This window comes from Anastrepha ludens, chromosome 5 (assembly GCF_028408465.1).
Source record: "Anastrepha ludens isolate Willacy chromosome 5, idAnaLude1.1, whole genome shotgun sequence".
Taxonomy (NCBI): Eukaryota; Metazoa; Arthropoda; class Insecta; order Diptera; family Tephritidae; genus Anastrepha; species Anastrepha ludens.
This window is the reverse complement of record NC_071501.1, coordinates 113187038-113324267: the sequence shown is the minus strand read 5'-3', so window position 1 is coordinate 113324267 and position 137230 is coordinate 113187038. Positions and strand designations below refer to the sequence as shown.

General features: G+C 36.5%; 1 protein-coding gene across 5 annotated transcripts; it reads right to left on the bottom strand.

Annotated features, from left to right (window-relative positions):
• Positions 1-33823: 33823 nt before the first annotated feature.
• Positions 33824-74939, bottom strand: LOC128865000 (uncharacterized). 5 transcript variants are annotated; one of them, XM_054104837.1, is made up of 3 exons: positions 74431-74939; positions 71351-72104; positions 33824-36664 (listed from the first exon to the last, which is right to left on the bottom strand). In XM_054104837.1, exon 3 carries the CDS (start codon positions 35065-35067, stop codon positions 34033-34035), a length of 1035 nt encoding a protein of 344 aa, XP_053960812.1. In that variant the 5' UTR covers positions 35068-36664; positions 71351-72104; positions 74431-74939; the 3' UTR covers positions 33824-34032. The 5 variants fall into 5 exon arrangements, with proteins under 5 accessions (XP_053960812.1, XP_053960811.1, XP_053960810.1 ...); XM_054104836.1 differs by having other exon boundaries at positions 74228-74936; XM_054104835.1 differs by having other exon boundaries at positions 74182-74935.
• Positions 74940-137230: the final 62291 nt, after the last annotated feature.

Sequence of the window (137230 nt, the reverse complement as noted above, 5' to 3'; positions counted from 1 at the left end):
AAAAAAATTTTTACATTTAAGAAAAAAAAAATTCTTTATTTATTTATTTTAAAATTTTTTTAATTTCTATTTTTTTTAAGTTTTGTTTTTGTAGTTAATAACATTTTTAATTTTTTTTTAAGTTTCGGTTTTGTAGTTAATAACATTTTTAATTTTTTTTTAATTTTTTTTAATTTTTTTTTATATATTTTTTATTATTTGTTTAAATTCTTTTTTATTTTTTTCCAATTTTTTGTAGTTTTTGTTGGTTTTTGAATTTTTTTAATTGTTGTTTAATTAAAAAAAATTATTTTTTTAAATACTTACTTTTTTCTTAATTTTTTTGCACACAATAATAACCGAGAATTGAATAAACTTCAAAACTGCATACCCAGTTATAAAAATTCTGGCTCAAAAGTTTGAAATTTTGTTAACAATTTTTCAAAATTTCTTAAGCCTTTTACTTATTTATTTGTTTATATTTTTTTTTTTTTTGTTAATCTTTTTTATTTTATTTATGTTTTTTTTAATTTAATTTCAAATTTTCTGAATATTTCAAAAAAACATTTTTTGAATATTTCAAAAAAACATTTTTTGTATTAAAAAAAAACATTAAAAAAAATGTTTTTTATTACAATTGTTAATGTTAAAATTTGTTTTCGTTTCTAGTTTTTTGTAAGCTTTGTTTTTGTTGTTAATTAGTTTTTTCAAATGTTTCAAATTTGTTTTGTAATTTTTTTTTTATTTTTTGTTTCATTTTTTTATTTTTTTCTCATTTCTTTTAATTGTTTTGTTCTTTAATTTTGTTTTTTAATTGTTTTTTAATTAAACATTTTTTTTAATGTTTTTTCTTAATTTTTTATTTTTTTTCTTAATTTTTTTAAATTTTTTTTCTTAATTTTTTTTTCTTAATAGAAATAATAATAAAGAAATAAACAGAAAAAAATAGAGTCACCAAAAAATTAAATAAATAATCAACTCCTTGCAAAGTCTGGCTATACTTGTGTTGTGACCCCATCTCGTATGCATTTGTACACCAAAAACTATGCTCGGATTTGCTCAGAGTTGTTTATATTTTGAAGCTGGTCTCTCGTCTCTCCTCGAAGGACACAAATTGCATGAACTTACAAAAGAGCTCGTCTTTAAGCCAAAATATGTTGAAAAATTTCAACTCCAACCTATCCAGAGTTTACCCCAATATATTCAGCATATATCCGACCCATTCGCCTAAATATCTTCTCCCTAGACTCACCCTGTCGAAGCAACACGTTTCTTCGGCCTCCCGTGAAATGAGATCGGCGACGATAACCGGTGACTTCATCGTGCCTAGCAGAGCTTGATAAACTGCCGCAGGGCTTGATAAACTGAACAAAATCAACAGGGAGGTGTTGGTTATATTGCTTTGGGTACACGTCATAGCCACGTTTACGGTATATTAAGCGGTAGAGAGTCATAGTTATTGAGATTCATATGCACTACAAATTTAGCACGCCATTCAACTGAAAGCTTTTTTTCAACTTTAGGTATTTATTTATAACTTTTTTTTGAGTCTCATAAAAAAAAGAATTCATTTTAATACACTACATTAAAGTGAAATATTTATAATTAATTTCAAAAAATTATATTCATATCTACGCTTGGAATGTATGCTGTGGCATGTGCCCACGCTTTGAAATGCCTTTATTGCTTTATATTGTAGATTTTTTCATATGATAATTTTTTTTCTATCGCTTTGTTTTCATGTCATAGTCTCCCAAAGGTTTTTTTTTTTGCTATATTAAAAAAGGTAAACCCTGTTATCTATATGTTTGTATGCTTGAATGAGTACAGCTCAGACAGCTCAGTGAAATTAAATTAAACTTTATTTAGTCTATGAATTTGAATAATCTCAAATATTATTTTAATCCCTATGTACTTAGTTGCATTTATTTATCATTGAACCATGTGAATGGCAGACTGTTTTTTTGTTTATTAGGTACTTCATTATTTTGGATTTTAGTAGAATATTATTGTATTATTGAAAAATATATTTAGTGTTTAGCTCAAACTACAAGCTTGCATGATAAAGAACTAAGCTACCAAAGAAAAAAAGAAAAAAATTTATCAATAAAACGCTAAAATAGACAATAAAAAACTTACGCTTATGTATCATTTAACGAATATAGAAACAAATAAAAAAGGTTAAATGGAAATATTAAGTATTAATATTAAAATTTAAAATGAAATACAAGACGAAATCTTTATTCCAATATTAACCCGGCATAGGTTCATGCACGGGTAGTAAATTTGGAATTAAATGGCTACAATTTTTAGGGAAGGTGGCCCAAAATTAATCATCGAAATTGGATTTTAATAACTAAATACGAAATGCCAAAATTATTATGAGTGAAAAAAAATTTTATCATATTGAAAGAAGAAAATTGTATCAATTTTATCTATTGGTACAGAATATGAGTGGTGTACGACGCCATTTGCAAAAATTATAAATCTTCCGATAGGCTGATTAATTTTGAGCCACCCTGTAGAAAGTTCAACAAAACTACTAGTTTAGTCTGCATACAGGTTAGGCGCCATGTGCATTTTTTCATAAACTGCCGAGTTCTAGAAAAATTACCGAGGTATGCAGGAGTAAAATTTTGGTTTCACCGCCAAAAATCTATTCGGGAAGAGAAGTGAAAAATTAAGTGCAAATAGTTGCTTACTTTTTGAAGATTTGCGAAAGAGAAAAATAGGTACGTGACGCGTAGAACCAACACGGCAAAGGCTTCTCAGCAAGTGTAACTCGTGGAATGATCGCCGTCTGTAATAGTTTAGCTTACAAAATAAACAAGGAAGGGCCGAGGATAGTGCAATAGAGCTCAGAAAACAGGGCGGCAACTAACTTTAGACAATTCATCCCAAAACTTCAAGTTAGGTATTTGAAGCGTTCGGCTGCATATCCAAAAGCCACTTTTGATAGCGAAGCTACGTCAAGTCAAGCACGCCCACATGAAGCTTGGCAATACCAAAATTCGATTGCAAATTGATTTGAAAACGACAAATAAAAAACAAAACCAAAAAAAATCAAAAAAACTGACTTATCAAACAAGTGAAATCCCGTTGAATTGTGACCAGTTTCAGTTAACTTGTGGTTTTTCCATATGTACCTATAAAAAGAATATTTTGTGATGATTTTTTTAATTTTTGTTCAGTACATTTCTATTAAATTTTTTTTTATTATTTATTATTATTAATTTTTTTTTTAATTTAGAGCAGAACAGGATCACAAAATAAAAGGTTTAACACAGCATTGATAAAAAAAATGTATGAGCAGAGCAAGTGCTTTTTTCACTTCTGAAACTTTTATTCGAAGCTTTTTCCTATATTTTTTTCTAATTATGCAACACTTTGTAAACTGTTTCGTTATTAATATTTTAACTCGTCTGCTTCTCTATACATTAAATCTATGTATTGCGAAAAATTATGAATGCCGAATAATGCAAAAAAAAGTGTACAAAAAATCAGCAAAGCATAAAAAAGTAGTCTACGTATGGAGAGGAAATTTTATTCAAACAAAAGGTAAATTGACAAAAGTAATTATTTACATAGTTCATATTTGCAAATAAGTGAAGGACGCTGAAAAAATAGGACTCAAAAATTTAGAATTCTAAAAAAAAAAATGGAACTAGTTTTTTACCTTCATCTACTCCTTGTTACCTTCATCTACTCCTTGTTTATTCAGCAGTTAGTTTATGAGTAGAAGCATAAATAAGTAAATAAATACAGCGAAAAGCGCTGCTACTCACAAAATGGCAGCTGTTTGTAAGTTTCTGCCATTAATTTCTCAACAACATTTTTTTCAGATTAGTTCGTTTTTATTTTTTGTTTCTGTGCTGGGTTAAACTTCGCGCTGCTAACAAGCAGAGACAAGCCAATGTAAATAAAATGCAAGGTGGTAGCTAAAATGCTGGGAAAAGGTGGCAAATATTGAAAGAATAATTTTTAAAATTTATTTAATAAAGAAAGGAGAAAAGAGATTACATAAATAGAATGGAACAAAATAAAATGAAATGAAATAAAATAAAAAATTAAATAGAATGAAATAAAATAAAATAAAAAATTAAATAGAATAAAATAAACTAAAATAAATTAAAAAAAAAAAATTAAATAAATAAAAAAAATGAAATAAAATACAATAAACTAAAACAAATTAAAATAAAATTTAAAAAAATAAAATAAAATAAAATAAATTACAAAATAATAAAATAAAAAATTAAATAGAATAAAATACTTTAAAATAAATTAAAAAAATAAAATAAAATAAAAAAATGAAGTAAAATAAAATAAACTAAAATAAATTAAAATTAAATGAAAAAATAAAAAAATAAATTAAACTAAAATAAAATAAAATAAAAATATTAAGTGAAACTAAACGGAATAAATTAAACCAAAACAAGAAATACTGCATTAAGCAACATACAAAATAACAAAACATAAAGAATATATTGGGTTAAAATAATAAATATATGTAAAATTAAAAAAAAATTTAATTTAATTTAACAGTGAATAAAATGAAATACAAAAATTTAACAGGATAAGAAAATAAAATTAAAAGTAAAAAATTTAAATGGAAAATAAAATAAAAACGAAAAGTTAAACTTAATTAAACCAAAAAATTGTTTAAAAATAAAACTAAATAAAATTTGGACTAGTTTAATTTAATTAGGTAGATTAAAATGTAACAAAAAAATATTCAAAGCATAATTTTAAAAATTAAGTAAAAAAAGTAAAAAAAAATATGGAAAAAAATTAAATAAAAAACCTGGGTTGGTTGGTTTTTTATTAAATTTTTTTTTCTTTTTTTTTTTCGGCTACGGCGACCGGCCAAGACCGACCAATTAAGAAAATTATTGTATGTTAAACAAAATAGGAAATTAAAAAATAAATTAAGTTGAAAAAACAATAAAACTAGTAAAAATAATTAAATGAAACAAATAAATTAAATAGTTTAAATAGTATCAACTCAGTCCATAAAATCGTGCGTATTTCACCCATAATTTCACTTTTGTACGATTTTTGCATACAAAAAATTATTTGCGGAATATAACGGAACTATTTATATTTTCTTTGTTGTGCATTCAACAAGTGATTTTAATCTTGGATAGATGAACGTGTTGTTAAAAAATAAAATGGAATCTTCGAACGCGTATAAGAGTCATATTTTGTATTTTTTTTATAAAAGTGGTAAAAATTCAATAACTGCTGCTGCAGAAATAAACACTGTTCACGGAGAGGATACCGTGAGTGTAAGGACTGCGCAAAAGTGGTTTTTAAAATTCCGAAGAGGTAACTGCGACGTGGAGGATGCCACGCGCGCTGGTCGTCCTGAAGTTTTTAACTCCGACGCCTTGCTCGAACTCGTGGAAGCTGAGCCACATTTGACAGTCGATATGATAGCTCAGAGGTTAAATTCATCGCACGGAACAGTTCACAGGCACCTGGTTCAGGAAAGGTTTCAAAGCTGGGAAAATGGGTTGTGCATAGACCTTCCGTCGCCAACCTTCAGCAGAGAGTGAATGTGTGTTCTCAGCTGCTGCAACGGCTTGAAAATGAAATTTTTTTGAACCGTATCGTTACTGGTGATGAAAAACGGGTGCTTTACAATAATCCTGTTCGCAAACGCCAATGGTTAGATAAAGATGAAGCACCAGAACCGACCCCTAGAGATGGCCTTCACACCCAGAAGTTTCTCCTGTCCATTTGGTGGGATATGGCCGGTATTGTTTATTATGAACTTCTGGAACCAAACCAGACGATAGTTGCTGATTATTATTCCCATCGGCTATCAAACCTGAATGAGGCACTTAACAAAAATCGACCGTCTTTAGTGAATATACGCAAAGTTGTGTTTCACCACGACAACGCAAGACCTCATACCACAAGGCAAACATTAGGCAGGCTGAACGAGCTCAGATGGGAGCTAATGCCGCATCCACCATACTCTTCGGATATTGCATCTTGTGATTATCACCTTTTCCGTGGACTGCAATCCCATATGAGTAACAAGAACTACTCCTCAAAAGAAGCTATAAAAAGGAATATCGAAGCATATTTTGGCTCCAAGGACAAACCATTTTTTGAACAGGAAATTAAAAATTTGCCTAAACGTTGGGAAGACATTGTAAATAATGAAGGAAAATAAATTATTGATTAATAAATACTTTAAACATCTTTTTTATTAATTTTTAAACCATCTTTAAAAAACGCACGAACTTATGGATATACGGACCTGATATATAAATAAATATTTATTGTAGAATTTTAAAATAAAAATTAAAGTAATTAAAGGTAAAAGATATAATTAAAAGTAATATAATACAAAAATTAAGAAATCAAAATTAAATAAAATAAAATAACCCACTGTTTGACCATTAAAAATTTCGGAGAAAATTTTTTCAGTGCTGAATCAAATTCTATTTTACTTTAGGCGCTCTTCGACATTTCAAATAAAAGTATTTTGTGAACAACAAACTTCGCTTCCTACTTATTAATATTGATAAATCAACCTATAGCTAACGATAGCTTCTCAAGCGTGCATATACCTAAAACTGAGCAATCGAAAGTTGCCAGCTATCAGAAATTGTATGACAAAATGTCGCTAAAAATTAGGCTTCTGAATAAAGAATTTTTTCACTATAACAAAAAGGAGAAGAAGTACGGCTTTAAGCACAACGCCAGCGGTTTTTGTATCCATTTTTCATGGCCACACCCCTTTACAGACTCCTTCATTTTGCAAACTTTTGCCCAGAAATTTTAAGTCACCCTAACCTCGCCTTTTTGTATGTAAAATGTTTGCACTGCCTTTTGGCAGAAGTTGTGTTTTCTCATAACAATTTTTATAAATTTTTAATTTTTAAATAGAAATCTAAGACTCGCCTACGAGTTCCAGAGTCCAGTAATGGGTTGACTTGAGTAAAAAAAATCAATCGCTTGTTTGACGGAGGAGAAAGTGTGGATAAGGAGACAGAAGAGCAGCAATTTTCTATTAGTCTGCTGCTAATAATGAATCATGAATTATAAAAGCAAGACGTTCATCGTTTAAATATCGAGCTCAGTGACGATGACTCATCACTAAGCTTCAATGAAATGTTTCGCAGTTTCATAAATACATACAAAAATGCTTGCGCACAATGTGCTTCAATTACTGTCGACATCAGCAGTGAATTTTTTATATATTTTTTTCATGTTTGCTATTTTTGTATTTTTTGTTTTATTCTCTCTACATTTTTAGTTCAGTATTTCTACTATTTTATTCACTTTTTCTACTTTTTTTATTTTTTTCTTTTTTTCTATTTCTTCAATTTTTTTTTTCAAATTTTCAAGTTTTCTATTTTTTGAATTTTTTATTTTTTTTCTATTTCTTCAATTTTTTCTTTTTTTCCTTTTTTTCTTTTTTTCAAATTTGCAAGTTTTTTATTTTTCATTTGTTTTCTATTATTTTATTTAATTTTTTTTTTCTACTTCTTCAATTTTTCTTTTTTTTTCAAATTTTCAACTTTTCTATTTTTTGAATTTTTTTTTTCAATTTTTTTATTTTATTTTTTTATTTCAAGTTTTATGACCAACTAATTAATTTAATATTCACTTTATTAAAAATTATTTCAATACTTTTACCATCACATTTTTACTATGCCTCTTACTTGTTCGGGCACTTTTTTGCTTTGGGAAAGTGTACAGTGTACGTGAGCGCTTATGTGTCCAATAACAAATGTATTCATCACCACACAACAAGCAATTTTTTCTCCGAAACCACATTCAAAACGGTAGCCGCGTAGTACACTTGTTCAGTGAAATTGGTTGTTATTTGTTTTTTTTTTTGTTGTTTCCTTTTTTTTTGTATTTTTCCTTTTTTCACACTCAGACAAGCTGCCAGACAACTAACTGGGTTATTATCGCTCATTTTGCGCTTTTTTCTTCAGCTGCTTTTCGCCGCCTTTTTAGTCATGTTTTCTATATTTGTTAGTCAATTATGAAACGTTTTTGCCTGCAATGCAATAGAAAAATCGCTTCTGTTTACATTTGCTGCCAATAATACCATTATGAGCGTTTGGGACTTCAAAGTCTGTGTCTGCTGTGGCTGGGTTTGTGGCTCACAAATGAAACTTTGTTAATCGGTTGTGGCGGTAACGGCTGCTGTGGCGCCTAAAATACCCACTTAATTGCCCAAGAAATGCTTAAGGCATCTTAGTGTAATGTTGTGGTCATATAATGCCCGAATTATGGGTGGAATAGGTTTGTTATTTGCACACGTATTTATATACATACATACATACATATGTTAATATTTACTATAATGGTTTAACAATAATTTGTAAAAATATTCGACAAAAGTAAGAAGTATATGTGCAGTGCGGTTTCCCACATTCTGATTACAGATATGTAAAGAACATTGGTGCATAGGCGGGCGGGTTAAATGTGGAAACGCGGAGATGGATATGGACGGAAAATGGCGCTTACTGCGTCAGGTTGAGATGTTAGTACTGTGAACATGGGCCAGCATGAAATTTGAGACATTTTTGTTAGGCGCATTTTCTAATACCCTTCCAAATTAAATGAATCCGTCAAAGTAAACAAATACACCGACTGCGCTGTCTACCTGCCCTTTACCCTACCTTTGTAGTCGAAAGCAAGAAGCCTGCAGAGGAGCTGGTGTGGGGAGAATCAAAACTTGCATTAATCTGACGTTAGATATTCTGTGGCTTTAGCTGACCATCAATCGTTTATTTATTAACTGAGGGCGTAAACTCAGAGTGGACTAAGTACTGGCGTGCAATGTAGAACCGCACACAGGCCAAGCTGTTCGGGTATCAGTTTATTGAAAGTTTGAGTGTAATAAAAAGTTCGCAGAAAAGTTTTACTTATGGATTCGTAATCTACGCAAACAGATCCACTAAAAACCATGAGCATTTACGCTTGTGGCAAAAAATGCTGAATTTTGTCGACCAGTTTCATTTGTGAGAAATAGGGAATTTGACCGAGTATAGCCTTATAGAGAGCACTTTACACGTCCTGAAAGTACAGGTAGCAAAGTGCGAGATTAAGATTGGAAAATCATTAGGAAAATTATCAAAATATTCGCAAGTGAAAAAGCAATGTCGCTAAAAGGGATTTTTATGTGACTCAGTGTATTGGAAAAAAATAGATTACAAAAAATCATGGGCTTCTCACAGGCCATTGCATATACGCTCAGCCCAACCCAGCTCTATCTTTGGATTTGGATGAGGTACTGTGATGAGTAGAGGGCACAAAAGACTATGAGGTCGAAGTGCAAACCCCAAATCTACTTATCTATCGACCTTACGAAACATATCCGAGAGTGAGGCCTTTCATCAAACAATCGAAATTATAAATTGCCATCTGTTCCACTCGTTACACTACCTCACATGAATATGCAAATTCTCCAACGCCTTTACTTTGAATAAGTTGTGGGAAACTTGTGAACAGATTTAATAAAATTAATGAACGTCGAAAAGACAAACAAAAGAAGTTAATTTTTCGTGAACAAGAAAATGTGGCTTAAATTAAAAAGGAAGTTTATTAAAGTGATAATCGCTGGCATACCCAGACATACACAAATAAAAGTCAACACAATCGACTAAATACAAAAACAAACATTAAACCAACAGTAATCATATGCAAATTTTAAGGCAACTGCGTATTACTAGTGAACTCATCAAATGCATAAACACACACACACACACGCACAGATATACAAATATGTATAAGAGTCAGCTTCTCTTGAGAAAATTTACGAAATATTTAAATGTATTGTTTTGCCCCTGTGATTTGTAGCGACGCGAATATTTACACAACATATAACAAAATTTGGTGAATTTAATTAAGGCAAGAGCGCGGCATTAAGAAAGTTTTCCGCATAATTATGGTAAGCGCGGAAGGCGAAGCGTTCAAAGTTGGAGTTGACAGAGCGAATCAAAAATGCAAATTCTTGCCGCGTCGCAGTACCGCGCTGACGCCTTATATGTAAGGAGGTGGGCACACATATACATACACAGTGGCAGTAAGGTCCTTACAGGAAAATCCTCAAGCGGCGGAAAAAATCTGATACAGAATATTAAATTTGCATCCACGATTTGCGAGCCAATTCGCCAGTAAGGTTTGAAGAAGTCGCACGGTGTGGCCGTTAATAGGAAAAATAAAATTTGTGTTACGGAAATGCTTTTTGGTTTGCTGAGTGTAATCAAATACTCAACTTCAAATTTTTATTAATTAATTAGTTCTCCAATGACATTTTTGCATTGTGCATCTCACTTGTGTCACCTTACCATTTATGAATTTATGAGCATATTGTACAAGGTGGCGCAAAATTAATTTGTTTTTGAATAACCATTTTACTAAATAAAAAATAAAGTTATTTTGAGTTATGGAAGTGTGAAATAAGATTTACGTTAATATAAATCTTTTGGCAGGATGATTAATTTTGCGCCATCTTGTATGTTGGAATAACTAGCAGTTCGCAAATGTCACATATAATTGACGTACGATGCCATTTGCAAAAATTATGAATCCTCCGATAGGGTGATTAATTTTGTGCCATCTTGTATGTTGGAATAACTTGAAGTTTTTCGAATATGGCAATGCTATTTATATATATATATATACCTAAAAATTATAATTACTATTAAGGTATTTTTAAGAGGAGCTTTTCTATAGCAGAAGTACAGTCGGAGGTTTGCCATTTCCTACCGAGGGGCGATCACTGTTAGAAAAAATCCTTTTCTTCATTCTTCACGGAGATTCGCACTTACGTACTCCGAATTTCGCATGGTAGTCACGCACCAACCCTTTCGGCTACGGTGACCGCCCACGTAAAATCAGAATCAAGAGCTTTTCGCATCATTTCTTCTTTTTCATCATTTCTAGTTATAGTTGCCCTTTTTCGATGTACGACGACTGAGTAAAGCCAAAAGGCCTGGCGGTTTATTGACGCAATTGATAAGCCTTAAGTTTCAATCAAAAAAACAATTGGAGTTCGTGAAATCAATATAGGAGTAAAAACAAAGATTTGGAATATTTTTTGGAACTATTTTTCAGAAAAACTTAAAAATGAGGCATACAAAAAAATATTACAATCGGATAAAATTTAGCACTATGGGCCGAATCCAATGTGGGTTGGAGGCGCAGTAGAAGGCCAATCTTTACCATATTTTATATACAGGCTTTTCTACCTAACCCAAATTTACAAACAAAATTTCATTAAAATCGGATCAAATTTAACATTTCCGCCCACATGTAGAATGGGCGTGGCAGTTAGCAGATTTTTACTACATTTCATATTCCTTCTTTTCTAACCGAAAGTAGAGTCTATTGGGACATCACGCTGTGCGTCGGCTGAATTACCCTCAATGTACTCTCCTGACAACTTTACTTCAAAGACTACATCAGCTATGAAGAATTAATTTTCCTAAGCCCTAGTCCCAGTAAATATATGGCATGTGACACACAATGATTTTGGGTTGTTGTGTTTGTTGTAACAGCATAAATATTCCTCATACATGTACGAGAAATGTTGCTGGAGTGACAGCACTTAGCCGCATATAAATCCGGGTCGTTCCGTTAATGTAGAACTGAAATGATTTTTAGTTGCTGTTGTTGTTGTGGCAGTTTTCTAATGATTTTTGGTATTTTTCTGCGCGCAGAGTTGGACTTAATCATGGCACGAAATTTATTTTCTGCACATCTGATATTTTCTTTCCGATTGACTTGTTTATCCGACGATATTTCATAGGTAAATCAGCCGATTTGACTGAAATTTCAAATTTCCAGTTATGTTGTTCCCAGTTAATTTACGCTCCTCTTCTTCGACACCTCCATTTCGCAAATTTTTTAAACTGTTCTCGTAGTACCAGCGAACGATTGGCACTACTTCGATATCGCCGTTTAAAATTCATTAGTCACTTACATGGAAATTGGGAAGAACTTGAACTAGTCACAGTTCTAAAATCACTGGAACGCTTCTGTTCGGTGCTAACGGACTTGCCTGCAGTGCAGCAATAGGCATATAAACAATTGAGTACAAATTAGATCACTTCAAATTGTAGCTAATAGCAGGAAACAAAATCAAACACACAATGCCAAAGCTTTTTTGTGCGCGGAGGATGTGTGGGGGTGGTAGTCGGCAGTTGGCAAATAAAGTTCGCAAAAGAAGTAGAAAACTTCTGCAGCACAGCAAGTGTGAGGTTATTGTAATTGCGGCAAAGTGGCGGAAAATTTGCTGTTCTTGTTGTTTTTCAGCGCCATTGTGAAGGTAAAAGAAAGAAAGCAAATTTGTTGTAATTAAAAATTAATAAGACGTTGAAGTGAATTGTACGAGGCCGCAACAACATAACAAACGAAGAAATACCATTTACGTGCAGAATGGGGATTAAAAAGGTAGTGAAAGTAAATTAAGAGAAATAATAAGAGGAACAAATTGCGGAAAGTAAAAACCAAAGGTGTGAAAGTAAGGTTTGGGAAAAAATAATAGCAAAGTCGCGTCTAGAGGGAAAAGAAAAATACATATAAAAAGTCATAGAGAAATATGAAAGCACTCATAGTGGTGAGATAATAATGGGCAATTGATTGGCATTTTTATTGATCAGTAATTATTATGAAAGGCGATAGTAAATGATAAACAAAAACATATTTATAAAAAATAGCACAGACATTTGAAAACCCGATCAGAAAGAGATACCTGTGTGCACAAGTACATAGCTGCTCATTTAAAAAATGACCAAAAAATATTATTTTTCAAAGACTTTTGATTAAAATTAAGAACTTATTTTCCACAAAATGGTTTGAAAAAGTGTATTTCATCTGGGTTGGGTGAAGAGGTTGCCCTTCAACACACCAAGACCAGTAAGTGGCCCCTTGTAATTAATTTTATCCTACAACAATTAAAAAAATTGTACTAAGAACCCAATACATTTCACATTAAAAAACTTTATACCAAAATTTTAAAAATCGCAGATTGCAGTCATGCATAGTGTCAACTATTTAGGAAAAAATAAGAAAAAATCTTAAAAAAAATACAAAAAAAATGTATAAATAATTTAAACAGAGGGAAATGAAATTGCCGACGAGCTTGCCAGGAAGGGGCCGACAAAACCGGTTTCAGCTGTCCCCCTCTCAGACATCGGTGTCCCTTTGTCCGTTGTTAAAGGGAAACTACACAATTTCTTTCTAAAAAATGCGCAAGACAGATGGAGGTCTGTCTCATCGTGTGCTATTTCGTGAACACTATGGCCCCAATACGATAGAAACAAAACGTTTAAGGTGATGGGAATCCCCCGTCATTCAATTTCCAAACACATTGCGGTGTTCACTTGTTACTGGGTGATCGGTACTCATGCGGAGAAGCTTGGAATTCCGTACAACCGCATTGCAGAAACTGTGAGGATCCTGCAGAAAAAGAGAAATGTCCGGCTCTGGTGGCTAGGCGCTTGAGATTCCTTATGACTTGAAGAAATTCTCCAGCCTAGATCCCTTTTCTCTCCTCCACTACATCAACAGCACTGGATGGCTGTAGACGGTTTTCTCTTCTCAATAATTTTTCTTTGCACAGGTAATGGTCCACATTATGGTATCAAAACGGCACGTAAGTGCTACTTGAAGTGTGCCTGTGGCACTCTTGCCATTTTACCTATCTACCTACCTACCTACCTATATTTTAACTAAAAAGCAAAGCGGAAGGTATTTTACATGAAAAACTCAACACCAAAATTTTCAACACCCAAGATTACAGCACATACTCTCAATTATTAATGAAAAACAAAAATAAAAAAGTCTAAGGCCAAACTGGAAAAATTACAAAAAAGTGGGTTTTTCAAAATTTTTTAACCAAAACCTAAAAATTATTTTGCAAAAAAATTGTTTTTACAAAGTAAATTTTTATACTAAAAAACATGCAAAAATATTAGAACTTAAATTTTCAAAAAAACATTTTTAAAGCTCCAAACATTTAAAATCTCAAAAAAAAATAAATAAAAAAGTCTGAGGCAAATCTTGAAAATATGACAAAAAAGTAGTTTTTTCACAATTTTTTAACCTAAACCTAAAAATTATTTTCAAAAAAAATTGTTTTTAGAAAGTAAATTTTTATACTAAAAAACATGAAAAAATACTAGGACTTAAATTTCCAAAAAATTTTTTTTAAACTTCCAAACATTTAAAATCTCAAAAAAAAATTTTTCATTTCTAAAAAACTAATTTGTGTTTGCAAATTTTGAAAAAATTGAGGAGTAGTTTGCAAACAGGAGAAGATAAAATATATACAATTTAAAGTATCTTCAGTTTATTTTTTTTTTTTTTCAAAACTATTTAACTATGTAAAATTTAAAAATTATCTTCCGAAAAATAATGTTTTTAAAAAGTATTTTATACTAAAAAAAAATTAAACTGATTTAAAATTGAAAAACTATTTTCCAAAACAACTTGGAGAATAACATAAGATTTTAATTTTTTTAATTTCTAAAATAAATTTTATTTTTACACTTGGTTTTTTTACATTTTTTTTTACATTTTTTGAAATAAAAAAAATGTTAAAGTTTAAATAGAATTTTTTTTTTATTTTGCAGTATTTAAAAAGAAATTTTCACATTTATATAAAACTTTTTTTATTTAAAAATAAATTTTAATTTTTAAATCTAAAACAGCATTTTTAAATCTAAATCACATTAAAAACTCTACACCAAAATTTTTAATATTGAATAAATCTGAAGATTATTGAATTTGTTTCAAAATATGTTCAATTGGCTTACCCGTAGATTACTACTCTACCCTCAAGCCTACCAATAAACCAGTTTTCAGAAAAAATTGCACCAATGTCCCAACTATTTAGATCACTTAACATCTCTCATGTGACAAAGAAAAAATGCACTTGAAGGCTTTCAAAACGTTGAGAATAGATGTATTGGGGTGAAATTATCCGGGTCTTAAATCTATTGAAAACTACTGCGACTGTCGTAATATTGAAAATATCGAAAATATTGAAAGTAAATTAGAGGGCCACTAAAAATAAGTTTAGTACAAAAATAAAAAATAGAAACCTACAAAAATTACAATTATTGCTCACAAAAATTAAAAGAGCAACAGCAGCAGCATCAATTTAAAATTTGTGAAAAATAAGGACCTTCGAGATATAAATTAAACCGTACGCCGAAAAATCTTCAATTAATGCTACAATAACAAAAGCATACAAGACACTTGCATGAATATTATTTTTTAATTAATTTGTGGACAACACACAAACCAAAGCCGAAAGTGGCATTCTACGGTACATTTGTATGATACAAAGTACTCATTTATTAAAGGGGCAAATTCCCACGCTTGCAGATATTTGCACACAAAGTTCAAGCAAATCACCAATGGGTTAAGCAATAATTAATTAAAATGTGATTATGCAAATTGCAATAAAATTAAATTTGCAAACGAAAAAATAAACCAAAAACAAAACACAAACTCATTCAAAATAGCGCCAGTATTAAGTGGCATTGTTGTTGTAATTCTTCTTTTTTTACCATTTACATATTTAAATTTTTATAAACTTTTTGTTGGCTACTTATTGGATTTGAATAAGTACGCCATCAATATTGGCAGGCAGGCAGTAAAGCAGAGCTTTAAATATTTTTTCTCCATCAATTTCATATCGAACGCGATTTTAATGAACTATGCCCTAGGGGGAATTTGGCGGCGAGCATATTAAAATGTAATTTATTTGTGCGTGATACCCACGTACACACCGCGCACAGACGAAAGGGGCACACAGAAAAAGGCAAGACCATTTAATTATACTACAGATAGCACAAATTGCGCATAATTTATAGGCAATATGCCTAAAAGCATGTTGCAATTTGTTAGGTCAACGCTGATTGAGTCAAAGGATCAGGATTTTTTTTGAGTATTGAGTTTCATTTTTGTATTTTTTCAGCTATGCGTGGTTATAAATTTCACACCTGCGGGTGATGAAGCAGGTTACATGGAAATTTAGCATTTGAAAAAATTAAAAATTAAACTTTTTTATTATAAAGAATGTCAACTGCACGGATATGCTTAGTTAGACGACATTTTGGCTGCGAAATGCGAAATGCTAGTGGGATACTCTCTGACCAATAGTTCCACGACTTTGTCAAGACTTTCAGGTTTGGTTTTTCGAAAACATTACAGCCAATATCTACACACAAACAAACGCTACACGAACTAAAAAAAAAACCTGCGAATCATTCTCATATACACCCGGTTGCAAAATTATAAGCACACCACTATTTTTTGGCGTGATAACGTCTTATAATTCGATGTAGCCGGCTGCACGCACCAAAAAATGCGTCGTTATCTTGCTCGTACGGCGTTACCTTGCTTGAACTGCAAGAGAGAGCGCGGAACGAACGACAAAGAGGCACAATCGGCCCCCGCGTTCGGCAACGTTCGACATCTGTTGAGAATAGGACAATGATAGATAGGAAAACCAGGAAATGAAAGGGAGTGTTTCGAGTGTAATGTGTCTTGAAAAAGGCAAATAGATGATGTTGCCTCTTAGTGTTGTTGACTTATTAACGTCTGATGCACAATCGAAATTGAAGATATCTTTCATGAATTTGATAAATGTTTCGTCATTTTTCACGTTTGTGTAAATGTAACTTTATCAATTCCATTGCGATTCTATTTAACTCCTTCTCTATATCAATAGAAAATATCTATCAAACAAATAAAATTAAAATTATCTTTTGAAAAACGCAACCATTCCTACAGTACTTTCTTATGACCACGTTAACCTATCGTCAGTAAACCGACTTTACAGACAACTTTTTTTTTTTTTGAAAATGAATTCCATACCACAACAAAAACCATATAACGCAAAGTTTCAAACTTCGTTTGAAATTTTCCATTTTTTGAGATTTTTAGGATTTGGATATACAGCTTAATAGCTCATTGAATTTTAGTATAACAAAATACAAGTTTCAAGTGGCTACAAAATATCGCTGATTTTTAACAATTTTTTTTCACCACTTCTCTTCCATGTAAATTAAATGCTCGAATTGTTTTATATGGAAAACAAAAAGCCTAGCATCGTCAACGTCTCTATGCCCATACAAGGTTGCAAAACTATAAACACACCACTATTTTTTATGAAAATGGAATGAATACTATAACAAAGTTTCAAAATTTTAACAAAATTTAATCAAAAAACTTAAAACTTTTTAAGGAAAATTTTCTTAATCTTTCTGGGCATGGAGTTTTATACTCGTAGCTCATTGAAAGTGCAAGTTTCGAGTGCCTAAAAAGTATCGCTGATTTTTATAAATTTTTTTCGCTGAGGTGTCACAGTTTTACTTCCATGCAAATTATATGCTTGGGAAAACGTCGCCTCCGCGTACATACAAAGGTACTTTCCGAAGTAAACCTAAATTATTTTTAAATAAAAGAAGTTTCACTAGTGAGGTTTTTTCGGTTCGTCTACGTCAAGCTAAAAAGTGAAGTTTCATTTATAAGATCAGACTTCAGCCAAGAATTACGGGGCAAATTGGCCCATCCATGAACATGCGACTAAAATAGGCAGACCGCACAATAGACTCCAGATCAAGGCTTTTGTTTAAAGAAAAATTTAGTGGGGACCTCCAAGTGCTCTTTGGCATATTAAATACTTGCGACACTCTTGCCGTGACTTAATATACGGCAAAAGGTTGTGGGCTTAGATAATAGCAAACTTCTGCCTAGAAAACGTCCGAAAAATCCTGCCGATGGAAAATAAGAGGGAATTTCGCCATTTCAACTCACCTTTCCATTGTGAAGCCGTGAGTATATAATTGAAGGCTGTCCCAGTAAGATTACGAATATTCTCAAATAGTCTGTGGAATTCAGTTTCTAGTGGTTGGAAAAAAACGAGAATTTTACTAGCTGGAACATTCTATTTTTTCAATAAACTCAATCGTCACAGTTTCACAGCAGTCTGATGCGGTGTGTATTGCATGTTCTAACTGCTTTGGATGTCTGGCAGCCTGGGAATCTGCACACATCCTCAATATTTCATTGCTTATCAGTGGGACGTAGTAGTTTCCCCACAGTGGGAATTAGAGGGGGAAACTTGTGTCCAAAACAATGCTAAGCCAATGAGCCTCCGGGTCTAAGTGAGCCCCTCTACATCCTAATGGAGAGTGTAACCTAACTTGCATGAAAATCTATATAAGTATCCTTAAAGATAAATTTATTATTAGAGGATTATTTCATCTTGGCGACTATACCACAACCAAATTTGTGTGGCCTGAATGGTTCACTGATGTTACGCGCGCTGAGTGACCCGTATTTAGATCGAAAAGTCACGAAGAACGGCTACATAGAAATTTCTGCAAAGGACATGAGTCATCTGCTCTATGAACTCTGGAGAGACCGACATCCACTTAGACGCCGTATTGTTTCATATTCACATACATCAACTCACTTGCTTAATTATACATTTTATGCCAGAAATTTCCGAGAAATTTTTCGACATAAGCTCTCACTAAAATCGCCCCCGTCCAGGTGCACCAACGTGGCAGTGAGGAAAGAAGCAATAACGACAAGTATGCTTAGGTCGATTTTGGTAATAAATTGAAAAGAAAAGCATAAAAGGTATGTACAAGTGCATAAAACACATAAATAACGGCGAGAATATATGGCGCCTTAAGAAAAAGATCGTAAATAAAGAGCGAAAAAGTATAAAATCATGAAAAGCGTGAAGTAGACCGAGAAAAAAAGTGTTTGAAGGTGAAAGCTAAGCAAAACAAAGTAACAGCAGGTGCCAGATCCTGCACAATTACACATACACACATACACACACACACACATACACACACAGACTCACTCAAACACAGGCGCGCACGCACTCTTTTATTTAAAATGACATTACAGTTAGGCCACGTGCACCAAAACTCAAGTCACTGCCAACAGTCCACTAACTGCTTTTCATACCCCAAACGTTGAATTGATAAGCAAGAAAGCAAAAGGTGTGCTCGCGCGCCAAAAAGTAGACTATATAAATTTTAAACTTTCAAAAAAGTTAAAAGCCAGTAAAAGTACTTAAAAATTTTACGTCTTCTTCAATGTCGTCTCAACGAGCTGCGGCGTTGCGGCTGCTAAAGATGGTTGCTGGCTGGTGGCTGGCCGCCTGAAGCTGATGGCAGCTAAATTAATGTTTTTACGTTGCTTAGACTTTTCACACCATGCAGAACACAACAGACTCAACGCCAGAAAACAGAGCCAATTTTTTCGCTCTCTTGTTTTGGTTTTCTTTTTTTCTCTTCTTTTGAGACACCTTTCTGTTTTTGCCGACGCGTCTTATGTGGATAAGTAGGTATGAAATTTCCGCTTTATGCGCTAAGTTCGCATTTAGTTTGACTGAGCGCCGTCGACTTCACATCAGATAAATGAAAATTAAATTAAATTGCGGGTGTTGGTGCGAGGTGCGGCGACAAGTACATCGAACCAGTGGAAAATCGCAAATTTACTAACCAAAAAAGTTTAAGAAAATTTATGAACTTCAATTTTAAGTAGAGATTGAGTGGTAAAGAGTGTGAGTGAGCGGGTGAGTGGGCGTGTACATTGAAAGCGAGCACGAGCACCTCCTTGCTGGCGCCCTCCAACTGGCTGCCTACCCAAATAAATGAATGGCTTGTCGTTAGGCTCTGACTGCTGTCGTAAATGTTTGGTGTTATTTTAGGCGTCTATCTCCCTTTAGGCATCCCGCGCTCCCCAAACGCCTCGCCTGCATCCTGGCATGAAAAATAAATTTATGTCATTCGCTTAAAATTTCTGTGTGTAATTTTATAGCAAGCAATCTATAATTATGTCAATCAGCGTTAATTGTTTGTGGCGTACGACCGCAAGGCAGCAGTGATTTTCATGTGCAGCTTGCACCGCGCTGGTTTGTTTTAAATGTTTTAAATTTTAAGCTGGTTGGCTGCACCAATCGACTATATCACCTTAAAGTGTACTAAAGGTGTGCTTAATCAGCTTTTCGAATGCGGGAGTTCTGGTGTTGAGATGAATGGCAGGAAGGTGTGTATAAATAAAAAACAAATCGTTTAACACGCAATGCGCCTAAAAGCATGCTTTTGAGTCTTGTGACGCGCGGCGACAACAACTTTATGATTGTTTGCGGATTTTTGATAGTTTGACTTGTTTGTTTGCCACTTCCGTTGCATTTGTTGCTTTGCTATTCAATTATCAGTTTTTATTTATTTTTTTATTTACCTGTCTTGTTATGTGTGTTGCGTGCAACATACATACATTTCTATTCTGGGTTTTTTCAGCTTATCCTTTTGTCTTTTCTACATTTTTCTATTGTCCTTTCACCCCATACTTCACTCTGTGCTAGTGTGTGTGAGTGTGTGTGAGGGAGCGTGTGCCTAACCTACCTGTCTGCTGTTGCGTGACTTCACTACTTTAGGCAAGTAAGCGCATGTAAAATGACTCGTAATGATTTTATGTACAGCTCAGCTTGATTGCACAGCAAATTAAGGCATTTAACTGACTGAGTATTTGTGGCACATAATTTGATGGGATTTTTCTGCATTTTAGTGAAACTTAAGCAAACTGTCACATTATGAACTATTAAACCATTTATAAAAAATCAACTTTTTCCATAAAAACACTGCAACTTAAGGCTCTTGGTTTATTACCCAAGAATTTGGTTAAAGTTATTCAAGGACACCTAAAGCATTAAAGGGTGAATATGCCGTTCTTAGTATGATATCGAGGCTGATGAGAAGTTCAATGCAGCCGGCGTTCCGAGATCAAGAAACATCAACAACGAAGTCAAAGTTGGAGTATTCCAAATGGCTGACCTGCTGGATGTAACGCTGAACTGCAGACGTTCGTGGAAGACAGCAGAAGGCGAAAGGCGCTCGCGCATCCCCACAACAACACTGCCACCCAGCCAACAGCAAATACTTCCACCTCTGTGACGACAAGCGAAGCGAACGGCAACCAGTCCGTCTGCCTTTGAGAGCTGTAAGAAAGCCAGGGAGAATAAAAAAAGGACCCCCTGAGAAAAATGATGAGGACTGGCAGACAGTTGCTAGGAGGAGAAACCAAAAGAAGCCGAAGAATAAATGTAAAGCCAAAAGCTGTTGTGATAAAACCCGTAGAAGGCCATAGTTATGCAGATGTCCTCGAGGACTGCCACGCAAAGATTATAACTGATGAGTCAGTCAAAGTAAGGTCCGTCAAGAAAACGTATTCACACACTCGTCCAATCAGTTGTTCTTCAGACGGCAACGAAGCACCATGAGCGGAGACTGTGTTGATTCTTGCATATATCACCCACACAATCTGAGTTTTTTGCAAATATAATACTGTGTTGACCAAGGTGGAGTTAGGCAATCGGCAAATTCTTTCACATTCGCTGAGAGCCGGTTAACAGCATGGTGAAAAGATTTCAAAAGTGAGCTCTTTAGCAGACCCTTACTGCGGCTCTGAGCGAATTCTACAAAATCAGCTGATGGGATGACGTCACTTGAGGTGTGATTACAAAAACACTCAGATTGTTTGGCGATATACGAATAAAATCAATCAATGACATTTAGTTGTCGGCTGAACAATGACTGATTGGACCAGTGTGAGAATAGGTGTGAAACGATCGTGCAGGATTCGGCTGCCGAATCCCTGAGTCACATGGCAGCCAAAGTTCCCCTCACAATTTTCTTTTTCTCCATAGCTAAATAGCAAACCTGGTAATCTAGCATTCTTCGGTCTGAACCAGACCACACCTTCTGAATTCTTTTCACTATACTTTGTCCACAACGCATCGCTAGTTCCACGCTACCAAACGCTCACAGCGTAATTTATCGTAGAACCAACCGGCCAATTGCCCTTAATGTCGAGAGCAACGCTTCTTTGTCTTTGCTAAAAGTGCTCATCGATTTTTGGTAATCTCTTTCGCACACGGTATTATGTATTTTCTAAAATATTCATGAAAAATGAATGAATGCAGAATGGAACTATACTTTTTTGAAAGATCTTTTATAGCCGCGTTGCCACAATCTTGGATTTGCTTGTAAGAGAGTTAAGCGCTTTCTAAGCTACTTGGTTCTCTGAAAATGTGAGAAGTTATTATCTGCCACTAAACTGCCTATCTGTGATATCTGAGGCTACTGTTTTGAAGTCAGTTCGGGTTGGAAGGCACTAGAATACTTTGGCAGAACGAGAGAAAGGTTGGCAAGACTGCCCCCATCTCCCATCAAAGAGTTGATGCTACTTCCCGATACTTGTTTTATGCGGACAGAGGGCGACTTGAACTTTGGCACCAAATTTATTCATCCAGTCATAGGTGAAAGCAGTAAACAGAAGCTCTCTAATCCCGTATTAATCTCCCCCAATATTTAAACGCTTATTAAAGTTTGCTACGCGTTTCGCAGATTATTTGACTTATTGCCATTTAGACACAGCAAACAAAACAAAATAAAGAGACAAATAAACGCATTAAATTGTCATGGGTATAAATACTTTCCCTGCTGCAAAGCGATTGGGATTTTCGTTGAGATATATCTTCTTTTTTTCAACACAAAGCTTGCTCAGATGTGCATTTTATCGAAATCTGCTTTGAAAATAAAAAATACAAAGTAAAATAGGGTGTCGACTTGACAATGTCTGTGACACAAAGCAAAACTTTTTATGACGAAAAAAAGGAGCAGTTGCTTACAAAAAAAAAACACAAAACAAAGCAAAATAGAGCGATAAAGGGTAAAGGCCGTGGCAGAACCAAATGACGATATGCAGCGACAGGATGTAGATATGTTTGTATTTCGAAAATAAATGAATAAACCTTTTGAAGCGGCTATTAAGAAGTACAAATTAAGGAGCGCAAAATAACAGGGGAAAACATGTGGCACAGTGGCAAGGGATGCTGACTAAAGTATTTACGCAACAATTCTGGTAAACCCCATTAATTGCGAAAAATCGCATTTATGTTAAAGGGATGAAATTCAAAAGTATTGCCACTGAAAATGAAAAAGAAATATTTACGGTTTTACAAAATGCTATAAAATAATTGTATGCGGAGAAAGATTAATATTCCAAATGTAAATATAAAGTTAAAATGTGAAATGCGCGTCCATGGAAATGGTTGGCGAAGGGAAGCGACGAATTTCTAAATACGCTCGTATCTTAGGGTGCAAGAAGCGTAGGCAGGGGTAAGCGTGGAAGTAGAAACATTTATACGCGATTTCGTTGCGGTGATTTGAAAAAAAAAAGAGTCGAATATCAGCAAAGCGGTGGATGACTGCATCCTATTCTACAGAGAAAGCAGTGTGAGAGACAAGCAGGCAGGCAGGCTGGCATGTATGTAGAGGAGTGCGAGTGCTGAGAGCGAGAAGTCAGTGGGAATGAGTTATTGAACGTGTGTGCGTATGTATGTATGAGTGGATGTTTGAATCTAAATGAGAGTGAGTGAATGTAGTAAATCACAAATAGTTGGACGGTTATTAAAAGTGTATTTATACAGTGGGAGACAAAAGTTAACGGCAGTAAATTATACTAAATATTTAAATCAAATTAAATTATGCTAAATTACCAAAGAAGAAGAACTTGCTTTTAATTTAATAAAATCAATTATAAATAGTTGACACTTTAAAAAATTTATAAATTTACAATGTTTAGAATACAAATTTATAAATTTTTTTGAATTTTTGTTTTTTTATTTGTTTTTATTTTTTTTTTGTTTTGTTTTTTATTTATTTGACTTTATTTAGAGTTTTTGTAGAATATGAACTGTCTGATATAGATAAAAAAAATCTACAAAATTTTAATACCGTTTTTAAGCTTGTGGAAATTTTTTTGAATTTTTTTTTTATTTTTAATTCATCGTTAATGTTTTCTTTGTTGATTTTTTTTTTATTTTTGATTCATCGTTAATGTTGTTTTTGTTGAATTTTAATTATAAAATATAAATCTGGTTAACATTTTTAAACTTTCATAAGTGTTTTTAGAACTTTTTCGGGAAAATTTGGTTTTTGCTTAAACTGCTTTTTGTAAAATATGAATTATATATCCAACATAAATTTAAATAAATCTAAAAATTCTGTTTAACGTTTTTTAAATTTAATTATTTTTAAATTTTTATTTTATTATTTTTAAATTTAATAATTTGTTATTTTTTCCGTTGATTATGGACTTCATTTACGTTATCTATTAAAAAAATTAATTCATTAAATTAAAACTAATTAACATTTTTTAAATTTTGTAACTTTTTTGAAATTTTGTCTTAAAAATTTGACTTATTGCTTATCTTGTTTTGGAAAATATTAGCTATATTTCGCATAAAAATTTCAAAAAAATTTGATGAACGTATTCAAATTTTGTAATGTTTTTTTTTTTATAATCGTTATTTATTTTTGATTCATCGTTAATACTTTTTTTGTTGAATATTAATTATAAAATATAAATCTGGTTAGCGTTTTTAAACTTTTGTAAATTTTTTTGGAATTTTTTTAGTGTGGTTCGTTGCTTATCCTTTTTAAATAATTTTAAGCTACACATACATTAGAAATTTAAAAAAAATTTAAGTTTCTGATTAACGTTTTTAAAATGTTATAATTTTTTCTTTAATTTGTATTTATTGCTTATCCCTTTTAGAAAATATTAACTATAATTGCATTAGACATTTCAAAAAACAAAAATATAAAAAATCTGATTAACATTTTTAAAGGCTTTTGAACTTTTTTTCTAATTTTTTAGAAATTTTCATAGAATGTTCCTCTCTTTATGAACTAAATTTATATTATAAACAAGTTCGCCTGTTCAGCTGACGTATTTTCCCCCTCTACGGCGCAGCTGACTATTTTTTTTTTATTCTACTAAATGTCAACAATATACAAAAAAATGTCAGCCGGTATTGAATGAGTGGTTAAAAATTTTGTTTCGACGCGTTTCGCAGCATCCCACGCACGTACCCATCGCTATTGGACCAGCTGACGTTTGGTTTCGTCATCCATTGTATGGCGTCTGCCTTCAGTATTAAAATCAGTCGGCATGAAATGATGAGGTCAAAATTACCCCTGGGTCCCGGACTATTAGATCCTCCAACGCAAACGTGCATACACACACGAACGCGCAATATTTGTATGGGAAAAAGAAAAGGGCTGTCTTAGGGTTTTCCCGGAATTCATTCGAATTTTTCTCGCCGTAAAAACCATCCTTAGACTTCAAGGAACATTTTCAAAAAAGAATTGTTAAGATTGGTTCATGCGTTGTTGAGTTATGCGTTTACCAATACATTTTGCGATTAATTTTTATATTATAAATTTCATAAACAAAAATATAATTAAAATTTTAAAACAAGTCGAGCATTGCAAAGTTGTACGATTTTCCTCGGCACTCACTGTATTACATTCTATGTGTAGTTTTATGTGCTTCCCTGCTGGTGTGCATCGCCCCTATTTCATTTGACATGCATTCTCATGGTAACAAAAGCGATCGACTGAAAAAATATGGCAGGATATGCACGTGTGCGTGTGTGTGTGTGTATGAAGCAAGTAAAATAAAATCTCTGCTGCTGTGGCTGGCTAAATATTGCTAAGCACCGGCATTATCCTCATTAGGTCTGTGCGCAGACACACACTCGCTCATCCACCGATCGGAATGCACCCGAGCAGTGCATTTTTAGGTACATATTTAATGCTGGTCGCCTTTTTGTTGTTGTACTTGCTTCTTTTGCTCGCAGACATATCAATATCCTGCAAGGCTATCTTTTTGTTTCAGGATACAGCGCTTGGGTTTTTCCTTCACCGCTTGCTTGCCTCAACTTTGTTGTTAAGTTGTTGTTGTCTTTGCTTTTATACATATATACTTTCCGTTGCTGCCGTTTGGTGTGCATGAACTTATTTCTACGCTACTACTTTTGTGTTGCTTGGCTCCCCTGGTTACGCTCTTTAAGTTGCTTATGTTGAAAATATTTTCCCGCATTTGATACTTTTTTATATCGCTGTTTTTGTTTTTGCATTAAGCAGCTTTTGTTTATTTTTATTTTTATATTTTTTACAAATTTCTTTTTTTATAATTGCTCCTTGTGTAAACTTTCTCTTCCTTTTCTGCATATTATATGTCATTTAAAATACACCAGGGAGCGTTCCATACACCAAAGGCACACAAGCGCTCACATTCACACGCGTAACTACATATACATACATGCATACACAAGTAAGCGAACGCACACATGTAAACAGCAAAATCCACTACTCGTATGTCCTTGCGCTATGCTGCAAAGGCACATTATTGAATTTTCGTTTTTACCCTTTTAAAATTGATTACCGCTTTTTTTTCTTTTTCTGGGACTGCCTTCTCTTCGTCATTCAAGTAGCACATTTTAAATGCTTAGGCACTTATGAATATTTAAAGCATTCTCGCTTTCATGAAAATTTGCGTAGTAGCATTAATATGCGGGCAGGCCGCAAAAGACTAACTCTTCGTGGAAGTTTTATAAGTACAAAGTTTCTTAATTGAAAGGGGCATCTCTGTGAATACGCAGAGGTAATTGAATTCTAACAAACTGTGAGGTAGTTACTGGTTTGCGAGTGGTGCCCATCTTAGAATATCTTGAATGAGTGATTGAAAATGAGGCGTGCAAATCAAGTCCACGGTCTTTTGTATTATCTACTCATCACGGTACCTCATCCAAACTCAGCTCTCTCAATGAACCCTAAAATGAAGCAGGGTTGGAGTGAGCGTATGTGCCTTTTTTCCAGCCGCATCAGGCCTCCTAATCCTTCTTCTCGCTATAGCATCACATACGAAAAGAGGTTTTGTTGAAGACTACGTGGATTGGTCGCATAAATGACAGGAGTCAGTGGAACATATGCCAAGCCTGTGTAGATGGCTATGCAATCTGCAGTGACCTATGGGAAGCCCTGTGAGCATTTTCAGTTAGTCGTTAGGGAATTGCGTGAACCTCTTCTGATTAAAGTAAACTCCTCACCAGCGTAGCCCCATAGTTTCGATGCTAGCTTGTGACACGTAGCTTGAGCTCTTCGCTTCTAAGCTCCTCCTCGATGGCATGGTAAGGAAGGATACGGGTCTAATAAATAACGAGGCCACAACCTCTCTAGCCAATGCTTGCGCTACCTTCTTCCCGGTCCTGAGACTGATTTGAGCCGAATGCGATGGTGCAGCAGAATATCTTACAGGATTCGCAAATTTCTGGCATTTCTAACGTGAAGCACGCTCGCGTGGTTATAAGCACCTACCTCAAACTGCTACAGCGCAGTCTGTTGCACTCTACTTGACCTTCTATTATGGGCACAGCTGATACTCGGTACGAATTTGAAATGCTAAGAAAATACAGCTTTGGAAATCTCAGGGAGTCAAAAATATAAGACAACATTTTGCAGGAATAGGAAAAGAAAGTCAAAGGCTGACTATTCACAAAATAGAGAAGCTTAATTTTCAGGTCATGGTCGAAGTGATTAATTTCAACATAGTTCTTGACATTCTTTGAGTAATTATCCATAAGTTTTAATTGTAAATTATATCATTCTATGTTAGTGTATGCCATTTACCGTATTTTACAGTATTTTTACACTTTTCAGTGCTGCAAATCATAAGATCTTCTATAGCCGGTACGAATTAGTGAGTCCTTAAAGTGCCTCGAATGAGCTCTCATTAAACAAGGATGATAGCTTTACAAGGTTTGCTCTTTAACTCTAGAGAAAAAGAAAATTGTGAGAGGAATTTCAGCTGCTACGTCACTTGGGTGATTTAGCGCCCAATTTTGCGCGATGATTTCACATGAATTCACCCACTGGTCCAATCAATCGTTGTTCAGACGGCAACGAAGTGTTATTGGTTGATTTTTCTCGTATATCACCAATTCAATCTCATTTGTTTTTTGTTTGTTTGTAAGCACACCCCATGTGGCGTCAGCCCATCAGCTGATTCTGTAAAATTTGCTGAGAGCCGAATAACGGTCTGTTAAAGAGCACGCCCCTCAAAAGAGTGTTAGACTGGGGCTGAACCACATTCGTCATACATATGAGGTGAGTGCTGCTGGAATGAGAGTCATTGGCCGGATATAAATCTGGGTCGTTCCGGTAACATAGAACCGATCAAGGATTGCCAGACAAATTTGGTATATAAACTGATATGAACGCGCATTTTAAGGCTTTTGAAAAATAATTTAGCGCTGCTTCAAAACATTCATCAGTTTTACGAAATATGGACGCTTCACTAAGTTTTATAAGCTGGCTGGTAGTATATGGCTACTGTTGAGCAGGTTTCGGGCTGTACAGGTCATCAAGAGGTATATAGTTAACTTTACAGGGCTTCTAGACACTACCAGTACTACAAAAGACAGAACAACCTTGTGGGCTATCGAGTTCAAGCAATTATAATATTTGATCCCTTTCCTCAATGAAATTATGAGATATGAAAATTATAACGAAGAAAGTCATGACATTGCTGTGAAGCCAGTTTAGGCCATTCAAAAAGGCACATCAATTAAAATCAAACGAATTTGCATCTGCGAAACTCTATTGAAATGATACGAACTTGAGGTATTTTGAAAGCAAATGGTAACAACTTATAGAAGCAAGGACAATACTGCACGTAATACTCGTACCACAAATGAAGCGACCTAAAGGTGTAAAAAAAATTTAAAAAACTTCCAAAAACAATTTTAAAAATTCTTTTTGGTCAGAATTTATAGAATAATTCTGAGTATTGCAGTTTAGTTGCTCTTTTAATTTTGGTAGAACGAAGTGCTACTTTAAAGCCCCTCAAAAATCGCACTGATTTCTGACAATTGTTTTTGTTTTTTTTTTTTGCTGGTCGAGCAGTCGTTATAAGGAAGAAACGCCCAACAAAAAAATATTTTCAAAAATCAACGCGGATTTGGAAACACTTTAAATTTGCACTTGCTTATGTCGGAATTGCATGAGCTACAAAACTGCATACCCAGAATTTTTCTACAAATTCTGACCAAAAAGGTTTGAAATTTTGATGAAAATTGGTTGAGTTTTTTTTTTTAATTTTGTATAAATTTGTAAACTTTGAGTTATATGTATTTTGTTGTAGCATCAGCTATATTTAACAAAAAATAATAATTAAAAAATAAATAAATTGTTAAAAACTCAATGTATCGCGTTGACATTAACACTGGTGAATAGGATCGAGCAGAAACTAAGACGGCGTGGTTGAGCAGTGTGGATACATTTACACTTTAATCTTTATCTTGCACCATTAGACGATAACTGTAGTGTTTTTTTTCTGCGTGTTTTCGGTTTTTTTTCTGTTCTCCTGGATATGATAAAATTGACGCCAAAGTAGCCAAGTGTTTGCCGAAAAAAGGAGTTATGTTCTTAACTCTGTTATATAACTCAATATTAAGATTAAACTATTTTCCTACACAGTGGAAGTGCGCCGAAATAGTTATGGTCCTTAAACCGGCAAAACCTGAAAATCAAATATCCTCTTACAGACCAATCAGCTTATTGACAATATTCTCCAAAATATTCGAAAGGCTATTTTTGCGCAGAGTATTCCCAATACTGAAAGAAAATAAGGTCATACCCGAACATCAATTTGGTTTTCGCCGATACCATGGTACACCTGAACAATGTCACCGTGTTGTTAATTTCATAACCAACTCCTTTGAACGAAGGGAATATAGTTCAGCCGTATTTTTGGATGTACAAAAGGCATTCGACAAATTATGGCATCAAGGCCTGTTATATAAATTAAAAAAAATACTTCCTGCACCATTTTATCTAACACTAAAGTCTTACCTCACCGAAAGATCATTTTACGTTAAGGTAAATGAAGAAATAACTGATATTAGATACATAAAAGCTGGAGTACCACAGGGTAGCGTACTCGGTCCTATACTTTATACTATTTTTACATCTGACATACCCGAAACCGAAAATGTCCTAATGGCTACATACGCTGATGACACCGCTATACTAGCTTCAAGTCCGTCCCCAATTGATGCAACCAATCTAGTTCAGATAGAACTAAACGAGATACAGACGTGGCTGGACCGATGGAAATTAAAAGTTAACACAAACAAATCTGTGCATGTTTTGTTTTCATTGAGACGGAAAGAATGCCCTTCACTCTATCTAAATGGTAATATAATTCCCAAACATGATACGGTCAAATACCTTGGCATACATTTGGACAAACGGCTAACCTGGAAATGCCATATTCAAGCAAAAAAAACCCAGTTAAAGATAAAAACAAACAAACTTTACTGGCTACTAGTACCAAAATCAACACTTAATCTAAATAACAAAATATTAATATATAAGGCTATACTAAAGCCAGTATGGACCTACGCAGTACAACTGTGGGGAACTGCTTGCAATTCTAACATAGAAATTCTGCAAAGATATCAGTCAAAAACTTTAAGGCTTATCACAAGTGCACCCTGGTTCGTCACAAATAAAGCCATACATACTGATCTAAAAATTCCCTTTATAAAAGATGAAATTAAAAAAATTACCACAAAATATTTACAGAGATTAAGTTATCACGATAACCCGCTAGCAATTGCATTACTTGATGAAACTAATGAAATTAATAGACTTAAAATACATCATGTATTAGACATTCCATTCAGAACCTAATAGATAAATCTAATATTAAAATGTATTAAAATCTAACACATATGTAAGTCTGAATATAAGTGTACATTAATCGTAGTATACATATATATCATTATTGACCTCAATGGAGCTCAATAATATAAGTCAAATTGTTAATAGTTAGATAATTTGCTTATTATTTTAAAAATAGATTGCAAATAAACGACAAAAAAAAAAAAAAATATATGTTTGTTTGTGTTTTGTGTTGCGTTTTTTGCTCCTTTTTTGTGTTCTGTTCTTTTGTTGTTTTTTTTTGTGTTTTTTGTTTGTTTTTGTTTTTGTGTTTTTTTGTTATGTTTTCTTCTTTTTTTAGCTCCACAGAACTCCTTTGAGACAGCAAAGAGGAATTGAATTGGGGGGCCTGAAAAAACCACTCGCACTAATTGACCGCTCCAAAAATTCAGAAAATCTCTATTGAAGGAGTCCTTCAATACTCATTACTCCTCCGCTATCGGAAGAATGGCAAAAGATCAACGATCAATTTAGCATACATTTGGTTTATTAAAGTTCACTGAAGAAGCACAAAAAGGCTTTTAATTTCGTTCAAAACTTTTCATCTGCTTAATTTTTAGACAACTCAACATTTGGTATGTGTCTCATTTGTGTCTTAATTCATACGTACGCGTAATTAATGAAATATGCCACTTTTCATGTGCTTACAAAAAAAGCAAAAGCAATAACAAAAACAAATAACTATCTAAATGGCTTGGCAAAACTATTAATTGCCTTGAAAATGTTACATTTTCATTTCAATTTTCATTTCGGTATTCATAGCTACACATCGCTTCGTTAGCCACGTATTAGCTGTGCAACAACAACAGCAACAACTCAAATTTCAACATTTTGTTGTACTGTGATACCGTCCGTCCTTCTATCCCGCCAAGCATTTGATAATAGCTTATTTCCAGTTACTGAAGCGGTCGGCCTTTGGGGTTTTTGGTTTTTTGTTTTTTGTTTTTTTTTATAAACTTTAGCGATTATTTCTGCTTTTATTACAATTGTTCGGGCAGCAGCTAATAATACTCAGTTGTAGCTCGCAGCTCTTGGCTGTTGTTGCGCAATTGTTGTACAACAATACCACTTTTTATTATTATTTGTGCATAGAGCGCAAAAATTTTACAGACTAAAACGCGCTCAGCTGTAAACGAGGCACATTATCTGCGCGCACAAACATTAGCAGGCGCGGGGTGGGGGCAGGCGAGTAACACTTAGTTGGAACAGCGTGCAGCAGATGAGCGCAACATTCAGAGCAGCAAATGTTGCAGCAACCAAGTGGATGATGTGTGGCGGTGTGTATGCGCGCGTTGTTGCTTCTGCCGCGCTAGTAAATCCCTTTCGCTGTTGTTGCGCTTTTTGTTACTACAAATTTTGGTTGATGATTCTTTTTATGCCGCAAATTGTATTTTTGTGTGTGTGTTTTTTTTTTTGTTTTTGTTTAATTTTCATTTTTCATTTCTCAATGTTTTATTTCCTAAATTCTATATTCACTGCGAATTCATCTAGATTAGGCTATGAGCCGCCGCCGCTAACGCCGTCCATTTGAAAATCCATTAAAAATCGTTTGTGCAACCAGCGAATCTGGGGCGTGTCTCGGTAGCGTTGTTGGTCGAGAGCAGTGGCAGGAAGGTGAGAGAGGTGGGGGAGGAGGAAAAGTGGGCAAAGCAAGTGGGTGCGCAGTTGGGGGTGGCAATAATGCAAAGAATTCCCATTTGTTTTGGCATTACTTACACTAGAGTGCATAGGAAAATATTGTTTGACAGACAAGAAGAAAGAATGTAGCAATCGGCTGTAGCAGCTGTGTAGAGAAGGCGATTGAGTTGTGTACAGAAAAGCGATTGCAGGACGCATGGGATATTCGGTATGGTCTGACAGCACGGATTATGAGCTGTTGCTAAGGCTTAAAGAACTATTTTAAAGGATTTTCTTAAATGTTTACTGCGCGAAAAATAAACACGTAAGTATGTATGTATGAGTTGTTTAATCTTATACTGATATGAATGAAAATTAAAGCATTTGGAAATGAGCTCGTCAGTCGTTTATAATTTCAACATCGACGAATTTTCTTTACGTTTGCCGATTATTTAGAGTTTTGAAAAAGCTCTGATAAACCTAATAAATTACGTTCCGGTTTTATACGGAAAATCTATGATTTTTTTTTAACTCAGTTTTGTGAGTTGTTAAGATGACAAATAATCAAATTTATATAATAATATAATAAAAACGGAAAAGTAAGAGAGTAGTTACAGAAAACAAATCATAACACAATGAAAAATTAATACAAAATAAAAAAGAGGTTTTCTGTAAAGTCGGTTTACTGACGATAGTTTAACGTGACAACGTCATAAGAAAATACTAATTTAATGGTTGCAATTTTCAAAAGAAAATTTTAATTTCACTTGTTTGATAGATATTTTGTATGGATATACATACATATGTTATATATGCTCACTCAACTAGGAGAGAGCCATATGTCGAACGTTGCCGAACGCGGGGCCAATTGTGCCTCTTTGTCGTTCGTTCCGCGCTCTTGCTTGCAGTTCAAGCAAGGTAACGCCGCATGAGCAAGATAAGGACGCATTTTTTGGTGCGTACAGCCGGCTACATCGAATTATAAGACGTTATCACGTCAAAAACAGTATTCATTGCACTTCACTTTTTTCACACAATAACTGAAGCGTTGTTGTGGTCAAACTAGCACAAGGGACTAATGCTTGAAATTTTTTCCGTCGCATCTACTTTGCTCGGCCGGAACTTTACGGATTTATATTCAGCTAATGATTGCCACTCAATAGCATTCTCGAAAAATTCATAGGAAGTTTCCTATGCTGTTTAATACCCAAAAACAACAATAACAACTGTTGAAGGTAGATGAACTAGATTTAAGGTGGCAGATGAACAGGGTAAGGAAAAAAAGATTCCAATTAATTTAAAAAAAATTTGTATTATTTTTATTTTTATCTATATGTTATATATTTATTTATAATAAAATTTTTTTATTTATATTTTTTATTATTATTTTCTATTTTTTGTTCATTTATAATTTTTTTATTATTATTTACAATTTTTTGTTATTTTATTATTATTATTTTCTATTGTTTTTTGGTTCATTTATAATTTTTTTTATTATTATTTGTTTATTTCAATTTTTTTTTTTATTTTATATTATTTTATTTTTTTAATTACTTTTTTTACAATTTTTGTTTTTCTCGATCGTTTCAAGCATAACAAAAAAAAAACATTTTTTTACTTTTTTTATTATTCTATTGCTTTTTATTATTTTTTTAATTCACTTGGTTGGTTGGTTGGTTTAAGGGTGACCCCGCATCGGAGTGCCACATAGACCGCAAGTTGGGTCCGTTGTGTTGCCCTAGAGCTCATTACGTTATATGATTTCCCCACCTAACCGAGATTTTTATTGTGGATTTTGGTCAAAGATATTAATTCGTTTCGAGAATTTGATGAGAGATTCGATTTTCAGGTTCGAGAGTACTGAAAGATTGTCAATTGTTGGAGAGCCAAGAAGAGCGAGTCGACTTCTGGCTAGACCGGGACAACTGCACAGCAAATGTCTGCTCGATACTTCCTCATCTTCGTCCTCGCAGTATCTGCACAGGTCGTTTTGAGGAACCCCGAGCCGACGTGCGTGAGTGCCCAACAGGCAGTGGCCGGTGATAAGAGATATTATATGCCTTAGTTCGTGTTTCGAAAGACTTATAAGGGTTTTTGTCTGTTTCAGATTGTAGGATGGCCCGATTTGTCTGGTCGTAACGCAAGTAGTTTCCACTCGCCACCTCCGATCAGCAATGCTGTGAAATTCTCGATCAATGAGCAATTTGCATGTTGAGAGCGGAATGTGGATTGTGGGTAAGTTACTAACATTTGATTGCGCAGCTCCAGCTCTTGCGAGCTCATCAGCTTTGCAGTTACCTTCGAATCCACTGTGACCCGGTATCCAGATAACTTGGACAGAATTCTGAACACTTATCTCGTTAAGAGATAAGAGACAGGATCGAACCACATCTGAGTGGGTATAAGAGGAGCTGAGTGCTCGAACGGCCGCTTGACTGTCGGTGAAAAAGCGGATATCCTCTAGTGATATTCTATTTTCTAAGAGAGTTTTCGCAGCATACCAGATAGCGCATACTTCCGCTTGGAATACGCTACAGTAGTCGGATAATCTAAATGATAGATTGATGTGAGGGGAATTGGAAAAGATTCCAAATCCCACTTTGCCGTCTTGTTTTGAACCATCTGTATATATAATCAGAGGGCCATCGATTTCGGTTAGATTTGTCTTCCATTCTTCCCTAGTTGGGAGTGAACAGGAGAATAGCAAGGGTGGTGATGGAAGACTTACATGATAGTCTATGTCGGAAGAGATAACAGTGTTCCTGTTCAGTATGGCCGAATGGCCAAGATACTTATTCCATTTCGATATAGCATTCATGCGTGTCGCTGCTTTCGCTGCAATCGCTTTGCCAGCCAAATCGATAGGGAACAAGTGAAGCAACGTATTTAGAGCCTTAGTAGGTGTTGTACTTAAGCATCCTGTTATCAGGAGGCAGGCTGTTCTTTGAACTCGATCAATTGTGGCTACTCTACACCGTTTTTCGAGTGCTGTCCACCATACAACCACACCGTAGAAGAGTATCGGTTTGATGATCGAGGTATATATCCAATAAATGATCCGAGGTGAAAAACCCCAGGTTTTGCCTATAGCTTTCTTACAAGTATAAAGAGCTATGAAAGCTTTTTTACATCTGTTTTCGATATTCAATTTCCAACTCAACTTCCTATCTAGAATAACTCCTAGATATTTAGCTGAATCAGATAGGAGTAATGATTCCCCTCTTAAGGTTATTGTTTGCAGTGGAGGAGATTGTTGTTTCCTATTGAAGAGAACAAGATTAATTCACTTACTTTTTATAGTTTTTAGTTTGCTCGATCGTTTCCAGCATAACAAAAAAAACATTTTTTTACATCTTTTTTATTATATATGTTTATTATTTTTTTCTATTGTTGTTCTAGATTCTATTTTTCAGTTTTTAATTTATTTTTATTTTTTTTAATTTTTTTAAATTTTTTTTTACGTTATTTTTTTTAACTTTTTCTTATTTATTTTCGTTTATTGTTTTTTTTCAACTTTTTTACTATTTTTTAATTATTTTTTATTATATTTTTTTTAATTTTATTGTCTTTATTTTTTACTTTAGTTTTTATTTTTATTTTATTTTTGTTTTTTGTTTTGGGTTTCTATTTTTTTGAAGAAATTGAGGAGTTTTATTTAAAGTTGTGAATTTTCGCTGTCACTTCGAATTAAATTTTAATGAATTCAGAAGAATATAAACTCGTATTTACCTTCTTTTAATTGTTCGAAAACCGAAATTAGTAGAACAAATTTTTATTGCCGCACTACACGCAGCCAACACTATAAATTATGTAATTATGTGCACTCAAAGAAAAAACTATGAGTTTTTAATTTAAATTTATGTTAATTGTGCACAAAGCCGCCGCTGCAGCAATGAAAAGATATTTCATTTAAATTGATGGATCGCCATTGTTGTGCGCACTTGTAGAGTTGGATATACATCTATGTGTGTGTGTATGTACAATATGTATATGAAGGCATTAGTGTAGTTATGTTGGCAGATGTTCGAAATGTTTTAATGAACGCTTCCATACAAAAATTTAATATCTACCACAGAGTCTCCGATTAATTGAGTTTTGAGACAACACAAGGGACTAATGGGTCAAATATGAACTGTATAACGTTTTTTTTTTAATTAGTTTTAATTTAATCGGATATTCATGTGAAAGACCGAATTGAGGAGATTAATGATGATCAAATAAATTAAAATGATGCTAGTACTTAGATATATATAAAATATGCCACATGATGTCTCTAGTCTTATGAAGGGATATAAAGCATTTACATTTCTTAAGATAGAAAATTCTATTCGCCAAATACCAAATTTTGAATCCCAAAATAATTATTGCGTTATTTACCTGAACGACATTTCTGTTGATTTAGTTTTGGAACTTACCTGAAATGAAAAAATAAACCCAAAATACAATTTATTAAAATATATTCTATACAGAGGTAGAATGTCGAATTGTACAAATAAAACTATATATTTATAATTTTTTTGTTTGTTATTGTTAGAGAATAAAGTATATAAATCATTTTGTTTATGAAATGCCAGCAAACAAAAGGTTTTGAAAATATTAAAATTTAGATATACATATGTATGTACGTGAAGCCTCAACAAAAATTTAACAATTTTCATAAAATTGCACAATAATAAAACAAAACTTAAAACAGCTACCCAAAAACAATATTAATTTCAAAAATTCCAGAAACACTAGAAACAAATCACAAAAATTCTTTAAAAAAACGGTAAAACAAAGTGATTCAAAAAATATTTCCCAGGAAATCCAAATAACCACAAAAAACAATTTAAAAAAACGCAAACGAATCCAAAGAATTTATTTTTACAAAATATTAATTACTTAAAATTTCAAAGCAAAAATTAAAAGCAACCTAAAAATATATTGCAAAGATTTACCAAAAAATTGGCAAAATTATAAAAATTTGAGGAAATTCCCAAAAAAAAAACACTTTTTAGATATTCTATAAAAAAAATCTAAGCAAAATTTTATTTTACGAAATTTACAAATTTCCTACAACAAAACTAAGATGTTTTAAAAAAATTAAAAAACTTCAAAAAACAACTTTAACAAAAGTTGAAAAAGAGTTTAAAATTTAAGTCTCCAAAAAAATGTTAAAAACAATAAAAAATTGTCCAAAGAGTTGACAAGTTACAAACTTTTATTAAAAAATTTATAAATTACCTAAAAGACAACAAAGATTTTCTAAAAAACATTAAAAACGAAAATTCCTAAACAACATTTCCAACGAAAATATTTACTAAAGATATATCAAAAAATTGGAGTCGAATTCTAAAACATTTCCTAATGATATGGAAACAGTTTTTTAAGAAAACTAAAAACAATAAAAATTTCTACAAGACAAAATTAAAAAGAAAAAGTTTCCTTAAAATATTCCTTAAAAATGAAATAAAAACAACTAAAGTATTCCAAGCAAAACTTCCTACAAACAGTTTCTAACGAAAGTATTCAAACAATTTATGAAAGATATTCGAAAAAATTAAAAAAAAAAATATGGTTTCTTAGTAGATATAAAAGCAGGTCCTAACAAAAATTAAAAAAAAAACGTCACACAAAAAAATTAAAAAAAAAATTAAAAAAAAAAACATTCAAAAAAATTTAAAAAAAATTATACTGGTTCTTAATAGATATAAAAGCAGGTCCTAACAAACATTAAAAAATAAAAAAAATAAAATCATACAAAACTTCAAAAGACTTCTTTCTTAGGGGTAATTTAAAAGATCGCAATTATCGCAGAGATATTTTTTACAAGGCATTTTACCGCATGGCTTTTCATTAAAAGAAAATCCGAAGAAAGCACTCCTTGCACTTTCGGCCAAAAGAAAATAAATTGTCCAGCTTCTTTTTTAAATTTTTCTTTTGATTTTATGTTTTCGCTACAAAGATTTCGTAGACATATGAAAATATGGCTGTCAAAACACCAAACTGCGTGCGATAAGCCTCAAGCCGCAAGCCTAATGATTTATTGCATGAGGTCTGTGATGAGCGGTCTCCACTTGTATTGTGAGAGGATTTGCATACGACCAGCGCACACTGGGGATTTTGCGGAAAAAAGTCAAATTTCCAACATATCACCTACGCAATGTTTAATGGTATTTCTAAATTCCAGAATAGAACCAACAATAAAATCAAAAAGAATTACTAAATTCCGACTTACAGTTTTTTTTTTATAGATATGTGAAAAGTATAATTGTTTTATAGTATTGAACTGACTAAGAAAAAACTTCAAAGCCCAAGGTGGTTTTTTTTCCTTTTGCTTGAGCCGACTTCGAATTTTTTATTTTTCATTTAGGGTACGATATTTTTATATATTTTAGCCGGAAGAACAAAGGCTGTGAAGCATTTGATTATCTATTTATAATTAATTTTACAAAAACAAAAAAAAAATCATATTCCTTCATATTCTTGGATCTGCAAGTTGAGCTACATTTACCTACGGTCAGAAACTAGTATCAACGTGTTCCTTAATAGCGTCTCTTTCAGTTTTAATCAATTGCAGGTGCCACCAGGCGCCACTGCCTTTTTTTTGGCAATGATAACACAGGGCAACAAAAAAAAAAAAAAAAATCTGCGGCAATAATTTTGTTAATGGTTTTCATTAGCACTATTAGCATCATTATATATATTGAGTATGAAATTACATTTTTTGAATTGACTCTGGTTCTTGAGATAAACGCAAAATTAAAAATTACTAAACAAATTTAAAGTGCCCTCCTACAGTTGCACTAATTTGATTAAACCTAACTACGGTTTCGTTATCTGTTTGCATATTTAGGTAAAACACTTTCTGCTGTTAGACTCAGAAGTTATCAGTTAGTGTCATTTACAAATTACAAGCGAAAATCTCACGTTATACTCTAAATGGGGTTCTGATGGAGCCTCGGGACAAAGTGAGTATCTCCAAAGTTTTTTAAGCGGAAGAAGTGTCTGACTCTCATTTATATATGACATCTGTAGTACCACTAAAATTATCACGAAGTGACAACATAAATCAATCAGTGTGGATTAATGATAAAGCTTCCTCCACACAGTATTGTAGAACATTACAGTTTTCATATGTTAAAGAGACTTCTGAAGTTATACGAAACGAAAAGAGAAAAGTAGATGAGGAAATATCGAAGCTCAGAGAAACCGAAGTCACAGTAAATAATCGTGAATTTAAAGTAAAACATCAATTATATTTTTCGATGATCGACGGTAAAACAGCGCAGTTTGTGACAGAAACATTAGCAGCATCTTCTTGTTTTATTTGTGGAGCAACAACCTCAAAAATGAATAAAATTGAAGAAGTTCAATCCAGGCCCGTAAATGAAGAAGCACTGAAATTTGGCATGTCACCTCTCCATGCTCGTATCAAGCTGATGGAGTGTCTTCTGCATGTAGCCTATAATATGGAATTTAAACGAGGACGAGTCGACTCACATACTCGCCCAATAAAAGAAGCCAGAAAACAATTGATAAAACGAGAGCTAAAAGATAAAATTGGGATACAGGTTGATACTGTCAAGCAAGGATCCGGCACAACAAATTCCGGAAACACGTCACGAAGATTCTTTGCTAATCCAACCTTAGTTTCTGAAATAACAGGTTTGGACGAAGATTTAATTAAAAGATTTGCTGTTATTCTTGAAGCCATAACCATACGTGAGCCAGTGAACCCAACAAAATTTGGAGATTTTTGTATGGAGACAGCAAAAAAGTTTGTTACTTTGTATGAATGGTACAATATGCCAACTACTCTCCATAAAATTCTCATACACGGTAAGGATATAATGGAAAATTGTATTTTCCCTGTGGGTATATTGTCTGAAGAGGCTCAGGAATGTCGAAACAAAGACTACAAAAAGTATAGACTCAGACACTCCAGAAAATGCAGCAGAATTGCCACGAATCAAGACATCATGCACCGAATGATGGTGACATCAGACCCGTTGATATCACATTTGACACCTTCTTTCAATAAGAAAAAGCACAGTGATTTAAGCAAGGAAGTAATTGCGCTTTTACAAGAATAAAATTTGCAAAAAAATATGTTTTATATGAATATGTAATGTGTATAATTTGTGTATGTATGATATCATTAAAAATAAATATTTGTTCACTATTTATTCACTTGTCGGCAGTCCATATAAAAATTTTCATATTTTTACAAATAACGCAGTAGTATATATTTCTATATGGAAAAAACATTGATTTTCAACATTTTTTTAAAACAGTTTTTAAACATTGTTTTAAATCATGTTCTTTCCATATATTTTTAAAAATAAAATTTATGAATTTTAAAAAACATTATTTTTTAAAAATTTTTAAAAAATTTTTTTTAAAAAATAGTTTTAAAAAATAATGTTTTTAAACATGTTCTTTTCATACACAAATATATACAACTTCGTTAGTAGTAAAAATGTAAATATTTTTTGGTATGTATACTTTTTTCCGCATCTCAGTACAAAACTCCCCAGTGTGCAGCGTTCGCATGTCGAAACAGGGGTTTAAGTAGAAATATTAGTAAAGAAAACATTTTCAGTATCTTCGGTACAATTTGGAACGATTCTTTTCAGGCCGAAAATTTGTTTAATCCAATGTAGTAAAATCGTGAAAGTACAACAAAAAAAAAAACTAAGGAATAAAGAAAACAAAAGAAAAATCGTGGGTATAGGATTTATAAAAATAGCGTTTTCCTAGTATTTTTTTTTAAGTATTAAATAAATAACTCATTCAGCGGGCTATTTATAATATTTTCTCATATATTTAAAGTACAAAAGAATTTGTGTAGCCGCAGTCATATAGAGCCAGAAATCTAAGGCTGACTATCTCTGAAAAAATTAACTAAATACGTCGCTGATATAAATATTTATGGCGTATCTTTATGCTGTTATAACAGCAACAGCAGGAAAATATCATTTAAATATTCGCAGCATTTGATCAGCAAACTGAGCAGCGCACGCAAGAAATGAATTCGAATAGAGCCGTAACATCTAGATTTAAGGTTTGCATACCTGTTCCAGTTATATTTTCATTTCATCCACTTACTTGCAGCAACAACAAGGAGATATGGTTACTTGACAGGTCAATCTTGATTGCTTCTTTCGACCAGCCGAAAGGTTTCGAATTCAAAAAACGTGTCTACTCTATTTCTCAATAAATTTACCGTAGCTATTAAATTTTCTTTTTCTTTCCATATCAAAAATTAAAAAAGTAAATAATATTATTTATTCTAATTGCCTGCCGAGGCATATGCATTTTGAATTACAATACATTTTCGTTATCTAAATAACCGAAAAACGAGAGAAAATGAAGAAGTTAAAAGGGTCTCACAGCAAAGAACAGAACAAAAACTCCGCCATTAGCATGCTGTGGAGCAGCTATGCGAGCCACAAAAAAGAACTACACTAGACCTAGTTACAGAAGACATAAAAATACATGGTAATATGTACCATACGTACATAAACCATGCAGGAAAAACGTGTGCTAGTGAAATAAGTACATTTTTGGTGCTGAACTGGTTTGATTTCGCCCGATATGAAGGCTGGAAATATGCTGTGGATTTTTCAAATATAATGAAAGTACATTACTGTGCCATATTTGATTTTTAATCAAATGAGAATTATCAGCTTTGTAGTTTCAAGCAGAGCCGTAATAATAGAAAAAAAATTTTAAATGTTTTCCTCTCTGAGAAATTGAGCCTAGATACCTTTGGAATGGCACCCAGAGCTCCGCCTTAGCGGCTTTTACGGTTGCTTCGTTTTCGTTAACATTCAGTTCAGTTTTTCATAGATATAATTTGCAGAATTTAAAACCGGTTCGAACCTGTCAAAAGATAATGCAGATTAAGATGGGGAAGCAGAGCATCCCAGATCTCTCGTTCCTTGAATTTATTACTAGCTTAGAACTATCGAAGAAGAGATGTAGAGCGTACCAGATCTCAGCTGTCGAATGCAGTACAAATTTAGAATTATTGAAAAGTGAAGCCGAGGGTGGTGGATCTCATTTCTCGAATTCAGTACTATGAAAAGGATGCAGAGTGGACTAGGTATTACCTTACACATTTCGTGTTTATCCAAGCTGTTGGCAAATGCATGCAGAACGTGCTAGATCTCGTTTCTCGTATTTAGTACTAATTTATAGCGATTGAAGAAGGAACACAGACAGAGCGCATTGTATGGCATTTTTCGAATTTATTACTAGTTCAAAACTATTGATGGGATGCAGAGCGGACTAGATCTTATCTCACGAATTTAATACTTGTCCGAAATATCGAAAAATGCATGCAGAACATCCTGGATATCGTTCCTCGAAGTTAGTACTTATTTAGAACTATCGAAGAAGGGATATAGAGCGTACCAGATCTCAGCTCCTGAATTTAGGACAAATTAAGAACTATCAAAGGGATGCAAAGCTGAGTAGATCTCATCTTACGAATTTAGTACTTGGCAAAACTATTGAAAAATGCATGCAGAACGTGCTAGATCTCGATCTTTGAATTTAGTACTAGCTTAGAACCATCGAAGAAGGGATTAGAGCATATCAGATCTGACCTGTCCAATTTTGTACAAATTACAAATAAAGTACGAATGAATGAAGAAGTTGTGCCAAGGCTACTGGATTTCATTTCTCGAGTTTAGTACTATCGAAGTGACGCAGAGCGAACTAGATCTCATCTGTCGAATTTAGTACTAGTTCAAACTATTTAAAAATGGAGGCAGAACGTTATAGATCCCATCTCTTGACACTAGTATGAGTTTAGAACTATTGTAGAAGAGACACGAAATGTGCTAAAGAAGCGACACGAAATGTGCTAGAGCTCATCTGTTGAATTTAGTGCTGATTGCGGACGCATAGTGCACTGGATCTCATCTCTCGAATTTCGTACTACTTTAGAATTAGCGGAGAAGATACTAGAACTAATCTCTCGAGCTAACTACTAGTTCAGAGCTATAAAAAAGTGATGCAGAGGGTACAAAATTAGTAATAGTGGTTAATACTAGTTTAGACATAATGAAGAAGGGATGCAGAGCCTCCTAGATCTCGTTTCTCGTTTTTAGTACTACATTAGAACTAACGAAGAAGGCACGCAGGGCATTCTAGATCAATTTAGAGTTAATCCGAATTATTGGAATAGATACGCAACGGAAAACAATCGACACCTCTTCGGCAATTCACCAGCCACTTATTGGAATAGAAAAGAAAAGCAACTCGAACTAGCCAGTTGCTACGAGAAGCTTACCATTTCTGCACTACTGCATTTCCCTACAGGGCACATACATACATATGTATGTAATACGCTACTAAATGGAATTTAACGCAAATCAAGCGTAGCCCGGTAGCAACACCAATCAAAGCACCAGACAGGCGAGACCAAAGAAAAAATTCTGCAGAAAAAAAAACAAAGGAAATTGTGTAAAAAGAAATTTAGAAAAAAGAAGTGGCAAGAAAATGTGTTTGAAAAGTTGTTGAAACATAGAATAATATACCGGTATGAGTATGAGTAGTAAGTCATGCCCATTATAAGCATACTCGCACCGCTGCTAGGCCTCGAAGATTAGCAACACGAGTAAATGAGCATAAATGGGCGGTAAAAGCGCGAAGGGGAACAGAGGTGTGTGTGTGTTGAGTTGTGCTTTAAGCAAAGCGTAGCAGCTGCGGTGTTCAATGACCACTCGTGCCCAACTTCAACACGTACAAGCTACTTTCGACTACTGGAATTTACAACCAGCAAAGCAAATGTATCTTGAAGATGGTGAATGGTTATGTGTGTGTGTGTGTGTGTGTCTTAGAGCTGGTTGGTTTGCCAGCGGGTTTACTTAGCATGAAAACCAATCAGGCTATTGACCACAATATTTGACATGCTACGCATACAAATTTTCCATCGGCACACATTGGTGAAGGGGAGAAATGGATAGGCAAACAGTGGTGTATGTAAAAAATCATACAATCCAAGTTTATTATACAAATATTTAAAGAAAAAGAAGAAAATCAAAATTATTAGTTTTAAATAATGAGAAACAGAAATTCAGTTACACAATTCGCTCGAATATTTTGAAGGATGCAAATGTTATGTTGGGCGAGGCTGCTTTTTAAGTGAATTTGCAAAATGTCTCACCTTTTTAAAAAGTTCTAAGTGGTTTGAGCAACTTAGTTAGGGGATGGAAATCGTATGTAGGTATGACAATGGGTTTTGGGGGCACCGAGAGTCTTGTCTTAGACAAGCAACCTGCCTTACCTAACCTAACCTAGTCACAATTTAAGTGGCAGGCTCGAGCGTTGTCGGCTCCTATAGTGGAAAATTAAAAACAAAAAATAAAATAATAATAATAATTTTGATTCTCAGCGCTGCTCGTACATGTTCACCTTTTTATAGAAACAACTTTTTTAAACTGATCGGACAGCTTAGTTGAACGCTGTGTCATATATTTTACCTTCCGTTGGGTGGTTCATATCCTTTTTTGATATCCGTTCATATCCATTTTTGTAATGAATGTTAACTTTTTTTTCATAATCAATTCACTTTTTCAGTCGAAAATCGAACAATTGGGCAATTTTTACTATAGTCTTGATTCCAACGATGTTAAGAACCTTTCGGGGAATCGTTCCATCTTGGCTAAGAAAAAAGTACGAAGTTATACGAGAAAAACCCGGAGGAAAGTAGATCATTTTCACGAAGAAATGTGGAATTGAAGAAATTATAGTTGACTTAAACAAAAACAATCAGAAGTGGAGGCAGATCTAAAATGAAGAGTTTCGGCGCGCTAGACAGGGCGACTTTACTGGAGCGACAACCCTTGGTATGGAATCAAATCGGTACGTAGAACCACCCACCACATGTCCTCTTTAACCCACCCACCTAATACGCCTCTCCCTTAGAGCCAACCCATTAGATGAGCTCTGTTTTGAAAAGCGACGAAATCCTAGAAGGCCGTCATCTCCTCCTCCCCGAACTAAAACCTCCTCTTGTCCGAATGGTTGCTCCTCCCGCAACCTTGCCGTTAAGTAATAGGTCGGTAGGTCGTTAGTTAGTTGAGTTCTATACTCTATACTCAAATCAGTTAGTTTCTGTCAGTACTAGAATCTGTCCGGTGTTCGTTTTGCAAAGACTCTTCAGCATTTCTATCAGCCGGGAGATGAAGCTGTTGATGGCGTAGCGGCGTCCTTCGGATACATTTCCCTTCACGCAGCGTTTTCATGATATGCGCTGCACAACACCACTTAATGTTTGTAATTTTTGAGATTTATCGCACATTTGCGGCTTAAGGTTTGCCTTCGTAGGATGCTCCCCAAAAGACCTGCGAATGTCTTCTGTTTCGGTGTCAAAACGCGGATACAGGCATAGTACATGCCTTGTACTCTCTGGTTAGTCAGAGCAGACCAGACAAAAGGGGTCGTTTTCCAAATTAAGGCGGTGTAGATACTCTTTAAAAGTTTCGTGACCGCTCAACAGATGCGTCGCGTAGAAGTAGAATGGACGTTGAAACGTAAGATGAGGTAAACGTTAACGATCTGTGACTGCACCACACTGGCGAGGCTTGATGAGCTGTTATAACAACAACAGCTCTTAAATATAAATAAGAGAATTTTTTTTTAAATCATCCAAATGTCTTGATGGAAAAGCGATAATTTGATTAAACCAAGAAAAAACTATTTATATTTTTAGATGTCCGAATTTTTATATCAATTACTGTATATATGGACTTATGCATTGTAATATATGCCAAAGTTCGTTACGTTTTCGTCATTGCTTTGGGCGTGTTGGTAGTAGCGATTGCGAGTGCTCGTATCTAATTTCAGCTGCAAAGGCAACGCTGTAGGCAGCAAAGTTTGCTGCTGACTAACTAGCAGGGCAGAGCTTGGTTAGTTGGTGTTGGAGACACAAATTTCATAAGGCCTTCTTTGACTTGATTCAAAACAAAACAAAAAAAAACCTGCCTACTTTTCCTTTTCGTCCAGTTTGCCTTGTATTGCTGGCTTTCACGCAGGTTTGACTTTTTCCTACACCAAGTCTGTTAGTCAGAAGAGAAAAAGCCAGGAGAAAACTGTTTCTCTAGAAATCTAAATCAGGCCTGCGAGGATTTGTTTTTTTTTTTTTTTTGGCTTTGTTTGTTTAATCCTTTTTTTTGTTTTTGTTGTGCTTTACTACTTTTGGCAATGCCCACATCATAATAATTCAAACCCAAACAAGGCAGTTTCGATTGCTGTAGGACTAAAAATAGCAGCAGGCGAAAGACAACGATAACAACAAGATGGATGAGCAAACCCGCAAAAAGTCAGCGAAAAAGCGACGACAAGCAAACAGCAGCCAAAAGTCCACTAACTACCAGAAATGCTTACTAAATAGCAGCAAAAACGACGCCAACACCAACATTCAGCAGTCAGCAATCAGCATTCGGCAACATAATCACCAGCATTAGGCGCAAATATGTACGTATGTGTGTGTGTGTGTGTGTATGTATGTGGCAGGCGGCAACGGCTGGAAAGTGTTGGCGCATCGCGGGGTGTCGCGGGGTGTTGGCCGGCAATGTTGATAGACGATTTGAAATACTCGCACGTGTTTGTTGTGTGCTGTTGTTGCAGCTGCGAGTGTTGTTTGTTGTGTTTTTGTTGTTGTAAAGGTTGTTACATTTCGCTGGCATAGCTTTTGTTGAATGTTGTCAACATATTGTAGATGTTGTCACTGTTGTTTTTGTGCTTCAGTCGTGCGGCTGTGGCGTGTTTGGAATTGGAATTTGATTTTATGCGCTTTTTGCGCCTAAACTCATTTCGCTTGGCCCTTTCGCTGTGTTTATATGTATGTTTGTGTGTGTTATTGTTGCTGTATTTTCTGAAACTTTTTTCTGCGTTGCTCTTGTTTTCTATACACTTACAAAGGTTTTTTGTTGTTTTTTTTTTTGGTTTGCTCAGTACTAACGATTGCTGAAACCGCCGCCTGTGAATTTGTGCGGAAAAAAGTAGAAGTGAATGCGATATTTTTTATTCATACGAATTGTATGAATGTGTGAGTGTTTGTGTGTCTGAAATACATTTTCCATGCGGGTTAAGGGTCAATTAGACGGTGCCAAATAGGGAGCAATTGCAGCGCAGTTGAAAGGTTTTAGCACGTCATGCTGTAGGCAGCGGGAACGCAAAACAAAAAAATGCTCTCACTGGAGTTTTGTTGAATTAAAATAAATATTTTAAATTTATTTTGATCGGATTTTCTAACTATAAAATGCTGTTGCAGAACGTGTGTTGCATGAAGTGTTTTTGAAAAAAAAATTTTTTTTTGGAAATTTCGAAATTTGTTAGTTATTTTTCGCAATTCTAAACAAATAACATAGACTCCTAAGTAATACGCTTATCAACGCATGTGTATGTGTGTCGAAATCAACCAATTCGTTGAATTGAAATTTAGTTGAATTGAAATTTAATGAATTTGAGGTGCAGGCCCGTTTGCTCAGTGCGTAGCAGCTGGTATTCATGTATTTCAGATTTATCTTCGCTTTCAATTCTACTACGGAGGTCGTTGAAAAAGTCAGTGCAAAGTCAGAGAGCTGGCACAAGTGGCACGTATCGAGGCTATGTTTAGTTAGCAGCATCCCTTTGTGGAACAGGCACCGAAGTTTCAGCCAGATCGGTCTGCGTCTGTGTGTTTGGCATTCGTTTGAATAGAGGAAGTTGAGTGATTTTCAAAAAATGCTTTTCCATCACAACTCACCAACTCACGCCTCAGCGGTTACGGTCGCATAATTAATTGCAATAGAGTTAACTCATTTTACATCCCCACTATTTTCCAGACTTGGCTCTCCCGGACTACTATTACTTGCTCCCCAATTTGAAGGAAAAAAGGAGGTGATTGCAGGTGGAATGCTTACTTTTCTGACTTAGACAAATTATCGCATTCGGAAGTTGCTCCACAAACTAGAACAGCGTTGAACGAGTGGAATAAGCCTAAAAGGAGTCTATGCAGAAAGATAAAAAGATTTACCACACACAATTCAGTGGTTTTTATTTGTGCACGGACTTTTCAAACAACTCTCGTAAATTGTATGGTACCGACTGTTGCCCAGCAGGAGATAAGTTCGCAGTTTAATAAACAGGGTGTGCCATATAGCGTTTGCTTTTTGAACCACCTATTTTTTTGAGAATGGTAACACAAATGACATGTCAAATATGTTCATTTCATATTTACGAAATGGGACGCTATACGCTTGCACAAAATTGGGAAATATTGAAAACCTATTTCCTTCTTCCGCGTAAATACAGTAAATGGCGAGCGTTACCGTGACATGCTCAACTAGTTTTTGTTTCCAAAAATTGAAAAGGATGACATGGACGACATTTGGTTTCAACAGGACGGTGCAACTTGTCGCACTGCCAAAGTTACACTCGAACTTTTGGCTACCGTTTCTGAAAACCGAATAATCAGCCGAAATTCCGATATCAATTGGCCGTCTAGGAGCTGTGATTTAAGCCCGTTGGACTATTTTTTGTGGGGAGCCGTTAAGGACAAATGCTATGCGAACCATCCAGAGACGATTGATGCTTTAAAACACGAAATCGAAGTTGCCATTCATGAAATTGGAGCCCAAACTATCGAAAATGTGCTTAAAAATTGGGTTGATCGAATGGCCTACTGTAAAGCCAGTCGTGGCAGTCATTTGAACGATATTATTTTTCATTCATAAATGACAATGTTCAATCTTCAAAATAAAAAAAAAGTTTGAAAAAATATAGATTAGGTTTTTTTATAGCCGATTCAAAAAGCAAATTTTACATGGCCCACCCTGTATAATACTTATTCATATGCATATACTTATATGTATAGGTAAGGTCACTTTGGTTATACGTGCATATGTTCACTGTGATCTCCATAAGAAAAACATATTTATCTTCATTTACACCGAAATGTGAATGGTTTCGTTGCTAGAAAAGCAATCAAGGCAGTATTGGCTGCGATGCTTAAATCGCTATATGTGCGTGCGGTAGTGGAGAAAACATTAGGCTGGAGACAGAAAAATATAAGAGAATCAACGCACCACTTAGCTAGCCAAACTGATCCAAGCACATCGTCGGTCATCCGCCCCTTGGTGTGCGTCTTGATGTTGTTCCACCAATGGAGGGACCTACAGTTTTAAACCGACTTCGAACGGCAAATGGTTTTTTTATGAGGGCAGAAATTCACTCGAAAGTTTGCCATTGCCTGCTGAGAGCAACCACTATTTGAAAAAACTTGTTCTATCGTTTTGATGTCTCATGATGGAAATTCGAACTTATGCACTCTCGACTGGTAGCCACGCACCAACCCCTTCGACTACGGCGGCCGATATCTTAAAACCGAGCTGGTGAAATGCATTAACAATTTGCAATGCATAAACCACCAACTATTTGTTAACATTTCCTTCCAAGTGTAGATTATAGACCAAATATTAGTTGAGGTACTAACGCAGTACTGTCTTACACGATTTTTCATGGCAAAAGTAAGACTGGTGCAGAGCAAAGTTGTAACGAAAGCTTGCTGTCCAGTCTCAATGTCCAGCCTTTTGCGGTTCGCGATTAAGTTGCCATAGTTTAGAACTTCTCTCCCATCATTGATATACATTGTGTAAAATAAGTACCCGGAATTTATAATTTAAACTCTCCCGGGAATACCTGACACTTCAAATTTGGTTTTTTCATGTTGGTACACATGTCCTTGAATGCACAAGCCTTATTAGAACGGGATCTATTACTTAAAATAAAAAATAAATAAATAATTGGCGCGTACACTTCTGTTAGGTGTTTGGCCGAGCTCCTCCTCCTATTTGTGGTGTGCGTCTTGATGTTGTTCCACAAAATGGAGGGACCTACAGTTTCAAGCCGACTCCGAACGGCAGATATTTTTATGAGGAGCTTTTTCATGGCAGAAATACACTCGGAGGTTTGCCATTGCCTGCCGAGGGGCGACCGCTATTAGAAAAATGTTTTTATTAATTTTGCCTTCACCGAGATTCGAACTAACGACCTCTCGGTGAATTCCGAATGGTAATCACGCACCAACCCATTCGGCTACGGCGGCCGCCTATTACTTAGAGTGTTTTATTCTGCAGTCAAAGTGAGTTGATCTTTTGTTTACTTGGCGAATTTTACTATGGATAAACTTGTGGAGCAGAGGGTTTGCATTAAATTTTGCGTTGCGAACAAAATTACGTGTGCCAGTACATTAAATATGTTGCGGGAAGCCTATGGTGACTCGTGTTTATCCAAAACACAAACCTACGAGTGGTACAAGACGTTCAAAGAGGGCCGTGAAGTGGTAGAAGATTTGCCTCGCTCCGGACGACCATCGATCGTTACGACCGACGAAAACGTCGAAGAAATTAAGAAAATTATGTTTGAAAATCGTCGTTTGAGTACCAGAGAGATCGGTCGTGAGCTTAACATCTCTCACATGACCGCTCAGAACATTTTGACTTGTTCCGAAAGAGCTCAATTTTTTGCAAAAAGAGCATCGGAAGGAGGTCTCTGAAGACATGGTTTCCCGAGCTAATACGGACCCTACGTTCATGAAACGCATAATAACTGGTGATGAGACATGGGTCTACGAGTACGATATGCAAACCAGTCAGCAATCGTCTTCGGGGAAGGCGTTTTGAGTCGATTGAAGACATTCAAAAAAATTCGCTAAAGGAGCTGAAGGACATCCCGGCGCCGGCCTACCAGCGGGCCATGGATGACTGGGTTGTTCGTTGGAATATTTGTATCGGCTCAAAAGGAGCCTATTTTGAAGGCGATCCAACAAATAATGATGAATAATATGAAAAAATGTGTTTTTTTTTTAATTCCGGGTACTTATTTTACACAATGTATATGTAGGTTCAAAGAGTCAGCAATCGATTAAAGCTATGAAGCCGTGCCATTTCGCACCACTTCTGATCCAACGATTAGTGTTTGTCAGCCAAATTAATCGCGAAGCCCCAGTCGGCTATGATGAACGCGCCTACCCGGCGTTTTAAAGATTCATAAGATTAAGAAGGAGCTGCCGTAATAACGGACAAACAAGTAGTGTTAGGCAAGTACAGCTTGTCGAGTAAAATAAGATAAAAATAAAGTGGAATCCCCTTTCTTTTGAGCATTTTTATTCCGCCATTTAAATAAATCAGTAACGATATTTCATCCAATCGAGTTTATCCGCACAGAGTGCTTTTATTGTGGACAATTATTTCTTCCAGATAAAGTATCCATTTCGAGCAAGAATTATAATTTGAAATTAAATGAAGAAGAGCGAAGGTTCGCACTTCGATTTTATGGCATTTTATGTTCTCTACTCATCGCAATACCTCGTTCAAACCCAGTTCTTTCAATAAGTCTAAGATGGAGTTGGTTGAGCTGAACCTACGCGACTTTCTTCTAGTCGTATCAAGCCGGGATATCTACTTCTTCGTCTAGACACACCATCGCATTCGAAAAGGTGCAAAAGAATTTCCAAGGATTGGTCGTAGTAACGACAGGAGTGAGTAGACCACATCCCGGGCCGATGCAGCTGGCTGCGCAATCTGCTGCGACCTGTGAGAATGTGACAGAGTACTCCCAGGTTGTTTTTAGGGTGCTGCTGTTGTTGTTGTAGCAGTGTAAACATTCCCTACACATGTAAGGGGAATACTGCTGCAGTAACAGTCCTTGCCCGAATATAAATCCGCGTCGTTTTGGTAACATAGAACCGACTGTCGTGGGAGCGTTGCTTTAGATTACCTTGTGAGATGTTTAAATCTCTTTTGAGTAATCAAAACGGCGTTTAAGTGCTACTTGAACCTCTTCAACCGTTTCACCATACCCTCCCAGTAAGTACTTCGCCAGGCGTAGCCCCACAGTCCGCCCGCAACCTGAACTCTTCACTTCTATATATTCATTGATGTCATATTGTTCCATTGGCAGGGAAGGGATTGAGGGATATGAGGCCGCAACCTCTCTGGCTAATGCATCCACTACTTTGTTTCCACGCATATCACTGTGTGTCTTGGGAGCTATATAAGCCGGAAGCAATGATGCAGTCTTAGAACTCTACCTCAAAGGATGAAAAGGGTTGGAGTGCAGCCTGACTATAGCTTAGAATGGTAATTCGCTTATTCCAAAGATTTCACTTAAATTGCCCTCTAAGCCCTTCATCTTCATCTTTGGCCGCGTTTTACAAAGCGCACCAGTCGTTTCTTTCTCGTGCTGACCGGCATCAGTTGGACATACCAAGTGCGGGCAAGTTCTTCTTCATTTGAATTTTCCAACGCAGAGGAGGCTTTCCTCTTTCTCTACTACCACCAACTGGTAGCGCATCGAATACTTTCACAGCCGGAGCGTTTGTAACCATTCCGACGATATGACTCAACCAACGAAGCCGCTGTATCTGTATTCGTTGCACTAAATCTACATATGTCGTTGTAAAGTTCATGCAGCTCATTGTTCCATCGCCAACGTGAAAAGGTCCAAAAACCTTCTACAGAATCTTTCTCTCAAATACTCCAAGGGACGCGTCATCGGATGTTGTCAACGTCTTAGCTTCTGCGTCATACGTTAGGACGGGCATGATGAGAGCCTTGTAGAGTGCGAGTTTTGTTCGTCGAGAAAGGACTTTACTACACAGTTGCCTACTTAGTCCAAAGTAACATTTCTTGGCAAGAGAGATTCTCCGTTGAATTTCAAGATTGACTTTGTGATCAGTGTAAATGCTGGTTCCCAGATAAACGAAGCCTTTTGCAACCTCGAAATCATAACTGTCCTAGTCTTAGCTTCTATTAAGAAGACTAACTGTTCACCCTAAACCAAAGATCGCGGCTAGGAGTGTGCTGCTGTTATTCGGCATGCCTTATCGCTGTGTTATCTGTAGATCCTCCTCACACACCGGTTGCGCCCTCCTACTACGAGTTAGCAATTTAGATTGGAGTAGCATCTATTACCAGTTAGTAGTTTATATATTTTTGTACATACAGCATTCAGCACTTAAGCAATAAAGTAGGTGGCAGATACCCCTCAATTTGCAGAATTGTGCCAAATCAGATGGACAAACAAAGCACTTTGAGGGGCTCTATGCTTTCCGACTTTACCGCAAACCTCACTGAACAGTAGCACAACAAGCGGTAGCCTGAGTTAGATGTGGGTATGTATGAGTATACGAATGTATGTAAATGCGAGATTAACACAATTGCTTATTGATTAGAACAACAACTAAAAGTGAATTGTCATTACTTTACTGCTGCTACTGACCCGAATGCACACCCATACACGTAAATACTTGAAGCTACATACAAACATGCAAAGGCGTAGTAGCGGGCGTTCTACATATTGTGGGTGTTCAGTGCTGCCGGTTGCACGAATTGAGGGCATTCTGGAAACAGTCGCAACAACTCTGGTTCACGCAGTTCGAGATATAAACTTAAAATTCTTGTTGCATTGGCCAACAAACTAGGCAAATGTTTATTTAAGTGCTGTTGGAATAACTACGCTGTGCAAGCTGAATTTTTAGTGAACGTAGAGCAATGGAAAAACAACAACGAAAACATGGCGAAAACAGAGATACGCAGATGCAGAGCTATAAAGAGATACTAACGCATACATGCATGCATACGAGTACACAGAAGCAAATGCAGCTGTATACATACACACACACATACATATCTACATATATAAGTAATGCCATTCACCGACTTATTTATACAAATGTTCACTTGGATATGTGCCCATCAACTAGTGAGGAGCTAAGCAGAGCTAAGCGGTAAGGGGGCCACTTTTGTATGGGGAGGAAAGGCAGAAAACAAAAAAAATTATGGCTAGATATTTGCTGTAGCGCGTGTTGGTTAGAAAAGCATGTGTATAAACATGAAAAATACAAATACAAATACAAAGCAAATATAGAAATACTCGTGACAGACGGAGCTGCACAGGCGCTTCGCAATGGCCAGGGTGAGCAAAAGTAAACAATGGCATAATGACAGAAAAGCAAAAAACGTGCTTCTAACAAGCTTAACTAACAACAAAAATGAGAAAACAACAAAGTAAAATAGCAATAAAAAATTTGAGTATATGCAATAATAAATACATAAGTAGTAGCGAAAAATGCGAAAAAGTAGCAAAAATGTATGCGGCAAAATAAACGCAAATTATTATTGAAAAAAGAAAAACAGAAAAAAAACAGAAAGTGAAACCGACAAGCAAAATATTTAAAAAAAAATTCAAGTTCGAAAAAAAAGTTAGCTACAATTAAAAAAAATCGCTCTAAAATGTTAAGTAGTAGCTATCAGGTCAGTCCATAAGTTGGTGCGTATTTTACCCATAATTTCACTTTTGTACGATTTTTGCATACAGAAAATTATTCGCGGAATATAAAGGAACTATTGATATTTTCTTTGATATTTTGTGCATTCAACAAGTGATTTTAATCGCGGATAGAAGCACGTGTTGTTAAAAAATAAAATGGAATCTTCGAACGCGTATAAGAGGCATATTTTGTATTTTTTTTATAAAAGTGGTAAAAATGCAACAACTACTGCTGCAGAAATAAGCACTGTTCACGGAGAGGATACAGTAAGTGTAAGGACTGCACAAAAGTGGTTTTCAAAATTCCGAAGTGGTAACTGCGACGTAGAGGATGCCCCGCACGCTGGTCGTCCTGAAGTCTTCAACTCCGTCGCCTTGCTCGAACTCGTGGAAGCTGAGCCAAATTTGACAGTCGATATGATAGCTCAGAGGTTACATTCATCGCACGGAACAGTTCACAGTTCAAAGGCACCTGGTTCAGTTGGGAAAGGTTTCAGAGCTGGGAAAATGGGTTCCGCATAGACACTCCGTCGCCAACCCTCAGCAGAGAGTGAATGCGTGTTTTCTTAACTGCTGCAACGGCTTGAAAGTGAAAGTTTTTTGAACCGTATCGTTACTGGTGATGAGAAATGGGTCCTTTACAATAATCCTGTTCGCAAACGCTAATGGTTAGATAAAGATGTAACACCAGAACCGACCCCTAGAGATGGTCTTCACCCCAAGAAGATTCTCCTGTCTATTTGGTGGGATATGGCCGGTATTGTTTATTATGAACTTCTGGAACCAAACCAGACGATAACTGCGGATTATGATTCCCATCAGCTATCAAACCTGAATGAGGCACTTACCAAAAGTCGACCGTTTTTAGTGAATAGACGCAAAGTTTTGTTTCACCACGACGACGCACGACAAAGGACCTCATATCGCAAGGCCAGCATTAGGCAAGCTGGACGAGCTCGGATGGGAAGCTAATGCCGCATCCACCATATTCTCTGCATATTGCACCTTGTGATTATCACCTTTTCCGTGGACTTCAATCCCATATGAGTAACAAGAACTACTCCTCAAAAGAAGCTATAAAAAGGGATATCGAAGCGTATTTTGGCTCCAAGGACAAACAATTTTTTGAACGGGGAATTAAAAATTTGCCTAAACGTTGGGAAGACATTGTAAATAGTAAAGGAAAATATATTATTGATTAATAAATACTTCAAACATCTTTTTTATTCATTCTAAAACCACCTTTGAAAAACGCACGAATTTATGGACTGACCTAATATAAAAATATGCAGCCGGCGCAGACTCAGCAACAGTAGCGCAGTCGACTACTAAAGAGCAAATGCTACACACCTTTTCGCCGTTGCTGCTCATTGACTGTAAAATAGTTATCGAATTTTTATATATGAAAAAATTGTGAAAAATATAATAAAATTCGTAACTCAATGGCGCAAAAACTGGGCAACATACAGCTGGATGCTTTGTAGGGCCAATGTGGAGCAAAGCAAACAGCGTATGAACTGGCGCTTGTTTGATCAGCTGGAATTTTTTTAAATGACAATTTTTTCCATTCAAAATTATTTATTTTCCTGTATTAATTTTATTATTAGTAATTTTTTATTAAAAAAAAAACCGAAACTTGTAGCGAAATGTGTGCGCATTTTATGCTCACATACATATAAGTACACGCAAACATGCATACATTGGTAGGTAAATACTTGTATAACCACTTAAGAGGAAGAGGTGAGGTTATCAAAACATGCTAAGTACTTAAGTAAATTGTTTGTAAACCACGCTTCTGCTGCGTTTTTCAAACAATGCAAGTTTTTGTGTGCCGGCATCGCTCCCTTGAAGGAATGTGTGTGTGAATATATGTATGTATGCATGTTAACAAGCATAACAAAAGCATAGGCAAAAACATTTATTAGCACTAAGTTTGTGTAATTGATGGTCAGTCAGGCTGGCGTACGATTTTGGCTAAAGACACTTGCAATGGGAGCGGCAGTGAAGAGTTGAGCATTCACCCTGTGTTGAGTGATGATTTTGTGCAGCAGAAAACAAGCTGGCTTTGGCAAAAAAAAAAAAAAAAACGAAAAACAACAAAACAAAAATATAAAAAACAAAAAATTATAAAAAACCAAAAATATAGAAAAAAACAAAAACTATAAAAAAAAACAAAAAATATAAAAAAAACAAAAAATATAAAAAAAACAAAAAATATAAAAAAACAAAAATTGCCAGTTTGAGTGATTGCAGAAATTTCGTTTCAAGGTCTTCTGCAGAGACTTTTTTTAGCTATTGGTTATGCTAACATGACAGCAAAAACATATTATTTGCGTGTCATTTGTACCCAAAAAAAATGATCTTAAAGAGTTTCCAATGTTAAATGATTTTCTAATCTTAAATTAACTAAGCTGCGAACTTTTGTAAATGGATGTCTCCGTACAATAACAAACGCTTTATGGCCAGAAAACTGGATATACAACATTGATTTACACAGACTATCGAAACAGATCGCAATTCATATTGCAAACCGCAAGTGGAAGTGAGTCTTAAGGGGTTATATACCTTGTATTGGACTAAAAAAAATTACATCATCTTAAAAATATAAATACAAAAAATCATAAAGATCGGAGCACTAGAACGAAAGTTACAGACTGTGGAAGCGCGCGATCTTTCTTGGAACGAGAAGTGCACGCAAAACTTTAGATGCGATTATCTCGAAGTCGTGTTTTTTGAAAATTACCGTCGCGGTGATCATTATTTATCAAAAACTATTTGACCGATTTGCATAATTTTTTTTTTAATTATTTCAAGTTACAACCTCGTGAATCTGCACGGTTCACTTTTTATAAATATTTGCATAGTTCGCTGGAATTAATTTTTTTTTTTTAATTTTTCAACCCCTCAAAAATCGTTTTTTTGGTGCAAAGCGGTTTTCATATCGAAACAAAATTTTTTTTTGAGTAAATAAACCGTTCGAATTCACTAGAAAACATTTTTCTACAATAATCATTTAATTTTTTTGATCTCAGTTGAGCTGCTCATACGCTACCGTGATTACCGCAAGCCTCTTCTAAACAACGGCGTGTCGGGAGAGGGGCGATATCAACAATAAATAATAACATTTTTTAAAATAAAAACACCAAAATGAATTCTTCGAGAGTTATACCTATATGCCTCATTTGAATACAAGTTCTAGAACATATTTAAAAAAAATTATGACAATCGTCCATTTTTTCGGGCTCAGAAGGTATATAACCCCTGAATCGGACTTACTCTTAGAAAGCCATCGCAAGAAATACCAGCGATGATGGCCTTAGTGGGAGACCCTCAAGGTTGCAGGTGCAGAGGCCGATCCAAAGCATTCTCGTTCCCACAACAGTCGGTGCTACGTAGCCGGAATGACCAGGATTTATAACCGTCCAAGTACTGTCACTTCAGAAGCATTACCCGTATATGTACTTATGCTTCTATAACAAAGGATTCTGGCAACGCAGCCTTCACGAGAAACTATCCAGCAATAATCTCATCTGGACGCAAGCTAAACAAACAGCCAACGATAGAAGAAAGTAGAAATCATTGACTTTGGCGCTATGCGCCTCATAATCGGCGCTTAAGCAAACAATAATAATAATAATAAATTAGCTTAAGTAACATTTTAACAGCTAAAATGTGGGTGTTTCAAGAGAACAGACAAACTCTTGGCACATCGCTCATTTACTTCAGTGGTGTCATAATCCAAAGAATTCAAGAAATGTTGGAAAAAGCCGTTTCAAAGCTTTCAACTTATTTTGTCTCCCCAAGTAAAAGTAAAGACATACATATTTTCATTAGCTACTAGAAGTCGCCATTAATTTTTACACAGCATAAAAGAAGGGTTTTCAGTCATTGCTGGATCCATACTAGAAAAAAGTGTATAGAAAAAAAAAAACTCGATTGAAGTAAATGGGCGATACGAAAATGCACAATTTTTGGGATTTTTTTCTCTTTCTTCGAGGATATAAATGGTAAATTTTTTAGATTTTTATTTTTTCCCCTTTTTTCTTCTAAAAATTATAGAAGTAAGAACTTTTCTGATCCACAAAACGTTTTTTGTTGGACGCTTATATCACAACATGACATGAAGCTTCAAAGTCCCACCATAAAAATTCTGAATTTTTGCAAAACCCATAGCTAGGTGAAATGTTTTAGAAGACAGTGACAGACTTTTATTTCATCGAAGATTTATTTGAGGAGCGGCGGCAAGTTTTGATCTGGTAAGAAACTTTAACTTGTGCGCTTTTCTGTGATTTCAAGGAAGAAAAAGAATAACAGATGATTCCTCTAATCTTATCCTTTTTCGTTTTGCACCTTACAATAATAGCAAGAAACAAATATGTCGAGCATTTGTTAAATAAAAAAACAACAACAAAAAAATTATATATTATCAAAAATCTTCACCGATTTTGAGCCACTTTAAGTTGACACTATGTTATACCAAAATTGAATGGGCCACAAAACGGCGTGCCCAGAATTATTCTGAAAAGTTTGACTACAAGGTTAGAAATTTTTATGAATTTTTTTTTTTAATTTTGTTGAATATTTTAAAACCTAATATATATTCCGAGAATTATTCTGAATATTTTTACTACAAATTTGAAATTTTGATGAAAATTTTGATTTTCATGAATTTTTTACAACTTTTGAAACTTTGGGTTACACGGCTTTTGTTGTAGTACAACCGGTTTTTTTATTAAGAAATACAAAAATTTAAATATTAAGTTAATTTAAAATTTAAGTACCTTTATACAAAAAAACAATAACTCGTTGTGTTTGCTCTAACAAATCTCATACTTACAAAAACTAAATACCCACAAATAAAAATGAAAAAGAAAGACAAAAACAAATGAAATAAATTTTCCAACCCGTTGCTCCTTTTAGACACGCAGACAGCACACGCAATCATTGATGAATATATGTATGTATATATATGTATATTTCTATGTACATAAAGAAGGAGGCAGGCAGCTTCTGTACTCGAACAACTCACTATAAAATTCCGCAATATTTAAACAGCAATATTTACTCATCAATTTTGCAACTCTCTGTGCACTTTTGCACGCTGAAGGTCAAATTGTGGTATTTGCGAGTAAATGCCCTGGAACAATTCCAAACAGAAGCGCTGCACGAGTCAGAGCTTCACTGCCCAAATAGAGTGAGTAAATAGAATGAGGGCTAGAAGCAAAACTTTTAGCTAAAACTGGATAATGCAAACACGCTTACACCGGGACACATGCATGCATACATACATTCATAGTATATACACACATACATATATAGTACATAAATATATGTGTATAAGTGCCGGTGTATATGAAAGTATGCATGAGTAAATATGTACGTGTGTGTGGGGCGCTTGTGACGCCAGCGGGCAAGCCAATCACAGTTGCTACAGTTGAACTGTGAACCCAGTTTTTAAGTACCATCACCCACAAGTAATTAATGTGTGCAAGCGCAAAACAAAAGCAACGATGGTAACAAAAATGTATATTAACAAGAGCAGGGAAAGCAACAAAACTCACGCCAACAGTGCAACAAAGCTAGAAGATTGAAAACCAAAGTATGTGGATTTATGTATATGGATATGTGCATATATATTTTTATGTTTAATGCATTATTCATAATGACTTTTGGCTGTGCATGAAGTGAAGTGATGCGTCGAGCATGCACACACACACACACATTCATACATATATGCAGTCATTTACAAACCCATGTGAGTGTAGCAAATCAAGCGCCCATTTGTATGTATATTTATGTATTTACATGTATATGTCTGCATGTATGTATAAAAAGCTTCCAATTGCGGTCGTAAGTGCCCAGCCATTTCAGTGCATACTCACATACACCCATATACATACGCATGTATACGTATATAGATATTAACGTTGCGCGAATTTCATGAACTCGTGCTGAAGTGGCGAAGTGGCGAAGCGGCAAGGATGCCGCTATAACTCATGTTTATTTTAATATACACGCGCCCAGGGCGCAGCAAATTTCAATGTTCAGTCATCAAGTAAAAAATAAACAAGCACAATGCATACATACATCCATACACACATACATGCATATGTACGAGTATGCGCATACATATATGAATTGTTGCAAATTGGTTAGGAGCAATCAAATCGCAGCAACAAACCGCAGTTATGGCCAAGAGTAAACAATTCATGTAGTAGCATACTTTTCGGCGTGAATTTCCATGCCCCTTTCGCAATGAAACAATTTTATTTGTTTGCTTTTTTATTTCATTTTCATGTAAGCTGCAATCGTAAAGGATATTTTAGTAGCAGAAATAGACCAGACCAAATAGAATAAATAAACAGAAAAATGCCTAGCGGGCAGAAAATTAAGAAAGCAAAGAGGCGAGCAAAACGACAAGAGGGAGCGGCTAAAAATATAATGCAAAAATTGGGTATTTTACCAGAAGGCCTGCGCTAGTAGCCAAATTCACTGCTTTAGCGCTTACAAATTAATGTCATAAGTGCAAAAGCAAAAACCAAAAAAAAAGTACAAAAAACAAATCAAATATAGAAACAAAAAAACAATCATCATCAAGAGCCAGGAAATTGCAAATGCAAAGAGTATCTAATGAAGTAGCGCAATTAAAGAAATGATTGTTTGACAAGAAGAATGCTCACTAGAAGGTCTACATTACATGTTACCGGTTTTTTTATGACCAGCAAATTTTATTACCGAATTTTGTTACTTGCTGTTTAACTGGTATGCTGACGACGCGCTGTAGAGGCTGCAGCTCAGCGGGCAGTACACCATACAGATTGATGACAAGGCTTTTTCAAGTACTACTAACAAGTTCCTGCTAAAAAGCTGTTGCTGAATATTTCTGCAGGCACTATTTAGTGGTAGTTTAGCAACTTTGTAGTGCGATTTATACAAAGTAAGTTATGAACGAAATTTAAATTTATTTTTTACTGTTTTGCAGACGCTGTAAGCACACTTTACGGCAAAAAATGCCACATGAAATAAAATACAGGATGCAAGGAATTATCACTTAAAGAAAGATGTAACAGAAAGAAAAACATAATATAGAATAGAGACACAGACAGCTAGTCCTGTGGGAATTTTCCAATCACATTTTCTTTGGCAAATCTGAGAATATCCTCCAGTTTGAGAGAATGAATATTACTCATTCTCATGGCATAGGAACCCAAAATTCAGAGAAAATGTTCAGTGCGATAATTGGCACTACAGAAATATTATTTTCAAGAGTTTGATAAGTAACAGCGTGAGGAAAACTGCGGTACAAAAAAAGTCATTTACATAGACATTGGCGTAAGCAGCGGCGATGAGAAACAGGAGCACGCATCCACGACAGTCGGTTCTACGTAACCGGACCGCCTGGATTTATATCCGGCCAAGGACGGTCACTCCAGCAGCATTTCCTGTTTATGTGCGAGGAATGTTTATGCTGCTATGCTGCTACAACAACAATAACAACGAAAACATGAGCATGGGGGCGTTTGGTAAATGATAGAATACCACAGAAGAAAAAATCTCAGATTTTGTTGAGTGAAGAGAACCGCACTCAGCAACTTAATATTTGAACAGAACTCTCTTCTTATTTTATTTATTTTTTTTTATTTATTTACTTTTTTTTCTTTAAGTTTTAAAATTAAATTTTTAAGTTTTAAATTTTTTTTTAATTTTTTTTTCGTTTTATTTCTTGGTTTCTTTTTTTTAATTTTTTCTTTATGTGTTTATTTATTTTTTTTGTAATTTTTTAATTTATTTATTTTTTTAATTTAATTATTTTTATTTTATTTATTTTGCTTTTATTGAATTTTTTTGTTTTTTAAGTTTTGAAAAAAACTATTTTTTTTTTCAATTTTTGTTTTTTTTTGTTTTATGTTTTATTTTTTTTTAACTTTTTCTTTATTTATTAATTTTTTTTACTTATTTTTTATTTTTAGTTTTTTTATATTTTTTTTGTAATTTTTTAATTTTTTTTATTTAATTATTTTTATTTTATTTTTTTATTTAATTATTTTTATTTTTTTATTTAATTATTTTTATTTTATTTATTTATTAATTTTGCTTTTATTGAATTTATTTATTTATTTATTTTTTTTATTTAATTATTTTTATTTTATTTATTTTGCTTTTATTGAATTTTTTTATTTTTATTTTTTTTTTCAATGCTCACTATTTTTAAAAGTATAGCGCATTATCCACATACATAAATCTAAACTTCGTACCATATACAAAAATGAAACAAATTTTACAAAAATTTTAATAATATTTCAATTCAAAACTCTTATACAAAATTTGGTTACGCAATTTCATAGCTCAGTAAATTCTAATATAGTAAAAAGTGCAAGTTTGAAGTGGCTCAAAATTCTCGTTGTTTTGTGATCATTTTTTCTCACATTTTGGGCCAGCTTTAACTATTTTTTTATTTTTTCTTCCAATATTCATCATTTTGTTTTTAAAGTATGGGGCATTATCTAACAAAAACCTCATAAATCCAAATTTCGTACGATATATAAAAATTATAAAAAATTTTAAAATATATTTTATGAATTTTGATAAAAAGTTCCGACACATAGTTTTATACTTCAGTAAATTCTAGTATAAAAAAGTGGCAGTTTGAAATGGCTCAAAGTTCTTGCTTAATTTTAATAATTTTTTTCACATTTTCTTCACAGAATAAACATTTCATGCATTTTTACATGAAGAAAACACGCAACACCATGAGGAAATAATTATCAAAAACCAACGGGATTTTTTCGCAAAATCAAACTGGAACGTTGGTATACTAATATTGAATAAGCTTTAAAACTGCATACCACAATTTGTTCAAGAAAATCCAATTAAAAATTGTGGAGTAGGGATATAAAGTCCATGGAATTTTTTTACTTTCTAATGAAGTTTCAAAATTGGATTTATATGGGTTTTTGACTGTAAGTTATATTTGCAAAAAAAAAAAATTGTGAGCAATAAAAAAAACATGAATGAGTAATTAAAAACAAAGAATTTATGAACATTTAAAAAAAAAATTCTCTAAGCTGGTCAAAGTGTTGAGGTACTTTAGTGTTTTGAAAATTTGTTTACGTGGTGAAAAATGACATTTCTAATGTAGTAGTAACAGTAGTAGTAGACAGCACACATCAAGAAATTAATTATTGTATTGCCTACTTTGACCCCTTCCGACAGAACAGCATTTACTGTACATCATTTAGATATAAAGAAAAAAATGACTTTTCTGATGTTACATATTTATGGGTGTATATTTATTATGTATGGATTTCGCACATCAGAGTTAAGATTACAAATTTAGCTAAGTAACTGCACTCACTCAGAGGTATTGCAAGCAAATACTTATTTGCCAATGAAATGAGCAACTTCGAAACATCCGCAGCAACCCCTGAAAGGTCCAAGTCATAGCTAAATTGGCTTACGTGCCCGTCCCACCGGCTATGCAGTTCACATATTCTAAGAGATTTTTATTTCTTAACAAAAATTATTATTTTTTTTTTCGTTTATAAAATTGGCGTTTAAGTATTTCCTACTACAATGTAATTTAAGAATCAAACCATGTAACAAACAAATGAACTGGCAATGTCAGGGCACTCACACAAAAGCTTTGCTTTCTAAAACGAAGTGAACCATGAGCTGTCTTGCTGTTGCTACCGCATTGTTGATGTCCATAATATGTTGGCAAAAAAATTTACTGGCAACAATTACGTATACAAGGTGTGACTATTAAATAACGAGACTGATGCTGCTATAAAAGATGAACGCAGACGTTTATCTTTATAATTCATTCATTATCTCTCGCTTCTGTGAGGAAATCTGTATAGCCACAGCCTTTGTTGGCTTTAGAGTTATTGTTTGTTTTTTTTTTTTGTTTCACCTGAAAAAAGTTGATTGCCACAATAGAGCAACGGCCATCAAAACAATGCTCTGGCTCATTTTGCATTGTCTGTGGAAAGAAGCTTTTAGTGCAGCATCCCAGTGTTAGGTGTGAAATTTGCATTGAAAGGACAAAGATTAGACTGCGTTGAAGGTACGAAAGAGAAAGTGAAGACTTCAAGCACAATTTGTTACACAATGGAACGCGTGTTGTAGGGATAGTGGAGAGGTGCACACACAACTCGTATTCGTATATTGCAGGCGATAAAAAGTAAAAAAAGTAAAAGCGTATGAAATCACAAAAAAATATTATAGGAGGGTAGCTCTTTATTTTTTTTAAGCTTGGGCACTTCTAGCGCACTCAGGCGGCCATTTGACGTTACTATTGGAGAGTTTGACATATTTTACTAAAACGCACGCGGAATTTTTTGATGTATGAGGTTCTTAAGTGCTGTCTATACAGGCTTTAAAAACTCATCTCGGCAAAAAAAAAGAAAATCAATTAAGCCGTGGCAATTTTCGTGCGATAAAAATTGTCAGAGTTTGTAATTCAAAAATGCATACATTGCAAAAAAGAAAAATTTTTTTTTGCAAAGTATATTTTTTTTATTTAATTTTTTTTTATTTAAATTTTTTTTATTTAAAATTTTTTTTTTGTTTCTTTACAAAGTATTTTTTTTTTCAAAGTAGCTTACAAGTATCAACCAGTCCGCGTTCTATGACAAATTCGCTCTAGATCTAAAACTCAAAAAAAATTAAAAAATATTAATCCACAAAAATATTAAAATTTTATTTTTATAACATTCCTATCCCCCTCTTAATGCTCTTGAAAACTTACAAAAAACTAACCAAAAATTATACGCCAATAAATTTTGTGTGGCCATAAATTGGATATGTCTCCTGAGGTTGCTGCTGATGCGATAGGTAGTCGCTGGTAGCTTCCACGCTAAGCTATTGATTTCATAGTTAAATTTTTTTCACTATTTTTGTTGCTTTGCTCTTTTTATTGTGACAAATGCGAAAGTCACCAAATGCCCCGAGCAACAGTATACATAAGTAGTTGAAACAACAACTACACTGATTGCGAAACAAAACAGTTTCAGTGGCAATTGATAGCTTGCTGCATGCGCTCCAATGAAATCCAAGTAGTCATTGGGGACTGTAGCATTTTACTTTTTTTTTTTTGGTTACTGTTGGAATGTGTGAGATTAATGGTTTATTGTGTGTATATGTTTGTATGTACATTTATATTGCTTGTTAATGAAAAATGCTGTAAAAGTAACGTGGAAAAAGTGTAATTAATAGGCAAAAGCAAAAAATAATTCATTCGAATAGGGAGAATTTTAAGCAGTTCAAAATTAAATTATTATTAAAAAAGCTGCAAGACAGGTTAATCAAGAAGAGCTTTTGAAAACACTTAGCTCTACTTTGAAGAGATTTAGTTGGAATAAAAATATTAAGTGCCTAATATTTATAGTTGGCATTCCCGTAAGTTGGTTCCCCGACTTCACTTCTTCTTAATCACCGCAGTGGTATTGGCTTAAATGCGCTAAAGCTAGGAGCCATTATAATCTGTATACGGAAAATAAACAAAAATCCAGCTTTGAAAAACAAAAATCTGAACTTTTTCATATTTGAAAATGCACGAACGAAATATTTTGTTTTTTAAAAATAGGCTTTTTTATCTCAGAGAAAGAGAGAAAGGCAAATTTTTGCCTTACCGTCTTAAGAAATTTACTTTTTACGCTAAGGCAGCGTCCGCTCATAAGCCAAGCGCAGAAGCTAAAAAACAGAATAAAAATCTGTCTTTTTTCGTATTTGAAGAATAGGTTTTTTTGCCGAAGAGAAAGAGAGAAAGGCAAATTTTTGCGTTATCTTCTTAAGAAACTGACTTCCTCTTCTCAAAAATGCGACATAATACTTGGTATGTGCGGTAAGACCCAGAGGCTCTTTAATATATATTAAGCGTCGGTCATAAGCTAGGGCAGAATTACAGGCATATCTGCTACGCGAAAGAAGTAATTATACATACTTCACGCGACTCGGTTAAGCAGAACGAAGTTCCACAGAACAAATTCCTATAAATAAATGCTCAGTGTATTAGTTGAAATCCATTTGTCTCCAGAATCTTAAGCCGTCGAACATAACTTATGAACTCTCTCTTGAGTTGTTTATGATCAACTGTGCTTTCAAAGAATGACACTGCAAATTTGTGCCATATAGTTTATGTTTCTCGGTGAGTTAAAAGCATTCTCTTGATTTCAGCTTTTCTAGAAACTTTAAACAACTAAAGACTTAAGACCAAACCTAACGTGATGGGTCAAATTACCCATTTTAAACTCTTTGTCAGAATTTCTTGCAAATAAGTCTAGCACGTCACCATTTTCCTTTACAACTTTTATTAAAAACTACATCGAATGTATTTTTGAAGACCTATTCCCCTCTTATTAACTTTTTAACCGAGAAATATATGAAATCCGCCCTAACTATCGCAAGGAGTTATTTGACCCATGCAAATATTCTAGGTATATCTTGATTTGTACTTCTTGTGATACAAAACGGATGTAGTGGACATTTTTATTATTGCTTGATACTAATTGCAAAATTGCTGCATTATGTTATATTTGTTGCTGGCTGACGGATGTATAGCCAATTTCACTCTACTTCAAGCGAGTATTACAGTACAAATTTCAAGTTATGTTATAATATGCGAATCAAAAATTCTTATTTCGCTGCTGGCACACAGCAAACGTTAACTTTAAATAGTATTCCATGGAAAATGCCCAAAAATTTGTTTTCTATTTTTGTTTTTTATTAAACTCTTTCGTACAAAAAGGTTTTTTTACCCATTATCAATTTTTAACAATTTATTAATTTTATTATCGATCTTTGAATCGTTTATCCCGCTTGCGAACTATTTCCCCACTCTAGCAGCCACTTTAGTAACTTCAATGACCATCACACATCACTTCCTGTATTTCTCATTTTCGCTTTTTCGCCTTTTTCCAACATCAACTTTGACCCTTGTCTATTTTCGTTTGACCTTTGACCCACTTTAGAAATAATGCTTAGCAATAAGAGCAAAAAAAAAAACAAAAAAATAGAAAAACGCTCATTGACTTTGCTTCAAAATAGAACCATAAAAACAGGAGTAAGTGCTGCCAAAGCTTTTAACATTTTAGTAGCTTTTTAATACATACAGTAATATATTTCATACCGATTGCAAAGCATTTTTCCTCTTGCTTTAGCTCTTAGCAAAGGACACACATAATTAATCTTGATAACATTTATTAGCCAATAACGAAAATATGATTTCTTTTGCCATATAATAATAGTTTAAAAAGCCATAAAATCAACTACATATAAAATTTTAATTGCGAATAATAGTTAAAAGCTGAGTTAATCGATAACTGGCTGAGGATTACAAACGCGCCGGCATTTATTGTGTTGAAGGAGATGCAAAACTTGCTCATGCACGTTTGGTGTGGGTATAGAAAATTAAATGATAGTAGTTTTAAAGAGCTTCAGCTGAGTAGAATTTGTTGGAATAGTATACGTGTTGAAACTTGTGAAGTGGTTGATTAAGATTTAGTTGCAATGAATTAAGAGGCAATTAATTGGCCATGGGACAAATGCGATATTCAATACTTAAACGATTAAAGTTAGCTATAGAATCACCCTTAAAATAATTGAAATTCTTCAAACTTTGAGAGAATCATAATTCTCCAGCTGACATTTGACAGCACTCGTTCTTTGTTGAACGCTTGCGAAATCTCATTAATAGACACTAAATAAACAAAAGTCGGATAGCCAAAATATTGTACACCTCTAAAACTGAAATCTCGCCAGAAAACCCTGTCAAGTTTCACCGCCCGTCTATCTCATCCAACGGTAGGCCCATGAAACAAGGTGTGACCAGAAGGAAAGAGGTATAAGATGTGTTAAAAATAACTAGCCTCTGTTTGAAAAATATTTGCTCGTGATGAGATATTTATTGGGATAGAAAAGTCGAGCTATTTAGGTCATAAGAACACAGTAAAAAATAAACATTTCTTTAAAATTCACCGCAGATCAATTCCTAAATATGAATTTGGATGGAAGTTAGGCTGTTAGAAAAATTCGTTCATTAGATTATCTCGTTGTTCCACAACAAAGTAGAGCAACTAAAGCATTATTTAAGTCTTCCGACGGGTAACTCCGAATAAAGTTAAACAATTCACGTAAAAGCAAGAGATGAAGAAACTGTCAAGCTGGAATAAAAGTTTATGAAGGGTCAAAAAGATTTATTAATTCTATAATTCCATATGAAATTAGTATGGGTTCTTGCTGTGGTGGTTGGGTGTAGACATACGACCGGAATGGTAAAGAAGCTTTGGTGGCCGAGACATACGACCGCAAATAGATAATTAATATACCGACTAAGGTAATTAAAAAAAATTAAGCGAAGTAGAAAAATAATTAAGCGAAATAGCAAAAAAATTAGCAAAATAAAAAAGTATAAGCGAAATAGGAAAAAGGAGCGAATAAAAAAAAAAATAAGCGAAATAGGAAAAAAATAACCGAAATAGCAAAAAAAGAGCCAAATAAAAGAAAAAATAAGCGAAATAGGAAAAAGGAGCGAAATAGGAAAAAAATAAGCGAAATAGGAAAAAAATTAGCAAAATAAAAAAAAAATATAACCGAAATAGCAAAAAAGATAGCCAATAGAAGAAAATAAGCGAATTAGGAAAAAGGACCGAAATAGAAAAAATAGGAAAAAAAATTTGCAAAATTTAAAAAAAAATAAGCGAAATAAAAAAAAAATTCGCAAAATAAAAAAAGTATAAGCGAAATGGGAAAAAATTCGCAAAATAAAAAAAGAATAAGCGAAACAAAATATGCTCAATCGCAAAATTATAAAATGTAGCTTTTATAGTATTTATTTATTTCTTAATTTCAATAATTAAAAAAAAACATATACATATACTTCATTCTATAAAAAAGTACACATTAATCCAAATATCAAACTTTGTACAAGAAATTTGTATAAAAATTCCACAAATTTTCATAAAAATTTGTAATCAGATTTAAAATTTGTAATCTGATTTAAAATTTTTTAATCAGAATTAGAAAATGGGTACGCTATTGTAAAGCCCATTAAATTTTATGAAAATAATTGTTTTTCTACCGGTGCTGTGCACTTTTTCCATATAAAAAATGCATAGCAATTATTTGGGAAACTGCGCAACACCGTGAAGGTAAAAAATTTTCAAAAATCTATGAGAATTTTGAGGCACTTCAAAGTTGCACTTTTTCATACTAGAACTAAATCTTACAAATATAAAAATGAATATTTGTTTGTATGTATTTTAAAAGCTGTGAAACCAACCTTCGGATTGCAATGAAATTTCGTCAACTTATTGCCTGCAAATTCCGCAAGGATATAGGCGTAGTGAAATTGGTTTAAAATAAGTGGGCGTGGCACCAATTTTTTAATATTACATATTTTCGCAACCATTGGTGCCTGAATACTGAAATTTGGTACAAGGACATAAAATATGAATACCTTAACAATTCTGAAAAATGGGCGGCATTGGTAAAGAAGGCGTGGCAGCCCCCATATAAATCAATGGCTTATTATTGTATAGTTGCGAAACCATTCATGGTAGAGTAATGGGATTTGGCATAGATGACTAATATAGCAATGCCTTAATAATTATGAGAAGTGGACGGTATTGATAAAGAAGGCATGGCATTTCCCATACAAACTCGTTTTTAAATATTGCATGATTTCGAAACCATTCCAATATCAATGCCCTGATAGTAATAGCTTGTATACTAAGAGTATAAAATTGTGCACGCAAAAATTTTCTGAAAATTCTGAACAAAAAGTGTGAAAATCGTCGGAAATTTAATAATTTTGCACAAACTTCGAAACTTGGTTTTTTGTGGTTTCTGTTATAGAATAAAATATATTTTTATGGAAAAAAAAATTTAAATTTATTTGAAAAAAAAAAAATATATATAATTATATACATGCATTTGTATAAAGAATGGCGGTTTTTTTTTTTTGAATAACTTTTTTACTAAATAAAAAAGAATATAATTTTGAGTGATGAAAATCTTTATTTTGACCTTTAAGCAGTTCATTGCTTGCCTGTTTATATACTGCAGCTGTTTAGTTCACAAGTACCGAATCTGATTGACGAGGGAATGTCATTGGGAAGAATTAAAAATCTTCCGATAGGATGATTAATTTTGCGCCACCTTGTATATGAAAGTAACTGTGGAAGTAACAAAATTACAACGACTCTGCTTCATTTTACAATAACTTTCAATTGATTGTTGTGGCAACAAGCAACGTGCAAAACTGTTTCCCCGCTTAAAAGAACCATAAATCAGTGAAATCTCTAATGGGTACTTCAGTAATCAATTGGAGCTATCGAGTGCGGTAATAAAAGACACATCTATTTGAAATGAAAGAAAAGTGCGAATCAAAGCGATTGTTGTATTATGGCAATTAATTAGAAGACTGCCAGAGACACGCACCAGCCATAAGTGGAGCACAGCTGCAGCTATCACACAATGCGAAAGGCATCTAACTTACTACTAGAATATGTATGATTGCATGTGTGTGTGTGTGTGTGTAAGTAGAATGACTTAATGCAACGCAAATGAAAAGAAAAGAATAACTTGTGGTGATTGCAGCTTGTAGACCAAGTGAGAATTGACTTTTTGAAAGGAATGCAATCAAATGTGTACATGCAATATGTACTTGAATATGTATGTACAATAAGTATGTATGTATGTTTATATTGGGCCCCATATAAGGCCAGGAGCAAATTGAAAAGAGTTGAGTGTTCAAATTAATGCATTGTATGCAGTATTCGCAAACTTACCGATTAAAAAGTATCTCCACATGGCAATCATATTGAAGTTGCGTGCGCTGTTGCTGCAGTTGTTGTTGTATATTAATAAAGATGGCAAAGTTGCTCCAGGCAGGAGTAAGTAACGATGTAGATATGTCCTCACCGCTGTTGAGAGACTATCAAAATGCAATCGTTGAATGTTGCTAGTTGGTATTTGCTGTTGTTGTTGTTTCCCTACTTTTTTATATTATAGCAAGCCAGTTAGCTGCTGTCTTCGCGTTGCACTTGATTGGTGTATTTATTTCTGATGGCTACTCTAACTGGAGTGGAGCTGGAAACGTTGTGCCTGGTGCAATGTTGGATGGTGATGATGTTGCGCAGCGTTGTATGCTATGCTGCTATGTTAGATTACTATTGTTGTTAGTATGCACACACATATACATGGGAATTCGTTGTTAATTTTTATCTTTCATGCACTTTTATGTACATTGCCATAGTTGTGTTTTATTACTTTTCGGGTAGCGCAATTTACCGCTGTTATTCGTCACACACTAATGCGCCGTCCTGCGCTTCAAACTGCAAAAAGTTTGTGCAAATTGGTTTGCACAACTTTTTGTCTTTGTTGTTGTTTTTTTTAGTTTAAATTTATGATATTTTTACATTTGTTTTTCGCATTACGTGAAAGGACGTTTGACTTGAAGGGAATGACCCTTAGCAAACACTTTATTTTAGTTTAATGGTACACATTTTGGTTGAGATATTTAATTTCTACACATTTTATAAGCTAAAACAAAAAAAAGATTAAATTAATATTTATTAGGGTATAAGTTAAGCAGTGATTTAAGCCTATTTAGTGGCTGTTGTTTGTTTTGTGTAGTCCACTGGGAGCCGTAAAATACTTGCAGCGGCGATTTATTTACTTTCAATTCCCTTTACTTGCTTTGAAAGTGTCTCCGAAGGCGGCTTTAATACAGAACTTTTTTATTTATTAATTTTTCTTCAGTTCATAAGTTATGTTATTCGCACAAAATGGCTTCTTCGCCTTAGCCCTTATTGTGAGTTTTATGTTTTCGTATTCTCTTACTCGACCTACTCGCTTTACCACATAAGTAACCTCAATGTTTTCGTTGTCTTCCGTGTCCACTATGGACTTGGTATTACATACATACATATCTACATATGGACGTATGTACATGCATGCTTACTAACAAACGGGTTTTGTGCAGTCGACTTGTTGGAATGGTTCTTGTTTTGCTTTTTTATGTCCCTCATGCATTAATGTATCTTCATTTTTCTTCTATTCTTATAGCGCACTGCAATGCGCCACAAAACAATGACTTTAATCAGTCGAAGAAATCAAGCAATTCGACCCAAGATGGTACGACGCGACTCGAGTGCGAACGCTCCTATATGGGATAGCACACACACACATACATGCACATGTACAAACAAACAGTAAGTAGAAACTCACGACAGGGAAGAGTAGGTACATTTGTATGTGCAAGGAAGGTACGCTCGCTTGAGCCAGGTAGCAAGCGCAACAACATCACAAAAAACACACAGCTAAGAGTCGCCTGTCTCAGAGTCAGGCCAAGCCATGTCACGCCAAGAGTATGGTAAGGAAAGGTAAGTAAACGGAAAATCCGTTGAGTCGCTTGAAAGGCTTCCAAATAGTAGATACTCACAAGCTAGCTGAGCAGTGCCTTAAGCGGACTTGCCTGCTTGCTTACTTGTTATGAGTGTGCATACATATGTGTGTTGTTGTTGCCTTTAGAGCTGACGCTGCTAAAATGTTTTCGTTTTTTCTCCCTTTGCTGTTTGCCATGCATGTAGTATTTCGTCGAACTTTTTTTCTTAACCAATTCCGTTTTATAGCCGTATTTCAAGAGAAACGTTTAAACCAAACACCACCAACATATACACACACACATATATATGTATAACAATCTATACACGCCATCGCTGGCGATATTGATGATGAGGCTGATGATATTCGTGTATAAAAGGTGAGGTGAGCGGACAGCAATTATTGCTGACTGGTTTCTGATGACTACGTCGCAGTCGTGACGCAGCCAAGACTCAAAGCTGGCATATAGGCGACACAACGCGCACGACGCGGGCGGACTTATGTGTTGAAAACAGGTTTGACAGGTAAGAAAGGCAAACAAGCATACATTAAAATAAGACTAGTCAACGTCGTACGAACGGCAAGCGAGCAATCGACTGCATACGTAGACGATGCTGTTGGTGTTGAAGCTGGTTTAAGCATAATGGGCAGAGTCGCGCGGTAGCGAACTGGCAGAGGTGAGCATGAAGTGGGATAGGCGGTTGAGGAGTGAGCGATCAACATGCTGCCGCTGCTAGGTTATTTACTTTGGCTGAGTTATTTTTCGTGCTGTCGCGCGTTATTGTCTAATCCATGTGTTGGAAACAGCGGTGAGGTGAGCGAGCAGCAATGCTACGTACGCTACGGATGCTGCAGCGGCGACTGCGCTGCTGACGTTGAGATGTTGACGTAGTGGCTTTGGTAACTTCACTGCATTTGTCGGTATGTTTGTTTGAATGCATTAAATATGCAATTGCTTGTGTTTTTCTTGTTGTTGCTTTGATTTTCTCTTTTACCTGCACTTTATGTGCACACACACACATTCACAATACGTGCACGACAGCACCGCTGATACATGCATACACAAAGTAGGGGAATTTAAGAGCATAAAAAGTTGAAAATCTTTTGACTTTAAATCACTCATTCACTTGAAAGTTTCTGATTTTTATTTGTGAGTAGGTACATATAAATATACATAATAATTATGTTTCCTTGTATACTCAATCAAACTAATCAAATTTCATTTTATTTATACCTTGAAATTTGCACACTTCTTCCACAAAAATTTTTGCGTTTTTCACCTTTTTCTTGTTTCAATGATTCGCTTTCAGCGGCTACACAACAACTTCATCGCTTACTCGTGTTACTATTTATTCGCTTCGATATAATTCTTTCTTTTGCTTTCTTCTACACTCAAATTTGCATTCGATTAATAAACCATTCCGCGAAAATATAATAAAAACGCAAAATTCGAAATTCGTAAATACACAAAAACAAAACGTACGTTGAATAGCAGAAAGTATTTTTCGGTCGGCTGCTGCTTAGCCGCCTTGCTTTTTTTCGGGATTCACAGCTGCTAATTGATTGCTGGCTGCTTTCCGTACACCGATCATACAAGCCACACAACAAGTAACCGTTATTATATTATTATACACCGACACTGTTGAGAACACAAATAATACTAAAGTACGCAAATCTTTACTGTTGTACGCAAATGCAACACTACGCTGCTTCCTCTTCTTCTCGCTCATACACATTCTCGGCGCTCTCTCACTAATTACGGTTACAGTTCGTTGTTGGTTCGTATGTTTGGTAACGTGTCGCTCAGTTCGTTGCTCTGCTACATTGGAGTGTTGCCTACATTTGGCATTCGATTCGCATCATTTGCTTATGTTTACTACTCTCACAATCAATTAGTATGTAATGGTCTCTCAGAAGCAGAATGTATTTATTTATGTAGTAAAAATGAGTAGCAACATTTACAAAGTTGAGCAACATTGTACTCAACATACTATGCGCACTAAGGATTTGCTCGCTCTCTTATTCTAGGTACTAGTGTTCAACTAAAAGCAATAGCTGAGTGAGTGAGTGAGTGAGAGAGAGAGAGAGAGAGAAAGTGAGAAGGAGTTGAGAATAGCAACATTCATTGGTGGGCTAGCAGTACCATGTTTATATGCAATGTTGCAAGGCGTTTACTGCTTAGCCTATCTCAACTATTATTGCAGAAGTATCATTTTATGGAAAGAAGTAAATAGATGATATAGCTAGTAATTTTATAAATTTACCCTTTTTATTTCGAAAATGATTAAAAATATTTATTTAATTATGTATTTAGTCTATGAACAATGTGTTCTTATAGATTATGAGTAAGTAATAAAAGTAGTCATTAAACAGCATAAAGAGAATTGAATTTAAATGCATGAACTACTAACAAAAAGTTTCGTGGGATGAAAAGCAGTAAAATGGATGATATAGCTAATAATTTTATAAATTTAATATGTGCACGTAAATGTAAACATGGTTGTTACTAAAAGCATTACAATTCAATAACAGTATTCTGGGTAAGGAAAGCCAGAAGAAAAAGCAAGAAAAAATGTGTTTTTATAAAAATAACCAACAAATAAAAAACACAAAAGGTTGCTCAACATTATGCGCTGAGAGCTATGTAACTGCACGCTGGAAATTATCTCCTAAGCTCACGATGTATTGCAATTTTCCATTGTGAGCACAAAAATTTCTCACCATATTTGCCGCCTTTTTTCTAGACTGCAATTTGCTCTCGCAAGTTTCGCTATTTGTTGTACTTTTGTTTTGTTTTCTCCGTTTGGACAAGTTGCATAAACTATTGGCAATTTCTTCGAACCGGTTGCACTGGTTTCCTACAAATTCGTTTGTATTTTGTTTCTGTAGCAGTGGAGTTTATGTTGCAATGTATTTACGGTTTCCCAAAAGAAAATGCACTGCTGTGTGTTATTGTTTTTTCTTTCGTTTTTTTTTTGTAGCAAAGGAAAATTGTAATGCAAGGCAGAGATTGGTACAGTTCATGATAAGGTGAAAATATTGAAGATTTCGGCCGAAGGTTTGGGTGACAGAAACTGCCGGGGATTTAAAACAATGGCATTTAAAAACTATTCGAGCGCATTTTATCAAATGAAATTTCTCAAAATAAAATAAAATATATAAGACTTATGTTCATCGGAAGTTAGGTATCTTAGAGTGGCACTTGACTCCAAACTCCATTGGAAGCTACACATTGAAAATCAGGTAAAGAAGGCCAGTACTTCTACTCCTGCAAATCTATGTTCGGCAAAATATGGGGACTCAAACCACAGGTCGTGCTGTGGATGTACAACGCAGTGGTTTTGCCAATTTTAACGTAAGGATGTCTGGTTTGGTGGGAAGCTCTTCGGAAGGGCTATAATATCACTAAACTTGGGAGGGTGCAAAGGACTGCATGCATTGGCATCACCGGAACATGTAAAACTTGCCCCAGTGCTGCCCTGAATGTCTTTTGCACTTACTTCCCATCGACTTTTCGGTCATTTCCATCGCAGCTCTAAGTGCAATCAAGTTAAAGGAGATTGGCCCCTGGAGACAATCTCTCAAGGGACTTAATAGCATTTTAGTGCAATTAACACCGTATTTCTCCGAACTTCGAACAGATCTCTCTTTCCGTAAACTAGAGTTTGAGGGTCGGGCTAGAGCATTCTTTCCAAATAGGCAGGATTGGATGCAAAATGCTTAGGGAACAAACGCGGGAGCGAGGGAGATAATAACATTTTCTCCGATAGTCAAGCCGCGATTAAGGCTCTGACGACGCCATGGTGCAGAACGAAACTAGTAAACTCCTGTAAAGAAGAGATCAAATCTCTTGGGTGTGCAGGTAACATTTCTCTGATCTGGGTTCCAGGACATATAGAGGGAAATGAATTGGCCTCAGAGACCTCCCACCCGGTCATCGGCATCCACTTGACAGTTGGCAAAAAGGAACTGCACAAATTATTTCTCAGCAAAGCGCAGAAAAGATGGAGCTATATTTCTTCATGTGCTATTTCGAAAACCCTGTGTCCCCAGTACAATATACGAAGGACTCAGAAAGTTCTTTCTCGCACATTTGTAGCCGCACGAAAGGCAAATACGCTCAGTCCAGCCCAGGCCTATCTTAAGTTTAATAAAGGAACTGGGTCTGCATGAGGTACTGTGTTGAGTAGAGGACACAAAAGACCGAAGATAAAACCATGAGATCAAAACGCAAATCTCCAATAAATCTAAATCTAATTTCATTGAGGCACGATTTTTACGTGTCGAGTCCCAAACCCAGTACACAACCAGATATCCTGGGTTGTTTCGTCTTCTCACATTAGCTCGTTCTCAAACGGATGTTCGGGAGCTACCCAGAGAAGACTTCGACGAAGCGCGGAAGTTGTGAGCTGATTGAACCGTATGCAGAAGAATCGTATTGGTCACTCCCAAGTGAATGGCAACCAGGACTTCTTCACTTCCGTGGACTTCTCCATTCTCCAGAGGAGGAAGAAGATACAATCATCGGCTTTAAAACCCGCGCTGTTAGATCTGCCTTTTCCAAACTGGATAAATAAGTAAAGCCAAAGGGTATGGTGGTGAACGAGGACAAAACGAAGTACCTCCTGTCATCAGTCAAACTGTCGGTGCGCTCGCGTTTAGGCACATAAGATTCTTATCATGCTCGTCCTGCCATATCGTGCAGAAGCTAGGACGATGACACTATCCGATGAGGTAACCTTGAAGTGTATTCGAGAAAGATTCTGCGAAAGATTTTTGTTCCCAATGGATACAAAATCTTCCGGCTCTGAAAGTATTCGAAGCGGTACCAGCTGGTGGTAGCAGAGGAAGAGGAATACCTCCTCGGCGTTGGAAAGATTAGATGAAGAAGAACTTGCCTTCACTTGGTGTGTCCAACTGGCGCCGGTTAGCACGAGAAAGAAACGACTGTCGTTAAACTCGACCAAAAGCGCTTAAGCGGTTATGGCGCCAAGCAAGCAGAAGACGAATATGAAATGTTCTTAAAAATTCGGAAAATAGACGGGCATACCTACGTATAATGAAATTAGGTCTCATTTTCCGTTTTGCTCCAGTCGGCCGGAGTTAAAAAAAAGAAAAAAATAAAGAAATGATTAACATTTTTTAAGTTAATTAAAATCTTTTAACTTCACTCAAATTTTTTAAAGCCTTTATATCTTTTTTTCACTAAACGTAGTGCAATAACGTGAATAGCAGACGAAAGAGAAAGGACTTGGGCAATATATTTGGTAAAAAAAACGTGCAAATGTCAAATTTAAAAAATGTATTTGTCCGTATTCTTGAAGAACTTCATTTTTCCCTAAATTTTGGATACATTGGACAAATTTGGCTATTCAGTTGTCGTTGTTGTAGCAGCATAAGCATTCCCTATACATAAGGAAAATGCTCGAACGCGTGCAACAAAGCGAAGCTTCACAGACAGAGACTTAAGAAGACGAGCCTATAGCCTGAAAGGTGGCTGCTAGCTACACATACGGTGGCTCCCGACGTGAGTGAATAGAATTGGTCCTTTATGGATGCCGCTCTAGGAACTCCCGAAGTAATGCAGAACGTAGTCCCGGGAAGGGAGTCTCCTCAGCAGTAGAGGAGGGATTGTTTTAGTGGCCACATCACTCAACGCCGCAGACGACTGTCGATGTAAGTGCAAAGGCATTTCGTAACTTACCTCACCCACCAAAAAAAAAACTAAAAATGCTGCTGGAGTGATAGGCCTTGGCTGGATAAAAATCCGGGTCGTTGTGGTTTGTCTAAAGCTTGGCTTGGCTTGACTCTTTGTGACACCCTCTTGCAGTTACAAAGGCTTTAAGTATTCTAAAGGGTGGTTAAATTTCAAGGGCCGATGTTGAATGTGAGCCACCTAAACGTCAACGACACCGTTGGACTTCTTTCTTTGGGGTTATTTGAAAGAAAAGGTGTACGTCGATAAGCCAGCAACAATTCAAGAGCTAAAGTATGAGATAATTCGGCACATCAACGGCATAGAACCTCAGTTATGCCTCAGCGTCATCGAAAATTTGGACATTGGATGGAGGTCTGCCGCCGAGACCGCGGCGGCTATTTGGCCGATATTTTGTTGCATACATAATTGAGCCATACTGATATTATCATAATAAAGAGAAATGGCAATAATTTCCTAAAACAATTGCATTGTATTGAAAATCAACACCGGACCTTGAAACTTAACCACCCTTTACAAAAGGTTGTATTGTTGGAAAAATTATTAGACTATTCAGTCCTGAAAGAATTTAAGGTATATTTTTTGCCAAATGTTAAACCCCTGTCGGTTACAAATTCTAAATTATTTCTGCACTCTTAGGGACCCCAAAAAACAATTTGATATGCTGCAGAAAAACGGGAGATAAGACTGCATTAAACGTCTGTTTTTCATAATTTTCTATCGAAATAATTTGTTACATGTAAATGCCGTTAATTATTATGACTAAATTAGTTATAAGAATCCAAGTGTTTTAATATTTCACATTTCCATGCCTTTTATTCTTTTTATCCATACATACACACATACATATGCACATATGACCGCACAAATTAGATTTTCAGAAATCTTTCAAGTATCTATTTTGCGCGTTTGAATCAACAAGTTGCTTTGTTATTGTTCGGCTCAAACAGGCTCGTAATCCACGGAAACAACTTCAAGCAACCGCGCGAGCCAACCAACATGTTTACCATTTGACGCCAAAAACATCGACATCGCAACAAGTCTATTAATCAGCGCAACAATGTTGCTGGAAGCATATTGCAAAAGCACTACGCTAGCAGCGCGTGTGGGTAAAGCAGTGCAACTGTTCCCAGGCGAACTTGCTGAAGCGCGCAAACAAGTTCGAAACGTACATAATGTTGCAGTTGTTGTTTGATGGCGTAGGTTGCCACTGGATTAATGCCCCCAATTAAAATCTGATCTATTCTCTTGCAATTTGTGGGCTGGCTGGCTGGTTGCTTGTTTGGCTGGTCTGTAAGAGAACATTGAAGCTGGGGTAGTGGATGTGCTAAAGCCGGTTTAGAAGATGTTTTAGTTTCTGTTTATTTTTGTGTCTCTGCGGTGGCCGCTAGTGTGAGTATGCGTTTGTGTGTTGCTGTGTTTGTAAGGGGAAGTTCTCAGCAGTAGCTGCATAAGTGGTTGAGGTATTTAGTTTTTTACTTGTTTTTTCTTCTATAAAAGCAGCGCTCTTTTGTATTGGTAAATCCACTTTAAACTCGTTCGCTTGGATACATAGAAAACGCTATTTTTTTAACCATATTTCTTTTGATTTGTATGCCATGTTAATGTCAATCCATGTTATGAGGCTGTGTGGAATCGTCCGTTGTATAGAATTGGCTTGAGACTCATGTTTATTTCAGCAGTTTGTAGCTGATCGTTGGGATCTGGCTGGCTAACTGCCCAGAAACAAGTTTTTCTAACGAGTTGAGCTTAGATACACATTTATAAAAATGTTTTTTTTTTTTCTTTCATACTCACATAAATATGTGCATTTGTATGTATGCATATTTATTTAAGCTTCTGGTAAGAGGCAACTGGAGTTAAGACTTTGTACACTTGTACATATGTTTGTAAGGCTTGAGTAATACTAATTACAAAAACAAAACATAAAAACATATTTTCTGTTGTTGCTGGCCGACTTGGCAGGGTTTAAAAGCCAGCGACGCCAGCTAGCACCTAAGCAGAATACTAAGAACCTTTGCAACTGCCAGAGGGTGTCACAAAGAGCCAAGTCAGGCCAAGCCAAGCCATGCTTTAGACAAACTCATGTTTTGTGGCACACAAACACCACTCAGCACTCGAGCAAGGCAGCTGGCGTATGTTTGCCATGCAGCTGTAGAGAAGCGTATACGTTGGCTGTCGTGAGTGGCAACGTGTTTTGCATTAAGCGGAGGTAGTTTAGTTTGCGAAGGAGTTAAAATATAAGTAAAATAGGAGTTTAAATATAGTAAGAATAAGAAAAACAGAAAAAAAAATAAATTAATAAATAAAAAAATGTAAAAAGACATCCTCAGTATTCGCGAAATTACCACTTCTTAGCCCCTGCTGCAATCGTACGTTCATCCAATCGATTCCTCTCAGCCAGCCAGCATAGATCATTATTGTCTGTCTGCTACACCTACAATTGACGACCTCTTACACTCTACTACTCCTTCGTCTTCAGTTTGCAGCTACTCTTCCACTTCAACTGCCATCGGCTCCAAGGTGTGCCACAATTTGATATATTCTTTGTCTGTCGCCCATACCCATACCCAAGCCGCTTACTCTTCTTCAAGCCCGGCTTTCTTTTTCTGATTTTACGACAATTCTTGACTGATTTAAAACCCTTTCCACGTTTTGTCATGTGTGCGCATACTAATTATGGTCATATCTACGCTATTACTACACACATTTGTACATACATACACACATATAGTAAAACACATATGCACACTTACATGCATACATACATACTTGTGTACTATCTTCCAGCACATCTCGTTGCTCGTTTGTCTAGAGACAAGAGAAGGAATGCACGCTTTATTAGCCGCTTATTAAATTATGCTAATTTTTCGAAAAGTGTTCGTGTATGTATGTGTGTGAGTATGCGTGTAAGATTTTAAATTATTTAAAAACTTCCTGTAGTGTGGAAATTTTCAGAATATTTATGAGAGCTAAGCGCAGTAAACGTAAAACAAAGGTTGACCACGAAATGCCAAACAAACTCGTCTGTCGAAATTTTGAAGAAGGTGTACTGGAATTCGAAATGTTCACAGCCGACATAAGGACGGCGAAGAAGTGCAGTTTGTTGCTAAAACTTTGAAAGAGAAAAGCTCCGGCCACAAACTTGACATAGTGCTTGTGGTTTCAGGAATGTTTCCAACCACAATCAGTGAGATTATGGAAGGAGCTCTGGTATTACTCAGCAATTGGGCCACGGACTGTGGTTTAAGTGTAAACCCGAGAAAAACTGAACTGATGCTATTCACCAAGAAAACCAAGGTACCAAACTTAAATCTATACCCAAAACTAAACGGCGTCAGTCTGACGTTAACCCAACAGGCAAAATACTTAGGTGTTATCCTAGATCCCAAACTCAGCTGGAAGTCCAACGTAAAGTACAGGGTAAAGAAAGGGAACATAGATAGCACTTTACACGTGTAAGAGAATGTTGGGTAAAAAATGGGGTATCGAACCAAAACTATGCAACTGGTCCTACACAGCCATTGTAAGGCCAATACTAACATATGCGGCACTAGTTTGGTGGCCTGCAACAGAAAAGAAATACAACAAAACTAAGCTGAACAAGATACAAAAAATAGCGTGTATCTTAACCACTGGAACGCTTAGCACCAGTCCTACTGAAGCGCTCAATGTACTAACTCATCGGCTACCATTAGATTTACACATTAAAACAATAGATACTTGCAGCGCTGTGAGACTCAGAGACATAGGAAGCTGGATAACAAGGTCGTACGGTCACAGTGAGATCCTCCTACAGGGACCCTCGCTGCTCAAAAACTCAGATCAGACTACACAGTTCCCGACCTTAACTTCAAGAAAGACTTTACGGTACGTTTTCCACCGAGAGCCGAATGAAGCAAAGGGAAGGTGATTGGAAGATACGAAATCGAAATCTATACCGATGGTTATAAGATGAACTGTGGTATGGGAGCTGGCTTCTATTCGGAGCCGCTCAACCTATCTCAGTCAATTCGCCTTCCTGACTATGCCAGCGTGTTCTAGGCAGAACTGTTAGCGACCACAGAAGCATGCAAATCACTAAACCTCTACAAGGAAGTTGGTGCGAGAGTAGCTATCTTCTCAGACAGTCAAGCAGCTATAAAGGCATTGGGCTCCAGCTCCATTTCATCCAAACTATGCTTACAGTGTAGAGAGGAGCTGGATATGCTTAGCCATTGACTTGAAATCACTCTGATATGGGTACCCGGCTCGACACTGGAAATATCAGAGGCGGTGGCAGTCTCCATCCCACTCAACACTTTAAAAGCATCCATTGCTTCACACTATCATGCTTTAACCGAAAGAAGATGGAAGCAACTAACTACATGTATTACAACAAAAAGCACATGGCCGTCATACAAAATCCAAAGGACGAATGATCTGTTAGGATGTTCTCGGCCAAACAACTCACGTATCACTGCAACCCTTACAGGTCATTGGAAAGTAGGGGATCAGCTAGACTCAATCTACCCTTCAATCCCATATGGAGGAGCTGTCAAGCGGAAGGAGCGAAGGTAAGTCTTTTCCACTACTTATGTGAATGTCCAGGGCTAGCTAGGGCACGACTCCGCTCCTTTGGTAAGCCTTTCATGTACCAAATTAATTAATGAGATCTCAGACATCGAGATAAAGAATTTGTTGCTATACTTGGACCTCACTAAATGGATTTGACTTAGAACAACAAAAACAAAAAAAAACAAAAACATCATTCTACGGGGACGGAGGTAGTAAAACGGTGCTGGTCACTAATTAGGATTATTTCAGTGGAAATACTCAACCACTTCAACAACAACAAACTTGTCTTAAGATATGGACGGTCCTGCATTCATATAGGCTTTGTTTTCAGACCCCGCAGTGATTGATCAATGCATACCCAGGCTAGGTGCAATGAGACCTTCCTTCACAATCCATATTCCAATGGAATATGGAGGTGCGGAATTTAAAGACAGGGCTCGGTGAACTTGTACACAGCTGGCTCGGAGTTGTACAGTAGGACGGCGCTAAATTCTTTGATAGAAAGTTCATGTGGAAGCCTGGTCAAAGAGACATTGCAAGAAACTGAAACCGAGGAAAGCTGTGCCGATGAGCTGGCCAGCCAGGAAACCCATGAAGTGGTTTCCCAGCACAAGAAGGGAATTTAGGCTCTCCTGACGAACTGTAATATGCTCCTTGGAAGGTGGGCCTCGCGTCAACTCAGTTAGCGCTGCGCAAGAACATCAAATGGCAAGGTCGGAACAGGTTAACGGACCACTGCAGTGTATTCCAAGCAGACGTAGCGGCAATCAAAGAAGCTGCTGATTGGCCTGCTCGCTTGGGTAATAATCTTTCACGGAGGTTAATATCTACTCCGTCAGCCAATCGGCAATCAAGGCCCTGGACTCGATAATGGTGCATTCGAAACTAGTTGGAGAATGCCTAACTTCATTTTCAATTGTATCCGAATTTTTCGATATAATTTATCTGGGTACGAGAGAGATGAGCTGGCTAGACAGGGAATCTGTGAAGTAATTAGCCTGCGAAACGAGCGGATTGGGATCCCGTTGACTACCTGCGGTCTTGTCATGCAGAGGTGAGCTTCGCGTCAACTCAGCGAGCGCTGGACAAGTACACAAGCTTTTAAGGTTACGAAATCTTACCGGCCACGAGTGGATCGAAGGCATATGAGTGATCTCCTTAGGTTAACAAAATTTCCGCTCTCGAATTTAGTGGGTGCCCTTACAAGACATTAGCCACGTGGTATATATGCCGTGAGACTCGGCATTACTTCGATCCCTTTTTGCGTCAGTTGCATGGAGGATGGGATGGAATCATCTCAGCATTCTTTCTTCTTAACTGCCCTGCTTACATAGGCCACAGATTTAAGCATCTTGGCTCTCATCTCTTTGTCACATCAGCTGATATAGCAGGCATAGATATTAAAAACCTCTTTAATTGCTTTAGTAGTACGAAGCGGCTAACATCTCCGTAAATCTGTAATCGTTCGGTTGTATTCATTACATACACATCTTCCTCCTTCCTTTCTTCCCAGCCTTCCTATCTCCTTTACAAGGATATTACAAAGGACGAGCTTTTGATTTTCGTCCAAGTGTGCCTATGGACAACCATTTCAATCAAACCTAACCTTAGGGTCGCAATAACCTTATGGTCACATGTGGATCGAAGGCATTTGGGGAACTTCTGCTGTTAATAAAGCGACAGCTCTCCGAGTTCTGTCTGCTTTCGCAAAACTAAAATTTAGGCATCTTGGCATATGCTACGCCTGTGAAGATAATGCATTTAGATACATATAACTTAATCCTATCTACCAAAACTTCGAGGTTCGAAAAAACGAGGTAATGTATTTTACTGCTGCTACTATAGGACTCAAAAATGCGCAATCCTCTGTTCCGATTCTTCCTTTCCTAGTTTGTTTTAAATTTATACTTACTGCTATTTGTGGTAGTGTGTAATTCGAGATGGTAGTACACCTGGGTATGCATTTTCAAAAGTTGTAGTACTAAGCACAAGAACTTCGAATCAGCCGCAGAAGCCACACACTTCAGCAAATCCTTTACAAGAAGCTCACTCCTGGGATTTTTTGAAAAAGTTATAGGAGATCAGGGGAAGAACAATCTAGAAACCTGAATTTGGCTGGCTCCACAACTCTTTCACCACAGCAAACAGCCGACAAAACATTCCAGGCGACGAAATTTTCACTAAAGCAAAATAGTCATGTGCTATTAGAATTTTCCAACCCTATAAAGTAAACCAATCCATACTCCAAAGAACAAAGCCCACAAAAATTGCTTGGTTAATGTTAATTTGCAAAGTCAGTCCTACCTTCGGCAATTATGACCAAAATGCTTGCTATCCAGGTAGATTGAAATCCAGTATGGCAGCCTTTCTACATATTTTGGTTATTGAAAAGCGGCTCCGTAGGTTTATTCTCTAGGTCCATAACAAGCTAAGTAGGAGAAACAACGACACCCGTTAGAAATCTTAATAGGTAAACGAATTCCTAGTTCACGCTGCTTCGAAAGTCATGGAAGTGGTCAAACATGCAGATGATCTAATAATTCGGACCATTGGAAGACTCGTCTCGACTTTACGGGTATAGGGACGAAGTAGGGGGAATGGAACGGGATGGGGATTCATCTACTCATAACTGAGCAAATGTTGCTCAAGAGGCAGCAAAAGGATATGAATTTTTATTTTTTTTTCACTATTTCCTTACGTTATTAGGTTAAGTTGGTATGGTTGCCCAGGGAATGAGCACACTTGGACGAAGAAAGATTCGCCCTTTGTGATACCATTATGAAGGAGGTGAGGTGAAAGGGAAAGACCGATGGGATGCAGGGAGAGGGCGGGGAGAGGTGGTGCTGGGATGGTTAGGAGCGTGCGGATTACGAACGATGACTATGTTTGCTTCAACCGCTTTGTGCTGCTGATAATATTCATCAGATTTTTAATATCAGCGCCAGCTATATCAGCAGGCGTGGCAAAGAAGTAAAAGCCAAGATGCCTGGATATAAGCCCCGCCAGAGCAGGGCAACTAAGGAGTAGGTACTGAGATGATTCCACCTTATCCTCCATACATCCATCGCAAAAGGGACTTGAGGTAATTCCAAGCCTCACAGCATGCATTCTTCGCGCATAGTGACCTGTGAGAGAACCCACTAGATTAGAGAGCTGATATTTTGTCAGCCTCATAAGCTCGCCCAAGTGCCCACGGTCCACACGTGGCCAGAAGGATTTCGCGACCTTACACGTTTGTGTACTTGCCCAGCGCTCGCTGAGTTGGCGCGATGTCCATCTTTCCAGGAGCAGACCGCAGGTCGTCAGGGGGATTCCAATTCTCTCCTTTCGCGGGGAAATCTCCTCACATGTCCCTTGTCTGGCGAGCTCATCCGCCTCACAGTTTCCCGCAATGTCGCTGTGACCAGGAACCCAAATGAGGCTGATGTCAAAGAATTCGGACGCAGTCGAAAGTGAGGTCAAGCATTCCTTGACCAATTCCGAATGCACCATCATAGACCCTTAATGCCGCTGGGCTGTCGGAGTAAATATTTACTTTCTTTACTGTTAGTACGCATTTGAGCAGCCAATCAGCTGCCTCCTTGATTGCGGCTACCTCCGCCTGGAACACACTGCAGTGGTCCGGTAACCTTAATTTTGAGCCTGATGCGGAGCTTCTCGCAAAAGACTCCTCCGCCAACTTTTCCTTCCAACTTCGATCCATCCGTGAACAAGTTCACCAGGCCCTGCTCCCAAGTGCAGCGCTCCGTCCACTCTTCCCTTGACGGAATATGAGTGGTTGGACTAAACGAGGGTATACACTGATCTATTTACAGAGGGATGAACTCGAGGTTTCTAAGGATGCTTGAGTGCCCATAAGTGAACTTGAACTTATAGCTCCAGCCCCTCAGTCTGATTACGGTACGTGTAGCGGCAATTCTGCCTGCTTAATAGGAAAGCTAGAACAACTACTAGGCATCTACTGGGCATCTACAGATTATCGCGTTCACTTCGGCCACCCCCGATTCACGATGAGCAAAGAACACAAAGCACTTCGAAACAAGATAGTCAGATTCAAAGCATCTGTAACGAAAAGCTGCGCAAGTGAAGCTGAAGTAGAGTTCATTCGGCATTTCTTATTCAAAGCACCGCATTTCACAGATTGTATTAAAAGTTTCGGAGATCTGAACTTTTAAGACTCATTCACGACACAAAAGAATCTGCTTGGATTCGCCAAAATACGGAGGCTTTTTAAGGAAATGTTGGAATGGGACAGAAGAAATTTTGCCTGGGCACTACATTAGACTTCTGTGGCCAGAGAGTGAGCTCTTCTCAAAGCAGGCCTCCAATCTAACATTGCCTAACTTGGACGCTAGAATGGAAAACGTTACGTTAGTTTGTGATAGCCTCACCAAGATTGGTTTAAAATGTTCGATTAAGGAACACTGTGAGGTTGGGTTTATAAACGAAGAAGGGTACTTTTTCTATCTGTCACCTTGCAACCGGTCCCTACTCAGAAGCTTTACAGATCAGACAGTCAAATTGCCTGCCAGACGCCAGCAGTGTATTTCTAAATGACGCTTTTTTCATAGTTAATTGAAATTTTCAAAAAAAAACTGTTGAATTCTGTAGGAAGCTAACGAATCTCTGAAGAAATTTGGGGTAAACAAATCATAGATCTCAACGAGGAGCAACTATGTTCACAAAATCTGGGACCGTCTGAAATTTTCCTTTTCCCGAACAGGGTAGCCTTTAAGGAATTACCGGACGACACCAAGGTAAAAAAATATTAAAACGTATTGGCGAGGAAATTAGAAAATGCTGCATCTGGAGGGATAAATTTGAGGAGAAACCTTCTCCTTCTTCTTGATTGGCGCGATAACCGCTTAAGCGATTTTGGACGAGTTGAATAAAGCGCGCCAATCATTTCTTTCTCGTGCTAACCGGCGCCAGTTGGACACACCAAGTGAAGCCAAATCCTTCTCCACCTGATCTTTCCAGCGCAGAGGAGGCCTTCCTCTTCCTCTGCTACCATCAGCTAGTACCGCATCGAATATATTCAGAGCCGGCGCATTGCCTATGTTGTCCTAAAGCTCTTACAGCTCATTGTTCCATCGCCTACGATACCCGCCGTCGCCAGCGTGCAAAGGTCCAAAAAGCAATTCTGATTCAATTCAATTTATTTATTGCATTAACTTTTGTGATCTCTTTACAAATCTCAATCAATTGAAATCCTTGAACCGAAGAACAAATAGCACACACAAATTTAAGTCACTTTTCTATTACATTTTTAAATGCTATAAATTTTCAAATCAGTCAGAATGATTGGCTTGTTGTATGCAACATTAAAATTTCACAAACACACACACTCACACCCATTTAATCGAATGCAAATACCCATGCATAAATATTTATAGAGCATAAATACATTTGAGGCCTCAAGTCCTTAGAGGATATTTCAAATGAAAAACAATGGTCATCAAGCCTCGATTTAACACAATTGACCACAGGCATAAGTAAAAGCTCAGCTGGTGTATGTGAGCGTGATACTACCCTGCAGGAAAACTCACTGTCAACAAACTGGTGCGCGTCTATGGAATGAATTTGCTTGGAAAGCAAAGATAAATGCTTCGTCTGGGTTTCCACGCTATAAGCAAGCGATGAATTCTACGTGACGATTGCATAGGAAGTTTCAATTATTCGCCGCTGCATTAAAAATTCTAGAGTTCGGAACTAATATTAAGCTCGAAGCTTGGTAAGTTCTGCATTAGTTTCGAAACAGTTTCATATGATTTATATCTATGCGAAGAAAACTGTTTCAAAGCTCGTACCGTTGCCATACGCAAAAGGGTTAAGCAATGGATACCATTCAGATGGTGTGCAGCTCGATTGTCGAAAGAGCTACAAACTTTCCTTTTTTGTTTTTTTTTTTGTAATATATATATATATATATACCTATATTAGGCCGGGTCTATTTGAAGGGAGGCAAAAAAATCGCCCATTGCTCTGTGAAAATCGTATTCTAGGGATCAAAATAAGAAACTTTGCCGAAGGAACATTCCTCTAACACGATTTCTGATGTCCCCCAATTTGGGTCGAACTTTTTAGTTTACTTAAATTAATTTTTCATTTACATATGTTCTGACTAAATAAATTTCTTAAGAGAAAAAATAGATATTATTATAAATAAATAATAAATATTATTATAAATAAATAAAAATAAAAATAAAACATAGCCATTTAGCTGATTTTTTCATGTAAAGGCCAAAAATGGTGATATTTTTAAATTGGGGGACATCAGAATTCGTTTTAGATGTATGGTTCCTTCGGCAAAGTTTCTTATTTTTATTCCTAGAATACGATTTTCACAGAGCAATGAGCAATTTTTAAATCGGCCCGCCCTAATATATATATAATTGGCGCGTACACCCTTTTTGTTTGTTTGGCCGAGCTCCTCCTCCTATTTGTGGTGTGCGCGTCTTGATGTTGTTCCACAAATGGAGGGACCTACAGTTTCAAGCCGATTCCGAACGACAGATATTTTTATGAGGAGCTTTTTCATGGCAGAAATACACTCGGAGGTTTGCCATTGCCTGCCGAGGGGCGATCGCTATTACAAAAATGTTTTTCTTAATTTCGGTGTTTCACCGAGATTCGAACCAACGTTCTCTCTGTGAATTGCGAATGGTAGTCACGCACCAACCCATTCGGCTACGGCGACCGCCTTTTTTTGTAATACAGTAAATAAATATCCCACAAATATTGTTGCACGACGACTCGCAGCTCTGGCGACGGAGGCCCTCAGCTAACCTTCGCATCTTACGCGATGACATTTATATCTTCAAATATGTTCGCAATGATTTGTTAAATTCGTCAGAGCCGATCTTCATATTTGGGAAAGTTACATATTAATTGTACATTTTTATAAGTGAGATTTTTTTGTACCTCGATGGGGGCGGTGAAGTCCAAGATGTCTTGCCGACATGTAACTATTGTTGAGCAGAGTAGATTGTGTCTAAGCGAAGAAGCTTCCTCGCAAAGCGGACAAGTATCGATCGGGGTTCGTTATAATAGATGGCTATGTGTTGAATTTTTTTTGTTTAAAATTTTTAGTCGATATAAATGCCATTTCGAAATTCGATAGCCTAAGCCTTAAATTTCGAATATTAACACATACTCACTTTTTTGTGGATGAAGTAGGGCTCAAAATGCCTTCGCACGTACAGCGACCGTCATCTACTGCGCCCACTAAAATGTGGTGTACCCAATAAAACAGTCCCTCCTCTCGGTGAGAGAGACACCCTTCCCGGGACTACTTTCTGCAGTACTTGGGAAGGGCACAGAACGGCATCCATAAAGGACCAAATCTATTCAACCATGTCTGGATTCAGCGACTTTGTAGCCAGCTTTCATGCTATAGGCTCATCTTATTATGTCTCCGTCTGTGAGGCTTCGCTTTGTTGCACTGTGTCGAGGTCTATCTTTTTTTTGCGTAGTACGTCCGCGATGTAGCTCTTCACCGCGTTCCAGCTGTCCGCGCATTCGAGCATTTTCTGATTCTGTTGCTCGGCGCGATGCCGCCAATCTGCTTCCTAAGAGCATCTCTTGCCGCGAGCCATCTGTCACAACAAAAAAAAACAAAAAAGTATGTTCAGCATCATTGCTCGGCGCTTCGTAGTATAGACACTTGGGGTCGCTTACCTTGCCCATGTGGTAAAGGTATCTCCGGAAGTATCCGTGGCTCGAGAGAAGCTGAGTTAAGAAGTAATTCACTTCCTCGAAGTTTCTTTGGACCCATTTGCCTACTAATGGAAGGAGTTTCGCCGTCCATCTGCCACTCGGTTCAGTATCTGAGTTTTCAGCATAGTTTGGCATCTCCGTTCCACGACGCTAGTGAGGACGTGCTTCTTCTTGATCTACCGCGCACTCATTCGCTCCTGGGTCATGACGGGTATCTCCCGCTGATTACAAAAACTGCAGCGCCAGAGACAGTGCGCTAGGTTGAGGCAACTCTGAGTGCCGACTTGAACCAGCAACTTACAGCTTTAAAAGTCGTAGCAATTGCTTATACTCTTTCATTTTCAATTTCATACTGCTGCTCTCGGAATATACATTTATTTCGCTACTGGCTCGCAACTACCCAAATCGGACTAGTTCTGAACTAGTTTGTGTACTAGTGCAGGTCTTCCCTACAGGGTAAGTGTCGGTCTACATATGTGAGTGTATGCGAGGGAATTAAACTAATCAAATGACCCCGGGCCACTTTATATTACAACAGGCAGCCAACAAGCAAAGGAACAAACAAATAAAACAAACGAATGCAACCTAAAGTACTTGAAATACGAAGTAGGCGAAGTTCAAGTGGAGCAGCGATGACAGAGGGGCAATGAACGAGTAAAAAACACAATGGACTAAAGCAAGGTAACAATAGAATGGAAGCAAAAAAGCGCACTCAAGCAATCGAAGGGTGAACGGTGAAGTAATAAGAACAATAACAGCAACAAAAACCACTTAGGACTATTCAAAAGCATTTGCCCCGCCAGCTAAAGAGGCAAAAATGCTAAATGCGAGGTGTACATGAATTTTTTTTTAGATTCAAGTCCAGCCAAAGGAAAGAAAACTGTATAAAAGCACTTGGAGTCAAAGCAAGACAGCAACAAAAAGGTAAGAAGCAGAGTTTAAGTAAAAAAAAGCAACAAGCAGAACTTCATCAAAAACATATTAGGTTACAAATTGTACAACAGGTATGAAGGGACCAACACAAAAACAACCGAACGAGGAAGTGGAAGACGAAGCGAAGGCAAGGAATCACCACCAGGAAAGAGTGTACGCAATGCAACAGTAATCGAAGAAAGACATGCAGACATACCACCATAAAAAAGAATAGATTCGTGATAGACAATACTTGTCTATTGTTTTATGGTTCAAGCGCAAAGCGGTGAAGACCTGAAGGAGCGAGGCGGCACAATTGGCAGGTCGGCAATTGCGGTAGGCACGAAGCTGAGGGCGAAGAGCTGAAATTTGAGTCTAAATGGCTGTTTGTCGGTGGTCAGTTGCTAAATCGCAAGCTACTGCAGAGCATGCAGGGAATGGAGACGACGGAGGAGGTAAAGAACGTTAAAAGAATACGAAAACAACATGCACCTAAACTCCCATATGCAGGCGAAGGAGAACTTAAGATAGTCGACAATCGTGACGACTGGAGAGGCTTGCGGCTAAAACAAACGTCAATGTCAGTCAACATCATCCATTTACGAGCATTGTACGTCGACTCAAAAGCTAAACAGAAACAGATTGAGCCCGACTGAGTAGAGTTAAGCTGTGCTGAGCGAAGAAGTTGCCACGAGACACTGGCATATGTGACAGAGAGGCATACACGAAAGCGGTATTACAATGTGAAGAAAAACGAGTTGATATATATGTAATGGGTGTTCCACTAGGAGCAATTCAAGTTTTCTCAAAAACAAAAAATGCGAGTGTTAAGCATTTATGGAAATGAAAATTTGTTAAATGACTAAGTCAGACTCTATCAAGTCAAATGCGCACATTTCAGTTTACGCCAAGATACTGGATAATATGCGGTCAAGTTTAGGTCGGTACGAGATCAAAGCGGTAATGCAGAAAACTCTTTTGCCAATGAGTTGAATAGAGTTGGAATGAAGGAACTGGCTTCTCGATGCAAAGAGAGGTTCCCTGCATTATGGGCTTCCTTGACAATCTGTTATCTGCCCTTGGATAGGCTGATGTCGAGACAGGGCTTAGAGCACTAAAACTCAAGTCGTGAGGCACTTCTAGCCACATATGAACTGAAGATAATCGATTGAGGTACAAAGGTTAAATAAAACGGAAATACCAATAAGGGTAGATATCTAAACTGAACACTAGGCGATGGATATCCATGCGGCGAGACTCAACATAACTTTGAGCGCCTTTTGTGGAACAGCTGCCTGGAAGACAACGAGCTGGAACCATCTGCTCCTCAGCTGCCCAGCTTGTTATACATCAGAATAATAGGAAACACTATACATAGCTGCTGCAGGAGCTAAAATGAGATGATTTTTGGAAGCTTTTGGAAAAAATGCAAAACAAACTCAGTCTATAATTTTGTTTTTTTTGTTATGTTGTTACACTCTTCAAGGGAATGGGTGTGAAGTTTCAATTGAATCTGTTAATTCATTCTTTGTTTACAAGCCGTTTTATATCGAGGCGTCACAGTATTTTCCACAATGGAAACAATCAAGTATCGTACGGTGATTGAATTTTAATTTTTAGAAGGTCTAAAAGCCCAGGAAATTTATGAACGAATGTTCAAAGTATATAAGGATTTTTGCCATCAACTCGGGCAGTAGAAAGATGGGTTGCTGAATTTAAACAAGCAATCGTATAAGCCTTGAAGACGATCCACGTCAAGGACGTCCACAAACCGCAACAGCAGCAGAAATCGACGAAGAAATAAAGGATATCGTATTGGAAAATTCTCGAGTGAACATATATATATATATATTTGGCGCCTACACCCTTTCTGGGTGTTTGGTCGAGCTCCTCCTCCTATTTGTGGGGTGCGTCTTGATGTTGTTGCGCAAATGGAGGGGCCTACAGTTTCAAGCCGACCCCGTACGGCAGATATTTTTATGAGGAGCTTTTTCATGGCAGAAATACACTCGAAGGCTTGCCAGTGCCTGCCGAGGGAGACCGGATATTAGAAAAACTTTTTCTTCATTTTGGTGTTTCTCCGAGATGCGGACCTACGTTCTCTCTGTGAATTCCGAATAGTAGTCACGCGCCAACCCATTTGGCTACGGCGGCCGCCAAACTAAGAGAGATTTAATAGAAGCACGAGGCATCTCATTAGGCAGTATAAGCAATATTTTCATTGAAGTATTGGGTTTCAGAAAGATGTGTGCGCCGCATTCGCTAGCGATAAAACAAAAACACTTGCGTATGTGACTTTCTCTGCAACTTCTAGAGCCGTTTTTTGAAAGGATAAAGTGCATTTTGTGCGTCGATACATCACTAAGGTTGAGGCTTAGGTCTATCATCATGACCCTAAATTAAGACAAGAGGTTAAAGAATGATGTGAACGTGGCTTTTTGGCACCCAAACGAGTTCGTGTCCAGAAATCGGCCAAGAAGGTGTTAGCATCAGTTTTTGTTTTTTTTGGATGCGAAAGGGAATTTGTTTGTGGATTACTGGCGAGCTGGTAAAACATTTAATTCTGAATCGTTTTGTAACCTTTTAAATCAGCTGAAGGAAAAAAAAATCGTAAAAAGAGATCCAGTTTACAAAACAAAAAAAAATCCTTTTTATCAGGACAATGCACCGTGACACAAGAGTATTTTACGATGGCTAAAATCCATGAATTAAAGTTCGTATTGTTGGAGCATCTACCGCAACCACCAGATTTGGTCACTAGCGACTTCCATCTGTTTCCGGACCTAAAAAATAGCATGCGTGGAAAGCGGTTTTCAACAAATGATGAAGTTTTATTTATGTTTTGAGCACCCTTTACGTATGTTTGCGACTAACATCTCACACACAAAATCCCCCCCATCTTTTATATATTGGAGAGGCGCTTTGCGTAAAATGTCCCCGCCAATGTAATTCTCGTTGTTGAGTGGCTGCAAAAGCCATTTACACAATTGCTACATGCAAAACAAAAACAATAAGCAAAAACAAACGCACCGACCTTCTTTCAAATTACCACTTTCGCCTCCCTCCGCTGCCTTGCCTTGTGGTCGCATTATAATTTGCACGTTAATTACAGGTTGAGGTTTACGAACTCTACGCTTGCGGCGGCCTAAAATGCATTGTCCACCACGACCAACTGGCGAAGCCGCGGAGGTGCAGCAGTAGGTGAAAAAGAACAAGAAGAAGGAGAAGAAAAATAAGTAGAGAAAAAGAAAAATGCTAAGTAGAAAGAAACAACAACTACAGCAGCGGCAGCAAAAGATACAACATTTTGAACATGCGTACATACATACATATGTATGAGGGTATGAGTGCATGTGTGTATATATGTATGTATGTATGTATGTATACGCGCACCTAAGCATGAAAGGCTAGTCGAGTAAAGCCCACAGAAAATACGCTACCAACGTTGCCATCAATGCATACACAGTAATACACACACACACACACACACACACACAGCCATACTCACGCACACACACCTGCGAACTTATGCTGTATATGCGCCCACATGTGGCAAGCGGCAAGTATGCAAGCAAGCGAACGACTGAATAAATGGCTACTGACCACAAGTGGCGAGCGTTGTTGCCACATTTCTAGAGACCTGGCCAACAACAATAACTGCAACGCGCCGCTCGTTTGACTATATTTGTGTAGGAGAGTATACACAAAGTGAATGTAAAGTGGCAATTAGAAGGGAGGGGGGTGAAAAAAGAACGAATGTACATTTGCAGTAAGTAGAATGGCAAAGAGAAGAAGAAGCAGAAGAAGGAGGTTTGGAAAAATCGACACCAATTAAAGAGGAAAATGCCCTTTGCGGTTAAGGATTTGTGTGCAGTCTCATTTGTGTGTAAGTGTGTGTGTGTGTGTCCATTTATATCTACGAAATAACGGTCCAGGTCGCCTTGCCTTTGTAAAAGTTGCTGCGGGCTATTGGTAAAAAACAAAAAAACAAAAAACAAAAAGAAATCTAACCATCACTTAATAGCCCTCTAATCTGTATGACAATCAGCCTTTTTCTCAATTTTTTCTCTTACAAATTTTTCCACTTGCCTTTTCCTTGCCCTTTCCTCCGAGCAGCTCACTGTGTCACTTGACGTTCGTTCCTTTTTCACCACATATTCGTTACTTCCATCGTAGCACTTGATTGTGACAATTACAACAATAGTGAAAACCTTTTAAATATCAGCAGATGAATGACCGAATATGTCCCATGAAGTGTATTGATTGCCTCTCAACCCAACACTCGAGCATCGTCTACGAAGTCTTACGCTTGCGCTTGAGTCTTAATTTGTTTCCTAAGTAACCTTTTTGCCTAACACTTTTACTCCTTGTACGTCTACTTTATTATCTCTTGCCTTCTAAGTCACTGTTTCCACATTTTCCTGACCTTTTTCTGACTTCTTCTATTTCACTCATTTTTTTGTCCACTTCTTAACACCTGCATTCATACCTATGCCGGTATTTGTGTATGTATCATAGGTATGCATGGATGCGTGTATGTGTGTCTTTATTTATTGTACTGCCCTTGACTCTTTTGATTTCGTTGCATTGATTTTGATTCGATTGTTGTTCAAATTCTTGATTGTCCTGTAATTTTTTGTGATTTTCCCATCAATTTGAAATTCTTCATAAACGTCGTATTCTTTACATCCATTTATCCCTTTAGTTTGGTAATTTTCTTTCCCTTCATTTCATTTTTAATGGCTCTCGTTTTTTTTCAAGTTCATTGTGATTTCTTGGCATGTTTTATAATTTTTATTAGGTTCACTGACAGATTGTCTATTTCCGCAGCTAATCTCTTCGGTTTGTTTTGGAACTTTACACGAAATACTTTTTTAACAGAAGGTTCTTTAATTTTATTTTTCTGTTAGATACATAAATAGATTGTTATGGTTGCCCAAGGAATGAGCACACTTGGACGAGGAAAAACGGATTCGTCCTTTGTGATACCATTATAAAGGAGGTGAGGTGAGAGAGGAAGACCGATGGGATGCGGGGAGAGGGCGGGGAAAGGTGGTGCTGAGATGGTTAGGAGGATGGGTTAGAGTGTATGGACTGTGAACGATGACTGTGCTGCGTTTGCGTCAATCGCTTTGTGCTACAGATGAAATTCATCAGATTTCTAATGTCAACGCCTGCGATATCAGCAGGCGCAGCAAAGAAGTAAGAGCCAAGATGCCTGGATCTTAGCCCCGCGAGAGCAGGGCAGCTAAGGAGAAGGCGCTTAAATGATTCCACTTCATCCTCCATAGATTCATTGCAAAAGGGACTTGAGGTAATTCCAAGCCTCACAGCATACATTCCTCGCGCATAGCGAGGAAACCCACGAGATTTGAGAGCTGATATTTTGTCAACCTCAGAAGCTCGCCCGAGCGCCCCCGGTCCACACGTGGTCAAAACGATTTCGCGACCATACAAGTTTGTGTACTTGCCCAACGCTCGCTGAGTTGGCGCAATGCCCATCTTTCCAGGAGCAGACCCCCGGTAGTCAGGGGGATCCCAATTCTCTCCTTTCGCGGGGAGATCCCCTCACAGGCCCCTTGTCTGGCCAGTTCATCCGCCTCGCAGTTTCCCGCAATGTCGCTGTGACCAGGAACCGAGATGAGGCTAATGTCAAAGAATTCGGACGCAGTCGAAAGTGAGGCCAGGTATTCCCTGACCAATTTCGAGTGCACCGTCACTGACCCGAGGGCCCTTATTGCCGCTTGGCTGTCGGAGTAAATATTTACTTTCCTGACTGTTAGTATGCATGTGAGCAGCCAATCAGCTGTCTCCTTGATTGCTTCTACCTCTGCCTGGAACACACTATAGTGATTCGGTAACCTGAATTTGAATCTGATGGGGAGCTCCTCGTAGAAAACTCCTCCGCCAACCTTTCCTTCCAACTTCGATCCATCCGTGAAGAAGTTCACCAGACCCTGTCCCCACGTGTGGCCCCCGGTCCACTCTTCCCTTGATGGAATATGAGTGGAGAAGGTTCCGGTTGGACTAAGCGAGGGTATACACTGATCCGTTGACAGGGGGATAAACTCGAAGTTTATAAATATAAATTAATAGAAATATTTTATTAGGTAAAATAGGAGGAGGAGCTCGGCCAAACACCTATCGGAAGTGTACGCGCAATCATTTATTTATTTTATTTAAAGTAAAAAAGTGGACACTCTAGCCGAATGGATCATTCGGAAATGCAAATGTTCGAAATCCCGTTTCATAAAAAGGTCTTTGAGCTTTCCAAAATGGTGAGGAAAAAAATAGAAAACTTGGTACATCCTTTAGTACTACTACGCCCAAGATGAAAACTCGGAGCAGGTGACCAAATGTCGTGTTTATGATTTTTATTCGCACAAAACAATGGCATTTTAAGACAAATCCTAAAAAAGTAAGAGCTATTCAAGATTCCCTTTATCCAAGAACGTTGAAAGATCCGAGATCATTTCTTGGATTATCAGGCCACTAACGACGATTTATACGAGACTACGCCAAATTAGCAAGAGCATTGACTTCACTACTTAGAGGAGAAGATCGACGAACTTGAAAAATACCTCCAGTAAAAAGCCAATCTTGCTGAATAATAATGCAAAGCAACCCTTCAACCCAATTAATATCTGAAGAAGTTTCACTCACATACCCAGGTTTCAAAAAAGAATTCCATCTGTTCACCGACGCATCAAACTATGCTCTATGTGCTGCTTTAAACTATCAGATGAACCAACAAAGTGATGATTGCAACAATTCTGCTCTCTTAGATAAAAGCATGAAAATCGTCAAGTACTCCTCCTATTTGTGACGATTGTCTTGATATTGGAGAGATCTACAGTTTTAAACCAACTACGAACGGCGGATATTTTTTTATGAGGTTTTTTTTGTCATGGCAGAAATACAGGAGGTTTACCATTGCCTGCCGAGGTGCGACCGCTATTAGAAAAAACTTGTTCCTCATTTTGGTGTTTCACGGAGATTCGAACCTACTTTCTCCGAACTGTAGTCACGCGCAAACTCATTCGGCTACGGCGGCCGTTTCTTTGAATTCGTGATTAAAGGCTGCAAAAGCCAGCTAAAACCACCCTTTTTTATGAGCTTAGCTCAATTTTAATTTAATAATTTGGACTTTCATCGTAATCAGTGGTCCTTTAAGCCCGGGTTAATCCCACTTCTTCGAAACATTTCGAAATTGTGTGCAGCGCACAAAAGTACATCGGCACCCAATCTCCTTTAATAAAAAAAAATGTAGACTTGTAAATCTCGAGGAATAGATCTCCAATAAAGATGAAAAATCGGTCAAAATAGAACGACAGAAGCGAGTCGTTTTCCATCAGAACAAGGGTGACGCATATACAACTTTGATGGCCCTGGAGGAAAGTAGACAGATTGTCTAGTATAAATTGAAGCATTCCTCATATTTTCCCAAATTTGCGCTCTCGTACTCACCATTGGTTTCCGTCTTTGCAGCTCTCTATCAAAATCCGCAGAGTCGCACAAAGCTCACTTGTAAAAGTGTTTGGTTATAATGGAAAAGAAAAAAGGATCATCGAACGGATTGAAAGACCACTGTGCGCTAGAATCTCCATAGAATATAGATTGAGATTACTCTACTATTTAGCTCTCACCCTTCAACAGTCATTGAGAAAGTTTCAAGTGCATTTCAGCCAAAAGAGACCTTCTCGTAAGAGACATACAAATTCTCGGTCTCTACATATGTAAGATAATAGCAAGGCTGACACCACAAATTAGGGGCAAAACTCAACTAAACAACAAAAACAAAATGTTTGTGCACGCCAAGTATTCATTTACTGATTGCTGATTACCACTATGGGATGAGAGCTAAGAAATGTGGACCAGTCGACCTTTCATTTCATAAGAATTATATTTATGTACTTGAAGAAGATCCGTTATGGCGAAATACTTGGCTTTCCCATTTCTTTACTCTAATCCGTTTCAGTATCAATCATTAGCGCGCCAAAGTCTTATAAGAAAGTATAGAGACACCGCTAAAGTAGTTAGCTGTTGAAATTACCTTCATATAAATGCTGATCTTGCAAGTTGCGCACTCGGAGTGCGTAGATACAAGCAAGTACTGGTTCTACCAAGCCAGCCACGAAGGTATGTCTAGGATTTGTGAGTTGTTGTTGTTTTGCTTTTTGCATTAATTTCCAGCTAAGTACTTTGTGGCATGTGGCAATGTGATGACGCTGATGATGGTGATGACGATGATATGCCTCGCTTTTTATAGCACACCAATGAGTAGTGACTTATAGTGCGTACGGGCGAGTGTGAGTGTGTGTGTATGTGTGTAGCAATAATGTGTCCAATATGGGATGCGCTCGGTAGAAGCGACGAAACTCAATTCAGCAACCAGTCAAGGCAGCCAACCAGTCAACCAATCGACCAATGAGCGATTCCAGGTCAAGTGATTTAAGTATTTTGGAAATCATCGTAAATTTTTCTGAAAATTGGTTAATTTGCAGGGTTGAGTAAAATAAGGTATAAGCTGAAAAAACTGAGAAAAATTTTAAATTTTGAAATTGAAAATTTTGGTATGAAATTATTGGTATGCAATTTTTTTTTAAGTTTAATATCTGCGATTCTTTATAACAATTTTATAATATTTTTTATATTTCAAAATAAAGCATACTATTTAAAAAGTTTTTTTTGGAAAAAATTAATTTTTTGGGAAAATGATATATATTAATTTTTTTCGAAATTTTTAGAAAATTTTTTTCTTTGTCAGATAATTTATTTAATTAAAAAAAATTTTTAAGAAAATATGTAAATTGTTTGGAAACAAAACAATTTTTTTTTTTCAAAATTTTTTAGGAAAAATTGATAATTTATTAAATTTGTTTCATTAAAAATTTTTTTTTGGAAACAACTTTCGGGAAAATGATATAATTTTTTTCGAAATTTTTAGAAAATTTTTTTCTTTGTCAGATAATTTAGTTAATTAAAAAAAAATTTTAAGAAAATATGTAAATTGTTTGGAAACAAAACAATTTTTTTTTTCAAAATTTTTTAGGAAAAATTGATAATTTATTAAATTTGTTTCATTAAAAATTTTTTTTTGGAAACAACTTTCGGGAAAATGATATAATTTTTTTCGAAATTTTTAGGAAAAGTTTTTTTTGTCAGATAATTTATTTAATTAAAGAAAAAGAACATTTTTATAATATATATTAGAAAATATGTAAATTGTTTGGAAACAATTCTTGGGAAAAAATATTTTTTTTTTCAAAATTTTTTAGGAAAAATTGGTTTTTGTGAGATAATTTATTAAATTTTTTTCATTAAAATATTTTTTTTGGAAAAAACTTTTGGGGAAATAACTAAATTTTTCTCCAAATTTTTAGGAAAAATTCGTTTAAAAAATTTTTTTGGAAAAAACTTTTGGGAAAATGATCAATTTTTTTCGCAATTTTTAGGAAAAATTTGTTTAAAAAAATTTTTTGGAAAAAAATTAATAATGGAAGAAACTTATGGGAAAATAATATAATTTTTTTCGAAAATTTTAGGAAAAGTTTATATAATTTAAAAAAAGCATTTTTAGAGTAAATATGCAAATTGCTTGGAAACAATTCTTAGGAAAAAATTTTTTTTCTTCAAAATTTCTTTGGAAAAATTATTTTTTTGTGATATAATTTTTGAAATTTTTTTCATGAAAATTTTTTTTTTGGAAAGCCCCAAGTTTTTTGTTTCAAAATTTTTTAGGGAAAATGGGTTTTTTGTGAGATAATTTATTAAATTTTTTTCATTAAAAAAATTTTTTTGGAAGTTTTTTTGGAAAGAAATAACTTGTTTTTGAATATATTTTTGGAAAAATTGTTTTTTTTCTTCTTTCGGAAAATTTATTAACTTTTTTCATTAATCATATTTCTTTCATGAATATCTGAAACTATGCTCAGTAATATCTGAAAGTTTTATAGTGGGATTCCCACAGCTTTTCGAGGTATATTCAAATAAGTAACAGTGAAGAAGAAGCGGACTGCTCTTCGCTACCATACGCCCTCGTATATCAGGGTTGGGCATAGCGCACTAAAAAAATAATTCAGTAAGAGGATAGTTAAAAACACCGAAAAACTGAAAATTTCGTGATAATGAAACCCTTATTTTAACTACCAATAAAAAATTAGTGGTAGATCAAGTAAGTAAAGCCCACAGTGTCATTTGGAAGGAAATTTGATGTCAGATTTCCGTAAGCAATAGAGCAATCAATCCAGAATGCATGCAGGGAGGTTTGACGGATATTTTCTTTACCGATGGGTCCAAGAATGAAATGGGGTCTGGAGCCGGATGGTACTTAAACGATAGTAATAAGAATCGGGGGAATGGCAACTTTTTTCCAAACGAAAGTTTTTGCCATCCTGAAAGTAGCCGAATGAATAATCGAGAGGAGATGGAGCGGGAAACAGATTGGAGTTTTCAATGACAGTCAGGCTGCACTGAAGGCCCGGGAGAACGCAAAGCAAACCTCAAAGATTGTTTAAGAATGTAAGAAGAAGCTTAACTCTGTCGCAAGACAAAACAGGCTTGTACTTATATGGGTTCCAGGACACTCCGGCGTTCAAGAAAACGAAATTGCCGATGAATTGGCCAGCCATGGATCAGCGGTTCCCCCACAAGGGTCAGAGCCAATAATCGGAATCAGTTCTGCAGGAATTATGAATTCGATCAGCGATTATGTAGGCAATCTACATAAAGAGCGATGGACCGGTCTAGAACGCTGCAGAACTGCAAAGTGTTTTGTGACAAACCCGCACAGAAAACTGTCAAACTTTCTACTAATACTTGGAGGGAAATATGTTCGGTTGATGGTCGGTATCATTACAGAATACAACCCATGGAGTTAGCATATGACCACCATTGGAATTATTGAGGACCCAATGTGCCTGTCGTGCTTGGAGGAGGCGGATAGCACTGAGCACTTTCTCTGTGAATGTCCTGTCTTTGCTAGAGCACGGCTACGAGTTTTGGGTTTCGATGAATGAGTAATATTCGTTCTCTAAAACTGGAGAATATTTACTGATTTGTCAAAGAATCTGGAAAATTCTCACAGGACTAACTTTCTCTATCTCTGTCTCTATTCTTTGCTATCTCTTCCTCTGATACTTTTATCCTTCCCTCCTTGACTATCTACCCTCTTTACAGAGCTTTAAATACAGTGGGCTTATTGATCTGACTGTTTTAGGAGCCACCAAATTTCCTGGTGCTCCTTGGCTCGACCTTTTCAATTTTCAAGTAAGTAGAGCAAAATGCCCAAACCTGTCGTATATTATGTCCGTTTGCAAATCGATCGAAGCGTCGCTACGTTCATTAATGAGCTGATACAGCACACTTTAGGGGAGTGCTTTCAAAAAATGGCCAAACAAATTTTTTATAAAAAACAAAAAAATTAAAAAAATTTAAAAAAAAAAATTTTTTTTTTAATTATTTATATTTTGTCCTAAAAAAAGTATACATAAATAAAAGTGTACAAATGCATATAAATATATTTTATCATAAAAAAAATTCCTAAAAATTTTACAAAAACGTTAAAAATAACCGTAGGTATTTCTCTTCAAACAACTCTTTAGCAAAATTTTCCACATTGAATAAAGCTGAAAATTATTAATTTTAAAAATTTCAAATTTTTCAAAACCGATTTCAGTTCACTTCTCAAGTCTATAAACAACTTTCAGCAAAACTAACGACTATGCCCAAAATACTTGGAATTACCCCAATCGGCCAGTTCAACCAGACAAAACTCGCCGCTGTCTCTACCACAGCAGCTTCTGCTTTCAACGGCCACGCAGTCCCTGTCCTCATATTCAGTTAGCACTGAAGCCATTAAAAATGCAAAGCGAATGAGTTTTCATGCATTGATTGCGCGCTCGCTGTCTGTTGTTCTCCCGCTATACATTTGTGTGTGTGTGTATGTGCCCATTTGGCTGTTGGTCGAGAGCTCTCAAAGTGCTGCTGCTTGCTCACATGCGCACATACACACATACATGCATTCATATATAAACGCATCTGCTGGCTATTACGGCGTTACATGTCTTTCCGAAGGTTGTTGCTTTTGTAATTATCTTTGTTGTTGTTGTTTTTTTGCTGCTACTGCTGCTGTTGCTGCTCCTCCGGCAATGCTTGTTGTCATTGCTGATCTGGGCTTTTGCTTGCAACATGGCTCAGCATCTGTTTATGGCATTCTGGCTGGCTGTTTCGTTCGTCGCTGTTTAGCTGGCTGGCTAGAATGATGTTGCATGCACCATGAATGGGATCAATGTCGTTGTCATTGCCGTTATGAGCTGGTTGCGATAATCCTTCCACTTTTGCATGCTGTCGATGCTGTTACTCTGCTGCTATTCCTGTCACTGCTCCTGTCGCTGTTGGTCACCATTTACGCGTTGCTGCATCTTTAGCTGAATTTGATTAATGCGCACATTTGCCAGCAACAGCAAAACGCAAATTATTCATTGCAGCGTAGCCTAATGATGACGTTATTTGCTGGCGTTGCAAATTTAGTGCGAGTACTCTGCTCGTTGTTTTTGCTGTTGCTGTTGCCGTTGTTTATTTGCCTTTTCATTGCATTACAGTTAGCTCAGTGTGTGTTGTTATTTTACTTTTGTTTACGAATTTGTTTTTTTTTTTTTTGTTTTTGTTTTTTTGTGTTGATATCAGGTTTTGGTTGCGGTTCTAGCGTGGTCACCGCTTGTTGACTGGTTTTCGGTCACCGACCAGGCCACCAACTCATCGCCTAACCAAAGCTGGGCGGGCCGTGGCTGTGGTAGCGAAAAGCAAAGCTATCCGTTGCCTTGATTTATTTAATGTTGCCTAATGGTCGGCCCACTGTTATCATGTGGCTGTGGCTCATGTGTTTGCGGCTGTTGTTGTTATTATTGTCATTAACGTTGCTGGTTATTTAATTATGTTGTTGCTTGTTTGTCAAATTAGTTGTTTTTGATTTTGTTGCATATTACCTTCGTTACTCTTGTTTATGCTCTACTTTGATTTTGTTTTAGAGCACTTTATTGTTGTAGTTTTTGTTGTAATTGATATTTGCGTGGAGCAGTTAATGAGTTGTTTATGCTTTCACGTAACCATAGCTGACCGTACGGTGCTGTAGGCGTTGCAATCGAGTTACTATGCACCACTTTAATGTGTTTATATACGGGCATTAGGGTGCGGCATACTCCATACAAAAAAAAAAACAAAATTGCTATTGTTTTTTCATCGAAATTTGAAAATTTATTATATTTTAAGACTTGCAGCAAAATATTTCGAAAAGTATTAAGATTTATATATATAATATATACAGTACCTGGCATTTTTTCTGAAAACTTGAAATATCAAATAAAATTTTCAATCTAATTCGGGCTTTTCCAAATCAAAAAGGGTACTAAGGGGTTTTTCCCCAGTTCTTAGATGTTTTTAAGAATTTCCGGACAATTGGCCTGCGACGTTTAGGAAAGGATCAGTTTTTTTCTTTACAAGTGAAAAATTAAGTGTGCAAGTGGCAGTGCGAATTAATTCGATCTTGTGTGAGTAGCATAAAAACACTAATTGAGATCGTCTGAAAAGTGAAAGAATAAAATATATAAAATATAAGAACAGTAGGTACAAAATATACATATCTTTGGAATTTGTCATCCTTATCCTTTTTTTTCAATTGAACCAGATTTTTTTTAGAAAATGGGTCGTAAGTCTGATTTGACATCGGGAAAAAATCAAAAACTTGCAGCTCTTTTGAAATCCAAGAACCTGAGTTATGCAGACATAGCATGAACCGTTGGAATATTCAAGGCGTCTGTGGTAAAATGTTGCCGAAAAGTAGAAAAATACCAACAACGTTTTAGCGGTAACTTCAAACAATCGCCAAAATTGTCGCCTGCCTTAACCAGGCAGGATCGCAAAATCGTCCAAACAGAACAGGAAATGCTTGAAGTCGGATGATTTTAAGAGAGGTTCAGGAATCTGGAGTAAATATTTCGGAAAGAACGTTACGACGACCAGCAAAAAAGCCAAAGCTGACACTGTGTATGTGAAGTCGGCGGCAATTTTGTATATTCACACTATTTTGTAGTTTTGTTTTTGTTCTTACAGATCATCTTCAGCGTTGAATGCCGATTGGAAGCGGTCACAAAAACAGCAAATTTTGTTCGCAGAAGAGCTGGAGAACGATATTCTTAAGATTGTGTGCTTCCAAGGGTCAAACACCCCCCCAGTGTTATGGTTTGGGGCTGTATAACCTCAGAGCGATCAGGTCCGCTACATTTTGTTGAGGGAACAATGCCCTCTGTCCAGTACGGGAACGTGCTGGAAAACGTTTTGCTGCCAAATTTAGAAACCCCAGAGTCGAATACACCTTTATGCAAGATGGAGCTCCATGTCACACATCCAGGATGAGCATGAATTGTCTGAATTCAATGAAAATAATGGTTTTGCCATGGCCTGGCAATTCACCGGACCTTAACCCCATCGAAAATTGTTGGGCATACCTGAGTATACCAGCGGAATAATACCACAATACAACAGCTTAAGGAAAACATCGAAGATGTCTGGTATAACAACCAAAATCTTAAGATGAAGATAACACAGTGCGTAGCCAGTATGCCTCAACGAATTGCGGCCGCCTTAACAGCAAGGGAAGGAGCCATGAAATATTCGTTTAAAAAAAATATTTTTAATGCAAAAATGTCAAAAAGCTTTTAATAAAAACAAATATGTAAACTTTTTTAAATGCTTTAAAACCGTTAGTTTTTTATTCGCTCTCAAAGCCACAAATATGTAATTTTTACAATCGGTCATAATTCAATGGCCAGGTATTGTACATACATTAGGGTGCATTACTCTGCATACAAAAAAGTGGTATTATTTTTCCATCGAAATTATAAAATCTGTTATGTTTTAAGAAAAAGTTAAATATTTCGGAGAAATAATAAGATATATATTTACATAAGGTGCGTCACTCTCCACACAAAAAAACGAAAATTGTTACTGTTGTTTTCATCGAAACTGTACAATTTATCATACTTCCGCTAAAATATCTTACATTAAGGTGCACCACCTTCCAGATAAAAACAAGTGCTACTGTTTTCCCATAGAAATTATAAAATTTATTATATTTCCAGATTTCCTCAAAATATTTCGGAAAAATATTAATTTAATACGTACATTAGGGTGCATCACTCTCCATACAAGAAAAAAATTGTTACTATTTTTCCATCGGATTACACAGTTTATTATATTTCAAGACTTTCGCCAAAATGTCCCGAAAAAATATTAAGATTTATTTACGTACATTAGCGGGCAGCACTTTTCACACAGAAAACCAAAATCTGTACTATTTTCCATTGGAATTTAAAAGAAAAATACAATTTAAAGCTTTACGTGAGCTAAAGCGATTTGAGGATATGTATTTCCAAAATCCTCGTCATTTTCATACCATTCATGAAATGTGTAAACATTTTTATGTAGACCTTTTACGCTTAAACTCAGTCAGGGGATTTTTAAAATTTTCGGTATTTCAATTCATAAACTCAGACATTGAGTATGTTTTACAAGTTACGTTACGAGCCTGAGTGAAAAAAGTTCATTTTAACTTGAAGATGATTTCAAAATCTTTGCGCAGATAACTGCGCAACCAGCAATGGGCTGGCTAATGCCCTAGAGCATTCTCAGTTCATTCTTAGGCAGGCTTATGAGTTTCCTAAACCACGTTTGCATGTGACCCTCCCCACAGTAAGGAGCTCGGCTAGCGTAGCCTCATAATTTGGTGTCGGCTAACCTCCCTTAGCCTTAGCTCTTTACTTCTAAGCGTCTCCTTCAAGGTGTATTGTCCCATAGCAAGGGAAGGTTCGGGTTTTATTAGAAACGAGAGTGCAGCCTTTCTTGCCAATGCGTCCGCTACTTCGTTACCAGTGACACGACTTTGTGCCGGATGCGATTGTGCGTTCGAAACGAATTCAGTTTCTCAATACACTCCAGGGCCAATGAGGACTTAACCTCACAGCATGACAGTGCCTGGAGTGCCGCCCGACTATCGCTCAGAATAGCAATCATATCTGTTAGTCAGGTTATGCTACAGCGAGGTTTATGGCCGACTCTGTTGAACCATTTAACATCGTCTTGCGCTGTCAGAACTCTTTTAGATGAAAAACGTACAGTTAAGGTTCCAATTGAAACGCAGCAACAAACCTTCAACCAAATAGAAGATATGGCTAGACCTGTGATCTGCAGACGCTTTGAGTAAAGTTACAAATTAAATACAATTAAACCAAACACAATTCAATGCACAACGGGAGGCCTGCTGCCGCGGTCCGGTTCTACACCAACACACACGCATACGACTACATATATGCGCACATATGCACAAGTATGTAGCTTGAAATGCTAGCTGAGGCAGTTACTATTGAGATTACCGTTGAAGTCACTACGAACATAAGAGGTAGTTAGTGTTGGTCGCCTGTCGCATTTGTCGCACCATCATCAGCACGCCATGACATTGCATGCAACCGGCGAGTTTTTAGCTCAACGTGTTGCAGTAACAGCAACAGCAGCCAGGCAAACAAACCAAACACCGATCGACGCAACGGTCAGCGACTTGTGGCCACAACTTTATTGCCTTTCACGTTTTTGCTCTGGAACTTTTGTTACCCCTTTTTTTAGCGGCATTGCACTGCATGCAATACATCGCAGCTTTGCGCGTAAGCAACTCCTTCCTTTACATACGAGTGCACAGTCACTTTGGAGACTTGAACTTGTTTTTCGCTGGGGCGCAGTGAATGGCGCGTGTGGGCCAATAGCGCGACAACACTCGTCCATGGCCAGCGGCGGCAATGCATAGGCATGCACACACACATAAACACGCACACAAAAGCATCAAAGTTTACGCACATAAATATTTGCAGACTCTGGGATGGGTGTATTTTGGCGCATATGAGGTCAAATAACGGTGTATACAGTCAAAGATGCAAACAATCTGGTACTGGTAGTTTTGACAGGCTTTACTGTGTTTGCTGTTGTTTTTGTTGTAGTTGTTTTACGCATACGTATAATTTTTTGCTTGCTTCTGTTTCTGTTGTTGTCATTTCATTTCATTTCATTTTCTACATCAACATCGATGATCTGACACGAAATGCCTACTCATCTTCCGCCAGCCCATTTTCCCCATTTGGTTTTTTGCTTTGTTTGAATGCTTATGTTGCCTGTTGCTGGCTTCCTCTTCCTCTTCCTCTTTTTCTTCAACATGCATTGGTATGTACGGGTACTACATCTGCATGCATTCGCGCAACTGCAATTTTCGGTGCAGTTTCGCATGTAAACACACGATTGGCTCGGTCTGTCCGCTGTCCAATTCGCTACACGACTTCGCATATTGGCGTTTTGACCCATATTACTGTTATTGTGTGGCTGTCGATTGGCTTCGTTGTTGTTGTCATTGTTTTTGTTACAAGTACCCAAACTGGCTTGGACTGTTGCTGCTCCACGCCCATATCGCGGCAGTTGACAACCGCAAGCGCTCGCTTAATTAATCGCTCAGTTTGGCGAAAGTTTTTGCTCGTAAGATAACCGAGAAGTTGTTGGGGTAAAATGTTTGTAGATGAAGTAAAAAATGGTAGTACTGAGATAAAGTTTCGCAAAGAGGAAGAAATATGAATATGACATCTGCATGATTTTAGTTTAAAAAAATGATAAGCAGCTGCAAAAACGGGCAATGCATTCAGACTACAAACGGCGGTCTGCATTTAGTTATGGGCCTTCAACCACAAATTGGAGAGGTCAAACACCTAAAAAGGAGGAATGTGCAACCACAACCACTTTTAATTCATTCCACTACGATTGCTTCTCAAATACACCCCTTTGAAAAATTATAATAAATACACCACTAGTTTTTTATAAAAATTTAATTCATGCTACAACAAAAACCATATAAAATTTGTAATCAAGTAATCATCAACCCGAGATCTATGCAATTGCCAAAGTGCCAAAATAGGTAAGCATGACACACCTCACTCCTTCTATATTCACAAACAGAGTGCGTTTAAGGTTCTTAGGAGGATAATGATTTGGTTAGTTTAAGGTGATTGCCACTCTCAATAAAGGTACAGAAGAGCCCATTCAGACCTATAGACAGAAATCACTATTGTGGGATCACCTCCCCCTTCTAATTTTCAATATGGTGGAATCACTTCATCCCCCTAATAAACGACGAAATGCTGCGTAAGGCTAAAGGTCCTAAATCTGACAAACATCCAAAGAAGTAAGAGTTTACACAGCGATGTCGCGTTCTGGTATGAGCGAAGCAGTGGCAGTGAAATTATTGAACTCTCACCACCTCCTCCTAGTTCCTGTATCTGCGACTGAGCTTAGTAGAGGTAAACCCCAGACGCTTCCCTTGAGTTCTCATTAGGCAGTACTCGGTGATGAAACTAAGAACTACTGGAAATTACTACGAAGTACTACTGGAAGACCGGTGTATACTCACGAGGGACCTAGTTGTATGCTCATTTCTCCCAGTCCAAACCAGTATAGTTATTTCACAAGAGAGCCCCGTAGTTCCTCTACTATTGCCTTGCCCTATGTAGACCAACCTGATCCAGAGCTTGCTTGCGTATAAGCGCTTGCTCACATACATATTAGGCATAATGGACTGATTTTAGATCTGTTACACTCCTAGCGAATTCATCTCCGATACAATCCAGGAATACTTCTGGGCACAGGGGCCCAGATAACTTTCTTGGTGTACCATTTATATAGCTGTTTTAGGTTAGATCTACATTTGATTGCCATTTTGGATGCCGTACGCAGGCACTGAAGAGCTTTTATGGCAGCTCGACTGTAGATAGTGAACGGTTGTATTGCAACAGACGAGTCTCGAACCCACAGCGCCACCTTGTTCACAGCGGTAATGACTAACTGGTAATGTAATTTCGAAGCTCAATTCAATATTTTCTGTAGCGAATCATTACGGTTCCGGAAGTACGCGAGCAATAGAGATGCGAAAATTTAAGGCTACAAGCCCATCTTGCTTTCGTATTTTTACGAGTTTAAAAGCCCCTAACAGTCGGTGAACTAATTTGGGCTCTCTTTCTCCCTCTGCGCACGGTTTTATTAAGGGCCCGCCGGACTTCCTGGAGGAGCTTAGGAACAGACTTATAATTTCTAATATATGAGGAAGAGACGCAAGCCATTCCACCCTTTTTGGGCGAATGATCCACACTTTGAAGTATGTAGATGGGTAGGCGAAATGATAAATGATAATGAAAAAATAAGTTGTGCAAATTCCCCTTTAATAACAGTCATGGGGATGTTGATGACCGGGTAGGAGGTATCTGTTCCCATTCCTGATCAGCAATTTAATTTCCTCTGTCCTCGAACCTAGATCAGAGAAGTGTTACCTGCACACCCAAGAGATTTGATCGACTATATGCAGGAGTTCCAGAGTTTGGATCCTCATGTGCCTAGATCGCGGATTGACTATCGGAGAAAATGTTAATATCTTCCTCGCTCTCACGCGGGATCGCAATGACTTCTGCCTAAAAACAATAGTACTATTCGGAAATAGATAAATTGGCGGATTTGGACAAAACCATTGCTCTTATTTTCGATTCCATCTTGAAGCCGTAGGTGAAGACAGAGGTACCAGCTTCGGTGCGGATTTCCCCCGCGGTCCCATCATGCCTTCTTGGAAAGATTGCCCTGGCACGACCCTAAACTCCAGTTTGCGGATAGAGAGGTCTGCCCCAAGTTCAGAGAACTACTGCCCAAAAATGCTACCGCGTCCCTTGAGATATTGCCTCCAGACGCCAACCTCCTTTAACCTAATTGGACTTTGTGCAGCGATGGAAATAACGCAAACACTTTGAAGTAGGTGTCTCCAATTTCTTGGAGTTGAAACAGTAACGTGGGCAGGGTTCTTTGGGCTCATCAGAAATGCTTTAAAGATACGTTAGAGTAATGACAGGGCACAATGAGAATCTGGCGCGACTGGGTAAACAATTTTTAAGGAAAATTGGATCATTAATATAGTAATCGTCGCATTTTGCTGATGATAAAAAGGTGAAGCATCAAAAAGCTGTACAGATTGACAACCTTCCCTGTGGCTTTTATATAATGACACACTTCACATAAATTTATAAATTTTGAAACGTTTAAAAGTTTTGTGAGTCCGCGAGTTAGCAACGCCGATTAATTGGCATATTCCCTCCCCTTCACCAATTTATATTGCCTGGCGATATCAAAGGACCACTTGAAGACAGCGCGTTATCTCACAGTCCAAAGGAGTAAATAAACGTAATCCATATCTTGAGCTTCCATGCCACCTAAACGTGCCACACCGTCTACGAACTGGCAACGCATCTACGACTTTGTGAAATCGGATTATATGTAACTGATGGGGAACTAATTTGATTTAAAATGCATCGTTTGGCAACACTAACCGCTATACATCCCCATGGTCCCATGAAAATAGTTGGCTTGTCTGTGCCTAATTGATAATTTTGCTCTGATTTTCTATTTTTGCAATCACTTAAAAATACTTCAAATAATTTTATTTTCGTAATTAGAGTAAACTAACTATTAAAAGCTTTCAAAGGTATTCCCTCTGCGCATATCTCATTTGCTATGCCACCAAAAGCTCTACACTAAATTATTTAATTTTAAATATTCTCGTTAAAGCCACTCGATAATCGACATCAAATTGCTTGTCACAAATTTATTCTATTGTAAATACTCGTAGTTACATACAAACACAATTAGTAAAAGCCACAACCGGTGGGAGAACATCGGCCAGTAGGTATGGAAGAGGAGGCGCAGCTGGAGCAGGTCGGATCGATGGCAATGTTAAACAGTAAACCGAAAAACAGTCAAATAAACTTTTGACATTTAAACCGGCTAACAACTACAAAACCCAAAAATAGTCAAAAATCCGAACAACAAAAATTTTATAAATCGGTTGAATAAAAATTTAAAAATAAACAACGAAAAATGAAATTTGTACGAGTACGTAACAGAATTTTCTACACAAAACTGCGACTCGGTTGGATGAACAAAAATTTTGTGGAAATTTGCTAAAACACAAATGGGCAAAACTTGTGTGTTTGTATTACAACAAAGTCAAAGTATGCAAACATATGCATGTACGAGGGACGGCAAATAATACTACGATCTAAGGTACTTTACGTCCACCTAAGGTACATGGCATCCACCGCAATCAAATGGTTTGATGCGTGACTACCATTCGGAAGCACGCAGGTTCGAATCTTCGTGCATGAAACACCAAATGATAGAAAAAGTTTTTCTAATAGCAGTCGCCCTTTGGCAGGAAATGGCAAACATCCGAAGATATTTCTGCCATGAAAAAGCTCCTCATAAAAAACTATCGTAAATCCTTCCATTTGTGGAAGATCATCAAGGTGCACACCACAAATAGGAGGAGGAGCTCGGCCAAGCCCCCAAAGAGGGTATAAGCGCCAATTAAGATACTTTGCAATGGCTCATCATCCCGTGATGATCCCGAAGTTCAAGCCAGAATCCATGCAAAGGATAAGGGGAAAAAGGCAGTCAAAGTAATTTAAAGGAGAAAAGTTTGCATCGGAGATTATGGCTACCATATTCTCGGAAAGCGAGCAAATTTAATTAATCAATTACTTGGCCAAAACAGCTGTAACGAGCGACCAGTATCTGGATCAGGCAAGAGAGGCATTCTGATGAGGGATGCCTTAAAGCTACGAAATTCGCAGAAATTCACCTCTCGCCCTTCAGTGCAGAAACGACTTTCAGTGTCCTTTTTCAAAATTAAAAAAGAAATTACAGCGAGACGAAAATTCTCAGACGACAATGTGATGTAGACGGCTGTTAATATAAAATCCATTCTAAAGAGAAATCTAGGACTACTTCTTCAGTGGCATAAAGGTATCGTATTCGCTACGTGAAAATTATGTTTGATGGGGAATGGAACTGTCAGTCATTATTGCCCTTTGCACTTAAGGTTAAGAGATAGTATTTAGCAGGATAGCGAGGATCAGTGGGATAGTGGGGTGGCGATGCATTACTTCAGGTGCTTTCTATAAATTTTAGGAGTTTGTCGAGGGAAAGCAAATGTTGTTCGGCCATTCTCAAAACGTCCTATCTAAAAATGTACTATCTAAGAGTGGCAAAATGTGGGCAGCGACAGTGAAAATGCTCTGTACCATTTTCATCCTCCAAGCGAGATATACGCAGTTGTTCGACGATCAAGCCAATGGTAGCTATATGTCATCCTCATGAGTTGCGCCTCGTAATTAGTTCACTCTACTCTCATAGCTTTCATAGCTGACTCTAATCTGCCTGGGAAGGAATTTTACTAGCATCTTGTCATGTCTTTTCAGGAAATACTTTGTTATTTTGCAAGTATCAGTACTAGACCAATGGCTCTCACGGAACTTATTACTGAGTAATGTGTACCCAACTGTTCTACTAAAATTAGCTCCAGTTCTATTGGATACTCAAAGAAACCGCAGTTTGCCAATTCATCAGTCAGTCCATTCCCCACGTAAGTTTAAGCTCATTACCCCTTGCAACAAAGTTTAACCTCAATTTACATACATTCCTGAAGTCCTTTTGTACCTCCTAGGAACCACTTAAAATGAATATACATATATAAATTCCTGGACAATTTTTGAAGAGCTGGTTGCGGTTTTTAAGGTCGCTTGAGGTGGACTTCATTGAAAAATAAAAAAAATTTATATCATTTTTACGTACCTTAGGTCGCAAACTTATCAGCCGCTCCTCGTATATATCGTATGGTCGTACACAGTTGTGTTCAGAATTATAGAATTGTTTATGGCTAATTAAATTTGTGTTATACTTACATGCTCAGCTCATCTGCGCTCAGGAACTGTGCAAACAAAAGCACTTTGAACTTAAGCTTAACACGGCCTAGTGGCGTGTCAGGCAAGAAGCTATCGGTAGTCAGCTGGAAATGTAAGAAGCGTTTGAATAAATGACCTTATCGAAGACATGCCACCCAACTTGTCATCGAATCGTTCCGTAACTTAAGCTTTAAAATTTTATACTTACAATTTATTAAAACTTTGTATAATTTTCTGCAAAAAATTCAGTGAGAAGTGGGAGCTCATAGAAAAATGGGTAAAATTGTATCGATAGACACGAAAAAAATGTCTGAAAGAATAAATGCACATGAAATAAATTTGAATCTATATTTGAAAGTATGAAAGTAAATTTTACCTAAAGGAATATTGAAAAATATTTATTTATGTCTAATTTATACAACTGACTCTTGAAGCTATATAAAAAAAAAATATTTTATTTAATTTGTGTACAGATTTAGCATAAGATAGATTTTAATCCAAAATTTAAATTCAGATGGAGTGGTATTTTTTGGCGGAATATCACCTTAGGCCAACCCAAACAACTTTATAATTACGGAAATTTCTTCTAGAACTTTACTCGTTGCAGACGAAAACAAAATTACATATATTTTGACGGAAACCCTTCGTTATTTAAAACGGTGTAAGACAAAACAAAAATAAAAAAAAAATATAAAAAAATAATAATAAAAAAAAATTAAAATAGCAATAAAAAATTAAAAATAATAAATAAAAAATTAAAAAACAAAATTGTACTAAAAGGACCGAGATAGTTTTGATTTAGTTATTTCAGGAAGTTTATAACTCAAAATCGCATCTTATATTGTTAAGGGTGGTTAAGTTTCAAGGGCCCGTGCTGATTTTAAATAAAATAAAATTTTTTTAAGAAATTATTATTATTTCTCTTTATTATGATGATACTGGTATGGCTCAATATATCAAAATATCGGCCAAGTGGCCGCCTCGGCGACACACCTCCAAAGACCACCAAGTACAAATAGTTCCTTATCTAAAGGGTGGTTAAGTTTTAAAGGCCGGTGTTGACTTTGAATAAAATAAAATTGTTTAAGAAATTATTGTCGTTTCTCTTTACTATGATGATATTAGTATAGCTGAATTACATATGGAACAAAATATCGACCAAGTGGCCGCCGCGGCACACCTCCATTCCATGGTACAAATTTTCGATGACGCTGAGGCATAATTGAGGTTCTATGCCGTTAATGCGCCGAATTATCTCATCCTTTAGCTCCTGAATTGTTGCTGGCCTATCGACGTACACCTTTTCTTTCAAAAAACCCCAAAGAAAGAAGTCCAGCGGTGTCGTTGACGTTTAGGTGTGGTTCACATTCAACATCGGCCCCTGAAATTTAACCACCCTTTATAAGTACCAGTATTGGGTCAAATCAGAGGAGAGAGGTGGTTCAGAAGAGAGAAAAAAATATTGGCAAGACATGATAGGTGACATGTCATGCAGAGCGTCATGCATCGTAAAGAAAGCCAGACAAATGCAACGATTGATCAAACAAGTCATGGATGCACCTTTGAAAGAAGTCAGCAGAATTTCATCGACCACTTTCATTGTCATGCACGCAATTTTTATAAGGTCAAGTGTCAAAATCGAACTGTGAATGAATTATTAATTTGCTTGATTGGAGTACCCTATGTTTAAGTACCGGGAATGTTTAATTTAAACGAACAGCGCACGTGGGAACCGGCGCAAATTTTTTTCTTACGTTGGTAGGACTGTAAGACACACATCTGTCACTTTTTAGCGCCATCAGATCATTAGTGACAGCCGGAAATGTGGGCAAACAATTCTTGGATTTAGCATGATGATAACGTGCCATCGCACCGGGTCCAAATTGTGGCCTGATATGTCCCCGTGCGACTTCTTTTTGATTCCCAAGTTACCATTTTGTGGTAGGAGATTTCAGTCGATAGAGGAGATCAAAGAGAATGCGGCGAAGGAGCTGAAGGCCATCCCTACCAGAAGTGCATGGAGGACTGGGTTAAACGTTGACACGTGTGTGTTGCTTCAAACGGGTTATATTTTGAAGGAGATAAAATAAATTCGCCTGAAATTTAACTCCGTTTTCTTTTATTTAAACATTCCCGGTACTTTCAGATCAAAGGGTATATTGGTTAAAAAATGCGCATACCTGTAGACAAAAAATTCACAAAAATGACTTGGTGAAATAGCCAATGTGTTGTAAAATGGATAATAATAAATAAGTAAATAATTGGCGCGTAGACTTCTGTTAGGTGTTTGGCCGAACTCCTCGTCCTATTTGTAGCGAGCGTCTTGATTTTGTTCCGAACGGCAAATGGTTTCTTATAAAGAGCTTTTTCAAGGCAGAAATACACGCGGAAGTTTGCCATTGCCTGGCGACGGGCGGCTGCTATTAATCGAAATTTTTCTGGAATTTCGCTATTTCATGCAGATTCCAACCTGCGCACTTCCGAATGGTAGTCACGCACCTACCCATTCAGCTACGGCGGCCATAAAATTAATTCCAAATAAAAATTCAAGCCATTCGTTAAGTAAAAGTAATTCTTGCCTCTTTGCTAAGGTCACTTCTTTTATTTTGCACACAACTGCTTCGGTATAGCTGTAAATAAAAGCACAATATTGATTGAATAAAATATCATTTTAGACCGCAGACATAGGGACTTTATTTTGTTGTTGATTTTCCTTTTATTTTGTTTTTGGATATTTTTGCCACACATTTTACAGTTTCATGTTTTGCCAAACTAATGGATTACCTCGGTTTTTTCTCTAGACATAAATAAGCAAACAAACACAGGTGCATAGAAATACACAAACGGTTTGAATATTTTAACTAACAAATTTATTTTATATAAGTAGTTAAACAAATATATTTAAGAGGACATAGAAAAGCCAAATTTTTTGTAGTCTGCCAAATCAGCATTGCAGCACAAATGCAATGCCACTAACTGGCTGATAGATTGCACTACACACACATATATTTACTTGCATAGATGAATCGGTAAACAGCCAGCCACCTCAGCCAGCTAGCCATTTTAGTGCAAAATACCGAAAGTCTTCCTGTGAGCAGCTTGTATCCGGCCGCAACCACAACACCACCGGACCATGCGGCACAGTATCTACCCCTCCTTCGAACTACACTAGCAATTACGAATTGCAATTGACAGGTGAACCATGTTGGCAACAACACTTAACTTTATAAAAACTTAAATGTGCCAACTAACCGATGCCGAAATGCCGAAATTTCTTTTCTTCACCTGTTCCATTTAATTCGCACATTTCTCTCTTGATACGAACCTGTCCGCCTCCTCTCTCACCCGGCAATGCTTTTAAAAGTCCAATTGAAAATTCTCTAAAACTTACTCATTACACAACGTGGTTGTTTTTGTTGCTTGGGTTTTGGTTTAATTTAAGTGTGCGTGGCCATGTGCGTGCGTGTGTGTGTGTGTTAGTTGCTCGATGCTCATCCCGCTTGCAGCTTTAGGAATTGTTTGTCTGTATGCCTGCAGGATTTTCAACTAGCACAGCTCGGGTGGTTTAATTAATAGTGACATTGAATGTTGTTGCATAGCAGTTAAAAAAGAAATTTTACCGAAAATGTTCAACAGTTGTTGAAATTTGTAGCCACCTCGGCGTTAGCATCAGTATGCGTTGCCGCACTTACCTTAGCCATTCTATGACGCAAAATGCATAGATAGTTAGTTGTAGGTACTTTCATGTGTGTGTATATGTGTGTGAAGCGTCCCAAAGGAAATATATTATTGTAATTTCTATGGTTGTATTTTGGCTTAGAGAAAGATCCAAAAAACTACTGAACAATGGAGTGTTCTGTGTATTTTTTGAGAGAATGAAGTGTTGATTGTCTACTGAGTAATAAGTCTTACAGTTGTGTCTGTCTCATTTATCAAAATAAATAAATAAATGAGATGGTATTGGATCGGTAGATGAGCCTCAATACGCGCTGCATACTTGCATTGCAATATTCCGACAAACTCCGATCACACATCTTAGTTCCGGGTTTATTTTTTCTCGAATTGGCTAATGCCAAAAAGATTCCTCCACTTTATACGTCCAAAGCTACAGACAGCTTCTCTCTGCTGCAAATACCTTCAGTGGTAAGGTTGCAAATTTCTTTTGGACAGGTTTTTGTGATTCGAGAGCGTTCAGCGGAACTTCGGAGGTGGTCTGAACACTGCCCGAAAATCTTTACCATACGACTAAATATAACTTTCTTCGAAACAGAAATTTAAACAAGACTTATTTAAGCTTCGTATTAGCACAAAACGCTGACGAAATCTATGTATCTCTTGGACTAATGTATGGAAGATTTTCAATATTGTCAAGCGGAGTCCTATGAGAAAGGCTTTGCTTCAACCAGTTTATGGAAATGACTAAAAACTTTTCAACTCCAACTGTTTCAAGTAGATAGTAGGTGACTTTATTTACCAGGGAATCAACACAAGATTCATCAATAATATCAATGGTTCTTGAAACTTAGCAGAGAAGCTGCTTGTCTACAAATGCTAATATGGACTGAATCTGCAACTCACTAAGTCGAAACGAAGAAAACCACACTTTTTATGCATCTAAGTATGCACTTATATATGGCAGAAAGAATTTATAGGCCTTTGTGATTTGGCGGCGGCGAGTATTACCGATGATGGAAGGATGAGCGGTAGGAGCAGTAGTTGGAGGAAGTAAAGTTGGGTAGGTATTTGTCGGATGAAGGGGAATATAATACAATAATAATTGTAATAATAAGAAGAAGAATTAAAAGGAGGAAGAAGTATAAAAGAAAGTAGAAGAACAAGTAAAATAATAATAAGAAGAAAAAAATTAATAGAAGAAGAAGAAAAGAAATGAGAAATAAGTACGAGTAGAAGTAAGAACAGAAATGGAAGTAGAAGTGGAATTGAAAGTAATTGGAAGAGGAAGAAGTAGAAGAAGAAAAGGAAGAAGAGGAGGAAAAAGTAGAAAAGGAAGCAAAAAAAGAAGTCAAATAATAATTATAAGAGGAAGAAAGGAAAAACATGGAATAATAATATTAACAATAAGTAGAAGTTGAAATAGAAATGGAATAAGTGTAATAAGAACAAGAAGATAAAAAGAAGAAGTAGAAGGAGGAGAAGAGGAAGCAGTGGGATAGAAACAAGAAGATGAAAAACAACTAGGAGAGAAGGAAGAAGTATAAGAGGAAACTATAGAAGAGGACGAAGCAGAAATCGAAGTGGAAGTAGATGTAAAAATATAAGTAGAATTGATAGTAATTAGAAGAAAAAGTGGAAGATGAAAGATAGAATAATAATAAAAATAAGTAGAAGTTGATGTAGAAGAAGTGGAATAGGAAAAAAATAAGAAGTAGAAAAAGAGGTAGAAAGGAAAAATAAATAATAGAAAAAGAAGAGGAATAATAATACAATAAATATAAATACAGGTAGAAGTGGAAAAGACTGAAGTTTAAGAGGAAGTGGAAGGAGAAGTAGAAGTGAACGTAGAAATTGAAGTAAAAGGAAAAGTAGAAGTAAATGAAGGAGCAGAAGTAGTAGTGGAAGTCGAAGTAAAAGTAAAAGTAAAAGTGGAAGTGGAAGAAGAAGCAGAAATAATTTCAAGTGGAAGTGAAGTAAGAATAAGTGAATAGGACATTGGCAAAAACAGGAGTGGAATTTTATGCTCCTAATTTTAAAACTCTAAAAAATCAAGCAGATAAAAAAGAGAAAAATACACCCAGATATTCTATTCATTTTTAATTCAGATGAAATTCTGAACTGTACGGTAGGTGGACAACAAGCCTAATACCCGGTTTCAAAAATGCGTAGAAAGAACGCACGTTAAATGTAACTATTACATGACGCAGTTTTTGCCCGGATACGAGTCCTTTCTTAAGCATATATTATTGGCGAATGCTGACAGGTGAACCTACCAAATGCATTTATGGAGATACTGAATACAATGACGTGGGGCACACCTTCTTCAAAGGCTAGAGGTGGAACATAGAGCGAACAGCTCTGCAACGAACTATTGGGATATTTACACCTGAAGAAATACGAGTAATCGAAGAAATGATTATAGATGAAGAAAAATGGAATGCCAAATTCGTTGAGGATATTATCCGAAAAAAGAGACTCGTAATGGAAACTTATGCTGAAGATCATTAAGCACATGATTTTTTGGGAACAGGCGATTCTGGACGCAGGGTGAGTAAGCATAAGTGTCTTTCTCCGGACGCGGCCTTGGACCTCTACTTCGAGGTAATGCGGAAACAGTCCCGCTGGTGATTCGTTTCGCGTGCCGGTCAACTGGAAGAAAGTTCTACATACATACATATACATATATTTACATATACTCCATAAAGCTTTTGATGCCGTGATTCTGATCGAACTTAAACCTAAGGTGTTAACGAAATATTTCACCTGACTATCCATTTCCCTTGTATGCAAACAGGTGTATCATTTCCAGCATTTGTCACGGAAGGAGCTCAAGCCTCAGTTATGTATATACATACATCTATATGTATGTATGTATGTAATTCGGAAGAGCAATTCTGCTGGTTTACCACTTGCATAAATTTGCTCATACTCAAGAATAACTGTTGCTTGCCACTACCAAATATACTGATACCAAATACAGTTATACGAGTATACATATGCACATACAAGCCAGCCACATTCGTTTATCAACAACATAATCGATTGCATCGGCGACTGCAGTATTTGAAAGTGTTGTATATGTATGTTTGAATGTAGTGTTGTTGTTGGGTATTGCTACTGCGCTCAAGCAAGGCGTGCCAAATTTGAAACCACGCAGCTCCACATGCACACACTCTCCCGTTCAAAGCAGAATTGGAATAGGCAGGCATGAATAGAAGGATGCAGATTTGTGGATGTATGTTTGCACGTACGTACGGGACATAATTAAATATGTACATATGTATGTGTAAGCATCGAATAGGTGCCAAAACATAGCGCATCCAATAGTAGTAATGCAGATTCGCCAATACACCGAGCCCATCGAGCACTTAAGAGCAGCTATGCTTACAGTTGCGAATATAAATATATGGGCACACGAAATTATTCAGGTTTCGATGCATTACTTTTTTAACCCTGCGACACCTTCTTTAAAACCATCGTTTGAACACCCGGGTTTGGCCTTTTTACGTTCTGTCAATAGAAAATTAAATTTTAGGAAGCTACCTGGATGCGGAAGTTGTTAGCTGTAATAGAAATATGTTAAATTCGCGTCCAAAGTGAAAAAGTCTGGCCAGAATCGGGAGCCCAACGGAGGGTTAAATGCAAATTGAAAAAAAAATTTGGTTTGAAAACATTTTTTTTTTTTTTGGTTACAAATTGAAATTTTCTTGCATTTTGCATTTTTAATTGCATTTTTTTGGTAATCATAAGAAATAACTTTGTCTATATTATCATCCCACGTAAAACAGGGTCCTCGCACTTTTCCAAATTTACCTACTTTTCCTGTTTCTAAAAAAAAGAAAAAAAAATTTCTTTTATTCCATTGCTTAAACAAAAAAACGTATCCTTTCCATACCTATTTCCGCAGCAATAGTCTGCGCATTATTTGCATTGTGGCTGCTAAAACAAGCAAAAACCACACAGTTACGCATTGCATCAGTGGCGCCAGCTAAGAGGAAGCGGGCAGCCGCGGTAATAGCGTAGACACATCATTTTAGCGAAGTCCTCAACCATCTGTGCGATCCTTCTGGCCGAAAAATGTGAAACACAGATGGCGCTCCAAGCAGTAAGAAGGTGTTGTTCCTAAGCAACGGCAGATGGGCATTCCCACCACTTAGGACTGGTAGCGGCAGGTTAATCACCTACTCTGTCAGAAATCAAATAGATTAACGAAACCAACGCAAGGCAAGTCTGGTCGAAGCCCTATGCTCCCGAGAGGAGTGAAGAAGGGAAACAAAAAAAAGATCAACATATTGAAAGTTGGTGGCAACATTAGTATACTTTAATACTTTTTTATATATTTTTTAATAACTTTTTAATAATTTTTTTTAATACTTTTTTAATATTTATTTAATATTTTCTGAATCCTCTTTTACCTGTAATGTGGGCCTCCAGTTTCGGCAAAGTCTGTCGCTTTCTATCTTCTGAAATAGCCTGAATATTCTCTACAGGACAGAGTTTGGATCTTTTCCCAAACGAGTCCATTGTCGATATCTGCATTTCTGACAAATATTTATTTTTTTATTTAGGAAGGTGGAAAAGCGCTAATCAGTTTTCTAAATAGTTAACCTAATCAAAATATTTTCCAGATGAGAGGACACGAAATCGCTTGAAGGATAAGATGTTTCACCTATGACTTCTCTCAAGTAATCGTCGGTGCATTTCAAATGGCGTTTACTATTTCATTTATATGTTAGGGTCAGCACGTCTATCATAAGTTTAAGGAAGAGTTTTTCCTTGACGTGACGGTGATCGCAGCCCACTTGCTTTAAATGAGCTGGTTGATTGGTACCTGTCATGTTTGCGAACTTTAGAATCGTTTAGATCGCGCTTGGATCCTTTTAATAGGGTGGCCCTATATAAAGTGGCTCTGTGCAAGCTAAAAATGCCAGTGAAAGATTGAAAAGCTGTATGTCATAAAATTGTGTCAAAAACTGGGAATTTAATACACCAATCCACTACAATCCCGACTTGAGCAGGCCAGACTCTTTTCGATTTCTTAAATTGAACTCCTCGCTCAAAATTTACACGCATATTTTTAAGAACTTAGCTTTATTTGTTTATGGTTTCACAGAACATTCGTTCCAGGGGTATGTTCATTTTTTGTCGAAACAAAGAATCCTGGGTCAATCAAAAATTGCTTAAATAAACAGGTTCCTTTGCAAAATCTTCCGGAAAAGGCGCTTCTTCTTACTGATAATACTCCCTACCATCCCATAGAAGGCGAGTTAAAGATCTACGACGGCCAAATATCGGTATATTAAATATCAAACTGTACGGCTCTAATACAGTCCGTGGCTCAAACGTTATAAGACTTACAAAATTGAACTACAAAAATTTTTTCTTACGCCACATTGTTGCTCGTGGAGTCACTGCGAAATATCGACCTAAAAAATTCAATATGCTTTTTAGCTAGCCCTGACTGCAACTTGAATTCAATCATCGTTTCAAAAAGTGCGTCTGACTGGGATTGTGACGATATCATTCCTCTTTTGGAGTTGCATTTACAGATAGCTGATGATACATCCAATATTCAATTCATTGCAACTTTGCTTTGGAAAGTGGAACCATTGCAGTAAGTCGCCCAAGCTGAAATCGAACAATAGATTGTTGAACCTCATTCGGAATCCACAGCTCGAAATTAAGAATACTGTAATGAAGACGACGAAGGAGTCAGTGAAGGAACTGATGACGTAATGATAAATACGAATAAAATTACATCGGAGGACGCAATATCAGCATTCAATATGCGCTTGGATTGGACAAAGCAAGGCAATGCCTGCTTAACCGATGTTATGACGCTGCAGAGGCTCAGAAACAGCGGGGTACTGAAGAGGCGAGTGTGTACAAAACAAACTAAGAACGAAAATTTCTTTTATTTTCAATTAAACTTAAAGTGTATTTAATTAATCTAATAAAAACAAATATGCTTGGATCGCTATCAGTAACAAAATGCCAGATGAGATCGAGTCGGAGAAAAGTCGCTGATGAAAAAGTTTGCAGATGCTCAAGGGCTGTTGTGTGAAGAATTTTACGGCTTCGTGGCAATATCTGAAATGATATAGATAGCTTCGCAAACTTTTTTCGAAACCTTTAACACAAAGCCTGTGCAGCCAACCCATTCAGCTACCCGCCTTCGGTTAAGTTAGGTTTTTGCGGCAGTAGGTTTAGAATAGTCCACCCACTTAGCCCATGTAGGTCCGTTGTGGTGGCACTGTATAACACGGGAATTTCAGTGTTTATTGATCATGGAACCATCTAGACGCTCTTACAAAGCGTAGGATAGGTTTTATCCCAACACCAGCTACTTCCGTAAGAGAGTCAAAAGAGAATTTTCCTAACAACCTTGTTCTACTCCTAGCTAAGGCTGGACAATTACAGAGGAAGTGTTCTACTTCCTCTTCCTCGTCTCTACAACTCCTGCAGCATTCAGGCCAAAATATTCCTACCTAGAAGAGTGCCCACCTAACAGTCAATCAGCGGTGACACAAACCACGACCTTCGAGATGTTCTCTCTTGAGAGCTTGAGCAATTCCACTAACCTTTTCTTATCTATTTGTGGCCAAATAGGTAGTAAAACAAGGCTGAAATACAATAGGAACTGGTACGGCCCCTGTTCGGCATTGGAAAACAGAGAAGGCATGGACGTCGATCCAACGATTCTCTCCATGCCCCTTGACTCCAATCAGGAGTCGTACTTGAAAAGTGATACAGTGTAGTGCTGCCAGAGGCTCAGTTGTGGTCAAACTCAGAAAATGAGCCCGGCAAACACTGTTTTCGCATTTTTACGGATGGCTCCAGGACCGAGCATGGCTCTGACTCTGGGGTCTACTTGGAATCCAGCGGGACAAAACTGCACTTTGCTCTTGAAATGCATGCATCTGCGTTTCAAGCGGAGGTGTATGCCGATGGAGAGGCAGATCTAAACGTGTCTGCAGCGACAGCCAAGCTGCGCTTATGGGCTTAGACAGCCCCCCAACCACATCAGGGGTGAAGTCCTGTAAATCCACTGAACTATGTCGGTAGAAATAATAGCCTGATGCTAACATGGGTCCCGGGACACGTGGGTATCGCGGGTAACGAGATCTCTGACTCCTTAGCTAAGATGGGCTCTGAGGCCAAGAGCCCGTTTTGCCACTCCCTTCTGCGGCCATCACAGCCACGGTTAGCAAATAAGTAACTACCACCCACAAGCAAGCTTGGCAGGCTGATGTTACCTGTCATGTCCGATCGATTGTCGCAAACCCTTCTGCCATTAAGCAGAGGGGAATGCAGACGGCTGGTTGGACTAATGACGGGCCACTTTCTGTGGGCGAAGCACATGGAAAGGTTGGATATCTCAGACAGTGTACCAGCTTGTGAAGAGGAGGATGAGACGGCGGACCACTTCCTGTGCGTCTGCCCCGCCTTCACTCGAATCAGGTTTGAGGTCTTTGGCACTGATGTGTTAAGAAGCGACCACCTTGGCTCCTTGGCATCACAAGATCTATTCAGATTTCTTCGGAGATCGGGTAGCTTAAAGAAAATTGAAAGAGAATTCAAGTGTAGTACAATGGACTTAATTCATGTCTGAATGCTGCACTTGCTAGTTGTTCCGACAAAAAAAAAACACAAGAATTGTCTTCTCTTTATGATCTATTTACCCCTTAGAGCATATTATTTGTTATACTAAATTTTTTTATCCTATGGTAAGGAATTCCAATAGTGCTTCAATCTCTCTATATTCTGGAACCCTTATAAAGTTGACCTTGAAGATGGTGCTAATATCATTTAGAGCTGCCCGCCTCGAAGGACATCAAATACTATAAGAAAGTCGTGTGAAAAGTCCATGTAAAAATAAAAACTACTAATTGTTCGGGGTAAACTTTTTTTATTTTGGCACATAATCTCTTTTCAGGCTTATTCACTTCATCCAACATTGCTCTAGTTTAGTGATCCCTTCCGCATAATAAAATTTGTCCAAGCCTGAAAAATAGCCATTCGTTTCTGCAATCACTTCGTTGTTTGAATCAAATCTTTTTCTCGCCATCTACTTCTTCAAATTGGGAAGCAAATACTAGGCCGGGGTATCCGAGTGCGCCAAGTCTGCAGAATAGGGGGAGGATGTGAAATGAGTTGGATCACATTCCATTCATTTGCGATCACAATTGCTGAGGCGCCCGCTGGTGCGTTGGTGTGATGGAAAAGGACTTTTGTTTAGGAATCACTCGACTTCCTCGATTCAAACGAATGCCAAACGCAAAGAAATAGACCGAACTGGATACAACTTGGTGTGTGTTTTGCCCAGAGATGTTGCTAACTAAACATAGCCTCTGTGAATATTCTGCCTTTTCTAGAGCAAGGGTACGAATTTTGGTTTCCGATATCATGAGACAGAGTAAAATTCGTGCTCCCAAACTCGAGGATATTTTCAGATTTAACAAAGAATCTGAAAAATTAGCCAGTTATCACTGTCTCTACTCCAGCCCATCTCTTTCTCTCTGTCACTTCCCTCCTTTCCTTCTTGACTAACTACTATGTTAATAGTACCTAGAACCCCTTAAATTTAAACTTACTACCTTCTCCTATTTTTAAGTCCACAACTGTTTTCATATGTGTATATAAATATGTTTTTGTGAGTGTTCTCCGCTTGTCTTCTGGTGTGTTTTGTTAACACATTTTGGCCAACAGCTGCCCTCGCACGTTTGCAATGATATTAAACCGCATAATTATTAATTTCCAACCAGTTCAAAGCGGCACTCACACAAATGTACAAACAAATAGCAGTGTGTTGTGAATGAACTTGTATTATCAAATAAGTTTATGTTGCAATCAATATGTAACTTCAACAACTGGTTGCAATCTGAATTTCAATCATCGGTGCAAGTCAAATACCCTGCAGGAAAAATCATGGTCCTGAAGGGACATCCTTTCACTAAGTTTAGTCAGGGAAACCCACACATGGCGTTAAGCGACATCTGTTTTCTGTCTCTGAAAACGGCATAGCAGAAAAGTATTAAGCAAACAAAGGCTTTTTTTGTATTATATTATATATTATCATCTTGTTCTCGTGTGATGACCACGACTTGCGATCTAGTAAGTTTCTGGTTTGAATCGGACTAGACCGTCATGCGTATTGTTTTTTTTTGAGCTGCAATAAAATTATTTGCATTTGGTGCAAAACTAATCGACCTATCGGAAGATTTACAATTTGACACTTGTGAACTGGACAGCTGCAGTATAAAAACCGACAAGCAATGGGCGTCCCAAAAGGTCAAAATAAATATTTCCATCACGCAAAATCATTTGTTTTCATTTAGTACAAAAGTTATTCATAAACAAAATTGGATAAGGTATGTAACTCTTTTGTAATTTAAAAATTTACAAATAATTTATTTTTAAAATCAATTTCTCAGAAAAAAAATTTGGCAACACCAGCTAAACATTTTTCTTTATAAAAAACTTGCTTAAACAAGTTTCATTTGATCGCAGTTGGCAAAACTGAGCACATGATTATTTTTTTATTTATAAGTAAAATTTAAAAAGCTAACTTTTTTTAAATTATAAATTAAATTTAAAATTTAAAAAGTAATAATTTTGTGTATTTAAGGCGTTACCATTTTTTTTGGCTATTTTTTTTTATAATTAAAATTATTCATTTAAAAAGTAAAGTAAATTAAAAAAAAAATTAAAAGTTACATTTTTTTTGGTTATTTTTTAGTTTTCTTTATTTATAATTAAAATTTATAATTTAAAAAGTTCAATTTGTTTTGCTTGTTTTTTTTTTATTATTGTACTTTTCATTTATTTTTGGTTATTTGTTTTTTAACTAAAATTTAAAATACTGCCTATTTTTGGGTTTATTTTTATTTTTTTCTATTTACAATTAAAATTGAAATTTGAAAAAGTTAGAATATTGTTTTAAATGTTTGTTTTAATAAATAAAATTGAAAATTTTAAAATTTTGGGTTATTTTTATAATTAGGGAATTATTTATAATTAAAGATTAAAATGTAAAAGTTAAAATTTGTTAGCTATTTTTTATTTATTATTTGTTTTTTAACTAAAATTTAAAAGGCTACTTATTTTTGGGTTTATTCTTATTTTTTTCTATTTACAATTAAAATTAAAATTTGAAAAACTTAGAATATTGTTTTAAATGTTTGTTTTAATAAATAAAATTGAAAATTTTAAAATTTTGTGTTATTTTTATAATTAGGGAATTATTTATAATTAAAGATTAAAATGTAAAAGTTAAAATTTGTTAGCTATTTTTTATTTATTATTTGTTTTTTAACTAAAATTTAAAAGGCTACTTATTTTTGGGTTTATTTTTATTTTTTCTATTTAGAATTAAAATTGAAAATTTAAAAAGTTATAATTTTGTTTTAAATTTTTTATGTATAAATAAAATTGGAAATTTAAAAAGTTTGAATTTAAAAAAAAAAAAAATTTATTTTAAATAGTTACCATATTTTTTCGTTATTTTTCGTTTGAAATTAAAATTTAAAACTTAAGAATTTAAATTTTTCTGGTTCTTTTCGATTTTTTTGAATTAAAATTTAAAATTTAAGAAGTTAAACTTTTTTTGATTATTTTTTTTTTTTTTTTTTTATTTATAACTTTAGATAAAAATTATAAAGTTACAATATAATATTTTTGCTTATTTATGTCTACTTTTTTTATTTGTAATTAAAATTTAAGATTTAAAAACTTAAAAATATTTTCATTATTTTTATTTATGATTGCAATTTAAATTTTAAAAAGTTAAAATTGTTTTGATAATTTTTACTTAATGTGTTTGTAACTAGGCGCGGTGCTACGCCAACAACTAAAATAAATTTAAGAAAAATAACTTTAAAGAAAAATCAATATTCTAAACCATTTTATTGATTTTGTTTATTTCGGAAAAAATGTGGCATTACAAAGTTTAGTTTCAGTTCGATGTTTATTGAAGTGCTGTAGGATACACAATATTTCTTGTTTTTCCATCTGGTGCGTAGACGAATAAATCAGAAGGTTTTCCGACACGTGACCAAGCCACATAGAGCTGTCCATGTGAGAAGCATGGATTCTCTTAATCCACACACTTGTAACGATTGTCCTTGTGCTTTGTTAATAGTCATTGCGAAAGCGAGTCGCACCGGGAACTGTAAACGTTTGAATTCGAATGGCATATCTGTCGAGATCATTGGGATACGTGGCAACAGTACGTCTGCACCTTTGAATTTTCCAGTCAAAATTGTTGTCTCGATAACATTGTTCATCATTTTCTTGACTGAGAGTCTGGTTCCATTGCAAAGTCGTGGTGGATTTATGTTTCGAAGAAGAATGATGGGTACGCCAATTTTCTATGTAAGAACGTGCGACGGCATGCCTGGCAAATCAAGCGAATTCAAGAATTCAGTTGGGTAGTTGACAACCTTGTCTTGATTGTCCACAGTATCGATGGGCTTATATGTTGTCGTTTCACTGGGTACTCCATGCTGAATGGTGAAGTTGATGGTATTGACATCGATGTTTTTGGCAGCTAATATAGCACGCGTATTGAGCCACTGACGGTTTTTGTAGTTTTGTGCAATGTTTGGGACAACTTTTTGCACCAATTCGTCGATGATTTCTGTGATCTTTCAGAAGTTTCCAGGCAGGGTGATACATTGTATAGATTCATCAATTTCCATTCGCTCATTTCCAATATCCAATAATTGTTTTGCAAAATTTCCAGCCGATGCATTCCGTTGTAGTTGTACACGCATGTTAGTCAATTTCTGTAAATGGCGCTATAGAACTGATGATTTAAGACATGCATTAAGCTTATCAGCGAGTGTTGAACGTGGTATAATTGACAGTGTTTGTCGAAAATCACCAGACAATAAAAAGAGTGCGCCACCGAAGATCCGTCTGTTTCCTCTCAAATCTCGCAATGTACGATCAAGCGCTTCCAATGCTTTCCTGTGAGACATTGTACATTCATCCCTTATGATAATTTGACACATTTGGAGTACTTTTCCCATTCCAGAGTTTTTGCTGATGTGGCATGTTGGTGCCTCAGTGTTTTGCAAATTCAACGGCAGTTTCAATGCTGAATGCGCTGTTCGGCCACCATCCAAAAGAGTTGCCGCAATTCTAGATGATGCAATAGCCAGTGCAATATTATTTTGTGATCGTATGGTGGCCAAAATTAGTGAAAGACGAAGAGTCTTGCTTGTACCACAGTGCGCATCTATGAAAAACAGTCCACCGCTTTGTTCTCTGATTACACACATAGTTCTGTCAAACGCAATGCGTTGTTCTGGAATCAACTGTGAAAGATTTGCTCTAACGAATGTCCTCAGTTTGTCAAAATCATAGTGTGTCTCGTTGCAAATCACGATCGAAAAGCTTGTTTGCAGGTCGGTTTGAAGCAGGGATTCCCAGTTGCACCAGTGCAAACATATGTCCTCAATGAAATTCTTCATATTCGTTTCCTCAGTGTAAAAATACATGGTCATACTAATTTTTATGACAATCGGTTGATCGGGGCAGAAGTTGTTACTCTGCAGCGTCACCTGGTGGCGAGTGGCATCAGTGAGCATATTCTAAAAACCTTCTCCGTGAAAAAATACATACAGACAAACATTCATTTTTTGGGAATTTCTATGGCATTTATTATTAATTCCCTAGAAGCTCACCAGTTCGTACGTACTTCGTGCTGTACTTCCCTACAGGGTATTTCCATAAACACACACACACATACTCGTAAGTACACCAATGCTCATAAGCATATTATGCCGACGTACTTGTATAAGTGTGTGCGTACAACCGAATTTAATATGCTCCAACTGTTGCCAAACTAATTGTTTGGCACGTTAATGTGGCACCTCCAATGAACGGTATATTTTAGCCACAGTTTCAAATGCAGGAGAACTTCGCTGCAATTTGGTTTCTAATTTATGGAATTTGCTGATATTCACATGCCCGACCTGCTGGTTAAATGCAACCTTATTAGCCGTAATAAAATAATTGGCTATAGGAAATAATAAAGCTGTTGATGCGGTAAATTTTGTAAAGCAAAGTCAAAAACTAATATGCTGTAATTTTGGTCTTAGTAGCAGACGTTGATTGCGCATATTATGTCGATGCGGATCTAATGCAATTGTTTTGGGTCATTTTTCCATTCTAAAGGAAGCAAAACATAATAAAAGGTATTGAAAAAGTTCTGAGCATACAAATATGAACTAAAGGCAGTGTAATTCCTATACCTTTAGATAGATAATGGCTTCTCTAAGCAGAGTAGCAAATAGCAATTCTGAAAAAATCTACGCTCTTTTCAATCTATCCCTTCATACGTTTGATGGCAATTGTAAAGTTTCTAGTTTCAGATCAGCGCCAGGTTCAGAGCGCCGGTGATTGAGAATTTCGTTCGCGCTGCTAGAATTTGATTTGCTAGTAACTTATTTGCGGGCTTCAAATGTCTGAAAAAATATGAGTTCGGTCGCAAGAGTTTACCTGAAAATATAAACCTCCAACTTTAGACTTTCCAAAGTTAAACAGCCACGTTCTCCTACTTTCATCGGCAGTTAGGTATCTTTGAGTGATACTTGACTCCAAACTCAATTGGAAGCTGGATATTGAAAATGGGTTAAAGAAAGCCAGTACCGCTTTCTACTCCTGGAAATCTATGTTTGGCAAAAAATAGGAACTCAAGCCACAGGTCGTGCTTTGGGATGTACTTCGTAGTGGTTCTGCCAATTTTAACGTATGGATGGATGCCTGATTTGGTGGGAAGCTCTTCGGAAGGGCTATAATATCAATAAACTGCGGAAGGTGTAAAGGTAGAACTTGCCCCAGTGCTTCGAATAGATCTCTTTATCCGCAAACTGGAGTTTGAGGATTGTGCCAGGGCAATATGCAGGCAAATCTTTACCGAAGCTGGCACCTCTGTCTTCACTGACGCTTTCTACACAAACACAAAACTCTTTGCGAAACTGCAGACATGCAAGTGCTTAGGTAATGTGACATTTTTCCGATATCAAAGTTGCGATCAAGATTCCGACGACGCCATGGTGCAGATCCAAACCAATCAGCTCCTGTAAGGAGTACATCAAATTTCTTGGGTGTACAGGTAAGATTTCTCTGATTATCGTTCTAAGGCATAGGAACATAGAGGGAAATAAAATTACTGATAAGGAAGGAGACTAAATTGGTATCAGGGACCTCCTATCCGATCATCGGCATCCCCCTGTTGTTAAAGGGGAATTGCACAACTTATTTCTCAAGAAAGCGCAGAAAAGATAGAGCTCATTTTTTCTTGTGCTATTTCGAAAGCACTTTGACCCCAGTACAACAGACGGAGTACTCAGAAAGTCCTGGAGACTCCACACCATTTAATTTCCAAACTCGTAAATGACCGGATTTTGGCTAGATGGTTAGGATCATTGGGTGCTCCTTCCTTCCAAAGCTTGTGTCAGTGCGCCAACCTAAATCCTCGTCAATATTTCCAGCCCTGGCTGGCTGTAGATATCTGTCTTTTGGAGGTCTCAAATCAAAACGGCACTTTAGTGCTATTTGAGGAGTGCCAGAGTGGCACTTCAACCATTTCAGCTACCTACAAGAGTTAAACTCTAACATCATCAGCAGATAATTGAAACGGTGCTTCTTCAGGTGGGGAGTCGCGTGGGATAATAATAATTAAAAACAAATTTGCTGAACTAGGACTAAGACCGCATTGCGTACTTAATCCACCTCTTACCTATTTATGCTATAAAGAAAAGTTTTCCGTAATTTGGTTTTTTACGCAGATAGGTTGCATTCGGCTACGGTGGCTACAAAGACAAATAAGTAAGGAAATTACGGGTTACCCAAATTCGTAGCAAAAGCATTTTGCAATACAACAAACCAATCGGGTATGCAAAAAAAAAAATCGACAAGCTTTTTGAGAAGCGAAGTAAAATAAAGAAGGTTTAACAACAAAGCCTCAATTTGCATATTTATAAATTAGATTCAAGATCCGGCCACTTATCGTTTAGCCTTCATGTCATAGTAACCAGACGCAATAGTTGAATTGTTTGACTCAAAGAACACAAAAAGGAAGAAGAAGGTTCTACAATATTGGCCATAAGTGTTACAGAAAATGATGGAAGCGCTTCTTTTATGTACTTAAATTATGCAATTATTACTTAAAAACTTGTTCGCATATAATAATATTTTTAAAGAATACAGTAATTCTTTCAGAACTCTTATCAAGAGTTAAATCTCATGCTTCATTAAACTGGCTACCATCCAACCGCGTCTTTTTCAACAAATTATTTGCCTAAGCCGAAAAAGAATTACATCAAAACTTTGGCTTTTGAAGTTGTGCAAGTACATTCAACAGTATTTCGCGAAATAATTAGAGACATTCTTGGCTTGTGAAGCAATTCGCGCCAACCAACAGCAACACGTTTTTAACTGGTTATGCAATAAATCGTGAGGTTAAAATGCACAAACAAGAAGATGAGTCGCTGCTAAGTGGGTTAATGCGAGAAGATTTTTGGAAAGATGGTTACATGAAATACGAAAATTAAATGAAATGAGCTCGATGAGTAGATAAGTTAATTTTTTAATTTTAATTAATTTTAATATTTAATTTTTTTCTACATTTTTTTGTTCTTGTTTTTATATACGTGTATCGTTTTTTTAGTATTTGGTGAAACTGATAATGTCTCAAAAGAAGTGGACGTGATTGTCCTATGTGTGTCATTAACAGCCTTCTTAAGCTTCACAGCCATTTTCGGACTCAAATTTTAAATATAAAATTGTTCTTACCTTCCAGAGTGAAAAATTCGCTTAATGACGTTATAAAGAAAATTAATTATTAAAATTATTATTTGGATTTTAATACCATCCGAATTCCTTATATGTTAGCCGATTTCTAGGCAACATTTCTTGCAGGTCGTAGAAAAGAAAAATTCAGCCGGTACAACCAGTCTGATTAACACATGCCCGGGAGCCTTTCATATGAAAAAAAAAACGCTCAACATCGTACGTAAAATGTCTGTCAAAAATCAATGCGATTTTTGGGCGACTTCAAACTTAGACTTTCCTGTACTAAAATTGAATGAGCTATAAAACTGCATATCCAGAAGTTTTTTAAAAATTAATTAACTATTTAATTACTAATTTACTTTAAAAGTTGAAAATGTGGATGCGTTTTTTTTTAAATCGCTAAATTTGTTTGAATTGTGTATAAAGTTTGAAACTTTGGTTTGTCAAGTTTTTGTTACGTTTCATAAAAAATTAGCCACAAAATATTTAGCGTGAAAAGTCGTGCGAATATTGTAAAAATTGTAAAAAGAAAAATTTACTTCATTCAGCGGCATTGTTGGCTGGGCTACGTCATCCGAATGGATCGCTCCGGCTTTGAAAGCTTCGATGCGGTACTAGATGATGGTCGCAGAGAAAGAGAAACACCTCCTCTGCGTTGGAAAAATCAGATGGGGAAGGACTTGGCTTCACTTTGTGTCCAACTAGCGCCGGTTAGCACAAGAAAAAACGACGGGCGCGCTTTGTTAAACTTGGCCAAAATCGCGTAAGCGGTTATCGTGCTAATCAAGAGGGAAAGTAACTTCATAATGTGAGTGGAAGTGCATGTATCAGTCCACTGTGGGGCAAAGATTTTGTGCGGCACACATCTGTGCAATTTTGACCGACAAACATAGCCCGAGGCACGAAATCTCTACGGAAATCTCAGTAAACGGAGCGTTCGTCTTGATAGTCCTTACTGGACACTATTTGGGTGGTTTATACGCTGCCGGATTAGATCTTCGATTAGATGAGGTGCCTATATAACATCTTCACTACCCCTGTGCGCACTTTTTCATCACAAGATCCAAGAGTCTCAGGTTAGGTTAGATTAAATGGATGCCCTTGCAGGATTTGTCCGTCGTGATACCGTACAGGGGGAGAAGAGGAGAAAAGAAGAAGGGAAGGAACCATACAGGTGGTAGAAAAAGAACAAGAGGTTTTGGATTAGAGGATGGCGACCAACATTGGCGCTGTACGTTCGTATTAACCACTTCAAACTACTAATAAATTTCGCCATGTGTAGTGAAAGAGTGAAGGCGCAGATGTCTAAACCAACCGACGGGAGCGGGGCTGCTGAGAAAAAGGTGCTGAGATAATTCCACCTCATTCTCCAGACAGCTTCTGCAAGGAGTCTCAAGGTACGTAGTATCACTAGAAACGGGCGCCCAACCTAACCTAACCTAGAAAGAGTAAAAATTATCATTTTTTATAGACTATGATTTCATTTATACTGCATATAATATATCTACATCTGGGAGTCTACTCTGTAATTCTATGCGAATTGTAATTGCAACGCCAAAGGAAATTTAGTATTTTGCATAGTAATATATAATTCAAAAGATACTTAATCGCATTTTGTTTGCTCGAATACAGACAAAGAAATGTTTTTGAAATACAACTACCTTTAGCATAGCAATTACTCTTCACTTCGCATTACAGAGTATAAGCGCTGAAGAGCGTAAATCGTTTCTGAATTTTGCGTACAATATCAAACCTTCAAAGGAACCCTACAAAAAATTATCAAATTTTTACTTCGAGGATGTAACCGACTTCGCCAGGAAGAAAATGAGAAAAAAGGTTTCTGTTTTCTTTTCTCGGACGCTTTAAGGTTGACAATGAAAAAGTGCCAGTAGCGTAGTACACATAACAGAAGTGAAACTTTCAAGGCAGACAAAGAAAGAGGGAGAGACCCGCGAGAGAATGAGAGAGAGAGAGAGAGAGAGAAAGAAAGAGAGAGAGAGAGAGAGAGATAGCGAGAGAGAGAGAGAGAAAGAGAGAGAGAAAGAGAGAGAGAGAGAAAGAGAGAGAGAGAGAGAAAGAATATATATCTAAATAAATTCACAACATTTGCAGAGAATACAAATAGACAAAATTTACAAACAACGGAGAAGGGCCGACCGGTGTAGGTAAACGCCGGACACAAACCGTGGTAACAACGCGCACTAGTCCGAGCGTTTATCACCAGCACAAACGCATCGATTCCAGGACCGCAGCGACGGTCCAAATTACCGCAAGGCAATACCAATAAATCCGACGCCGGAATGGATACCACTTTATAGTACGCACAAGCACTAGCCAGGAAACGGAAATAAGTGCCAAAAAGTAGGCACAAAAAATAAACGCTAAAACAATTGGGTCCAAAAAACGCCTCAAACAGTAGGCACCAAGGAAATATAACGCCTAAAAGTAGGCACCAAAAATGTATTTCCTACAAGTTTGCACCAACAAACAAGTGCCAAAAAGTAGGCAGTGTTATTTGTCGCTAGAAATTAGCAACCACAAGGAAAATCTCAGGAAAAATAGCCTAAAGTGTATCTAAGAGATATATAGAATTATAGCTCTCTCTCTCCTTTTCCTCTACGGTATATCTTTTTTCTCTCTCGCGGAACGAAAATGCCCAAAACCTTGCATGACCTTGAAATTTTACTCTCCATTTCGCTCGTCCATCGACGCCTAAGAAGTTTCATTTCAAAAACTTCTAATGTATTTATCTACAAAAAGACTTAGTATAACACGTCTGCTTTTGGGAGAGGGAAAAAACTGCATATCCCTTCATTTCTAGGCGAGCATTAAGACGTGAACCCCAAATTATAACAGAACCTTGACTTAAATAACACAGGAGTGTATGCGTCTGCCTTTTCATTTATTTATTTATATGAAACATAAATATGAATAACTATATTACAGTAGTAAGGTAACTAGGATCTGGGGCTATCGGCCTCGGCTTTTTTATATTACTAGGTTTTTTTTAAATCAAAGCCACGGACTCGCCCGACCCTTTG

What these genes read in the sequence shown, in the direction of transcription:
- LOC128865000 (XM_054104837.1), bottom strand. Translation starts at nt 35,067, where the DNA reads ATGAATGCTATATCGAAATGGAATAAGTATCTTGGCCATTCGGCCATA.